This window comes from Dendrobium catenatum, unplaced genomic scaffold (assembly GCF_001605985.2).
Source record: "Dendrobium catenatum unplaced genomic scaffold, ASM160598v2 fragScaff_scaffold_733, whole genome shotgun sequence".
Taxonomy (NCBI): domain Eukaryota; kingdom Viridiplantae; phylum Streptophyta; class Magnoliopsida; order Asparagales; family Orchidaceae; genus Dendrobium; species Dendrobium catenatum.
The window spans coordinates 110,450-220,062 of NW_021319195.1; the positions used below are offsets into that span (position 1 = coordinate 110,450).

General features: G+C 34.7%; 5 protein-coding genes across 8 annotated transcripts in view; 3 read left to right on the forward strand and 2 right to left on the reverse strand.

The window, feature by feature from the left end:
• Positions 1 to 11,498, reverse strand: part of LOC110109562 (dynamin-related protein 3A-like) — a 52,634-nt gene extending 41,136 nt beyond the window's left edge. Inside the window, exons 1-4 of the mRNA XM_020840691.2 lie at positions 10,958 to 11,498; positions 10,161 to 10,443; positions 9,994 to 10,022; positions 9,807 to 9,908 (exon numbers count right to left, since the gene is read on the reverse strand). Of these exons, the coding sequence (XP_020696350.1) occupies positions 9,807 to 9,908; positions 9,994 to 10,022; positions 10,161 to 10,443; positions 10,958 to 11,350 (807 nt within the window). The 5' untranslated portion in view covers positions 11,351 to 11,498. The remainder of the gene's footprint in view (positions 1 to 9,806; positions 9,909 to 9,993; positions 10,023 to 10,160; positions 10,444 to 10,957) is intronic.
• A 39,581-nt stretch (positions 11,499 to 51,079) lies between these two features.
• On the forward strand, positions 51,080 to 60,590 carry LOC110109565. The gene is made up of 2 exons (XM_020840699.2): positions 51,080 to 51,573; positions 60,178 to 60,590. Exons 1-2 carry the CDS (start codon positions 51,215 to 51,217, stop codon positions 60,194 to 60,196), a joined length of 378 nt encoding a protein of 125 aa, XP_020696358.1. The 5' UTR covers positions 51,080 to 51,214; the 3' UTR covers positions 60,197 to 60,590.
• A 5,889-nt stretch (positions 60,591 to 66,479) lies between these two features.
• Positions 66,480 to 83,478, forward strand: LOC110109563. Of its 4 annotated transcripts, none has more exons than XM_020840692.2 (4): positions 66,480 to 66,540; positions 66,637 to 66,722; positions 67,359 to 69,967; positions 83,099 to 83,478. In XM_020840692.2, exon 3 carries the CDS (start codon positions 67,367 to 67,369, stop codon positions 69,650 to 69,652), a length of 2,286 nt encoding a protein of 761 aa, XP_020696351.1. In that variant the 5' UTR covers positions 66,480 to 66,540; positions 66,637 to 66,722; positions 67,359 to 67,366; the 3' UTR covers positions 69,653 to 69,967; positions 83,099 to 83,478. The 4 variants fall into 4 exon arrangements, with proteins under 4 accessions (XP_020696351.1, XP_020696352.1, XP_028552133.1 ...); XM_020840693.2 differs by having other exon boundaries at positions 83,376 to 83,478; XM_028696299.1 differs by having other exon boundaries at positions 66,520 to 66,540; positions 67,364 to 69,967.
• Positions 83,479 to 93,422: 9,944 nt separating this feature from the next.
• LOC110109564 (myb-like protein X) lies at positions 93,423 to 105,402 on the forward strand. Its single transcript, XM_020840695.2, has 4 exons — positions 93,423 to 94,428; positions 102,875 to 104,189; positions 104,284 to 104,692; positions 105,169 to 105,402. The coding sequence occupies exons 1-3, from the start codon at positions 94,351 to 94,353 to the stop codon at positions 104,682 to 104,684; spliced, it is 1,794 nt and encodes a 597-aa protein (XP_020696354.1). The 5' UTR covers positions 93,423 to 94,350; the 3' UTR covers positions 104,685 to 104,692; positions 105,169 to 105,402.
• An 855-nt stretch (positions 105,403 to 106,257) lies between these two features.
• Positions 106,258 to 108,481, reverse strand: LOC110109559 (chloroplast envelope quinone oxidoreductase homolog). The gene is made up of 2 exons (XM_020840671.2): positions 108,407 to 108,481; positions 106,258 to 107,129 (listed from the first exon to the last, which is right to left on the reverse strand). The coding sequence occupies exons 1-2, from the start codon at positions 108,407 to 108,409 to the stop codon at positions 106,437 to 106,439; spliced, it is 696 nt and encodes a 231-aa protein (XP_020696330.2). The 5' UTR covers positions 108,410 to 108,481; the 3' UTR covers positions 106,258 to 106,436.
• Positions 108,482 to 109,613: the final 1,132 nt, after the last annotated feature.

The window sequence follows — 109,613 nt, forward strand, 5'->3', positions numbered from 1 at the left end:
GGCCGCTTCCGCGCGCCGTGGGGTCGCCGGCCCTCCCTCTCCCGGTCGGCGGCGGCACGCATCAATATCCTTTTGATTGTCTGCGTTGTGGGCACTTGCCCTTAAATAGATAGTATAGACATATACATATTCTTCTTGTAGGTGGTCATATCTAAAAGGGGGCGCTCATAAATGATAAATTGTTTGCATGATAGGTGCTGCTTAAAACCTCCCAAAAGATGTGGCCAATATGGTAGAAGCAGATGCTTAGCACTCTAAGTGCTAGGCAAATTTTGGATGTGATTATCATATAAAATGCTTCTAACTCTATTTTGCAGGCTTGAGTCTTTTATATTTTCTAATTTCTAAATATATTTGATAGAAACATGATGTAAAACTTGTGGGGGTTTGGAGCAAAAAAAGAAGGAAGTGAACTAGAAGGATGTACTTGCCAAAGGTGAAGTCCTATATCCATTCAGAAGTCAAGAGCCTGAAGAACCCCCCACAAGTAGAGTTTGTAAATTTGACTGTGTTGTATAATGGCAGGCAACTCAACTATCAAACCTGCTTGTAATAACTTGGACTTTGTTTACATTCCTTGTATATATATATATAAGCATGGTTTGATTGTTTACTTGATTCTACAATAAAAAAGCATGTTTTTTTCCTAGGTTTCTTTCCTTGCTTTTGCTTGGGTGTGGCCAGGACTGTTTGATGCGGTAGGTTCTTAGGACAAAATAATCAATCTAAAAATTAATTTAGGCTCAATGATTTCTTAATAAAAGAAAATTGCATGCCTCTTTTTCAAGGAGTCAAGTTTTCCAAATTTAAAACAATCATGCATGGCCAAAAGTGCGTTGCATATAGAAAGCCCTCATTTAAGGACTAGATAACAAAAATCTATTTTCTTTATGAGTCAGCATGTGCATACCTTCATAAATAGGCAGCTTAATCTCAAAGCTAAGTTGTAAGCCCTACTTCCTAAATAAAAATAGTCCTCCACTCTACATTTACATTAAGACTGCACAACATGGTTTTAAAATCGATTAGATGAGTTTAACTGGTAGTTCTTTCCAGGCAGGACAATAAATCTAGAGGTCGGGCAGGTTATATCTCATGTAAGGTGTAGCTTATAAGTCCCTTTTGCATTCCGTTAGACTTAGGTTTGAGGCACTACCTCTCAGTAGTAATCACCTTAGTTTTAGAGTCCGAGGCATTGGTTGATTCCAAATCACCCTATAAGTCCTCACCTTCCAGGCAATTCCTCCAATATATATTATTGGAATGTAAGCACAACTTTCTAATCAAAATGTCAACTTAAACAAAAATTAGATTTTCTAAAATATAAAGCCCAACATAGGATAGTTTGGGCACCTCTGAGTTTCCCTCGGAATCAAGTGCTCCTACTTCACCTTCTTTGGCTCTCATTCTAAAATCTGATTCTAAGTTGATCAATTATTCCTTGAATCTCCTAAAGGTCAAAACCTTTAAGCAAGACTTTCTTGGATTTCAAAAAAAAAAACTTTAGCCAATATTTAAATGACTCTCAAATTGAAGAAACCCACTAATTTAATCAAAAATCTTCTCAAGCCAAAACTTGGGATGTAATTAACCATAGAAGCTTGCCCCTATGGGGCATCTGTACCCTAGAAATAAATAAACCCCATTCAACCAAACATTGAATGAGGGAATATATGTTTTAAATTGTAAATTTAATCATTGAGTCCATAAGGAAATGATATTTTTACCCTTCGGGATAATATGTCATCATTCATATGTCGAACTCAATCATAAAGTATGCAATCCATTTGAGGACTACAAAATTCTCCAACACACCTGCTCCAATGCTTCTTCCACAACATCGACTCCAACCTAACAAAAAGGGAAAGCATGCAATGCCACAAAAATAGTTTTGGCATATTCTAAGATTATCACGGCTCTTGACCCAAAAAGAGCTCGCTTCAATCGAGCACCCCTCCCTCTCTTGCTTCAATCGACTTATAGCTCATTTAAGTTGTGTGCACCATTTAACACGAACCCAAATAATAATTGGGTCAATTTCAAGTCAATTTTGGGTTTTTGGGTTAACATAAATCATACCAAAAAAATTAATCATGTCAAAATTTCATACTCGAACCCCACGCAAATAATGGTACGATAAACTCAAACCTAAATTTTTGAACCACGTAACAGGTTGGGTTAGGTCATTTATTGACACCCCTTTTTGTGCAACCATCTATGACGGTTAACATAAATGACCTGCCAAGATCTACTCATCCCTTAAAGTGGAGGACCCCAATAAATTATATCATTCCCATAAAGATAACGAGAACATAACATAAGACTTCTTCTACCAGAATTTTCTTACAAAATAGTTGGTGAAAAAAGGGAATTTGAAGAAGTTCATGATCAATAAAACCAACAAAAGGAGCCACTAATCAACTAAGGTCACCCAAGCGCATACAGCTAGCAAACAAGATCGACAATATTCATATGAGAGTGGAGAGGAAGCTTCCTACCTAATAAGCCTACGATGGGTCCAAGCCAAGTAGATTAAGCATGAATTTACCTTCTTTTCTTTTCTTTTCTTTTTTCTTTTTTTTTTTTTTTTTTTTTTGTTCATGAGGATTGAATGACTTAAATGAAGTGATGTTCATCCGAAAGCTAGATAAACATCATTTCCCAACAACTTCAATGATGTGGTGGTCATCAAGGAAGTGTTGAACAAATTTAAAGTATGTTGCATCTTCGTTGATTGAGAAAGCTATATAAGCATCCTTCTCCCCCCCACACCACCCCCCCAAAAAAAAACCTTGGGCATTGATTCAAAGAACCTGCAAACTATTAAATTATCATTGATCGATTTCTCAAAAAAGTCCAAGAACCCAAAACACACTAGCAGTTCTCACTATTTTATGAGTTGACAATTGATCCTACTAGTTTAAGCAAATGAATTTTGTGGTCCTCAACAAACCAATGTACACCTTATTTATTTTATTTTGTGGATTTAGCCAGACACTTATTTTTTAAAAAAAAATCTTCAACTCAACTCAATATTGTGACAATTAAGGGTGGACCAAGTCTAATTCAAAATTTGTATCAGCACATGTGCTACCTTGATATTATACAAACCCCCAAGTGTCAAGTTTATAGCATACAACTATGTGAAAGGTAGAGGTAGACTTAAAAAGACTTGGTTAAAAAATATTATAATGGACCTATCTTTATTAGATTTAGATGAAAATTTGACTCTTAACAGGACACAATGGAGAAAAATGATTCATGTAGCCGACCTCACATAATGGGATAAAGGCTTATTGTTGTTGTTATTGTTGTTGTATGAATTGAGTAACATGAGAACGATGAGATCCAATCATGCATAGTGGGCTAAAAGAGCTCACTCAAGTAGGAATAGATAGCTCGATCGCGCCTTAACTCAACATGACAGCCAATCGGGAATATCAGGAACACTTCATAGCAACGATGTGGTCCAGCATACAACAAAATCAACCTCCCCACTCAACTTAGTAGAAGCTTAAACTGATTAAACTTAAGATTTAGAACTATAGTATCCAATCATGCATGGTGGGCTAAAAGAGCTCACTCAAGTAGGAATAGATAGCTCAATCGCTCCTAAACTCAACATGACAGCCGATCGGGAACACCAGGAACACTTCATAGCAACAATGGGGTACATCATACAACAAAATCAAACGACCCACTCAACTTAGTAGAAGCTTAAACTGATTAAACTTAATATTGAGAACTATAGCATCAAAAGCCAAATAAAATAGATAGTACAAAAGGATGAGTGGGACACCCTCACAGCAATTTATAACCATTTCAACCATTCAAAACACCTGCATCATATATGCACAAGCGGATATCATCGACAAAGGCAGTAGCATCACCAACTACGGGTCATGCAAGATACAATGAGGAAACTAGATATTAAATGAGGTGATGATATATCCAAAATGCTTGATGATGTCCACTGGACAAGACCTAAGTTGCAAGGAGGGATTTATCCCTCCATTATCATCAGATGTAAAAGCAAGAATTACAAGGGTTCCCCAAGAACCTGTAAAGAGAGAATTCTATGAAAGAGACCAGCTTGGGAGCCATCTATAAATATCAAATAAATCATGGCAGAATGGGATATTTTCTGAGATCTTTCTGCTGCCCTTTAGCTTGGAGCTCTCTAAGTAGAAGGAATTACAATCCTCCCATAAGCAAGTGCAGCCCATCTAAAATCTCCCTCCCTCCTATCTCCGCCCTAAGAATCCTCAAATCTTGAATCAAATGTTAATAACCCTAGTTGATGCAGCGGCAAACAGTAGAAGAAGAATGAGCCGAAGGGAAGAGCAATGGAACAGTAGAGTTCCTTGCAGCTAACTAATATTATTGTGTTAAAAATGGATAAGCTGAGTCTTTCTCTAAACTCCTACAGCCATATAAACTAAAGAAAACGGAAACTGTAAATAGAAAAAATAGCTGGAAAGTAACTAGTCCTAGGCATAACAGAAAAAGGGAATTCTCAGAGAATAAGGGGTAGTGGTAGTCCTCTTAGCTACAATGCTCCACCAGAGAAGCGTAGCCTAACTGATGTCTGCATCAGTCCTCCCCCGGCTCCGAAAAACCCTACTCCGACGACGCGGTAGTAGGTTGGGCGTCATCCGGAGGATGAAAACTGTATAAGTCGACAACGTTGAAAGTGGACGCGGTGTGAATATCTGCAGGTAAGTCAATCACATAGGCGTTGTCGTTGATCTTGCTAAGTATAGGGAAAGGCCCTATTTTCCTGGGACGGAGCTTGGAATACGTTCCTTGTGGATAATGCTCTCGACGCATCCGAAGCATTACGAGATCTCCCACGTTGAATGACTTAAACCGGCGATGGCTCTCAGCATTTTGCTTGTATTTGTAGTTGGCCTTTTGAAGATTTTCCTTGACAGTCCGGAGAGTGTCCTGAACTTCATTAATTGTTTTGCCAGCTAAAGTTTTGCTGCCTTTAGGTAGAATGGCGAGGTCTACCAATTGGTTGGGAATTTTAGTGTAGACTACCTGAAATTGGCATAGTACAGTAGATCTATTGAAAGAAGCATTACAAGCAAACTCCGCATGACATAGCATTTCTTCCCATTTCTTGTGATTTTCCTGCACCAAACATCTCAGCATGTTTCCGAGCGTGCGATTGACCACTTCCGTTTGGCCATCGGTTTGTGGATGATACGCCGAGCTGAGTTTAATGTCGTTTTGAGCCTTTTCCACAACTCCCTCCAGAAATGGCTCACAAATTTCACGCCTCGGTCGGAAGTAAGGCTGCGCGGCACCCCATGTAGTCGGACTATTTCTTTGAAGAAAAGTTGTGCTATATTAACCGCGTCAAAGGTTTTTTTACACGGGACGAAGTGCGCCATCTTCGAGAAGCGGTCAACCACCACCATGATTGAGTCGGATCCCCTCTTGGTCCGCGATAAGCCCAACACAAAATCAAGTGATAAATCTTCCCATATAGAATCGGGAATGGGTAGAGCGAGGTAAAGTCCGGTATTTTGGGCAGTACCCTTGAATCGTTGACAAACGAAACATTTTTCAACAAATCTTGTGACATCGCGCCGTAAGTGCGGCCAAAAGAAACGCGATTGTAGCAGCTCTATAGTCTTATCCCTTCCCAGGTGAGCTGCAAGTCCTCCACAATGCAGCTCCCGGATTAGTTGAGCGCGCCATGAGGAGTCTGGGATACAAAGACTATTTCCTTTGAATAAAAACCCTGCTGTAAGGAATAGTCAAGCTTTGGGTGTCCGGCTTTACAAACTTCCCAGATTTTAGCAAAATCCTTGTCCGAAGCATAGAGCTCTTGCAACGTTTGTAACCCTGTAATCTCTGTTTGCAAGAGGACGAGCAAGGCGGAACGTCTACTCAACACATCGGTGACTCGGTTACTCCGCCCCGCCTTATGTTTGATCACAAAATTGAATCGCTGAAAAAAAAACTATCCAGCGAGCGGGCATCCTGTTAACATTCTTCTGACTGTTAATATACTGCATGGCGTGATTGTCGCTGCACAAAATGAAGTCGCGGTGCAGCAGATAATGTTCCCACTGTTTAAGTGCACGGACAACTGCGTATAATTCCTGCTCATATGCCGACCAATTCTGGCGTGATGCACTTAATTTTTCACTGAAGTATTCCACTGGTTTCCCGTCTTGCGACAGAACAGCTCCCACTCCTATAGAGGAGGCATCCGTATCTACCTGGAAGGGCTTGTCAAAGTCGGGAAAGGCTAAAACCGGTGCAGAACTGAGAGCGGCTTTTATCAACTCAAAACTCTGCTGTTGATCCCGCCCCCATGAAAATTTCGAGGACTTTAAACAATTGGTGATGGGTGTTGTGATCTCCCTGAAACCTTTGATGAAACGTCGGTAGTAGTTGGCCAAGCCATGGAAGCTCCTCACTTCCGTTATGAACTTGGGTGTCGGCCAATCCCGGATGGTCGTAATCTTCTGGAGCGACGTCTGAATTCCGTCGGATGACAATACAAAACCCATGAATTGAATTTCAGCTACGGCAAAAACACACTTATCTAAGTTGATAAGGAGCTGGTGGTTACGGAGCGTTTCAAAAATGGACTTCAGCTGGGTTAGATGATCAACAAAAGATGAGCTGAAAACAAGTATATCGTCAAAATACACAACACAGCACTTATCTAAATAAGGTTTGAGGACGTTGTGCATTAGCCGCATGAATGTGGAGGGGGCATTGCAAAGCCCAAACGGCATAACTCGCCATTCGAATAAGCCCTCGACCATCTTGAAAGATGTCTTCCACTCGTCTCTGGGACGAATGCGGATCTGATGATAACCGCTCCGGAGATCTAACTTGGAGAAAACAGTGGCTCCCGCGAGCTTATCCAGGAGATCGTTGATCCGGGGAATGGGAAATCTGTACTTGACGGTGATGTGATTTATTGCGCGGCTGTCTATGCATAGTCGCCATTGTCCGTCCTTTTTTGGAACAATGAGCACCGGAACGGCACAAGGACTAAGGCTTGATTGGATGAACTGCTTTTGCAACAATTCTTGGACAATCTGGCTCAAGATCATATGCTCCTTAGGACTCATCCTGTAGTGGGGAAGGTTTGGTAGCACCACGCCGGGGATAAACTCGATCTGATGTTGTAGTGTCCGGAGGGGGGGTAGGGAAGGCTGCAATTCCAAAGCAGTTATATCACTGAATTCCTGGAGTAAAGCTTGAATGGACTGATGGATCACATTTTTCTCTTCCATAGTAGGGTCTTCTACCACAAGCGCCAGCACGGTATAATGGTCATCCTGGCTCCTCAAAAGAGCTGGGAGGGCCAGACACGACTCTTGCGGACATGAGGCTGTGAGTGGACGATGGCGAAGGAGCTGCGGCACTTGCGGGTAGGAGTTTAAGCTGTTTTCCTTTCCACTCAAGAGTATATGTGTTGGCTCGACCGTCGTGCACCGCCCTATTGTTGTATTGCCACAATCTTCCCAAAATGAGATGACAGACGTCCATGTCTATGACATCGCAAGTGACATGACATAAGTAACTTTTGCCAATTGAAAAGGCCACTTTGCAAAGGTCAGACACAGTAAATTCCGAACCCTTCTTAATCCACCCGATTTTATATGGATTTGGATTTTTTGTGACTTTGAGTTGGAGCGCCTGTACCACCCCTCGAGAAATAATATTCTCCGTACACCCGCTGTCGATCACGACATCACATACCTTTACATTGATAGTGCATTTGGAACGAAAAAGGTTATCCCGTTGATTATTAATTGATTTCCTTGGGGCAATGAGTAGCTTCTCAACCAATCAGAGTACGGGTTCCCCTATGTCCCCTTCAATCTCTTCGCAAGCCTCGTCAACCTCCAATTCATTTTCCTCCAGCTCGCCTTCTTCATCCCCTTCGATGAATTGAGCTTGATGTCGAGAGGGGCATTCATTCGATCTATGCCCTAATTGTAAGCATCTAAAGCATTTACTGTTTGACGGTTTGGCATAGAGATTATCTCGGCCTCCAGCTGTCCGCGGCCGGACAGGTAATTTGTCTTCTCCTGTTAATTTCACTTCTGTTGGCCTCACTGGATTCGAGCTAGATGCGAGATCCTTGGCTTGAGTCCCTCCGGTCTTATAATTCCCTGAATTAGTCTCAACGAAGGTCCTTCGAGCAGCTATTGGTTTATACGATCGTTGCAATTGAACTTCGGCCTTAAGAGCGAAATTCACTGCCTAGGAAAGTTTCCACACCGAATTGAGTTCCAGTTTATCCTGAATTCCTTCCTTCAAGCCGCCAGTGTAACGAGCGATCAGTTGGTTTTCTGATTCCAAAAGATTGTTGCGGGCGCTGAGCCTATAAAACTCCTCTGTATACTCACTGACAGAGCGTTTTCCCTGCCTGCAGTGCTGGTATTGAATGTACAGGAGCTGCTCGAAATCCGTGGGCAAGAAATGCTGCCTCATCAATTGCTTCATGCGGCTCCAACTCTGCATCGCTGCTCTGCCTTCTCGACGACGGCTTTGTGGCCATCTCATTCTATCCGCTCTGGGTATCGGGAACTCCTCCTCCGCATCCGATGGTTCTTCTTCCGAAATGGCTTCATACTCTGAATCTGTAACTTCCGGGCATATAAGAGGACCCCATCTCGGAAGGGTTTCTCCCCGCAAATGTCTTCTGGGCGCTGGTATGGTTGCCAGAACTGCCGGGTGGGCTACTGGATTGGTAGCCACCCTTACTTGCCACATTTCATCGCGCATTTCGTCCGCGAATCGTGCAAAGTTATTGATGAGCTCCTCCAATTGCTTGGATGTTTGCTTTTGCGTTTCCCACAAAGCCTCCAAGCTCCGATCACCGTCGGTCCTGGGTCGGCTGCTCTCCGCCATTGATGTCGGCACTAGCTCTAATACCAGTAATGATGCAGCGGCAAACAGTAGAAGAAGAATGAGCCGAAGGGAAGAGCAATGAAACAGTAGAGTTCCTTGCAGCTAACTAATATTATTGTGTTAAAAATGGATAAGCTGAGTCTTTCTCTAAACTTCTACGGCCATATAAACTAAAGAAAATGGAAACTGTAAATAAAAAAAAAACAGCGGGAAAGTAACTAGTCCTAGGCATAGCAGAAAAAGGGAATTCTCAGAGAATAAGGGGTAGTGGTAGTCCTCTTAGCTCCAATGCTCCGCCAGAGAAGCGTAGCCTAACTGATGTTCGCATCACTAGTTCTTCCTCAAATCATAATTTATGGAGAGTATAATAGGTTAATCCCATTTATAGTAAATCACGTTAACCTCAACAATATGGATTCCTTTTTTGAAATTAAGATCATGTAAAAAGTTAAATAATAAAAAATTGATCCCTAAACAGTAAAATCATACTTATCATAACAATAGGACTTCCCTGTAACACATGTCCTAAATCTGATTACACAATAAACTCAAATATAAGTTGTCAAATAAGCTTAATAGAAATCCCAGATCAAGATTTAAAGATGGATTGTGTTATCATACAGTAAGATTAGACCAATACCGCCCAAATTGCAAAAGTTATGATAACCAGCATAGGTTAAGAAAATAATTTGTTAAAGAACTTGCATTGACCTGTAGCTATACTAAAATGGCATACTCTACATGCTACTTATAAGTGGCGTCCTCTTAAAAGTAATACTGCAGCCCATCATGCAATGTTCGCTATTTCTATAAGTTCCCAAAATGTATGAACCTAGGCTGAAATTGAGAAATCATACAGTAATTTAGACATTTTTAAGAAGTAGATATGAGAAGATCTATCCCAGCAGTACCTGTTGACTACGGTTAACCACACCAACATAGCCAAGTCGAAGTGGAATCACATTTCCCAGCAGAAAATTTCGTGCATCAGTACCTCTGTCCATTATATCTAGCTGTGAATCGTAAAGGAATAATTAGCTTAGAAAAACAAAAAAAAACACAATTTACCTAATCATAAATGGCACATAAATCCCCTACCTTTGTGATGACACCAATTGTTCGTGAACCTGAAAGGAAGACAATATCAAAAAATTACCTTAGCCAATTTATTTTATTTAGTTTCAAAACAAACAAATCAGTCTAAAAACGTGCAATCGTGATGCCTGAACTAAAAGCATAAAAAAAGCGTCATTATCAGAAATTACCATCTGGGTCAGCAATCCTCGCCATTTGAAGTGCATCAGAATTTGATAAATCTGCATTTGCCGGTGAAACTGCCAATATTATACAAGTTTCATGCTTGATGTATGATAATATCATTGTTCTGATTCTAGCCTCAATGTCATTTGGTTGATCACCAACTGGAACCTTTGTTATTCCAGGCAAATCAACCAGAGTAATATTGAGAACATTAGGCGAAAAAATTTTTAAACGAATTTGCTTGTCCGAAACTCCTTTATTTCCCCCAGCTTCACGGTCTGTTTCAGCCTGTAGGTTTAAGCATCCAATTTCACAAAACAATGGCAGATGGATAAAATGGAAATATAAAAAAAGCCATAAAGTACAAAAGCCAATACAGCACTAAATAGATTTATAAAACGCAAACAAAAAAGCTAAAAGCACAGTTTCAATCACCCAGTAGTCCCAGAAGCAAATTAAAATAAAAATAAAAAAAAAAACTGTATCATTTCACTGTACGGACTATGGAGAAAAAACTCATCAATGCCTTGAAACTTCTGACATGCGAAATCTGAAACAAAAGCTCCATAAACCCACCAGAGCAACATCGCCATCATCAAAGCACAAATTATGCAGAAATCTAGATCTAGTGGCTTTAAAGATTTAAAATACAAAAAAACGGATATAGAAGTGAAAATTAAAAACACCTCTTGTGTAGTAAAATAAGCAGCTTGCGAGGTTTGAGCATGTTCCCGATAAAACATGATAAACAAAGGCGTGAATAATCGAAAATCCTGTAAAGAAAAATGTTACGGCTTATCACCTGAATCTCACGCCGGATCTCCGAGAAGTCGTAGAACCTATTGCCTGGAATGTGCAAGAACTCGCCCCACTCCTCCATGTCTCCAGCAGGTGCATCTTGCTTTCGGGTGAAATGCACGAGTTGCAGCACCAGCGGGCGTCGCGTGCAAATATCGGAACCGCGCGGCAAGAAATCGCGGCCTACCAGCGCCTCCAATACGCTCGACTTTCCACTGCTCTGGCTCCCAACCACCGCCACCTGCGGCAGGTCGATTGTCGACGAGCTCCCCAGCTGCGCAAAGATGTCCTGCAGCTTGTTCACGATTGGAATCACTGAGCTCCCAATCGGTCCCGGCGTCGCCGGCTGGGAGGGAGAGGGGACTGCGTTGGAGCCAGCAACCGTGTCTTCTGCCATTAGATTCTTCCTCCCACTCCTTGATCGGCGGGGACTTAGGCTTCCGAGAAAGCCCGGAATGGTCGAAGATAACAAGCCCTAGAAATCAGAGATCGAAGATCGCTGCATGCGAAACCAAATTTCACTGCGCAGCTCGAATGACTATATTGCCCCGATTTTTAAAACATCTTTTACGGGAGATGAGCGGTTGGGGCTAGAACGTGAGAGAAAAACCCGGAATATTCATATTTATATAATTATTACTTTATTATAGTACTTTTAATCATTATAATTTACATGCATATGCTAATATTTTTATTTATTTATGTATCACACATATATATTTATTTATTTATTTATTTAAAATAAAACACATATTTTTGTAAATATACTTTAATATGATTTAGACTTATATATGTAAATCTAAAATGTTAGATGTTAAATATATATGTTTATAGAAAAGAAGTTTGTGTTATGTATATAAAATCGCTTTCATTTGTTTTATATAGCTTTTGTGTAAATTATCATTAATTAATAATGTTTATATATTTTTTATATCTAGGGGCAAAGTAAATAATATTTCTCGTTGATGCACAAATTAAAAACATCAATCATTTTCATTCAAACTTAGGCCCACGACAACACTATCAAGCCTATGTCCCACTATGTGGGGTCAGCTGCATGAATCTTTTTTTTTTCATTATGCTCAATTAAGAGTCAACCTTTCATTTAAATATAATAAAAAAGTTATTTCTAATATTTTCTAATCAACTCTTTTTAGGTTTACCTCTATGTTGATTAACATATGTCAAATCTGATATATATACTCCACTAATCAGGTCATCAGAACGTCTACATTTTATGTGACAAACTCATCTATGGAGACTCTCTAATATTATTTGCCAATAGAGCTACTCCAACCTTTTCACGTATATACTTGTTTTATATTTTGTTTCTAAGAGTAAAGTCACTCATCTGCCTGAGAATTCTCATCTCTACAACACTTAATTTTCTCTATTAACCCAAGATATGTAAAAAGTGTAATCTTGTAATGAATAGATTACATAAAGTCACAGTCCCCCCACTACATTTAAACTGCTAAAATTACACTCAATGCATTCGATTTTAGTGTGATGTCCTAGATTTATGTCTCATAATCTAAATTGAAAGAATTATTCATTTATCCTTTAAATAAATAAGAAACATAGCTATCTAATATTATCTATCATTAATAAATAACAAAATAGATTATATAATTCAAAACATCAATGTACATATATGTATTTATTTCCAACAATCATATACACTACTAAGAACTATAACAAAAAGAAAAATAATATGAAGAATTCTGACCAATCTCACATTCATGCTCCCCTGCCTTGACCTAAAATTATTTAATCATATATAATGAGTTTAAAAAGCCCAACGGTTCACCAAAACCTATAACTGAATTCAAAGCATGGTAAATAAGCAATATGCATGTCAACAGTCTAATCATAACATTAGCATTCATATGATCATTGAATCATTACAAAAATAATAAAATTCACATGTAGTGATGGTAGAATCTATAATCAATAAAACACTATATTATAAATATAAGTACCCGAATTTTGACTTTGCTAATTTTTTTCTTAAGTCATTATAATTTCAAATCATAAATCATTTTCGCAATGGTATTTTGATTAAAGTATTTTACTTACATGTTTTTTTTTTTAATTTTTAGACACCGGTGAAAATCCTTGAGGAATTTGTACCTGTTGATACAAATGAGGATTTTCGGGGCCTTCATGTGTCTATTTTGCAAACTGATTTCACCAATATTTTTTAAATATTATGATTTATTTTATGAATATTTTTCTACTTTTTTAAACTCCTAAAATGATTTATTATAATTGTATACTAAAAATTTTATTTAATTAAATATTAAAGTATTATTATATTACTATATTAATATAAATACCTTCATGCATTATTTAAAGATTTCTTTTCCCTTAAGTTTCAGCTAAACAAAGAAATGAAAAGTGAAATGTGAGAGAAAGAGAAGAGAGAGAAAAGAGAAACTTGGATTTGGAGGCCGCAGTGTGATTTTTGTCCGTCGGGCCAGTAAGGATAATTGCTCGTTTCGCTATAAAAAATCCATACCCTATTTCTGATTTCAAATATTTTATATTTTTTTTGTATTTTTGTATTTTCCGCTCAAATTTGTGTTTATGGTACCGAAAAACATGAATAACTTTGTATTAGCAAAACTTTCATTACGTAACTTTCTGAATGTATAAAGATCATGATTATGAACATTTTGAGTATTTATTTAAGATTTTTTTACGATGTGATTTTGAAAATACAGTAATTTTTGTCTACTCTAAAATTTATTTTGACCTCTAAAAATAATAGTGTAATAAAATAAAAGTCTTAAAATATCATTTTATAAAATCCCTGATAATTTTCTAAAAATGTATATTTTTGCCTAATATGATTATTTGTTATCTACCATTAATGCATTTTGGTCTATTCTTAATTAGGCTCAATTACGCATCATTTACTACAATGCATTGAAAATTTATGTGGATATGTGCTTGAGCAATAGCTAATCATTATTAGAATTATATTATTATAATAATAATATGTGTATGTGAAACAAATAAGTAAAGTCTGGTTGACCTATTGGTTGGAGACTGATTGACCTGTACATGATTGTGAGACAATAAGCTTTCTTTTAAATATTATGATTTGGTGTTATCATATACTAATTTACGTGATACACTAATTGGGAGTTATAAGGATATTACTACCGTGCTCATGAACAAAGAGTGACGACTCTATTTACTGAGTAAATAATTTACTAACACCGATACTAATGTACACAGAAAAGTACCATGATAGCCAGGACTTACACCTATTTAATGTTACTGAAATGCATGTTCTTGAGGCATTATTCTTATTATTGTATGGATTTACTATTATTGTCAGGGGCGGATCCAGCTTCTTTTTTCAGGGTGGGCAAAAAATAATTTTTTTGTGGGGGATGGGCAAAGATGCTTAGAATTGATTAAATGAGGGCAAAAAAATTTTTTGAGAGGGGGCAAAATACCCATAATACCCAAAATATTTCAAAATATCTCTCTAAAATTAAAAAAAAAAAAAAAATTTAAGGGAGGGCATTTGCCCCCCCTCAACTCAATGAGGATCCGCCCATGATTATTGTGTTATTGCTCCTATCACCGGATTATTACTGTTACTATTATAGACACTGATATTATTTGATACTACTGATTCACTGAACTTATATTAAGCATGTGATGTACTGAGCATGTAATATAAAATAACATAATAGTATGTGTATATTCATATATGATTTTATTATATTGATTGATTTTAATTGTCATTGTTAATATTTTGAGTCAATGCTTTATCCAATGTCTCTATTGATTGGTATTACGAGTATGATGATTATTTTATAAAATTAACACTCGAACTAATTTATTATTTTACTGCTTTAGCACTATAGCATTTTACTATTTATATATTGTACTACTACTACTGCATGTGAATTTTATGGTTTCTGTCTTGATTTAATGATCATATGAAACTGTTATGATTTGATTATTAACAATCATATTGCTCTTTTACTGTTCTTTGAATTTATTTGTAGGTTTTGATGACCTATTAGACTTTTATGCTCATTATATATGGTTAAATGATTTCAATTCATGGTACGGGAGCAAGAAGGGAGCAAGAGTGTGAGACTGGTCAGGATTCTTCAAGTTTTGTTTTTTTTTTTGTTATAGTCATGTGTAGTGTATATGATTTTTGGGAATAAATATAGATGTGTACATTGATATTTTAAATTATAGAATCTATTGTATTATTTATTACTGATAAACAATATTAGATAGCTCTACTTGTTATATATTTAAAAATTGAAAAAAATAATTTTTCCAAATTAAATTATGGGGCATTATAACGAAGGTCAATAAAGTAGTGAACCAGTATAAATGTCAAGTTCATAAATTAATCATGTTGCCGCAATAGAATAAAATATCAAATCAAAATAAAGACTATAAAATTAAATTAATGTAGTAAACATATTGTCACGACCCGACCCGACCGGGACGGATCCCGCCCGCACCAGGCCGCGACCAGCCAAACGAACAGATCAGGATCTGGCTTTGGAATTTGCTTCGGAACTGATTCTTCCAAATATTTCAACTCAAAAACAAACACACAGAGCTACTATGAAACATCAAATGCAGCGGAACAAATCATCTATATTTTTCTTTTCCTCAAAACAATCATCTACAAATACAGTACATGACTGACAGAAAGAACAAAGAAGAAAAGACATGACTGTACAAAAATCAAAAAGTACAAAAATACCTATAACTGATCAGACTCTGAATTCTAGTCCAAGATCTCCTTCCCTTTCCCAGAACCTGAAAACCACCAGAAAACAAGGGTGAGCTCAACAGCTCAGCAAAGCGACAAACTTCCAATCAAAACTTTCAGAATCCAAAACCAACCACTTCAAACCAAATATGTACAGAAACCAGAACAGAATCAGATAGATATCAAAATCGTGCAGATCAAAATGAAACAGATCAAATCAGAATAGATACAGACATATATCAAATCTATCAAATCAGAACAGATTAGGATCAAGGCCCCTTATAACTCCCTTTTTATAACATATACATATAGCATATCAATTCAGAAGAAATTCGGACGAATTCAGAAATCAGACAAAAATTGGGCAGCACAACGGCTGTATACGAAATTTACACAATTTTTCTGAAAAAATCACAGAATACCAAATTTGCACATAATATAAATAACAACATTGCAAGACTTTAATTCTATTGCCACAACATTTTTAGACATCGTAGAAAAATATAGTCGAAATAAAATTCCACCGTATTCAAAATACCCAGACAAAAATCTCCAGAAAATAACCAAAATGTGCACACTAGGCACGCAACAACATACGAAAAATTACGCGGTTAAAACTGAACCAGACGGGAAATACGGACGAAAATCACTAACAAAAATCAATTCCGGACAGATAATACCGCCAAACACGACGGTTCTGAAAATTGAGAAAGGCGGATTGTGTCTTACCTTGCGTACAGCAATATCTTGAACAATCTCGTCGGACAAAAACGGACCGGCATCGCCCGAAAATCAGCTTTTCCAAATTTACCCTCGACCTTCTCTCTCCTCGGCTGATTTTAGATATTTTTTATGATTTTCTCTCTCTTCAAAATGACTTGATTTCAGCTTTAAAGTGCTCTGATCGGCCCGGCCGATCGCACGATCGTCCTGGACAATCTGAACAAATCCATATCGGCCTGGGACGATTTCTCAGGATGATAATTAATTTTCTTGGACGATAAAAACCTCTATTCTCTGACTTGTGCCATCCACTAATCATCCCGGGATGATCCCAGATCGGCCTGTACGATCCCTACAGGAAATCATTCCTGAAACTTCTTTACAGAATCTGGAACAAAAATTGCACTGATCGTCCCGGGACGATCCAGATCCGCCCGGACGATCATGGAGCAGATTTTGATGTTACACATATATAGGAATGTACACATGTTATTCATGCATTCTATTTCATACGCTTAGTGTATCACATGTTTAATATCAGTACAGTTAATCAGTAGTATCAAATGGTATCACTATCTATATTAGTAATAATTTAGTGACAGAGCAGTAGAATAATATAATAATAATAAATATCTGCAGTAATAATAAATTTGTATAATAATAAGAAAAATATTTCAAGAACATGTATTTCAGTAGTCATACTAAACAAGTAAGAAGTCTTGATTATCATAGTTTTTTTCAGTATTAGTAAATCGTTGACTTAGTAAATAGAGTCATCACCATTTGCCCGTCAGTACATTAATAATCAATTTATAACTATCAATCATTGTATCACATTAATTAATAGAGGATAACATCAAACAACAATATTTAAAGAAAAGCCCGTTAGGTCACCATCCTGTACAGATCAATCAGCCTCCAACCAACGAGTCAACCAATCTTTATTTATTTGTTTCACACACACATATATTATTATCATAATAATACAACAATAATAGCGACCAATTATTACTCAAGCGCATATCCACATCCATTTTCAATGTAGTGCAATAAATAATGCATAATTAAGCTTAATTAAGAAGATGTCAAAATATCATAATGGTTGACAATAAAGAATCCTATTAGGCAAAAATATATTTTTTTTAAAAAAAATGCTAAAATATGAGGAATAATATAAAATGATATTTTAAAATTTTTATTGTACAATACAATAATTTTTAAACATCAAAATAAATTTATGGGTATATAAAAATTATTATACTTTTAAAATCAGCTGGTGAAAAACTTTAAATAAATACTCAAAATGCTCATAATCATAATCTCTATAACATACAAAAAGCTATGCGGTGAAAGTTTTGTCAATACAGAGTTATTAATATTTTCCGGTAATGAAAACATAAATTTGAGCGGAAAAATATCAAAAACACAAAATTTTTGAAATAAAAAATATAATATGAATTCATTACAGCGAGACGAGCAATTATCACAACTGCGTCGACGGACGAAAATCTCTCAGCGACCTCCAAATATTAATTCTCTTTTTTTTTATCTCTCCTCTAAATCTCTCTTAAAACCCTCAAAACTTTCTATGTTGCCGAAATGACTTAAGGGATAAGGTTTAAAAACAACTTTTAATGTCATAAGATATTTATAATAATATAATCTTTATTTAATAATTAATTAAATCAATTCTCTAGTATTAAATTCAAATAAATCAATTTAGGGCTCTAAAAATTACATCAAAATATTCATAAAATAAATCATAATATTTAAAAAATATTGATGAAATCGGTTTGCAAAATGGACATCTAATGGTCCCGAAATCCTCACTTGTACTGGTAAGTACAAATTCCTTAAGGATTTTCACCGATGCACAAAAATTTCAAAAAAAAATCGTGTAACTAAAATGCTTCAATCAAAATATAATGGCAAAGACGGTTATGATTTGGAGTTATAATGACTCAAAAAAAATTAGCAAAATCAAAATACGAGTTATTACATTTAGATCTATTCAAACAAAAACTTTTAAACTCTAAGGTTGACCTCTATAGTTCAGATTTATCTTCAACTCCCTCTCTAGTCATCTCAACAAGAAAGATATCATCAACTAAAAACATGCACCATGTTACATCCCCTTGCAAATGTATAGTAAGACCAACCATGGCTAGAGCAAAAAGATATGAGTTTAAAGTTGATCCTTAATGTAATCCAACTGAAATAGGAAAATACTTAGTAAAACTGCCTTTTGTTTGAACACAAGTGTCAGCTCCTCCATATATATACTTAATGACTTGAAGATAAGTATTATTAACACATTTCTTTTCTAGAACTCTTCAAAGTAGTTCTCTCATAACTTTATCATATATTTTTTTCTAAATCAATAAATATCATATGTAGATCCTCTTTATTTTCTCTATACTTATCCATAAAGTATCTCAATAAATGTATAACTTTCATAGTAGACCTACCTGACATTAATCCAAATTAATTTTGTGAATAATTAGTATCATGTCATAACCTATGCTCAATAATTCTCTGTCATAATTTTAAAGTATGAAACATTAACTTAAGTCTTTTACAATTCATACACTCTTGTGCATCACCTATATTCTTAAAAATAGGAATCAAGACTCATTTGGCATCTTTTTTTGTCTTCAAAATAATATTGACATTTTTTGTAAGACAAAATATTTCTTCATCTCCTAAGCATTTTCAAGCTTGCATTGGAATATCATCAGGTTCAACAGTGTTTTTATACTTTATTTTCTTTAAAGTTTCTATATCTTTGATTTTATTAATATCTTGATAAAAATAAAATATCTATTTTCATTTAAGGAGCTAATGTCACTAATGTTTATCATATTATCACAATTTTCACTAAAAAGCTTATCAAAATATCTCATTCACATTAGTTCAATATCTTATTTTAATAAAAAAACACTTTTATTTTCATCCTTAATGTACATGAACTAAATCCTTATTTTTTCAATCTCTTCATTTGGCTAACTTATATAAACGGCTAGAATCTTCTAAAATTTTGTGTTGCTAGGAATTTGGTGCATATAAGACATGCTATAGTGATTATAAGTCATATTCTAGTACATACGAGCATATTATGGTACTATAATCACATAAGGGAGACATAGTGGGTCAGAATCATTTGAGATGTTATTTAAGTACAAGAAAAGAGAAAATTAATATGAATTATTCTATTATATGAATTTTAAATTATTTAACTTATCCATATTCTTATTATTGAGAATTTTTTCATAACTTTTATGCTTTTACTTTGCTTAGTACAATGATTATTATACTACATTTAACTATTTTTAAATATTCAAAAATATTTAATAAATAAATAATTTGAAAATTTAGATTAGTGTTTATGGTCTACTGAGCTGTTGCAGTTCAAGCTATTTTGCTTCTAGTTTTCAGGATCTAAAAAAGGGAATGAACTTGTTAGTTAGTTGTTCGGGATCTGATAAGAATTCTTTTTTTTTTTTTTAACTTTTTTGTAAAATCATGGCTAGTATATATATGTTTTGTTCAATTTTTTTATTCTACAGTTTTGTACAGTCATGGGTTGGGTTCGGGTCGAACTCGAAACTAACCTGGCACTATTCAGGTCAACCCAAAGCCGACCAATTTTTGTAAATGGTTTAATTTTTCGAACTCGAACCCGACCTGCTTCTGGTCTGGGTCAACCCGACACCACCCAAATGAAATGGTGCAAAAAAAAAAAAAAAAACTAGTTGTTAGGTCCAAAAATAGGTCAATCTCTGCTTTTCATGTCAAAACGGGTCAATCTCGAGTTGTCGAGCCAAAAAATGGGTTTTCAATTCAAAAATAAGTCAATTTCGGGTCAAAGGGTACACGACCTAATTTTTAAACGAGTCGAATGGTTGAACACGTGCCTGACCTGTTTTGGGTTCGGGTTGACCCTAACATGAAATTTTTGAGTTAGGTTCAAATCGGATTTTCGGGTCGTGTCAAATATTGACACCCCTAGTCTTGTGTAAGGAATCTTATAATTAGAGAAGGAATGAGTGTGGAGAAGTCATTTATATTATACTGACAAAAAATTTCCTTATTATTGCTCATGTATCTTTTCTTCTATGATTGAAATAAAGATGTATTTGCTTTATATTTTATTGAAGGTTCTGAAAACTAGATCTGATAATGAATAGGAAGAAAGAGAGATTTACAGTTTGATCGGTTTAATCGGTTGAATTGGGGTTGAATCAGTTAACGTAATAAATATTATTATTATTAAAAAATAATGAAATTAGCTTCAATTAAGTCTATAAAATATAGATAAAAAGCACATATAACATAAATGCGACATAAATTAAATCTATAAAACATAAACAAATATTTTACATAAATAAATATAAACACACCATGCCGCTCCGAGTTCTCGCACGAGATGGTCTCATAATCCCGCGGCTCCCAGTTCCCGTATAGGATGACCAAACAATATTCTTGAAAACTAAACCAATATCCGTTAATGGTGTCACCCATTGGCCCCATCTCAAGTCTTACGCTCTGCATTTGTGATAAGTGATGATTAGTTTTAGTTTGGATTGTCTATGATTATTTTCTTTTTTATATTTTGTAGATTAATGAGTGCACACTTTCCCTTAAGTGATTAGATTTTTATACATATATTTTTTGCAGGTGACCACATTCCTAAGAGGCTAATGAAAATACTAAAATAACTTTTATAAAAATGCTCTTTAACTCATACTGTAAATATTCCTAAGCTCATAGAAATGTGGTCCTAAGGATTAGGTATGGAGGTATATATTATGCACTTTATTATAATTGTGCTAGTCTTTATTTTATAGAGAGTTTATATAATTTTCATTTTTTAAATTCAATTTTAGTTAGGAAAGCCATATCGATGTGTTGGCATTTTAGAATGTAGGAGACCAAATAGGTGAAGATCGATAAAGATCCCACACACCATTTATTTTGCATGGACTTAAGCTGAGTTGTAGTTATGGTAAAGCTCAATTACTTCTCTATCTTTTTTTCATGGGGTGTATTGCAAAACTCTGTTGCATTTATGACATTTAATCATTAGTCATTATTTAATAATTTGTGTGTTTACATTATTTGTGCATTAGGGCTGCATATTTTTCTTAGGTTTCTTTCATTACTTTCCTTGGGATGGCTCAGACGGAGTCCCCATTAGCCTCTTAAGATGTTAAATTTTCGACAATAAATAAAATTTATCTAAGCCACATAAAATAAACATATAACTTAAAATCAATTAATTTTTCAAACCACCACTCTTATGTCAACTTTTAAAATGTAATTATTATTCCAAACCTAGTCCACCTCACAGTGACTACTGGATAGTACTGATTAGCCATACCCTTCATGCATAACGTAAGTAAAAGCATATAGATTTTTCTTTCATCACATAAAAGGATAGTTCACAATTTCATTAGCATAATACTATTCATAGTCAAGCTTAAGGTCCATTTATCTTCTATACCTCTCATGACTCTATTATTTGCATAAAACCATATTGTATGGATTTGAGATGCTAGGTGAATTTTTAACTGGTACCCAAGGTACAATCCTTTTTCAGCTATCTCCACTTGATCCACAATGACTCCCTTGTTCTTGCCAGAAATCATGTCATCCTGGTTATCAACATCGGCACCCAATGAAGGCACACTTGGATTTTCTTTAATCATCACTACTTTAGAAACATGACAATTATCTATTAGGTGACCAATCTTGCCACACTTGAAGCACAGTTTAAAAACTTTCTCATATTCAATTTTTTGATAAAATATGCTAGAATCATCTTCCACCCAAACTCCCAGTGGAAGTAATTTGTCCAACATAATACGAACACAAATCCTAGCAAATTATCTTCTATTCCATTGAAACATGTTTACATCTAGTAAAAAAGGCTTTCCCACTTAAGATGCAATTATGCATATGTTGATATCATCCGAGCAATGTAAAGGTAAATTAGGCAATCTAATCCACACTGGTGCCGAGAGACCCTTCAAAGAATTTGGGGAAAAAGTAGATGCCCATTTATCAATACCCACTATATGAACTTTAACAAACCAAGGTCCTTCACTTAAAATTGATTCCATGATCTTAACATTTTCACATGAGCAAAGAGCCCAATCTTGTCCCAACATGGTAAGTTTGAAATTCCCAAAACCGCTCCATTGTCTTCTCAACTCAAGGTTGATTACATAAAACAGTAGATTGTCACAAAAAACTTTGATGACTAAAGCATTATCCAATCTTTTAGTATTTTCCAATACATTAACCTTATGCAATTTCACAGTTTTACCATCTTCAGCCAAAAAGGAACCTAGGTTAATAGTATCCACTTTCAAATTTGCATTTCTAGCCCAAGCATTATTCTTCATATTTCCCATCTTATTAACAATTTCAGGAGGTGAGATCTTTTGCAAAACTTGATTTTCAGAATTCAATTATCCTGAAATACAAAGCATGACTTTCTCCAAGTCGTTATGTAAAACAGGGTAATTCTTTCATAGATGATTAAGAACATGGAACAAATACCTTATCTGCATCCACCAGCATCTTATCAATCGTAGCAGCACTACCACTTGCATTTGTACATTTTTAGATTTGATCACCAGGACTACATGGAGTAGAATTGCATAATCTGCTTGTTGACCTTGATTTTGCCAACTCCCATGGGCCCAATGGACTAGGTTGACCAAGTCAAACTTTGACTTGGTCAACCCAAGCCTTAATGGGTCAATTTTGACCCATTAGGCCCATTAAGAGCCCAAATCGAATTCAAATAAAAATCAATCTACTCATGGCCCAAATCCTCTTCCCCCTTGTTGACTTCCTTTTCGGCATCGGTCACTTACGCTGTTTAGTCTTGCATTTTATAGATTGATCTACCTTCTCGTATGTTGCACAACTGTGTTGATGAAGGGTCACATTGCATATGCTACCTCGGCTCGTCGCTGGCCTTAGGATTTACTCCTTTTCGATCACATGTTATCCTATTATCATGTTTCAAAATACATGTGGTCAGGTCGATAACGATTCGATGTGATTTCACGCATTTGGGCCTTTATCACGCATGTTTGTTTTGTACTTAATACCTTTTGATTGAGACCTTGTTTTCTGAAATGGATTGCATGGGTGCGTCCGGATTGTCGAGATCTTCCGAACAAGCCCATTCACACTCGAGTCGGGCATTGTTTGACGTGTGTCAAGATGAGAGAAAGTGAGATAAATGTCATTATTTATTATTATTATTTAAATAAAAATGATGAAATAATATATACTATATATATATTTTAATTCAAAATATAAATTAAATATATGTGCATTTGATTAATTCATAGTTAGTTAAATAAATATATCATAAGCTAAATTCAAATACACATATATGATTAAAAATATGTAATTAATTCTGATTAAGTTTAGGTACAAATAATTTAGATCTATCTTTTTAGACATTCTCAAATAAAGTGATGTCTCTTTTAATGGTTGAGATTAAAAATCAAACATGACTTTTGATATGTGCCGTTTAATCCAGAGCTTCCTATAATGTTATTTTTGACAGATTTTGGTTCAATTGGCCGGTTCAACCCTCACAAAAATCTCAGCCGCAAGCATTGAGAAGGACACCTCACGTGAAAGCAACTCTCTCCATGGGAGATATCGGGGGGAAAAAGGACAAAAAGAAAAAAAAGGGTTTCGGGCGAAAAAAAAGGGGGCTCTCGGGGGTTTCGTCTCTCTGATGGGCACAACTCCAGAGCTCTCGACCCCGACTCCCTCTCTCGGTTTTGGCAAGGCAAGAGGCGGAACTCCCCTCCCTCTCTTGGTCTCTTCTCAGTTCGCACAAGCAGGAGGGGCCGAACCCTCCCATCTTCTGGTCCGTCGCCCCTGTTCGCGACAAACCCGACGCCGGCTTCCCCCTCCGACGCCGTTCAGCCCAAGGCCGAAGCCTCTCCGACGCCGTCCAGCCCTGGCCGCCAGCCCTCTCCTACTTGCAAGCATGTGAGCTCCTTCCCTACCTCTTCCTCTTTTATTCTTCTTCTTCTTCTTTCCTTTCTCTTATTTCTCTTTTCTTACTTCTTCTTCATGATGTAAAAAGCTACAGCAATAATGCTTATTTCTCTAATTAATTGGTTCATGTGTAAACAAAGTGAGTGATTCATGTACATGTTGATATAGATTATTTGGAAATGTATAGTTGTTGCATGAAATTTGCATTTTGTATATGATTCATGCCATGAAATTTAAAGCTTATGTACAGGTTGTGAAAAAGTAAAAAAAGAAGCCATGTTATTCTTTATTAAAATAAAATGTATGCATGCAAAGTGTTTGTAGTTTTGTCTCTTTGGAAACAGCACAAGCATTTGATCAAATAAGAATTATTAGAAAGCTATGTGACTTTGCTTTTGATGATATTGAAGGTTAACTTAATAGACGTATTAATTAATGGGTTTTATTGCTGAGATCAATCATGAGATGGTATTGCTATCTACTAACTAAAAATAGTTTCATGCTTCACAAATCATGATTCATCCGACATCCTCATTGTGTATACATTTATGTCTCGTTTTCATAATATATTTTCATTGCTATATAAGATATTATGTCATGACTTGTTGGAAAGATCCTTTTCTAAAAAAAATCATTCCAGGCCAAATAAATCATAAAATAGGATTGCGAGTAGATACATTCAAAATTTTGTATTATCTATGTTTCTAAAATTTTAAAAAAATATAGAGAGCTTACTTTCGCCAACGTAAAATTTATATATAAGTCATTTTTGTGATTAACTCGGAAATGTTCTAATATATTTGGTTTGTTTCTTTTTTCGGCGTTTGTGACAAAGCTCTATCCTTTAAATATTCATCGTACTATCAATGTGGTAATAAGGCTTGCTAATGTCAAATCATGTAAATACCTTCTTGATAAAATATCTCATTAAGTGAATGCGATGTTGTGTGGATTAAATTAGAACTTATCTATGCTGGAGTCTGTTCCAATTCATATCATTCCTTGTTGGTTTGCAAGATGATTAATTATATATAGAGATATATATTCACACATTAGCTTTCCTTAATGCGAACTTTCAAATAAGTACATTTGATGCTAGATTTCTCAGTTGGCACGTAATACACTTATAAACATGAATTATTTTACTAACCACCGCATAGAGAATTCTATATCGCTCATTTATATGGTAATTTGTGTTGGGTTGAACTCTAGAGAATTATCTTTGACAGGCAATTACTATTAATTTCCAACTGTAATTATATTTCAGGGATTGCAACTATGATGAAATAGAATACCTGCCGTATTTGTTAAGTGTAGCTTTAGTTCATATGGTGGTTAAGAGTAATTGAAACAAATGTTTTATAAGAGGTGGTTGCCTTATATATATTAATATTTGGCATTGTTAGATTTTCACATGATTCATATATAGCTTTTCTCATTCTCCATGTTAGAAAACTCTTATATTACTTTATGATCTAATGCTTGCATGCATATGTTTGGTATGTTCAAATACTGAGTTTCTCATTTGTTAAATTCTTATCTATTTGATTTTTCATCTGAATTGTATCTACTCTCATACCCCTTTTCTTTGCTTTTCTGTAATTCTTGCGACGTGCTTTTGGGAAAGAAAATGAGAAGAGATCATTTGGAGTTGCTGTGATGAAGGAGCCTACATGAACAAATCAGTCGTCCCCATTCATTCCAGTGGGGGCGCTACGGGCGGAACCACCGGGTCACAGCCCCCTGTGCTGTAAGTTTCCTTAAAAACATAGAAAACTTTTAGGGGCCTAGATGTTTGTACGCCTCCCACCCTTAGGACCTTGTAGAAACTTCTTTCATAATTAGGATTGCTCTTACTTTATTAGATCCCTAAAACCTTTTGATATACGCATAGAAGTCTTAAGGGTTAGAAAATAACACTTTTAGTCCTACAACTTTAGTGACATCTAAGGACAAAAATTAAGGACCGGGTCTTAGAAAACATAGACTTAGGGTGCATGCTCCCTATAGGATAGAAACATTAAAACAAAAACTTAGTGACACGTTTTCCTAGATTTAGGTTCTTTCTCTTAATCCACTAATAATCAATCAACCAACTTTAATCTAATTCTTAAAATCTATTAAAACACTTAATTCTTAATTAAATTATAATTAACATTTATAATTATTAAATTATAAATCTAAAACATAAATCTAAGTCAAATATAACTAATTTAATAATTAACTCACAACCAATCTAAAATCTAAATATGTAGATTTAATTAGGAGATCAAATCATAATATTAAAATTCATTAGGATTAAAATACTTCTAAATGTCAAACTTTAGAATAAATTTTAAAATCAATCAACAAATCTCTTTTTTTAATAAAACGCCCAATCTACATTTCTTTTCTAATTTACAACAAACTAAAATAATATAACAAAGTTAATTATCACTGGGAAACCCAGGCCTACGAGGCTATTAAGTTAGCCCCAAGGAGGGTGAAATAAACCTCACGGCCTCGGTGTGAAATAAAGGTGATACTTAATCAAATACTAAAATAAAATATTTAAAATTAATCTTAAGATACTAAGATTTGAATTTTAACTAAAATTTTCTTTGCCTCTTTCAACAAACAAAAATATAAGTAGCTTTAATTAAACTATCCTACATAGGATCTACCAAAACCACACAGCCTACACATACTTAGACTGGTTTGTTAGGGCACGACTATTAGCTTTAGGTTAGACCGATGTCCTACTTTTCTTTTATGTACTATGTTGTGATGCTTTGCATGTGACCAGTGTGCTGTTTGCTTTACTACTTGCTTTAGCTTTTCTGTGACGTTTTCTAGCTCTCTTTCTGCACTTTGTTGTGAGCGTTAGAATACCCATAGGTTAGGCACGCTTTTCATACTAACATTGTCTTCTTGCAGGTGGCCATGCTCACACAGCGCTAAAGGAGGCTAAAATTAATAATAATCATTTATAACTGCTTTAGATACTCGCTTCAGCTGCTTAGCCTCTAATAATTAGAGCATGGTCAAGTGTGATTTATTTTCAGCATTTTTACTTATATATAACTGCTTGGACGATTTTTGATTTTGATTATAACTGCTTAGGATAACCCCTGCAGGAAAGTCAAAATTTTCTTTTCTTTCTAATGTAATGTATTTGATAGTAATTGTTGTGAGAATCATTAAAATAAGGCATTTTAAACATATAGGAGTCCAAAGGAAAAAGAAAAACCCCTACAGAGGGTTTCCTTTTTCATTTGGACATCCTTTTGGAGGATGTACTACGAGGAGCCCGAAGAACGAAGATGATCCATAGACGAATCAAGGAAGGCAAGATGCATACTAAAGATATAAAATGCCTTATTTTAAGATTTGCGTCGTTCCCGGGTTGTTGTCGGTGGAGCCCGGCCACCCTTTCTTTTCTGTACTCTGTGATGTAATATTGTATGGCACTTGCCATGGACATTCTCTTTCGTGAGCTTTCTTTGTTTTTACTGTGTTTTCTTTACATTGCTTGTGCATTAGAACTGCATGATTTTTCCTAGGTTTTTTAAATTGCTTTGTTTGGGTGTGGCTCGGACGGAGTCAACGTTAGACTCTTTAGGATGTTAAATTTTCTATAATGTTAAAATTTTCTTAAGCAAGATAAAAAGTGAATATAGGATTAAAATCAATCAAATTTTCTAAAAATTAATGCATGATTCCTTTAAAGGGGTCAATTTTTGAAATTACAATAAATAAGCCTTGCTCACTTTACAGTGACTACTGGCCAATCCTGATTAGCCTTACCTACACATGCATAGCCTTGAGTCAGCATATAAAATTTTCTTTTGGAACATAAAGGGATAGTTTATTTTGCATAAGCATAGTACCATTCATAGTCGGGCTTGATACCCATTTCCTTTTCTTTCTCCTACCACTCTTGCATTTGTATAATACTTGATAACATGGATTTAATACGCTAGGTGGAGTTTAGCTGGTACCCTTTTACGAGCAGGGTGGTAAATCCATGTCGGGGCTGCTTAGATCCCTAGTGGGGTTTAAGTTATAAGTCCCCTCAGTGTTTTTTTTTTTTTCCACTTCTGGTGTGTTTTGAGTCTTTCATCTCTCTTAGGGTAGTAATCCGATATTTGATCTTATAAACTCAAATTTTTAATCATATATTTATCCATTCAAAAAGGTCTAATCATCATTAAAGATAAATAGAAGAGACTATTTGGAATAGAACTTAGGAACTTTTTCTGTGCACCAAATTAAGAAGTGAATAATACAGTGTCGTTAATCGAGAGTTTTCTTAGATCAAGATCTAAGATGTAATTAACTACGGGGGCTTGCGCCCGTAGGAAACCGATCCCCACAATCAAATAAACCCCATTCGAGCCGATGTATCGAATGGGGGAAATATCGTGAACTTTTGGGTTATGTATATTATTATCCATCGAGGTTGGTAGGTGAAAGCCGCTATCCTCCATGGCTAATCATATACATAACTCCATCTGCTCTTCCATTGGCCTGCTTATGTCGAGTGTAAAGGCCTACGATTGTTTTGTCCTATGGGATAGTGTGATCGTACCCTTTGCATTCGAATCACATGAGCGGAATCCTTTCGGAGACCCACAAGTACCTCCCAAGTTTATGGTACTCGCCTTGAATCCTACTAAGGATAAATTGATCCTATAAATCACATGGTGACTTTGAGTTTAAGACTTCTCTCCTAAAAATTCTAGCCAAAGAAGGGAAGTAATGGTGAAAGGAGATCTAGCCAAGTCATGTACCTAAAAAGTCATTATAGGTTATTATAGGTTGTTAGACAAATACAATTGTCCTAAGGCTAACCAAGAGGGGATTAAATTGGTAATTTTAAAAATTCCTTTTGATTAAAAAATTGTTTATCTTTTTTTCAAAATACTTTGCACTTTTTAATTTTTAATCAAAATAAAACTTTTCAACCACTTAAAGAAAAAAAATGTGCAGAAAAATAAAATTATAAAAAAGTAAAAAACACAGAAATTTATAGTGGTTCAGTCCAACTAGACCAACATCCACTCCCTGAAGGCTCCCTCCTCAGGTATTGCACTTTTACCAAAGTGGCTCTCCTTTTGCTCCCTTAGTAAGGCAGAGAAACCTATATAATTACCCTCTCTTTTATAAATCCCTAGTATGATCGGGTACCATCATCCTTTCATACCTTCTAAGTGTCGATAGAGTACCATTGTCCTTTCACACTCTCCAAGTATCAGCATAGAACTATCATCCTTTGACACTCTCTAAGTGTCAGCAAAGAATTGTTATCCTTTCACACTCTCCAAGTGTCGGTAGAGAATTGTCATCCTTTAACACTCTCCTAGTGTCGGTAGAGAATCAAATCTTCTTCAAATACATTCCCTCAAGCATCTTCAAACAAGTAAGGAAGAGATTTTCTACAAATACAAAGAGATTCTCATCTTTGAGTAACCTTGTCAACCCTTCACACTCTTAATTTGTAAGAAATCTCTCTCAAACACTTCCCAAATCACTCTCACACTTTTGCTCTCTAGAAAAATGAATAAAGATTTGTCCTTAGTCAGCTTTTAGGATCTTATATATGAAAGTCATAAAAAACCATCCAGAAAAATGAAATTTCAATTTTGACCGCCCACAATCATACAGTACAATCAACAATCATACATATAAATAGTTTAAAGTTTTCTCATATGATCCTATAAGAAACATTTTTGTACATGAACATAATAAATTACAAAACTATATCATCCTACATGAACAGTTCAAAAAAATTTACCTATTTGTATGGATATAAATGTTTGCATCAATTTCTTACTCTAAACTTTTTCTATACAAAGGCAAAATTGTCCTGGATGAAGAGTTCAAAAACTTTCTTGTTCATATGTATGAAAATATTCACATCAATTTCTTACTCTAGATGTCGTCTATACGAACTCAAGATCGTCTTGGAAAAACAGTTCAAAAAAATTACCTATTCGTATGCACGAAAAATGTTTGCAACATTTTTGTACTATAGATATTGTCTGTACAAAGACAACTTCATACAATACAAACAACACTTAGAAAATTTTTTCGTCTAGGATTTGATTATCTAAATCTGGAGGAACGCCAAAGCCAAATTGTCTCGTATGATCAAGGATCAAACAATATGATTAGTTTACAACAACAAAAACAACAACATCAAGCCTTTATCCCACTACGTGGGGTTGGCTACATGAATCCTTTTTCTCCATTGTGTCCTATTAAAATTCAAATTCTCATTTAAATCTAATAAAAAAGGTCATTCCTAATATTTTCTAACCAAGTCTTTTTAGGTCTACGCCTACCTTTCTTAACATTTGTGTTTGAACACATGTAATAGCTCCTGCATACATATCTTTAATGATTTGAATATAAGCATTATTGACTCCTTTCTTTTCAAGAACTCTCCATAGCACTTCTCTTGGAACTTTATCATATGCTTTTTCTAAATCAATAAATATCATATGTAGATCCTCCTTATTTTCTCTATATTTCTCCATCAAACCTCTTAATAAATGTATGGCTTCCATAGTCGACCTACCCGGCATGAATCCAAATTGATTTTGAGAAACATTAGTATCACGCCGCAACCTATGCTCCATAACTCGCTCCCATAGTTTTAAAGTATGACACATTAACTTAATACCTCTATAATTCGCACAATCTTGTGCATCACCTTTATTCTTAAAAATAGGAATTAATACACTCATTCTCCACTCATCTGGCATCTTTTTAGTCTTCAAAATAGTATTAAAAAGTTTAGTAAGCCATGAAATTCCTTCATCTCCTAAGCATTTCCACACCTCTATTGGAATATCATCAGGTCCAACAGCTTTTCCACCCTTCATTTTCTTTAAAGCCTCTCTAATTTCAGTTTTACTAATATGCCGATAAAAACATAAATCTTTATTTTCATCTAGGGTGCTAAGGTCACTATAGTCAATCTTATTTTCACAATCTTCATTAAAAAGTTTAGCAAAATATCTCATCCATCTTTGTTGAATATCATCTTCTAAGAAAAGTATTTTTTGATCTTCATCTTTAATACACTTCACTTGAACTAAATCCTTACTACTCCTATCTCTTTGTTTGGCTAACTTATACATATATCTTTCTCCCTCTTTAGTATCTAATCTATTATATAAATCACTAAAAGCTAATGTCTTTGCATCGCATATTGCTTTCTTAGCATCCTTACGAGCCACTTTATATATTTCCCAATTATCAGAATTTTTAAAATTAAACCAGTTTTTATAACAAAGCTTCTTATTTTTAATTTTTTCTTGCACATTAGGATTCCACCACCAACTATTTTTACTATTGGGAGCTTTTCCCTTTGATACTCCAAGGACATCTTTTGCAATATTCTTAATATCACTAGCCACTTTTTCCCACATAATATTAGCATCCTCATGCACAGACAAAATCTTAAGATCTAAAATCTTATTTCCAAAAATATTTTTGTTAATATTCTTTAAATGCCCCCATTTAATCCTAGAAAATTGTTTTACTTTATTTTTTATTTTATGCCCTTTTATCTTAAAGTCCAAAACTAATAATCGATGTTGGGTACATAAATTTTCACTCGGAATAACTTTACAATCTTTGCAATCTAAACGATTTGATTTTCTAATAAGAAAATAGTCAATCTGGGTTGTATTATATCCATTTTTATAAGTGATGAGATGCTCATTCCTTTTCTTAAATAAGGTATTAGAAATTAAAAAATCATAAGCTAAACAAAAATCCAATATGGTCTTGCCACCTTCATTCGTCGTTCCAAATCCAAGGCCACCATGAATGCTTTTAAAATCATCTACCTCTCTACCAACATGTCCATTTAAATATCCTCCAATAATTCTTCTAAGTCATTCCAAAAATTTAATTTAGAACTCATATCCAAACCTACTTGAGGAGCATAAGCACTTATAATATTAACAATCTTATCATCAACAACAATCTTTAAAGCTATAATTTTATCTCCAATTCTATTAATTTTATAACACTATCCTTTAAAATCTTATCTATAATAATACCTACACCATTTCTAGTACGACTCCTACCCGAATGCCAAAGTTTAAATCCTAAACTATCAATTTCCTTAGCCTTATCTCCAACCCATTTAGTTTCCTGAATGCACAAAATATTTAACTTCTCATGAATCATAATATCTATTAATTATATTAATTTTCATGTAAGGGAACCTATATTCCAAGTTCTTATCCTAATTTTAGTTTCATGGACTAGCTTCTTTGCCCACATCCGTCCTTGATGTGGGAACCCTTGCCTATTTAACACTGCACCCGGGCGCCGGTGCAGCGGCCCTTGCACACTTGTCACTGTATTCAGGCCATACAGCACGTCGCTTCCAGGGGACGCCCTAGCATTAACACAATTTCTTAAAGGATTCATGTCATTATTGTTCGATAAGTTTTACACTTGCTGTCGACTACCTAACGCAACCCTCCACTTTTCTCATCCAGGACTTGGAACCTGGCAACGGCAGTGTTAAACAATATGATTAGTTTAAAAATTAAAAAATTTTTACACTTCTCCAATGTGTGGGTGTATGATTACCCAATTACAATCACACTCTCTCAGACACAAGAAAAGTAAAAATATACAAACTTAAGTTATAATTAATCCTAATCTAATATGTCTTGAAGTTTTTAACTATTTGAAGTATGATTTTTCTGAAATGTTAGTACACACAAACAATAAAAGCAATATTTCCAATATATGTTAGGAGAAACAATAATAAAATAATAATATTTTGAATCATAAAAAACACATATAATATGAAAATATAGTTATGAAAAACTAAGTTGTAATAATATCCCCCTTTTTTATGATTGCAGAATAATTATTATTTTAGTTAACACATTTAAAAAAATTCTCCTTTGCTCACCCTAAATGAATGACCAATTTAAATCAAGGGATTCCTATGAAGATTAAAAAACAATAAAACCCTAAACCCTAACCCAAAAATAATTCAAACAAAAAAATATGAACACAAAAACACAAATATGAATGAACATTCAAACATAAAACACTTTTACACATACATTCAAAACATACACAAACACATACATACATTAAACAATACACACTTCAAACAACAATCATCAATCAATCATCAATAAAACAATATTATTACTCTCCCTTTTGACAACAACAAAAAAACAAGTAATACTTGAAATGAAAGGTTTCAATAGATAAACCAAATGAGTTGAGCTAGAAAAGGGTTTTAAACCAATCACAAATACAATATTAATTTTAGAATACTAAAAAGAAAATTTCAAAAGTTTTAAATTAAAAGCAATTAAGATAAGAAAAATTAACAATATTCATTGTTCATTGTAGATAAATTTAAATAAAAATGATTATTGGAAAAAAGATGAAATGAAGATTAGTTAACTTTGAATTCAATATGATAAATTATTGTTAATTAGATAGATTTGGATTAAATATTGAATGATTGTGGAAAGAACACAATAACAAATTTTAAGTTTGCGACATTGTGCATCTTTTCAAATATTCGTGGCATACTTTGTGCTTTTTTTCCAATATAGGCTAATTTTGTACCTCTTTCTACTTTGCAGGGCATTCAGATTTGATGTTAGACTTCCTGCATTCATAATAAATCACATCATTATAAGCCTTAACATTTTTATGGAACTTACCTTTATTCCACTACTAACGTCTCCTTTGCTTCCTCTTTAGAAAACTCTTGAATTACCTTCTCATCAAAGCAATGTCATCTTCATCCTCAGGCTAAGACTGATCACTCTCCGAGTCATCTACTTTCAATGCTATATTTTTTTTTCCTTTCTCTTTTCACCTGCATCAATTTGTCTTTGAGTCACTCTTTGCTTGTAAGCAATTAGTTATCCAAGAAGATTGTCAACAGAATAAATATTTAAATCTTTAGACTCTAAAATAGTAGTTACTTTTTCATCATAAGCAGTAGGCAAATAATAAAGTGTTTTATTTACTTTCTTAGCATTCATTAGTTCTCTATCAAAAGCATACAATGAAGTAATTATTTGAGTGAAATGAGTGTACATGTTAGAGATTTATTCATTTAATTTCATGCGAAAAAGTTCATAATCTTGTAGAAAAATATTCAATCTAGATTATTTTACTTTGTTAGTCCCTTCATATGTGATACAAAGTCTATCCCCAAATTTTTTTTTCCATTTTTATAGGTAGAGATACATATATAGTCTTCAGATTAAGTACATAGAAAAACTATTCAAATATTCAGCATTTAACAAAGCTAAGTCTCATTCTTCAACTATCCAATCAAAAAATGGTGTTTTAGTTCTAATGCCATCTAAAAGTCTAGGTTGTATATTGTATCCTTCCTATACTAAAATACAAATGTGATTGTCAAGCAATTATAGAAAAATAGACATTTGTATTTTCTAAAAATCAAAAGAGATGTTACTAAATAATGGGGGCCTAGTTATCAGTGATCAAATACCCTTCATATGTGTTATGGTTTCCAAAAGTAGCCATGATCATTTTCAAAAAGTTGTCTAAACCTTTATTTTCTAAAGAAGTCTCTCATACAACTTCAAAAGTTTGTATAGGTTATTAGACCTAAAATAATTGTCTCAATGCTAACCAAGAGGAGGGGGTGAATTGGTTATTTTAAAATCATCTTAGAAATTTTAGAAAATCATTTTATACTTTTTGTTAAAAGAAAATTTTTCCAAATAAAAATTTTTATACAGTCATCACCAATGATTGGTTTCCCAATCAGCATGCGCCACGCGTAAAAGCGCCGACTAACTGTGTAATTCTGGGTCAATTAAATCTAAAAATTCATGGGAAACTTGAAAATATGTATCTCTCAATCTAGTTGGATTATTGATGTGTTCTTAGGCTTCTTGAAAAGATCTCAAAGAGATCTACAAAAGCCCTATAGTCTCAGGCATTGATTGCAATTGTGTAGAGTTTAATTTAAATTTGAATGTTATGTCTATTATTAAATTTTTTGTTAATTTGAAGTCACCAGAGCTTGAGGCTTTGGGTGAGTGAATTTAGTCATGTCCATTACATTTCCAAATTTTCCCTCCCCTATTTTAGGTGTTTAAGGGCATTTTTATGCCAATTTTGTTTTAAGGGTCATAGTTTGACCCTTAAATTCAAATTGGAACCATGATCTATCCAATTAGAATTAGGATTTAATTTTTGTTGTGATGATGATGATTATCATAAGGAGTTTAGAGCCACTGATTTTGCCCCAATCTGGCCCTAGGATAGCTCCCTAGGAATTTTTTAAGGTGACTTAGATATCACCTTGTGTAACTTCGTTAGCCACCTTAGTGAACTCCATTTGGGTCTAAATTTAGTGTGTTTAAGACTTGAGATCAGGTGATCTCATGTCCCAAATCACACTAGATTTTCTACCCATTTGGTCCACCAACTAGGAGCTTCAAAAATTCCTCCCTAGAATTGACCTAGAGCTCTAATTAATTCATAAAAAATTCTTATTAAATCCAAAAGAAATCTATTTAAGGACTTTAATTAACCCTAATAAGACCCCTAATCAGTGAAAATTGAAACCTTCTTAATTTGACATCAAATTCAACCATAACTAAATTTTAAATGTAAACTAATATTTAATTAATTTTATTTAAAATAATTAAAATCCCAAAAATTCTTTAAACACTTTTTTATCTCTCCTTAGATTATTTCTAATCTTTGGAGTTGATTTTAAGGAGTTTGGGATTTTTTTGGGATTAAATCATTAAGAGAGCCCTTAATTAAAATAATTAGATATTTTTAATAAATACCCAAATTTCTAAAATTTATAACTAATTATTGAAAATTCTAAATCAATCAAACTTAAAGGCTAATTACTCTAATTAAAATATAATATTTTCTAAAAATGTCAAACCTTCAAAATATGGTCAAAGTCAAAAAGTCAACAATTTAGTCAAACTCAAGTCAAAATTGGGTCAAGCCTTCTTAAATTCATAACTTTTCATTAAAAACTCTAAATTAAGCGTGCAAACAGTCTAACAACTCATAATAAGGCCTAATATTTGTTAAAAAACTTGAAACCTTCAAGATTAACTTTAATTTTAAAAGTCAACTTTTAACCCCTAATTAACATATTAAGATAATTCAAAAAATCTAATAATATACTAAAATTCCCTAATTTTCTAACTTGATTAATAAAACACTCAATCAATCCTTTAAAATGAGTTATTAACCTTCTTAATATTAATTTATCTTTAATTTTAACTAATTAAATTAACTTAATCAATCCTTATGGCTATTAGGTAACCTAGGCCTATGAGACTATTAGCTTAGCCCCAAGGAAGGTAAAATAAACTTCACGGCATCGGCGTGAAATAAAGGTAGCGATCAACTAATAATTAAAATATATCCCAATTAAGCTTTAATAAATTAATATTTAAACTTTAATATAAAATTCCCTTAAGCCTTAACAAATTTAAAACTCTAGACAATTCCAACGAATAACCCAGTTTAGGATCTACCCCAGCCACATTACCCTCTACACACACCTTAGATGGTTTGCTAGAAAAACCGACTCTAAATCAAGGTTAGGCTGGTATTTACTTTTTTGTTATGTGCCAAGTTTTTGAGATTTTACAACATATTGTGGATGATGATACCAACTATGTTTGCTTACTTTTACTACACTCTGTGGATGATTGATGTGTTTGGAAACTAGATTACCCTTAGGATAGGAATGATCTGGATGTTCATTAAGTTTTCTATAGGTGGTCATGCTCATGCAGGGTAATAAAAAGAGGGCTAAATAAAAATTAATTATAAATGTACTTGCTACAGGTGCTTCAGTTGCTGAGCCTCCAAATAATAAAAAGAGCATGGCCAATGTGTTTATTTCTTTTTTTACACATATATACAACTGCATGGGATGTATTTTGATTTATTAAATGCCTAGGATAACCTTGCAGGAGATTCTAAAATTTTTTATTTCATATCAAATATAATTTGTGTAAAATATTAAGTGTTGTGAAAGTTAAAATTTGAGTCGGGATACATAGATCCAAAGGTTGGATTCTAAAGAGAAAAGGATACCCCTTAGGGGAATAGCCCTTTTCTATTTGGAAATCCAAATTTGGATTATCTTTTTCCTACCCAAAGAGGAAAAGGTGGCTTTCCCTTAAAGGAAAAGCTTTCTTTTCCATTTGGGTAGCCTGCTACGAAGGATCCAAGGAGCCTAAGGGAAAGGAAGACTGAAGAATTGAAGACAACGAGTATCCCACTCAAACTCACTTGCTTCTTTATTAGGACTAGAATCCAGGTTGTTGTTAGTGGTGCTCAGCCACTTTACTTTCTGTACTTCTGAGTTCTAATAAGCAAGGTAGTTTGCCTATGGATATTTATTAATTAATTTGTTTATATTTTTGATGTGTTGATTTGATTGCGTATAGGATTGCTTACTTTTCTTAGTTTTTTGGCATTTATGTATTGCTCTTTATTTTAGATTCAATACGTGAGATTCGTAAGGGTGTACAATTTCTAAATATTGTCCCTAACTCTCCAAAACTTTAGTGAAAACGTCCCTACCACTCTATCATAAAATGACCAGATTTATGTATTTAAAATGGACTAGGTGGTTAGCTGGCTCCCCAATCTAAGCCGAGGTAAGTTCAGATTCTGCACTACATTAGTTGCGTTCAAACTACTGTGGTCTAGTGTCCAAATTTAGATTTAGGATCCGGGGCGAATCTTGGATTATAATACCCCAACCTTTGGGAGTATAATTCCAAATTTTAAATAAAATATTCAACTCAAATTAAATCTTGTTTCAATCTAAAATATAAAGCCGAACACTTAGATTAAGTTTGGACACTTTTGGATGGTTTCAGAATCTCAAAGTGTCCCCTACTTTTCTTCTCTTGACTCCATTAATAACTGCTTCTTTTTTATCCATTAACCTTTGAAACTCCAAAATTCACCTCCTTTTATATCACTCCCAGAAAATTCTTAACAAAATTTTGCCACTATTTTAATCGAGAGTTTTTGTAAGAGAGTTTTTTTCCCTACGATGTAATTAACTATGAGGGTTTACACTCATAGGAGATTTAGAACCCGCATTGATTTTCAATACTTGATTTTTTTTTGGAAAATCTACTTCATAATGGTTGTTATCATCATGATCATATGATGGATAACAGATGATATTATCTTTCTTCAAAGAGATTTATCATGTGTTGCATCAAATTGAATATGAAATTAATGATCTCTTTCTCTTAATTATCATGGTTTGATTTTAGATTAAACCTCATTTTGACCCTCCCGTATGCGGTTCTCCTTTAAATCAGGTTACGATAGCTAATAGAAAATCTATAAATATGAATTTGAACCTGTTAGGAGATTTTATCTCCGCCTTTCAAGGAGGTATATCATCTTTTGACTTCAAAATTAAAATTTAAACTTAATTTCAAATTTCCTGAAAGAAACTTTCAAAACTTAAATTAATATTCTTTGGAAAAATTCAACCAACGATGATCGTTATCGTCATGCCCGAATAATTGTCAAATAATTATATTTTATTCCTTAGGGGAAATATGTCATTTATTCATAAGGTTTCAAGAATGATATCAACGATAATCTACTTAGATTATCATAGTAAGAAATTAGATTGAACTCCATTTTGGCCTTTTGAGGTCATATGTGGTTTTATCTCGGATCTAGTTATCATATTCAAGGTAGGGTTTGTAATCTTAGATTTAAACCCTATTCTAGAGGTTTATTTCTACTTCACGAAGTGATATGACTCTCCTAATGGGATGTTTGATCTCATGATTCAAATCTAAAAGTCAATTTTAAAATTTCCAAAAAAAATTGATGATTTTCAAAATATGCTTTCAAAATTCCACAAACAACATATAATTACAGAAAATAAAGAGCATAAAAAAATTAAAATGAACACACCAAAATTTATAGTGATTCAGTCAACCTAATCTATGTCATTCCTTATAGACTTCTTTTCCAAATATTGCACTAAAGTGTAGTGACTCTCTTTTTGTTCCCACATCAAGGACGAGAATTCTACATACGTTATTTCTGTTGCATATTTGGTTTCATGAATTACGGTTTTGATGATAGCAAACAATATGACTGCCTTTTTCTACTAACATTTCAGGGCCAAGAGATCAGACGACAAACGGAACCAGCTCAAGATTGGGTAGATTAGGGTTGAGTCAGTCTGTAACTTTTCTTTTCTCTTTCTTGACTCAATTGTAATTTTGGAAGTATCTGATGTAAGTAACCCCTACACACACACACACTTGAGTGATTCTTTTCTTAACTGATTTAGAATTTCTATTTTTCTTATCCAACTCGGATTCCAAAAGAAGAATGCATCTCTAAAGGGGAACGTCTTCTTCCATTTGGAAGACCGAGTTGGATGACTTTAGATATCCAAAGAGAAAAGGCAATACTCCCTAAAAGGGGGAATTATCGCTTCATTTGGATATTCAAGTCACGACGGATCCAAGGAGTCCAAGGAGGAGTGATCAAAGGAGTCCAAGGAGAAGATACCCAGAAGACTGAAGATACTGAAAACTTGAAGACCCAATATCCCACTCAAAGTTGTTGGCGTCTATCATAGGCTTAGAAATCTGGATTGTTGGCAGTGGCGCCCGGCCACTTTACTTTTCTTCATACCCTGGGTTGTAATTAAAGGGCAGTTGGCCTATGGACATTTATTTAATTTATTGGATTTATATTGATGTGTTTACCTGATTGCGCAGTAGAAATTGCCTGTTTTTTCTAGGTTTCTTTCTTGCATGCCGCTTCTATTTTAGCCTGGATTTCGTTAGGCTCGTTAAGGACTATAAAATTCTTCTACTCGCAATTAATATTTAAAATTTTAGAATTTTAAATAACATAGAAACCTAACGAACCTAGGGAACCGTCGGAATCGTCCGAGGTCGCATGCATATTACTGCATCATTCTCTCCTTCTTATAAAACATCTCACTGCCTGCGGGTAGAGTCCGGATAATCTGACCTATGAGGATGAAGTGCTGGACCTAGGAAGACCCAGTCTTTTCAATAAAAATTATTTTTTATAAGCCTGTTTTAAAAACTCTATAGCATTCATGAGCTGACATTTCAACTAGCATGCATTGTATTAGTAACCAACTAAATAAAATTTAATTGCATTAGCTAGGAGCATCTACCCCACATGAGTTCATGACCAATTAGGAAACTCTCTAGATGTCGGTCCTATTTCTAATAACTGTATCACCCACCCATCTTTCATAATTGACTGGATATTATGGTTTTGAAGCGACTAGGTGTTTAGCTGGCTCTCCAATCCAGGCCGGGATAAGTCCATATCTTTGCATTGCATTAGTTAGGACACGGGTCTTAGTGTTGTTCGTAGAAAACTAAGCCTAATCTAGATTTAGGGTTCGAGGCTACTACACTCGGTCTCGTAGTATGCATAAAATAATAGGTAGGTCCCTTCTTTTCAGGGACTCTAAATCCTACTTATCTGCGTCATAGGATGACGCCACCTCCATTTTTTCTCTCACGCATGTGATCTAGTACTTGATTTATTTTCTCTAGTTTTTTTTAGTACCCTAGAGCTTCCGAATGCTGGAATGAGTCACACATATCTAATTCACCCCTTTGGGACCTTCCTTCCTTTTGAGTAGGACTTCTTAGTCTATACCCATGTGCCAATCTTATTTTATGAAGGAATAATGTATGATCCTTAATCGAGAGTTTTCTTGGGCTCTGGCCTGGGATGTAATTAACCACGAGGGCTTGCGCTCGTGGGAAACTTGGCCCCACATCTATTAAATCCCAGTCAAACTTTCGTATCGGGTGGGGGAAACCCGTGACTAGGTCGTGTATATTACTACCTATCGAGGTGTGTTGGTGACAGCCTCTATTCTCAATGGTTAGTCGTATGCACGATCCAATCTGCCCTTCCATCGACCTGTTCGTGTCGAGTGAAGAGGCCTACGATCGTTTTGTCCTACTGGATAGTGCGGCCGTACCCTCTGCGTTCGTACCGCACGAGCGGTGCTCTTTTGGAGGTCTACACTGCTCACTTGTATTTTAAAGTCTAAAGATGTCGAAGCATTCATACTAAAAGATTTCATTTTCAAAGCTTTTGAAACTTTCGGGCTTTTAATACAATCATCAACAATAACATCTTTACCCTTACCAAAAACATGGAATTTTCTTTTTAGAATTTAAAAAGGCTCCTTCATTAATTATCAATGGCTTCTAGTATGTTATTGAATACTTCATTTTGAACATTTTAATAGTAAAAAAGTAAAATTTCCCATGTTAGCTTTTATCTTTGCAAACATTGGATTATATATATATATATATATATGTGTGTGTGTGTGTGTGTGTGTGTGTGTGTGTGTGCGTGCGTGTGTGTGTGTGACATTTCTAAAATTTCCTATAATTTATTAAATACTTTAAAATGATATTTTAAACATCTTTTATGAATGATGTTAGTGGGAAGCTTTTAGTGAGATTAATAGCTAGAAAAGGTTATGAATCTTTATTTAATATTTAAAGAGGCATTTTATAGTTTATGGTGAAATCATGAGGGGTTTAGAGGGTATATTAGTTGAAATATCAATATTAGTCTAGTTTAGGCAAATTTGGAGATCATTTTAGATATTGGTCATTATGTAAGATAAATGGTTGTATATGATAGTGGAATGTTAGTTTAGAATGTGAACTTGTGATATTGATTTGATGGTAGAGTTTAAGAGTAAGTTGAAATGTGAGGAATAAGATTATTGGATTGATTTTAAGTATTTTATATTTGGGCAGATGATATATTTAAGTATTTAGTAGGATTTTATAATTTTAGTGGTTATTTATTGATTTTAAAGAAATATTTATAAAGTGGAGAAAGAGTTATTAATAGTTTATAACAAGTGAAAATTTCTCATATATTAAACTTTGAGCACAATATATATATTTTGAAGTACAAAGTCAATACTTCAAAATACGATGACAATTTCTCTCTCCATAACGAAAACTTTGTGATGCCCTATAACCTATATTTGGGAGATTTTCATCTTTTTATCTTTTAAATATCAACCATCTTATTAATTTTATAAACATAATATAAACTACAAAAAAATGTAATTATATTTATATTCATTCAATATTTATATATTAATCTAGAGTTTTTAAAATAACACATACAATAATCATGATGTAGCCAAAGTCACAAGTCACTAAACAAGACATCATGATTACAAAAGAAAGAAAACCAACAATATGAAAAGAAAGACTACCATATTGCCTTGATCTACCTCAATCCACATGTTCCTTATCCTTACCTAAAAATATGAATTAAATCACAGAATGAGCATATATCTTAGTAAATAACAAATATCTATGGTGGGAAAAAAATGTATCACCATGCAGATTTTGATTTCTCCTATTTTGTAGTTAAATACTATATTAAGAATAAAGTACAATCTCAAAAGACTGCGCAGTACTCTATAATGGATTCAATATCAAAATAGGGTTTTGAAAATTGATATTTCTATGATCAAACACAGTTCAAAGAAAAATATATCATCTCGAAATATGAATATGAAATTCTAAAGAATGTGTTTAAAAATAGAAATAAACTTTTTGAAAAATTTGTTCATTCTTTTATTTAGATACAATAAAGAGAATATTGTATCATCTTAAAAGATGAACATAACATTCTTCAAGACATCCAAAAGTAAGAATGAGTTTTATAAAATTCATCATTTATAAAATTGAATATAACAAACAGGACATTACATTATCTGAAAAGATAATGTAACATCCTATAAGTATATTTAAGATTAGAAATGGAGTTTTTAAAGGCATCTACGTTCCCAAAGATTTTTCCCTTGTTTCATATGATTAAAATAAGGTTTATTTTAGTCTGGAGTTCTCAAATCCCTATAGAATGAAGCCCCTATAGTTAATTACATCCTATGATGGATACTCCTAAGAAAACTCTCGATTAAAGCAGTGATTTTATACCCTTTTGACTACAAAGTAAAAGACAAGAAAATAGAAGTAAAGATTTTACAATGAGAAAGCTCAATGTTGAACATTTATTAGCGATTCAAAAGAAGAAAAGTAGGAGGTGCCGGATTCTGAGAAGCTCAGAGGCAACCTCAGTCTATCATATGTTGGGCTTTATATTTTATGAGAAAAATTTTATATTTAAGTTGGTATTTTATTAGAAATTTAAGATTATATTCCTGGAGGGCAAGGACTTAAGATTCTAAAAGAAATTAGCCTCAGAACCTAAATCTAATTTGGGTACTACAAAGGTAGTAACCCAAACCTAACTAATGAAGTGCAAATTTGGACTTAAACCGGCCTGGATTGGGGAGCCAGCTAATCACCTAGGCGCTTTAAAACCATGTGTCCAGTCTCTTATGAAAGATGGGTAGGGACGTTACTTAAGTTTTAAGGAATTGGGGGCCGACATCTAAGACAATTCCTAATTAGCCCCTCATCTTATGCAGGGTGAGTTATGCCTAAAAATGCAATTAATATTTTAGACTCTTTTTAATTTGTATCTAATGTAATGCATGCTAATTGACTCGAATGCATAAAATGAATATGAAGTAGTTTTAAAATTAGACTAACAAAATAGATTTTTCCCTAGAGATTGCACAACTTTCCCTTGACAGAATTGCAACCTCATAGGTCAAGTGGTATGCCAGAACCCGCAGGCGAAGAGGTGCCTAACAAGGAAGAGAAAGTAATAATACATTTATGCTGACTCTCGACGATCCCGAGCTTACTTCTTAGATCGTTATAGTTACTATGTGAGCCTAAAAATTTTATTAGAATTTCAAATAGAAGAATTTTATCGTACTCTTACAAAAAAAAGCACTCCGATCGTATCCAGGCTAAAACAAAACACATGCAAGGGCCCTAAAAAAATCTATTGCACAAATAATATAAACAATCAAATTTAATAATCCAAAATATAATGTCCAATATCCATATAATTACACCCAAAATTTGCAGGAAAGTAAAGTGACCGGGTACCACTGACAACAAATTCGGATTCTAATCCTTAGAATGACGCAAGTGATTTTTGAAATGGGATATATTCTTTTTCTTGTATTTTCATTTCTTCGTCTTATTTCTTCTATTTTTTTCATTTTGTTCTTTCTTCTTCTACGAACTCCTTGGATCCGCCGGGCCTAAATATCCAAATGAGAAGAAACTCATCCCTAAAAGGGGTATTTTCTTTTCTATTTGGATATTAAAATCATCCTAATTTGGCTTTCCAAATAAAAGAGAATAATCATTTAAGATATATTCTCTTTTCTTTAGATTCCAAATTGGATGTGCTATCCCACTTTTATAATCACTTTCACAATTCTTGACTTTTAATAAATTATATTTACATTTGCATTTTTATCACAGAAAGAAAAAGAAAATATAGATCACCTGTAGGGTTATCCTAAGCCGTTTATAATAAAAATTATCCCAAGCAGTTATATGTTTTCATTTTGAATTAAATCCACCAGCCAAACTTGACCACCTCTTTTTTATTTGGGGGCTAAGCAACTGGAGCACCTGTAACATTTATATATCATTATTAATTAATTAGCCCCCTTTACTGTCCTGCACGAGTGTAGCCACCTGTAGAAAATTTTGTTAACAACCAGATCGCTCCTAACCTATGGGTAATATAATCGTCAATCAAATTACATCACAGAGTGCAGTAAAAATAAAAAAACAAACACATCAATAATTTTACAACCAGCATGCAATGAAAATCAAGAAAGAGTCCGTCACACAGCAGCAAGAAAGTAAACACCGACCTAACCTAAAACTAGAGTCGGTTGTCCTAACAAACAAATCTAAGTGTGTGCAATAAGTTGTGAGGTTTGGATATGTCCTATGTAGGTTATTAACTAAAGTTTTCTAATTGATTGAATTTTAGTTTAAAGATATTCACTAATCCTAAGGTGAAGTGTCACTAAGTTTTCTATATTATATGTTTCTATCCTAAAGTGTGCATGCATCATAAGTCTAGATTTTCTAAGACTCGGTCTTTAATTATTATCCTTAAGTATCACTACTGTTGTATGGGATGAAAAATTTGTTATTACTAACCCTTAGGACATTTCACATGTGTAAAAGGGTTTAGGGATCTAAAATCAAATAAAAGTAAGCCTAATAAAATTGAAGTTACTTCGGGGACCTAAAGGAGAAGGGTTCGTACAAACCACACCAAGGGGCCACTAAAGATTTTCTAAGTTTAGAATACTCACAGTCACCGGGGGTTACGACCCGGTGGTTCCGCCCGTAGCACCTCCACCCGGTTGGATGAAGGCGACTGACGCCGTTAGTCCCTTGTACATTTGTTCCCTCAATCGGTACCGTTAATCACAGTTCATGCAAGTAAATAAGAGAAAAACATGGATTAGAAAGCACACTTAATAGTTAATAATAAAATAATTGAAATTTATTGAAAATAGAAGACGTACCTTTTTTCAAGCTTGAGCACCAGTTCGTTGAATGACTTTTTGGAACCTTTCACTTCTCTACATCTTTCAACACACAAGTCTTATCTCTTAAATTATATACACTTTTCTATCATCACACACTTTTGCTTCTTAACAATCTAACTTTTAATTTTCACTCTTCCAAACATTTTATTCTTCAACATAAACTCTTCTACACTCACCTACATCTTAATCTCACAATCCAACCTTTCTCTTCACCTTTCTCACTTTTCTAACACACATCTTATTTCTCTTTCCACTCCCAAACATTTTGTTATTCATATTCATCTCCTAAAATTTTCTACATTATCTTTGAAGCCATTCTTTACCTTTCTCACATAACACCTTGTCATTCCAAAACACACACACTTTTCACCTTTCCTAATCCACAAAACTCACTTTATATATATATATATATATATATATATCACATCGTCTCCCCAAAACATCTCAACCTTCAACAATCGCACCCTTTACTTTTCAATTCATTTCCAACTCATACACAATCTACTTTACTATTCACTTAATCATATACCTTGCTATTTAAAACAATTTAACTTTTAATAATCACACAATTCATTTTCCAAATTGCACATATATTCCACTTTATAATAACAACTCGCTTAAATCAAAACAATCTATCACTTCCCTTTTCCCAACATGCCGCAAAAAGCATTATGAATCAACTTGCATATCTCCCATATAAACCATGACTCAATAAGAATGGAACAGAGCAATTGCAATACACTTCTTTCCAAAAACTCAAAGGAAAACTATCAATGTAATCATCTAACTTTCTCTTTAAAGCTAAGGCAACCAAAACAAATAACTTTGACAGTGAATGAATGCTACAATCATCAAATAATATAAAAAAAAGAAATATTTCTTGCAACCACCAAACACCATTTTATTATTCATTTTATATTCAAGAATTTTGCTAATTACAAACCTAGCATCATACTCTAGTAAACATGCATATTAACTTCTACGAGAACTCTCACTCTACCAATGAGACAATGAATATATTATACTAAGATATAATTTCAATTTTCTATTATCTTGCTCATCAGATTAGCCACAAAACAATTACATAGATCAAACCTTTTTTTTACATTAAATTGATAATAATAAAAAATATATATGATGACATGATAGAAGAGGCAGCAAAGCAACTTTTATATAAATGGTAATTGTTGAAATTCATAATAAAAATATAAAAAAAAATTACCATTATCTCGGCACAAGCCAATTAAATATAACATATATAATTGTCAAAATAAAGATAGAAAACTTATAATATAAAAAAAAAAATTAATTACTATAAGATATTTATCATAGATAAAGTTGGGAACAAGCATGATTGAAAAAATTTCAAAAAGATTATTCTATACTTTGATCTCTCACCCAAGGTCATAAAAGACAAAACTAAATCATGATGTTGTACTAGTTGCCACTTTAAAACAACTTTTATATCTTTCCATTCATTACAGTACTATTATCTATTGAAATTTAAGAAAGATTTCTTTACCAATTGGATGAGTGAAGATTGGCATGAATGGAATTCAGACGAACAAGAATATAGGATCGGTGTTCGATGGAGCAATTATTAGGTCCTTTCACTGGATGTAGATGAAGGTTCGGTTTTAGACAAAAATAGGTCAAAAAGTGCAAATACCGAGTTTTTTTCAAAAAACTCGGTATTTTTTCAAAAAACTCGGATTTGCACTTTTTGAGGCAAAACTGAATCTTCCTCTAGGTCCTTGCACTGGACCAAATAAAAGTTCGTTATATTGATGGGCGTTAGGCCTAGTCTTCACGCAAGAGAGCCACAGGAGAATTTTCGTTTGGGGCTGGAGTTCGTGCGAACAGAGCAAAATGACTGGAGGAGGGGCTTCTTCTTGGGTTGATTTTGCGAATGGGGAGGAGGAGTTCCGAACAGAGAGTCTTGAGGATTTCGTGCGAACTGAAAAGAGACGAGACGTGAGGACGAGAGGGGCGATGGGGCGATTTTTTGAACTGCGGTGAGGGGCGGCTTTTTTTTTTAGAATCGAAACTGACGGGAGATGGGAGAGAGAGGGAGGGGTTCGTGTGGGCTGAGAGAATGGGAGAGGCGATTCTTTTTTGTTTTTTAAGATTTTTGGAACTGCAAGGGGAGATGGGGTAGTGGGGTTTTGGGTGGTTCGTGAATGAGAGAGTCGTGAATGGGGGAAATTATTGCATCCGGTTACGCCTAGATAGGTCTGGATATTAATAAAATATTATTTTAAATTAAGCGCAGGTCAAAAGCGCACATAAATCTAAAGCGCACGTAGAGCTAAAGCACGCCTAAAGTTAAAGCGCACCTAAAGCTAAAGCGCAATCCGAAAGATGAGAGCGTGGACAATTACCTAAGGGAAATCCTATGGGGGCAATGTTTAGACTAGGCTACGAAGACCTAGGTTCTAGAGTTGATTTTGGGAAAATTGACCTCGAATAATGAGGTCAACAATCTACAACTAAAATTAATGCACCAAATAGAAATAATATACATTTAATCATTCATTTTCAAAGCAATGTGAGCATATACTATGTAAACATCTAGCAATTAATATAAATAATATCATATATACCATGTAATTTGATATATTATATTCCTTTATATATGTTCTATTTTATCATGATCGTATATCAATCACTCATATAATGTATAAAGTGAACCATTCCATATATCATATGTTCATTTATTAGTCTAGTTTCATATCAATCATGCTCCTATATCATTCAACTAATCAATCATTTTCATCAATTAATCAATTAATTTTGTTGTGTACTGGAATATTCACGGCGATAGAGAAAAATAAAATTTAATATATTTGTTTTGTACGAAGATCCAACACACAAGCACATAAAATATAGGGTGTAGTGTTCATAAGAGACACCAGATTTTTTACGTGGAAACCCCTAAAAAGAGGAAAAAATCACGGGGCCTGACCCAATTTTAAATGAATAACCTATTATTTGCAGTCAATTACAAATGAGGCCCTTCCTTGGGGAGAAGACCTTGAGTTGATGAAACAAATATACATTAAATTACATGGTGGAAATTAGAAGAATTAGTATTGAAATGTTTGTTTAGTCGACAAAATCATAGTCGGCGGGCGACGAAGGCCAGAAAGACCGTAGTCAGGTGACAGTGGTCTGAAGGACCGTTGTCTGGCGAGGGAAGTCGAAAGAACCATAGTCGGTGGGAGATAGTGGTCAGAAAGATTATTGTCTGGCAAGGGAGGTTGAAAGGACCGTAGTCGGTGGGAGACAATGGTTAGAAATACCACTATTTAGTGAGGGAGGTCAGAAGAACCGTAGTCGGCAGGTGACAGTGGTCAGAAAGACCATTGTCTGACGATGGAGGTTAGAAGGATCGTAGTAGGTGACGAAGGTTAGAAGGACCATATTCAACATGAGATAGGGGTCAGAAAGACCACTATTTGGTGATGGAGGTCGGAAGGACCATAGTAGGTGACGGAGGTTGGAAGGATCATAATCGACAAGAGACAGGGGTAAAAAAATCATTATCTTAAGCATGTGGTCTGGCAGAAGTCTGGGCATTATTCAGTGGTCTGGCAGAACTCTAACTTTTGTCAATGGTCTGACGAAAGTTCATGGCTTAATTGATGGTCCAGCGTGGTAGAACTCTGGTGTTAGGCGGCGGTCCGGCTGAATTCTGGCATCGGGCAGTGGTCTAGTGGAAGTTCGTGTTAGGCGGCGGTCCTAACGGAAGTCAGGTGTCAGGTGGTGCTCCGGTGGAAGTTTGGCATCAAACGATGGTCCTAATCGAAGTCCGGCGTCAGGTGGTGGTCCGACGGAACTCTTGTGTCAAGTGGTGGTTTGGTAGTACTCCACCGTCGGGCGGTGGTCCGATAGAACTCCGACATCGGGTGGTGGTCTTGACTGAAGTCTGACATCAAGTGGAGGTCCTGACGGAAGTTTAGTGTTAGACGGTGGTCCGGTGGAAGTCCAGCATCATGCGGTGGTCCGACAAAAGTCTGGAGTCATGCGGTGGTTCGACAAAGCTCCGGTGTTGGGTGGTGGTCCTAATGGAAGTCCGGCGTTAGGCAATGGTCCGGTGGAACTCCTGTGTTAGGTGGTGGTTTGACAGAACTCTAGCATCGGGCGGTGGTCCAGTGGAAGTCTGTGTTAGGCGATGGTCCAGATGGAAGTTTAGTGTTATGTGGTGCTCCGAAGAAAGTTTTGAATCAAACGATGGTCCTAATGGAAGTTCGACGTCAGGTGGTGGTCCAACTGAACTCTTGCACCATGTGGTGGTCTGGTAGTACTCCGGCGTCGGGCAGTGATCCGGCAGAACTCAAACATCAGTTGGTGGTCATGACTGAAGTCGGACGTTAAGTGGAGGTCCTGATGGAAGTCCAGTGTCAGGCAGTGGTTATGATGAAAGTTCGGAGTTAGACAGTGGTCCGGCGGAAGTCCGGCGTCTAGCGATGGTCTGACAAAAGTCTGGCGTCATGCGGTGGCCCAACAAAACTCCCGTGTCTGGTGGTGGTCCTAACGGAAGTCTGGCGCCAGATGGTGGTCTGGTGGAACTCCTGCGTGAGGTGCTGGACTAGCAGAACTCCAGCATCGAGTGGTGGTCCAGCATAACTCCGACGGTGGGTGGTGGTCTAATCTCACCCGCTGCGACCTCCCTTAGGAGGCACATGGCGAAGTAACTAATCCCTCGACGAGCTTACCAGCAAATAACCCCACAGGTGCATGACCCACAATCTCTCCACTTAAGGGGTCACGCCCTATGAGAGAGGATTCAAATATGAATTGGAAGATTCCTAACTATGCTCACCACCCAACTAAACCGATGGGATCAAATGCATTATTTTCACAAACCACCATCGGGTGGATTAAAGCCAAATATTTGAAGACAAATAAAATAGCTTATAAATTTGAACTGATAACTACAAATACGTGTAATCAATTTAAAAATTAAATGAAGACTAAGTTGTCCTTGACTGTCTGTTTCGGATATAATAATATATAATAATAAAAAGGAGCCTGTCTATATCCATTTGCCGCGTGTGAAAAAACTCCGCCGATTCTGTTATCCGCTGAAATTTCCTTATCCGCTGCTGCTTCCCTCTCTCTATCTCGCTCTCTGTCTCTTCTTCTCTGTCCCTCTCTCTTAATTTTAGGGTTTCATTTTGAACATGGGTGGAGATGACGAGCAGCAATCGGGGCTCTTCTACGAGCTATGTACCCTCATTCTCGCTCTTCTGCGCTCTCCCCACCTCTTCTTTCCAGCCGTCGGCGCCCTCTGCGGCACACCGCAGCGTTCAGAGATCTCCCCTGCGGGCATCGCTTCACTTTTCCTAGGGGCCTCTCTCGCGCTTATGCTCTGTGGGTCTATCACCTTCATGCTTGGCTGCATCCTGATGCCCTGGGTTATCGGCTTCGTTATCGTGTTATACTTATTGGGCATCGTTTCGAGCCTATCTGGAATTGGCAAGGCGATCCTCTGTCCCCACCGAACCCGCACCTGCGTGGAGGCCGATGACGGTTGTCCCGGGTGAGCTAGCCTATGTTTGTGTTTGATTATTTAAAATTTGTTGGTAATTCTTACTGTCGGAGTTGGAATATCGGCTATGTAGAGAAGAATGCTTCTTTGGTAGAAATTATGTGTTTGTATGGTTGCAAATTGCTTTAGGGGCTGCTTGGCAACGGGATTTATGCAGAATTTGGGCAGGATTTAGCATAAATCCCGCCAAACAGGATTTGATTATCCCGCAAATCTCACGGTTAGATAAATCCGCGTTATCCAATTTTTTGGCGTAAATCCCATATTTACTAATAAGTCTTGGGCTTCAGCGAATTTAGGGGAATTGGTCGAAGAAGTGCTCGAAATGGAGAAAGATAACCACCTTTGTAGCGAGCGAGCTTCCGTCGTCTTCCAAGAAGACGAAGAACGTTGTCAAAGGGGCGAAGGAATACTGTCCTTGAACCACAACGAAGCCTCACGTGAAACAGGCGAAGTGGAACTAAGAAGTGGAAAAGATGAAAAGCAAACCATAGGCCTAACGTTATCAGAACTTAGAAGTATAAGATAGTTTAATTAATAATTAATTGTTAAAAATGTATTAAAATAACGCTTGAATAATTAATTAGGAAAATAATTAGTAGTATAAGTAATAAGTAAATAATTAGTTATTTTAAATAATTAATTAATTAGAAGTTTAATTATTAATTATATGCTTACTAAAATAACATCTAAATAAATAATTAGATAGTTAGTACTATAATTATTAATTAAATCATTAACTATATAATTTGATAATTTAGCTAATTTTGATTATATTATTTATAATTATAATTTATTGATGAAAATTAATATTGAAATTAATAAATAAATTGTATCTAAGATGCAAAATAAATTTGATTTTTTAATAAATTAACCTTCTTAAATCCTGAGTTATATTGTCAAACAGTCTCACAGGATTTAACATCCTTTTTTGTCAAATAATTTTCAAGATTTAACATTAATAGGATTTACTAAATTTGGATTTACAGGATTTACTATATTATACTAAAGTTAAATCCTACTTGTATCCAAATAGCCCTTTAATCTTCTTTTGATTATTATTATTTTTTTTTTCTAGGGACAGTTGATGGATTTATGCCTAAGCATTAGGTCATGCATGCACTTGATGAGAATTAATCCACCCTTGTCTCATATATTTTCTAGATGTTCATAATGTTAGCATTGATCGTTCTTTTTTCCTGCTTATATTCTTTATGCTACTGGGGGAATCCGTGTGAATGATCTAAATTGATTATAAGAATTGCGTTTGCTATCATACCTACTTTATGTGGAATGGAGAGTAGAGGTGGGGTAGATGAGGAAGAAGGATGAAATTTAGTGTCTCTTTAATATTTTATTCTTCTTTAAAGAGCTTAGTTTCAAAAAAGCAGATAGTCTTAACTCTATATATTGAGTTTCTTTTATGGATATACATGGGGATTATGTGGATATTGAAAGGGCTATTCTTGTAAGTAATTGCTATGTCATCTCATGGTTATTGTTAGATGTCGGCAACAAGTGCCTTTGGTGTTTAGGCCATTATTAGATATAATCTATCATTCTTAGGTATGTTTCTCATGAGTAATCGGGCTACACCTGTTTTTGTACTTTTTAAGCTTTATGGAATGACAAACGGATGACCCAATGATGAATTGAGGTAAAGGCAGAACCTACCATAGCTATACTATCTTGTTTTTTGTGTTGACCCCAGCCATTAAATGCTCTCTTGGAGCTTCATCCAATTATTCAAGCCCTTAGTGTGACCTACGTGGGACCCAAGTGTGAGCAATGGAAATTCACTCATTTCAAACAAGATGAATCTCACTCTTTTGAGGTATATAGTATAAGAACATGAGAAGTGTTGCGGGCTAGTATATTTGTGGCGGTAGAGTAAGAAAATTTTTTCCTAGCGATGCACGAATATCCGAAGCACAAACAAATAGTTGGAGAGAGAAAGAGAGAGAGAGAGAGAGAGAGAGAGAGGAAAAACACCATAAATTTTTTACGCGGAAAACCTAAAAAGGGAAAAACCATGGGGCCTCACTCATGTGAAAATATTTCACTATATTTGAGTGAGCTGCAGAGGTTGACCCGTTCCTTAACTTGGAGGCGGTTAAATTACAATAGTTTGAAGAATCGATCAAGCTCCATAAAGATACTTGGGAGTTTGTAATGACCGTGGTTAGACAGAAGTTCGACGACGATCGGGTTGGAAATCCAGCGGTGGTAGGCGGCCGGGTGGTGTTTCGACGTCAATCAACGGTAAGGTGGTGGTCTGACGATGGTCGTGCAGAAGTTCGGTAATGGTTTACGATTTGGCAGTGTTCGGGCAGAAGTACAGCGGCCGTCGACGGCCGAGTGGAGGTCCGACTGCGGTGGGCGGCAGGGTGGAAGTTCGACGGCAGTCGATGCCGGGCGGTGGTTCGGTGGCGGTCTGGAGTTGGACGGTGGTCTGACGACGGTCAATGAAAGTTTGCCGGCGGTGGTGCTTGGGTGGAGCTCTAGATCCTTGAAGTCTCAGAGCTCTCTCCAATCTCCATCCAAAGGTCCCCTTCATACAAAGAGTATGAGTCTATTTATAGTTTTTTTGTGAGTGACACGCTCTGTAAATATGGAGAAGATCCAGGGTAGGTTCGAAGTGCTCCATCGGACGGTCCATACTGATTGCCCCCGATCATGGAGCATTATTTAAGCATTTATATACCTTAATGATATCAGAATTAAATGATATTAGGGTTGTTGGATTTGTCTTGTTGAGTCGCTCAATTCGAATATAAGCATGTTATATTTAGAGATTATTTGGTCATCTAATTAATGCTTTGAACATTTAAAATATGTTTTGTTCCCTTGGTTTGGACCCATTTGGGCTCAGATCAGACCAATTTCGGTGTCGTTGGGTTTGTCTCCTTGAGATATTCAATTTGACTATAAGTTTGTTGAAACCAGAGTTTTGATGGTCCCAAATTTAATTTTGAAAGCTACCAACTAATATATGCTTCATCATTCGTGCTCGATCAAGGCGATTTTTGATGATGTATGAAAAAGATATTGTGACCCAATTTAATCTGTGCTCGTAAGAATAGCATAGCAAATGAAACGGTAAATGAACAACTAGCTAGTCCTCGAGAAATTTTAGTAGGCACTATATATAGTAATGGATCGACGAAAGAAATGGATTTGCTTGAAGAACACCCAATTCGAGAACAAACACAAGCTCTTAGGCTTCAAATCATATAATATTTATCATATATTCTCCATCCCTCTTCCATACTATAATAGCTATATTTATAAGCTAGCCATAGAACCTTCTACAACTTTCTAGAAGACATGTAACAAACTAAATAAACTACTCCTAAGGTGTGATATAACTAAGATGTTCCACATCAGACTCCTGGTCAGAAGAGCTCGACTCCTTCGAGGCGCGTCATTAGTAGGGAGGTAGGTGTATAAATCATAAGCAATCCTCTTGAGTCGAAGATTTTGTGTCTTCGAGAATTAATAGAAATTTCACCATCAAGATTAACCAACGCACCTGTTCTTGCTATATTTTTAGTTTCTACCACATACTTTTTTACTTCTCTAAAAATTAGAAATTTGGAAGCAAGCATGAACCTTTTGTTCCCAACTAGCAATGCTTTTACACAAACAATGGCACTGAACCCAGCACATATTTAGAATTGAGTTTTTTGGCATATTCCACCACGGCCGTTGATATAGGGTGCTCGCTATTAGCCTCTGCAACAGCAGCCAAATCACATACCTCCTGTAAGGCAGAGCTGGGAAAGAACATGATATGAACCAGTGCAGGTTTTCCAACAATTAGTGTTCCTGTCTTATCAAGTATAATAGCTTTCACCTTGTGTGTTCTCCAGAGCACTTCCACCCTTTATCAGGACACCTTGAGAGGCTCCTTCGCCAGTGGCAACCATCACAGCAGTTGGAGTTGCCAGATCGAGAGTACATGGACAAGCAACCACAAGGATTGAAATTCCAAACTGGAGTGCCAATTCAAACTCATCCATGCCACTTGGAATCCAAGTCCTTGGATACTGATGGGCTGCTCCACGAATGAACCAGCCAAGCCAAGCAGGCAAAGCCACCACAACAACTTCGGGAACAAAGACTCTGGAAATTTTGTTCTCTAGTTTCTGGACAAGTGCCTTTGAAAGCTGAGCCGCTTCCACTAGCTGAACCATCTGAGATAAAGTAATCTCTGATCCCACATGTGTCACTTTCACTATTATGCATCCATTCTCATTCTCAGTTCCACCAATAACCTTTGTCTCTAGGGCCTTTAGTGATGCTTTTGATAAGCGCAACCTTGATAGATTGCTTGACGTTAGGGGAAAGCTTGCCCCAATGTTTGGTTATCTTCTTACGGAGGAGGATGGTTGAAAGCTGGCGAACATTAGGCATCTTGGTGGTCTGTAGGTGGTGCACGAGAGCCGGGATCAACTAGCACCCCTAGCTCTCCACCCCACCCGACGCCCTTCTCCCCTCACCCAAAACCGGCGGCCAATCCACCTAAGCCGTCGGCCCCCATTGGGAATTCCCCCATCAAGGCTTGTATTCAACCCTTTCCAATTTGTTCTTCCTAAAATAGGAAACCTATTTAATTTATATTCAAATTTTAATTTGAATTTGAATTTGAATTGTTTCCTAAATTACGAAATTCTTTTTTTGAAAACTTTTCAAAATTAAATCCTATTTGAATTTAAATTCAATTGGATTTAAATACACATTTCCAAATATCTAAGTGCAAAACAAGCAACAATTTAATGCCTCTCCCTAAATCCCTCTTCCCCATTGAAGCCGCCGGCCCCCCTTTTAACTCCCATTGAATTCTTTCCAAATGATTAACTCCTCTCTTGGAAATAATTCAAACCCTCTCCCTCTCTCGTCCCTGGACGATGCTCTCTGTTCGGTTCGTCCCGACGGTTCGTCCCGACCCTTACAGGATCGTTCAGACGAAATTGACAGATTCTTCACAATTTTCTTCAGTTCGTCCGGGACTAAAGTCGGTTCGTCCGGACTAACAGCACTCAAAAAAATCAGCTTCGGAGGGGTTTTACACCTCTCTCTCTCCCTCTTCTCCACTTGAATCATTGAGAGAAACTTCTTTCTCTCAAGAGGAGTACTTAAGGGAAGCCAAGGCCTTCGTCTCCAACACTGCAACCTTACAAAATCGATGTATGACCGATCCCGACATTGACTCCGGCTTTGTGTACAACGAGCAATAAAACATCGACATTCTTCGATCAACATTCTATGACGTCACCCCGGAAATATACAATTCCGCTGAAGAATACTTGGATCGTGTATCATTTTCACCTTGTCCGAAGCAATAAAAAAGCAGCTTGCTAATGTTCAGTGGCAAATCACTTTCGTTCCACGACGAGGGTGAACTTTTTCCCCTATTCAAATTATCTTCTAATCCTCTGCTCTTGTAGGTTGTGATTCGAGCACAAGGAGTTGTGCCAAGCTCTCTGCCTTCGCTTAGTAAACGTATGATTTGAGTTTTGATTTTTTATGTTTTCTAATCTCATTGTTAACATAGGGATTCTATTGAATAACTACTTAATTTGCTACGGTTGAAATTCTAATTACTTTGGTGATTCTAACTCTTAGCGTGTGATTTGGTCTAAGCGAAGCCATCCCTCTTCTATTTTCTATTATCGTTTAGTGGCTAACGTTCGTACTTATTAATTGCTCTTATTCAAAACATGCAAGTTCTTATCGCATTCATTTAAATCCTACGTAGTCCTGCATCATGTTTTCCCTGGCTTCTTAGATTCGCTACTAGTAAAACAACAAGGATTTCGACGCCGGAGCTCCCTTGAAAGATCACCTTTATGGGAAAACTTTGATCTGTCCTTGTAGAGCATGGAGGCCTCATGAGTATCGATAATCTTGCAGATGATGTCACTTGCATTACCATCATACTTCCATATATAGATTGATATAGTGGGCTCGAACGAGCTGAAGTCACGTGGAGTGTCAAAGATGGGATTGAGAGTGCAGGATATGGGTCGCACGTGGGCATTAGTCTAGTCGCGAGAGAAAGCTGAGTCGAGCTCAAGCAGTGTCGGTCACACTGGCGTGTTGGAAGAGTAGAGGAGCGAAGGCAAAGACACAGGTAGAAACTTGAAAATTGGAATGCTAAAATATTATTGATGAGCATGAAGAGTCAGAAGGAATTATTAGTCCAAGAGCATGTCACTACTTGGGCTAAATGAAAATGCTAATAAAAAAGAAATACCTCTCTTTATTATATTGTAATCATCTACTTGATGAATTTTACTCATTAAAATAATGAACAAAGACTGGCTAAATACTTTAATAAATAGTATTGAGAACACGTCTTGTTGTTAAGGAATGAAGGCAATTGTTACTGCATTTTTAAGGGGGTAAAACATATATTTTCAAGTTTATGTCTAGTCTGAAACTTGATCATAATGGAGAAATGATGCTAAACATTCACTCACATGAGGATTCTTTTCAACTTGCATTAGATTTTGAATAATAACAAATTAAAAGTGTTGCTTATATATTGAGGACACATCTTTGCTACTGCATCTAGTTCTAAACTTTTTTCCTTAAACTTACTTTAAATTTCACCAAATGTGTTATGCTTCCAGTGATTGTCCTAGCAAAAATTTGCATATGAATGTTGAAGAGGAGTATTGTAATAATCCAAAATTCTGGGTTGGGAGTTGCGGTGCCAGAAAAATTTTGTCGCGACGTTGAAGGCTCTGTTCTATACTTTTGGGATCGACATGCAGCGTAGTGGCGCTTAGAAATTGTGCGTCGTGGTGTTATACACTGAATGAGTTTTAAAATATTTAAATAGAAATATCACTTGACACCAAGTCATACGCCCTCATTTTGCTACCTTGTAGGGGAATGAAAGAGAGTAAGAAGAGAAGGGAGAGGGGAGAGAAGACAGACAACATAGAGGAAGCTCTTTGGGTATTTTTTCGTCTACCGTTCCTATTGAGAAAGTTATTACGATCATAATAAGTGGCCTATACTTTACTTTTGCTTTTAATCATTACGAGTTTAATACATTTCTCCCTTATGAATTTGTAAAAAAATGCAATATCTTTTGTTTTATTGAGCTTTCTTCATATAACTTTTTTAATTTGGAGATCATTATTCTGAATGTTTTGAATGACTTATATGAAAATTTCACTTGTTAGTTTTGTATATATGTTGTTTTATCTGAAGAGTAGAAATGACTGAGTACGAAATAATCAAGTACAATTGTAGGAAATCTAAAAATGATATATCTAACAAGCAGCAGCAACAACAACAACAACAACAACAAGCTTTTATCCCATTATATGGGGTCGGCTACATAAACAATTATGTCTTGTTAAGAGTCAAATTCTCATCTAAATCTAATAAGAAATGTCATTTCTAATATTTTTTAACCAAATATTTTTAGATCTACCTCTATCTTTCTTAACATAAGTCAAATCTAATACATCTACTTTCCTAACCGGGTCATCGGAAGGCCGACATTTTTTGTGACCAAACCATCTAAGGCGACTCTCTTTATTCTTATTTTCCACTGGAGCTACTCCAACCTTTTCACGTATATGCTCATTTCACATCTTGTCTCTAAGAGTAAAACACTCATCCTTTTGAGCATCCTCATCTCTGCAATCTATGGAGTAGCTCCAGTGGAAGATAAGATTAGAGAGATTGCAATTTTAGTAATAATAAATCTAGTGGGGGATTGTGACTTTGGGTGATCAAGTCATTAATAAGACTATAAGAGTGCACGTTTTAGATATCTTGGGTCTATTGTTCAGAGTGATGGTGAAATAGATAGGGATATTATTAGTAGAATTCAAGTTGGATGTTTGAAGTGGAGGAATGCATCAAGCTTGTTGTGTGATAGAAAAGACTCTTTAAAACTTAAGGGAAAATTCTATAAGATGGTAGTGAGGCCTACAATGATTTATTGTACAGAATGTTGGCCATTAAAAGAGAAGCATAAAATTAAGTGAAGTGTTGCAGAGATGAGGATGCTTAGGTGGGTGAATGGCTTTACTCTTAGAGATAAGATGTGAAATGAGAGAGTAGATGTAATAAATTTGGCTTATGTTAAGAGAGGTAGAGATAGAACTAAAAAGACTTAGTTATAAAATAATTGAAATGACCATTTTTATTAGATTGAAATGTGATTATGTGAATTTGTCTCTTATCATGATACAATGAAGAAAAATGATTCATGTAGCCAACCCCACACAATGGGATAAAGCCTTGTTGTTGTTATTATATGATAATTGTACATATGTCATTTTGGGCTTGTATCACTTCTAAATATTAAATGAATATAAATGTAATTATGTTTTATGCTTATACTGAATCTTGTGAGTTCTGAATGATATTTATAAACAAACAAACAAAAAAAAAAGTAAAAAGATGTGCAATTCTTTTGACTTAGATTCTTAGACGTTACAAATATAATGTGGGAGATTGTGTATGAATTTGATAAGGAGATTAATGTTTTTGAAGATGCCTGGATTGAAAGCTAATGATTCTAAAGACTCCTTGATTGAAATCTCTTTAAATATTATGCAACAGATGCAGCTTCTCCAAATAGACCAATCGGTTTCAAGCTATACAGGTTGATTTGCAGCAAATTGCTGAATTCTATTTCCTTTTCTGTTCTTCGCAGGTCAAGTCTCCTCGGCAATGAAAGCTGATAACAACTAATGGTTTGCTCTCCATGGCTTCTGCCTACTTTTCTTTTGATTGATCTTCTTTTAGATTGTATACCAGATAGAGTTAAAATAGCTTTGACCTGAGGAACCATTGGGTATGCAGGGTCTTCTTTCTGTTGCTTAGCTCTAGGAATTTGTCAAATATGCAGCATTTACATATTTCTTCCCCTACAGATTCTGATACATTGTTCAAGTTATTTGATTATTATTGTATGTCTGATAATACTTACATACATTTTTTCATTAATAACCAGATTGAGGAACTCTTTCAGACATCTGGATATTGCTATATTTACTTTTACAGTAATCATATTCTACTGGACTATATAGTTTGAGTAACTATTAATGCTTATTCCAATAATTGCTAGGTTGTCTGTTTGATTTAGGCTTCGTTTGGGACGACTTTTTTACTATTTCTTAAAGTTATTTTTTAGTATAAAAATATAATTTTTATATTAGAATATTGCTTTAAGAAGTGGTAAGAAAGTCATCCCAAACAAAGCCTTATGCATTGATTTAGCTTTATTTTTGCTTCTTAAATCAGCTTTTTAAGTTAAAATATAAAAATTTTGTACTAAAAAATTGCGTTAAGAAGAAATAAAAATGTTATCCCGAATGAATTCTTAGATTGAAATTTAATTAGTTCTTTAAAAAAACAAAATATTAAAATAAAATATATTGTTTTTGTAGTAATTAGTTTTTTACTAATCACTTTGTGTTCTTACATATGGTTTCTTAAAGTGGTCACAAACGCTATGATATTAACTATTGTGACAATCAAGTTTGTAATTATTTATGTCTTAATCTAGAATTATTTGAATTTTAAATTAAATAAATAAAACAAAATTATTGCAATGCCTCAAAAAATTTTTTTTTTAAGATTTGAAAAATCTATTTCAGGCTTTCAGTTGCTTTGATAATGTGACATTTTTAAATCATAAATGAGTTGCTCAGCAAATTATTTTCAAAAGTTAATGCTGCTACAGTACGACATAGATTTCTTTTTATCAAAAGAAGAAGAATTTGGAGTTAAGATCAACGTGATATTATATTCATTAAATTTATTTTGAATACATATAATACAAAATTAATGCCCTCTTTATTTATTTATTTGAATATAGCTAAATTAAACGTGCTACTTAAACAAAATTATATTGTAAATTTACCATTTTAAGGTTATCAAATAAAAATATCTCAATCCATAAGATATTATTTAGCATGTGTTAAATTTAAATTTCTTGAAAAATAAATTGATGACTTGAGCCACATGTTTATCATGTTTTTTTTTTTTTTGAAACATTTCGGTTAATTTAGATAAACTCATACACACATCACATATACGAGACTCGAACCCAAGTACTCTTGATTGGAAGTTAAAACTCCCAATCAACAAATCAAAATGAGTTTCATCAATTTCATTATGTCATTGTGTGGTTGTTGCTCCACCGTCTGTTCATTGCTAGCCATTGCTTATAGGGTCCGCTAGGGACGTTGAAAAGGTAATCACTTTCTTATGCTCCCAAGCAAGGCTGCAAACGAATCGAGACGAGTCGAGTATGTGAATGTGCATATTTGAGTTTGTTTATTATTACCTTGTTCAAGTTCAGTTCATGTTTGATTCGAGCTTTATTGTTTGTGTTCATGTTTAGTTCATTTGATTTATCGGTGTTCATGTTTGGGCAATGTTCAATTCATTTAGTACTTATCAAGCTTTAAACAAACAAACATTAACGAGCTATGGTCGTGAACATATTTAGCAAACATTCTATTGAGCAAATAAACCTTAAATTTGTTCATGAACATCTTAAACAAATAATTTAGGAAATATGGATAAATGTAATGTCTCTTGTTCATGAACAAATTCATTATGTTATAATAAATTTAAAATATTTTATATTATGTATATTTATCAATTTTACAATTAAATATTAATTAAATTTTTATCGAGTTCATTCACGAGCTCTGAATTGAGCACGAATCGAGCTTAATGTTGACTTGTTCACGAGCTTCAAATGATGTTGTTTGTGAACATAAATGAACCCAACACATTAGTGTAATAGTGTTCAAGCTTGTTTATTTAAGGATCTAGTATTTAAAATGTTGCTCAAGTTTGTTTGTTTAGTTAGTTAAACGATCACAAACGAGCTTTAATCGAATCGAGCAACGAGTAGCTCGTCAAACGTTTGGTTCGCTTGCAGCCCTACTCCCAACAAAATAATATGATCATAAATACAAACCACTGGAATCCCATAGCATATATGGGATTGAATAAGTTTTTTTTAATTTTTATTTTAAGTTTTTAGGCGTTTTTTAAGTAGTGGCATGTTATCAAAAAAAATATTTGATTGAGCATATTTTATCTAGGCCAACACTTATTGATGGTACTAATATTGACGTCCATCATTGCCATTAGCGCTAACACCCACCCTCAACAACAATTCCAATGCTTGACATCGCCAACAAGGTTGCCATCTGTCGTCGCCATGACACAGACGCTTGTTGTCACTGTAAGGTTAGTGACTGTCCTAATCTTCGATCTATCATTCTCTAATGAGAATGAGCGAATAGGCCTTCAAGCATCTGTTGATGACAACTATGACACTTCAAAGTTTCTCGTTCTTCGATCATAAATGTCATATTCGATGGTTCATTTCTCCTACATTTTATTAATTTATTATTTAATTATGAGGAAGTATAATCTTTGTAACATACAAGCCATACTAAAAATGTTATTTTAACTGACATAAAACTCGGGATTTTTTTCTTTCTCGATTTTTTCCAAATATTTTGATATAATTTGTAACAACTCAAATTCTTAACAATTGTGATATTATCCGCTTTGACCTAAAGACATCTCCATTTTATCTTGTTGGTGTAATTTTTTAGGAGGTCACCCATCCATTAGTAACCATAGCTAAGACTTTTCCTTTTCTAAAATTGGAAAATTTTATCAAAAAAAGTAAGGATTTAGAATAAAATAATATTAATGCATTACTTATATTCTAAATGTATTATTTTATATCTTCACATAAAAGATAACTCATGTGGGTCCATAAAAATAGAATTTTAAAAATTATTATATAACTTATTTCAAAATTAATTTGGAGGAAATAGAGAAAAAAATTTTGATAGATTAATTAATATATTAGATTAAATAATAATGCATAAAAATATTTTTGTAAGTTTGAATCTTTAAATAAATTAAAATGGTTCTTTAAAATCAAGCAATTGTAGTTGATTATTATAAATCTGGTTTATAAAAAACCATTATAAATGGGTCTATTTTTTTGACCCGTTTATTACACATGTCAAGTTTTGATCTGCCGAATTTGGATTTTGTCAATTTCGAGTTGAATTTGAACCTGACTCGCTCACACATTTTGGCACCCATAATCTCCATCTTTCAATTGTTCTATTTTGCTATGATTCTATTTGTAATCGTCAAAACTCAACTATTGAGATGTTGTCCGCTTTAGCCTAATAGTTTCACAATTTTATCTCATTGATGTAATTTTCTTGGTGGTCACACATCCCAAGAGTGCGGGAACACACTTAACTTTAAAATTTTTAATGTAATTCTTACTATTACATCAAAAGGCATACTGATGTCACCCATCCTAATTTTGTTCGAACACACCTAACTTTAGAGCTTTTAATAAAATTAATACTATTACACAAAAATATATAAACACTTAAGTTTTATTTTCTTAAGGGGTTTCACAATTTCTACCACTTTAATAACTGACTCAGATAGAGTTCTCATTTTTCGTCGGCTAGTATATTACTCTGATACCATTTATAATAGCTCAAACTCCTCTTAAATTCAAGACAAGACGCCGGAATTTTATTAGGTAAATAAGAAAATTATTCATAGGGCGCATAAAAATATTAAAGGTGAATGAGAGAACATAACAACAACGATAATAATAATGCAAAGCAAAGGGTATCAACATCATGTATCCGTGTGACATCTTTGTCAAATAAATAAATAATTAATTATGATGACATTTATTTTTATTTCTTTTTAAAAGCTAAGTAGTTCAAATATGAAATATCGTTATATCGGCAAAGATAGCTGCAGCCTTTGAGTTCTTCCACTCACCGTCTTCTTCGCCTGGTCTCACCGTCTGGTTTAATACCAAAAAAAGCTCAAAGATCGCAACTTTTCAGCGCACACTTCTGGCCGAGCTGAAAATGAACCTCCTTTAAATTTCGCTGATCTTCTTTCTTCGACAACCAATGGCTCGTCTTCGTGGCGCAATATGGGTACTGCCTGTGATCATTAAGGCTTATATGGGCTACAACCGGCGATAAATCGCAACCGTAGGCATCGCCAATGATCTCGGCGGCAGCGTCGGATTTCTCGCCGGAGCTCTCCCTCTCTGGTCGGTTCCGTTTGTCGGCCCATTCAAGAAAGTTATCGGATATGGCTGCGTCTTGCTCATCGTCCCTACGAGGACTCTAGCTCTTCCTCTTTGGGCGGTGACTTTAATCCCTCTACCTTCAAACAACAGTACTGACTATTTGGGTGAGAAGTGGGTTTTTTTGGGTCTGATTGTCTTCTTGAAATTGGCTTTTGTGGATCAATTTGGTCGGTTTGAAAGCTTGCATTGACAGTAGGCTTTCTTGATGTAACAATGAACTCCCCAATGGCGAGTTAATATGTATCATGTGAAGGAGGTGCCCCATTTCATATATCCTTTTTTCATAGACTTTTTAAATTATCAATTTAAAGAAGAAAGCCAATTGAAAACTAAGGTGTATTTCCCAAGCATTTTGGTCATGAAGAGATGAATTGGAATGCAAAGCCTATGACTTTTGTAAAGATATCCTATTGAATAGGATGAATTATTTTGTGTGGACACTGGGCTGGGAGAATCATCCGGTTTGTCTCAATGAATAATGTGCTTTACTATTCATAGAGGCCAAATCGGACGATTTTCCCGTCCGGTGTCTGCACAGAATAACCTCTCATTGAATAGAGGAGCCCATTGCATTAAAAGTAAAAGTGTTTTCTTGCTCGTAATAGATATGATTTATGAAAAAAAAAATCAAAGACGATTAGATATAATACATATGATACTCACAGGGAGAACATCACATAAAATATTATCGTTATAACATCCTATATGGATAGAAACCATATAAAACTTAGAAATGAGAAAGGATGTCTAATTCACCCAAGCTATACAGAAGCCCATATGCATGCATGGGTGTAAATAGCGAAGCTATGAATAGTGGGTGGTGAGAGTGGGTTTAATGACACAAATGTTTAAGATTAGGATTACATTCGTTTGTGAGTCTTCTAGAATGAAAATTGGGTTTGTGTGAGCAAGCACGATGCATGATTTGAGTTGCACTAGTATGGAGTTGTCGCACTTGACAATTATGAAATAAGGATTAATGTAAATCTAAAAGCAACTTCCAAGACAACTTGTTCCAAATTGAGGGTGGAAAGAAAAAAGTTCCACTCACATGGTATGAAGCAATCATCTTCACAACTTGAATCAAGAGAGTACTTAATAGACCATGTTTAATGAAAAATAATTTCAAATGTTCATCATGGATCATTTAATCAAAGTAATATGCTTTAAAGGATAAGGCTAAATATTTTAATTCAATTTGATCATATCAAATACAACAAAGTTCACATTTAAAGTTATTACCATTCAAGCAATGATAATAATTAACAATTATAATTAAAAAATTGATTATAAATATACATAAGTTTAAAAAGACTTGAAAAATGATTTGATTTAAATATACTTTCACTTGATTTGATTTATGATAATCGGCTGTAATCATTTGATTTTTATTAACCATTTTAATTTATTTAAAGTTTCAATCTTATAAAAATATTTTTATGCATTATTATTTTAAACTATCAAATTTTTTTCTATATTTACTCCAAATTAATTTTGAAATTAGTTATATAATAGTTTTTAAAATCCTATTTTTATGGGCCCACATGAGTTAATTTTTATGTGAAGATATAAAATAACACATCTAGAATATAAGTAATGTATTAATATTCTTTTACTCTAAATCCTTACTTTTTTGATAAAATTTTCCAAATTTAGAAAAGGAGAAGTCTTAACTATGGTTACTCTTAACCTCAGTTATTTTTTTGAACTCTAGTTAAGTTAGGGTTTGCAAAAATCTAATATGATAAAGCGGGAGAGAGAGATCCTCATGCGCTTGTCCTGTTTGTCTTTCCTCACAGGTATTTTTTTTCGGGTTTCGTCAGTTTTAGTTTAGTCTAGGGCTTGAGGTCTTTTGGCAAAAATTCCTTTTAACCTTTTCTTGTTTTTTTTACCAGCTTTGGTGGGAAAACAAAAAATGGAGATGAAGGCATTCAGATGACGGTCTACCATCCGAAATTGAGCGTCGATTCTCCGCATACAGGTAGTTATGCTTTCTTTTCTGTTTTCGTAGAGCTTTCCAACGAATATATTTTCACATAAACTGTGGCTGGGAGATCGAGCACCTAGGGTTTCGCCTTTTTCAAGCCTGAAAGTGGGTTTTCCAGGCCAACAATAGCTTGTTCGATCTCCTTCAACTTGCTTTATTTTCATTTTTCTGCGTGCCGCTCCTTTAGCACTTTCATGGTTTTGCGTTTTTTTTGTCGCGTGTTATGAATTGCTCCTACGAGAACTTTCCTCGCCGCGCATTCTGTTGCTTCGCATGCTTATGAGGGAGCATTTTGCTATAGGACAGGGCAGTTAGGTTTTTCTGGTTTTGTGCGATGGTAACTGTTGTCCTTCTAATCTATGCAATGCGGCCATTTTTAAGCTAGTGTGCTGTTAATGTCATTATTCAAACTAAGTATGCTTCTTCTTTCTATCATGCTATCAGAGTTTAATCATTGTTTGTGCTAAAGTGTTCTTTTTCCAGTTTGTCATCTCAATCCTCACCACCCCTCTCTATCTCTCTTTTTGTCATCTTACCAGGAGTTAGGAATCCTAATAATCCCAATAATTCCACTAGATCACTGATTTGAAGTCCTGAATGTGAATTTTCGGTTTTGGTTTTGTGTTTCAGTTTAGGAAATGGAATGTAACAGGGACGAGGCGCTTAGGGCGAAAGAGATCGCTGAAAGAAAGGCTTCTGAAAAAGACTATTTGGGTGCTAAGAAAATTGCGTTAAAGGCCCAGAATCTTTTTCCATCTCTAGAAGGAATTAGTCAAATGTTAACAACTTTGGATGTTTATCTTGCATCAGAAGCTAAAATAAATGGAGAGAAGGATTTATATGCAATCCTTCAGGTTAATGCTTCAGCAGATGAAGAGACGGTGAAAAAGCAGTACAGGAAACTAGCTCTTCTGCTGCATCCAGATAAGAACAAATTTACTGGCGCAGAAGGTGCTTTTCAGCTTGTTTCTGAGGCCTGGAATGTGCTGTCTGATAGGAGTAAGAAAATGTTGTATGACCAGAGGATATATGCAAAAGGGCTTCAGCAAAAGGTCTCACAGCCAAGCAAAACTACATCTGCTGCTAAGCCTGCTAGTAATGGTTTTTACCAGTTTGCTAACTGTGCTGCAGCAAAAGTGACAGCTCAGAAGAGCTATACTCAGAGGGCCCCAACTACTCCATCACCTCCAACTCATTCGCAGATGACGACATTCTGGACTTCATGTGCTGGATGTTGCATGCAATATGAGTACCACAGAATGTATCTCAACAAAAGCCTTCTATGTCCTAAATGCAAACAGCCATTTCTAGCCACAGAATTGCCTATCCCTCCTAGTGGACTCCGTCCACCTAAGTGGTCATCAAAGCAGTACAACCTAGGTAACATGAATAACAATACCAATAAGAATGCCTCTGCTCCCACAGGAATGGGATCCGCAGGGTTTCAGCATGGAGTAAGTGCTGACTCATCTTCTGCTACAAATTTCCAGTGGAGTCCATTCTCTGGACTTTCTGCAACAGCTGGTGCTGATGGCTCTTCTTCTACTGTTGCACAGGCTGCAAATGTGGTTCAGCAAGCATATGAGAAAGCTAAAAGGCAGCGGGAAGAAGCACAGGCAGCATCTAGAAGGGAAGAGTTTCTTCGGAAGAGGTATGATGCTCCAAGAAGGAATACCAGTGCTTCTGCAAATCTTAATACTGGAACTGGTGCTGATGTAAATGTGAATAGAAGAAGAGACATTAGCGATGATGCTGGGAGTAATTGTTCTGGAAATCAGATGAATCATTCTGTTGGTACAACTAGAAATGCTCTTTCTGAAGGGGATAAGGTTACGGGAGATTCTTTGAAGTCCAGGCTAAGCTCGAGGCAGGCAACATTTAACAGGGAATATACGCATTTAGATGTTAGACCTATACTAGTGGAAAAGGCTAAGCTTGGAATATTGAAGAAACTAAGTGAATTGAATTCAGCTGAAGCTGCCAAGGGTAGGTCAAAGAATAAGCAAAAATCTAAAGAGGATATCAAAGAGTTGAAGGAAGTTGATGATCTTTTGAAGGACACAGTTCAAAGTAGATATGCAGATAAAAAAGTACTTGACTCCAGGAGTAATAAGGAAGTTGCTCAGAAGGAGGTTCAACAAGATAATGTTGATGATGATTCAGATAAAGATCTTGATCTTCCTGTGTCAATTGATGTCCCTGATCCAGATTTTCATGATTTCGACAATGATCGCACAGAAGAAGCCTTTGGAGGTGATCAGATATGGGCTACCTATGATGAGGATGATGGTATGCCTCGATATTATGCCTTGATTCAGAAAGTTTTATCCACAAATCCTTTCAAGGTTCGCATGAGTTTTCTCACATCGAAGTCTAATGCTGAATTTGCTGACTTGGATTGGGTTAGCAGTGGTTTTACTAAAACCTCTGGAGAGTTTAGAGTTGCAAGATATGAAGCCGTTGATTCAATCAATATATTTTCACATAAGGTTAAATGGGAGAAAGGTTCTCGTGGAGTAATTAGAATTCTTCCTAGAAAAGGTGACACTTGGGCCTTGTACAGAAACTGGACTCCTCACTGGAATGAGCATACTTCAGATGATGTGATCCACAAATATGACATGGTTGAGGTACTTGGGGATTATAATGAGGATCAGGGAATCTCAGTTGTTTCCTTAGTGAAGGTTGCTGGATTCAAAACAGTTTTTAAACGGCATTTTGACCCAAAAGAGGTGAAGATGATACCGAAGCAAGAGATGTTTAGGTTCTCACATCAGGTTCCTTCTTATGTTCTCACAGGTGAAGAAGCTGATAATGCTCCGAAAGGTTGCCTTGAGCTCGATCCAGCTGCAACTCCTCTAGAACTTCTTCAGGCATCCTCTGAAGCAAAGTGTGAAGAACTTATAAATGATGCTGAGCAATAGCTGGTCTCTTAACGCTGAAGTTCCTTACTCCATTTATTAACCTACTCCATTGATTCCTATAGCTTTTTTCAACATTCATTGGGTTTTGCTAAGCAATGCAGCTTCATCAGCTGTTTTCGGCTAACTTTCGATGATGATTCTGGAATGTAGCTCGGTTCAGAATCATTTATCTTAGCTGTTAATGGGCGCCTAACTTGGATTTATCAGCAATACAGAAATTGTTTTGGACTAGAAGTTTTGGAGATCAACCTTTTTGATGACAGGACATGCTAGTGTTTTTTTTTCTGGAAATGGCAGCTTCCTCTGATTCACTAGGTTAGTATCAAGTTCTCACATTAGTTAGATTTATGCATTTGCCAACAGAGAAAAGGCTTATATTAAATATGCATCTTTAGCTGATATGAATTCTTAGTTTTTTTTTGTCGTTCTACAATTTAAATATTTTCAGAAATTGTGAAAAACTGTTTTCTTGTGACAAACTAGAATTTACTGCTTCCTTTATAGTACTTTGAACAAAAGTTTATTCTCATATTGTTATATGTCCATCTTGTATCTAGAGGTTTTCTTTGAGTTGGTTGTTTGCATGATTTTATATGCTTTCATTTGTTGGCTACTTAATTTTTCAAAATGCAAGGTATCTTTCTTGGAGTTACTTCGTTTTAGTAGTTGTTTATTGTTAGAATAGTTTCAAGTAAATTTGTGTACTAGTGTTAACTTTGTGATAAAAAAATAGACCATGCTATAAATTTTGTGATAACATAATTAGTTAGATTTATTGAGGGCGATAAATTATTTTTAGATGATCTAATTGATCTTAAAGGGCACATGATCTTGAACCATGTGAAAATTGATTTCATGAAAATTAAGGAGAAAGAGGTGTTTGTCTCAGATGAGTTGAATTTATTAATTATTTGTATGATGAACCATGTTGTAGCAAGTAGTAGGGCTAGTTTATTTTAATCAAAGTGATTATAAGTGTTTGAAGTTCATTTTTGAAACCGAGTTTAACAATGTGTGGTAGAAAGTTGATGAAAAGGAGCTCCAATTTTGTAAGAAGGGGGTTTCAATTATGAAGGCTTGGATGTGGGTCTAACTAATTTTTTTGAATATAATAATGTAAAGATAATATGATTATGACTTATAATTTTTTTTGCTGTAATTATAAAATATTATAAAATAATATGAATATAATAATGTAAGGCATGCATATAGATTTAACATAAAAATATTAAAAAAAATGAACAGCACAAGAGTAATATGGCTTGAAGCTGTACAAAGAATACTAGCAAATTGTATTTAACATTTTAACATCATGCATGACTTAACACTGATTAATGGTGGACAATTTATAAGAAAAATACTCAAAGAGTTTGGGCATGCTTATTAGTCCTTACTATTTTATTAAAACTTTTTTTTTTGCTCTAGTCTTGTTAACTTGAACTCTTTTTAATAAGCATGCCCAAGTATCTTAATCTTGATGTGCGTGTGAAGGTGTGATTAGTCGAGTTGAGCTTGAGCTTAATTAATTGGTTGAGTTTGAGCTCAATTTTATGAGTTTCTTATGAGCCAACTTATTTATTATGTAAGAGAGATGCTACTGATTTGAGTTTTGACATTGAAATTGCAAACAAATTAGAATTTGGAGTATAGATAATGAGAAAACAGTTTAGAGAAGATAGATAACTAAGTTTTTAAGTAATTTGTACTTAATTTATTAAATTTAATATTTTTTAACTATATTTGATATTAATTTTTATAAATTGAGTTGACTTACTAATTATGGGTTAAGTTGGGGTTGATTCAAGCTTTACTCATTAGCTCATTGAATTCAGCACACAAACCATTTTGATCGAGCCATGTCTGAGTTGTCCACAAGTTGGCTTTGAATTGTTACACCCCTATGTACTTGTGTTTGGATTTTGAACATGCTTTTAAGTTGTAACTGAGGATTTCTCTAAGTACCTTGAGCATATCAGTCAGTGAAATATCTATTCACCTTTTTGATCAATAAATAATGTGTTTGGCATTGCTCTTTAGAACAATTGCGTCGCATAACTAATGTTAATATTTGACTCATAGAATGATAGGCCGTATCTTAGGAATTTAATGTTGTTTTTGTTTTATTTTCTTGAATATTGTTTCTTTCTATGCATCTAATAATTTATTTGCGTTTAATTTTCCTTCATGTGTGTAAAATTATAAGCATACATGTAAACAAGCATCAAATTAGTCTGTGCTATATTAATTTCTTAACAAGGTATGCCTAGTGTCTTTTATTTGGTTAATATTGCACTTATATCAGTTACTCATAAAACAAGTAACTTCATGTTGATATGATAGACTAGGAAAGTCAATCTCTCATTAAAAAAAGAGGAAATTGGTTGAACTTTTTAGGGTGGACTACAATTTTTTATAGGCTAATTATTATGAGTAAAATTAGGTTATAAAGGAGTTAATACACCAATACTTCTCCTCAAAGAGGCGTGCAGTGTCCGACACGATACGCGTCCGACACTCCTCTGACACATGTCGGACACGCCAAAATGTGTTCGATTAAAAAAACATTAAGTACAAATTGGACACGCATGTCGGACACTCGTATCTTAAATATTTTATCACTTTTTTAAGCATAATTTCTTGTATTTAAATTTTTTACTTATTTAAAATATAAAAAATTAAATTTATTATTTCCTATCCACAACGCCAAATCAATCGCCCCCACTTAATACCCCATTATCATCGAATATTCTCATTTTTTATTTCTTTTTGGCAACTTTGATTTCACAACAATGCCCGATGTCATATCAACATCGATGTCTAATGTCGTTACAACATCAACATTTCAAAACGATATTCATATCAAAGTCTAATGTCGTCTTTACATTAATGCTCGATGCTAGTAGTTTCTACACCCACAACTTACATCTCATCTTTGTCCAACGCCTTCTCAACATCGACAACCAATGCTCTCTCAGTATCGGTGATGAACACCCTCCTAACATTGACGACTAATATTTATTGCATAACATCAATGCCCGGCTCTCGACAACATTGTCATCTCCTCTCTCGATGACTGATAAACGATATCAATGTCTGACTCTCGACATCATAATATTAATGATTTTAAGCACAAATTCTAATTAAATAATTTATTATTTTTAAATTTATACTTATTCTATTTTTATACACTATTTTTAAAATATAAAAACTATAATACCGTGTCCTATATTTTCAATAATTGATGTGTCCCGTGTCCATGTCGTGTCGTATCCATGTCGTCATGTCCGTGTCTGTGCATCATAGGTTAAACCCTACCAATTTTCATGCATTTATAGGTTAATATCTTTTATGAACAAATTTCTCTTATTTTAAAATTGATTTATTTTATTAGGCTCAATTATATTCTTTTTGGCTAGTTTCAAAGCTGAATTTCATTTATCTGGTAGAATTTGATTAGTTTTAAAATATGATTAGATATTAAATCTAAAATTCAGACTTGTTCATGTAATTTTATTTCTATAAATAGGAGTTTATGATTACCATTTAAATGGCTGAAGTTATGTAGGGTCAATTTTGTGCTTTCTAGATCCAATTTTTGTATGCAAATCACTCTAAATTATATTTACAGAGTTTTATTTTCCCCCTTATACAAATATCTTGAAATTTATTTTTTTATTTCTATCAACCACTAATTTTCCACTAGCAATCTATTTGAAAACCATACATCTTCAAACCAAATCCTTTACCACTCTCGCAGGCCTCACATACTCAAGCTCTAGTCTAATCTTGCATGCATCCATGTTGCCTAAAAAGTAATTGATGAAATCATTCAAGTAGTATAGTTGTTAAAATTTTCTTATGTATTGGGCAATGAAAATATATGAAGAGGTGCAGAACGATGAAGCTGACTTAGGACTAGGCCACGAAGCCAATTGAGTAGTCGGACTTCTCATGTCATCCCGAGGTTAATTATGTAGTATGTTAGAGCCATTCCATGTTTGTTTAATTTGAAGCATTCAATGTTGTAACAACATGAAATAATGCCATCATTGTAATTTTGTATTTGCAATTGATGTAGGTTGGAGTTTCACCTTGATAGTCAAAATATGTTGGTGTTGGTAAATGCCATGTCATTAATGTTGTGCAAATTATGTATTCCTTATAAGTGGAGGGAGGTTTGTCAGTCATCTCTAGTCTGTTATGGACAATTTAGGAGCTTCTTGAAGATGTACATCGCTCCATGTTGTTTGGAGATTGTGTTTTGCTTTTGGTAGGCGAAGATTGATGCTTGCATGTCATTGTTTTATTGTCTCTGCCACAATTCTTGTCTGTTTGAGTAGAAATTTTTTGTTTGGGGTGAAATATATGTCCTACTTTTCAATTAGTCATTTGCCTACCATACAATTTCATGGCAAAATTTAAGGATTTTTCACATAAATGGCATGTGCAATTCAGACTTGCTCATTGCCAGTGCAGTCCCGGACCATCAGTTCTAACTTCTAAAATATTGCCTTGGTTGATATTCTTTTTGGTAGAAGTTTTGGCGAGCTCTTTGCGATGTTTGCAGGTAGACTAAAAATACTGGCATCCTATATCAATCGTTACTTGATTTTCAAAGGTTTTTGTGAGACAATTGCATTGATCCATTTTGAATTCTAGCAATCCATTTTTATAAGACTCAAACTATACATTTTGAATATTTTTTCATTCTATTGAAAGTAGAGTTCCTCAATAAGAGGATGCACATGAAACCAATTGATTTACTTCTAAAATGGAATTTGATGAAATATTTCACACGCATGTGCAAATATAGTATCAAGGAGGTGTTGCCTTTGTGTTCTTCTACAAATAGTTTGAAGTAGGTTACGGGGTCACTATTGTGAAGCATAGGGCTACGAACTTGATTTTAGCTGTTGCTGCGGAAGATAGTTGATGAATCTTTCGAAAGTTCTAAGTCATTCAATGGTCTTTGGTCAATTGATTGATTTCTTGATAGGCAAGAGGTAAACTGAGAACCATTGCCGAGGAGGTTCCTAGCATCCTACCCAGTTTTTTGTTGAATGACTAGACAATGTTTTTGTGGTTAGAGATTATATTCACTGTAAGCATTTCAAGTGAAAAATTGGTCGGTCAGAAGCTTTCATATAGAGATGTTCTAATCCCTGCACTCGTTGAATTGTTGCATATTCTGCAGATCAGTAATGTTATATTCCCACAAACAATGTCAAATTATTGCATTTAAAAATGTTCTTATGTACTGAGAAATGATTTGATTAAGAATATTTAAGAAAAAACATTTAAGAGTTAAATATTTTTTTTTCTGAAAACCCATGGAAAAAAATGATGTGAAACATATATGGAAACAAGAATTGTTTAGGAATTAATAACAAGTTAAGCTTTTCTAAATTTAAACTTAATGTTTCACCAAGATAAGAATCTAAGATTCCTTAGTTGCAGTTGTGCTTTGGTATGGGATTACTAGAAAGATTAATAGGACAATTTTAAAATAAGAATAAAAATTATTGTAACACTAGATGCAAAAGTAACAAATTCAACTGTTAACAAATAGAAAATTCACCCCGAGTTCCCCTCACTTTCACTCTTGATGGTGGGATCAGAGGAGAATAATTTCAACAAGCCTAGGGATGCTACCAAAAGAAAGAGAATGCCTACAGTCTTACTCAACGAGAAGTTAGCCAGAGGGGGGAAGAAGTTGGTGGATGTCCGATGATTCGTGAATGTCCGGAGTGTTGGTGTTCTTCAATAGCAGATGTCAAGTTGAAGAGGATGTGGTCGACGACTGTGTCATCGAGTTCTAAGTTGAGGTTGAAGAAGGGAGAATGTAGAATATCCACTAAGCCTTGATGGTCGTAGATGAATCTGCGGTCAAGCTCGAGATCGGCCATCCATGGATAGAAGTAGACCAAGTAATAGCGTATCTTCTTCCTTGGGTGATATGTGTAGCAAGGGAGTAGGGAGGTAATGGAGGGAGAAGGGGCTTGGGGATTTCGACCACGACTAGGAGAGGCCTTGTTAATTTCAGATTTAGGGTTAAGGAAGAGGGGACAAATCCAAAAATCTAAATTGTAATTTCATATTTTAGAATAGTGAGGCAGGGAAATAGTTTTGAATTCGAATCTCCTTTAATTGGGGAGAAGATGGGGCGGCATGCTTAAATAGGAAGGGGTTAAAATGTGAGCATTAATGGGTGAAATAATTGAGAGAGAGAGAGAGGAGAGAGGGGGCCGGCCTAGAGAGGGGAAGGGGAAATTGTCCACATTCATTGAATGTGTCTAGGTGCAATATATGTGGGATTTAGAAACAAATCACAATTAATTTCAGATTGGGAGTGATTTGTGGGGGCTTCCTATATTATATTTATTAATTAGGAAATGTTTTGAATTTCAAATATTATTTGAATTCAAATTAAGGTCCTTTCCAAATCAATAGTAAGACTAATTAATAAGATAATAAAGGAAAATTTGGAGGGGAATCAAGGGTTGGGGATTGGTTGGCCGGCGGCTTTGAAGGGGATCAAGGGCTCGGGTGTGATGGGTGAGGCCGACGGGTTTGATGTGGAGGAGGGGTGTTTGGCCGGCAGGTGTTGGGAGGAATGTAGGGGTTTGGCCGGCGGTTTGGGTGGGGGAATGGGGATGTGGCCGGCTATTTGGGCGGTGAAGGGGATCGGGTGTAGAGGCCGGCAGTATAGGGTTGAGGGACAGGTGGTCGGTGGCTTGATGAGGGGAGAAGGGGTGGGGAAGAGAAAGGGGAAGGGGAAACCGAGAGCCCGGACTATTCTGGCAGCTGTCGGGTATTGCTTTGGTTCCCTCCTGGGGTTCTCTCTTCTCTCAAGAGCTCAGAAAGAAATTAAGAGCAAAAATTTGAAAAATTTGCATTCATCAATCATCATCCCTTCATACAATAGTGAAGACCTCTATATATAGGTCTCACAATAAGAGAAAAATAAAAGACTCAAATGCCCTCGGGGCTATAACATAAAAGAAATCCCTCACAGGGGTACATTGGTAATTCTAAAATAAAAATAAAAGAAATACATAAATGCATCATAAATAGAGACTCTTAATCGTAGCCGTTGATCTCTGATTCCTTCGATGGTAGATGCGTCGAAATCTCCTGCTGATGTACTCATCAAAAAATCAATGGGGTTTTGGCTTAGATGCCAAAGTTTCATTATTAGGATGCGTTGAGTACAAATTTCCATGCCCTTCCCAAATTTCAATGGGACATCATAAGATTATTGGTAAAAGAGGTGGTTGTGAAGTTCATTATCAAGTGACATTGGTTTGGTGATGGAAGCGTATATCGGAGCAAGAAACTAGGAAGGACTAAACCCCCAAGGAATATATGCTTATTTGCCAAAAATGGCAAATGCTAGACTGGGGCAACATTGTCTGGCTGGCTTTTGGGAAAGAATGTTGTCAGGTTGGTTGTGGACGAACATGCCCATAGCTTTCAAAAGTGGATGGGTATCAAAGTGAAGCATGGTTGACTAGCTAGGTAGGATTTGTCCAAGTGAAATTTTTATTGGTGTATAAATCATATTCCCACGTTGTGGGATAAAGGATTGATATTGTTGTTGTTCTTGTATTGAGAATTTGTCTAAGAGAGTTCTAGTAAGAGCTTTTCTTCACATTTCTAGAAGTGCATTTGATAGACCGGTTCAATGGACTGGTCCAGCTGGTAAATGGGGCGGAACTATTCCTCCCCCTGGATGCGCCGAACGCAACCGCAAGCCATGGGAGCCGGTTTTGGAAGGATTTTGGAAGGAATTTTGGGAGGGAAATTGAATGTTAGGATTGTTTAGGGAATTCCTTTTGATTTGTATGCATTAAATAGTTTGTTTTCCTTGGGTTAGAGCATCTTGAATTTGGCTGAAATTTGAGATCTCCTAGATTTAGGTTTTCTTTGGGCTGTAGCGGCGTCTAGAGATTTAGGGAGAGATCGATCCTCCTCTTGAATTGAGGATCAAGTGTATCTTGCTATTTTCTATTTTCCTTTCATTAAATAATACAAATTATCTACTGTTTTCATGGTTTTGTGTGGACTTTTGTGAAAATTTCTCGCTGTTTTCCAAAGATTGATAGGAAATACTTGAGATCTACAAGTGTTTCCTATCAACATTCCGAAAATTTAAGAAGAGGAATCTTCCCCACCGATAGGATAACTAGTTTAACAATTATTCAATAAAATGATGAGCACTATTAATGGGAATTTATCTCAAATTTTAAAAACTCTCTAAATTTTAAGTTTTTTCCTTTAAATGAATTGATCACATGGCCTAGTTATATACTTGGGTCATGGTTGATTTAGGAATATTCAAGGTATGGCTGATGCTTATCTTAAATAAACAATGGCGATAGTCCTCATATCACCATAAAAAACATACTTTCCTTGTCCTGACAATGTTTATCTGAAGGTCAAGTAAGCCAATTTGGGCTTATTTGGGTACTTGCACAGTCAAACTGAGTTGAGTCAGATTTTGATTTATTTTATGACCTCAACAATTGTGACGGCATGCTATTAATGCATTTTTCTTGATTATTTCTGAAGATGAATTTGCTGTGGTTTTAAACTTTGCCTGAACTTGGCGGGATGAAAGAATAAGTGATATAAAGAATAAAGGAATAGGCTCAGTGTTCGAGAAATCAAAATAAGCTCATAAATAAAGATAGCATATCCAAGAGAAAACGTTGGAGGGGAGAATTAAGGTCATAATTCTCTGAGAATAATGTTGAAGAAGTGGATGTATCCAATGAATGAGGCTTTCTGCCAATGTCTGGTTTACGGAAAGGGTTTATGCATGCATATTCATCCTGCCTTGCAGAGAGGTTGTTTGCATAATCCGAATTTGGCACTTTTAAATTGTAGTGGAGCAATTTACTAAAGAGAACGACAAATTAAATATGGGAAGATGAGGCAAGAGAGTAGACCTTTTATGGAAGAAAGTTAATGGCAATATTTAGTTTAAAGTTTAAATTATTAAAAAAGGGAAGTTGATAAACTCCACAGTCCTCAAGTCAAACATATCTCATATCAACTCATGGTTGACCATTTCATCTTGAAAAGAGGTTGATGCTTGTTGATAGTGATTTCATTTGGGTTTTATGGTTTGAATAGTTTAAGTTTTGTCTTGACGGTTGAGTGAGAGAAAAAGTTCAAAATTGTCTTGTTGACTATTGATATGTGACCAATTTAGCTCAAGAGTATCACATTTCTTCAATTTAAGTTCTCAACCATACAAAATTTATCCCAAATAGCTCATCAGGGACTAAATTGAGATAGATTTTGTATAGTCTAGGGATTAGATTGGGACAAATTTTATATCACAATTTCTATCAATTTGTGCCCGAGGGGACCATTTAGAATCAATTTTGTATATTTGAGTGACTAAATTGGAGAAATGTGATACTCTGAGACTAATTAATCACATGCAAACAGTCTGGGAATTATTTTGATTTCTTTTATATTGGAGTGGACTTGAAGCTCCTGAGACAATTCTGCTAATTTGGCTTAGGGAAATAAGTTCATTCATAAGTGAGCCATATAATGAGAGGTGAGAACTGATGATGTTGAAATCTTTTGTACATGATATGACCGGTGAACTTGAATGGTTTTTATGTTCATCCAATATGCTAGGAAAATGCGTGCTGGGGATGGTGTTTAATGTTTGGCTTGATGATATCTTCAATTGATGCGTGCATGTCTTACAATTCCTCTACTATGATGGGTCTATTTATGCATGATTCAACTTATTGTACCTTCACAGCTTTGTCGATATTCCATTTTGTATGGTTGGTTCAAGCTTTTTGCTCTGCTGAAGTATTTCCTGTTATCTATAACCAGCAATAAATGGTCAAAATGCAATTCATTAATTTTAAGAAGCTGCATTCTAAATTGGGCAACCTATGAAGTTTTGAAAGTAAGCAAAACTTAGAGGAGGCCTCATCTTGCTCATGTCCTTGCTCTTTACACCTTGGCAACCTGAACGATAATGAAGCTTTTGTAGGAAGAACTTTCCAACAAATGTAATATTCAGAAAGTAATTTGCATCTCCTTGTACTTATCGCTATATGCAATATATGCTAGAAATTTATTGGATAATGAAGCAAGAGGTCGACCAAGTTTTTTTTTTTTTTACAAAATGAAGAATATTTGCCTGGACTGTGAAAAAGTTCATGTCTTAGTTACATATAAATACATTAATGCATGTGAATCCTACAAATACATCGTCAAAAGAGGGTCAAATATGCATCAATGAAGCAAGTTCATATGATACTTCCATGACTTGACCATTGCACGTTGGATATGCATGTACTAGCATTTAGCCAGTGCAATGCAATGCCTTTGTCTTAAAGATGGAGTTATAGAATATAAGATTTGATAGTTGAATAAATTTACCCAATCTAATAATATCGGTGATTGTTTTGCTTTATACCATTTGTACCTGGAAGATAGGATAAAAAAGGGTAAATATGACATGCTCTTTGGATATGGAGGAAATTGCCTTTTTGGTAGGAGTCCGCATGCGTTGGCTATACAAATTGGGAACAATTTATTGTCTTGTGTATAGCATGGTGTATGTTTTGGAAGAAATAATGAATGAGTTAATTTGACGGATTGTAAGAGTGAGATCACTATGTGTGTGTACGTGCGTTTTTTTAATTCCAGGGATTGTAACTTTGATGTCACACTTCTGTTTGTTACCACTAGTAAATATTTGATTTGAACTTAGCTATGGGTTTCTTATTCGATCTCAATACAAATCATTCATTCATAGTTGCCTGGTGAAGTTCACTTTCAGAAAGCAGCACACATTCTTATCGCCTCCATTTTTTCTTGGTAACATTATGACCTTTATTCATCTAGGACTTCAAAACACAATTTATGCAGAGTACAGTCTAGCTTCATTACAACTGAGTTGCATTTTTACATTTCTGTGTTCTGAGCATTTTCTTATCAAATTTTGCAAACATAATGTTAGTTTAAATTCCTTTTTCTACAACATTTAATTTGAATGATAAATGTTTTCTTGTTTTCATCTAAATAATTACCAGATACGGATATATTTTTGTTATATATTGTAACAATGATTATCATAAACTTTTTAGACACTTCTCAATTCTGCAGAAAAAATAATTCTGTCATTTTAATTTTATGGTTATTTAGTACCTATAAAGAATTGGAGTAAGAAGACTAGCCATTTCATGTTAACTGGATCATTTTCTTATAGTTAGTTAGCACCAGTTGTGGCTGAAGGAAGACGAGTAGGGTGTTCCTACTTACTGGGATTAAATTAGGCATCCTTCCCATTTTAATGAATGGTTCACTGGAAACGAGTGTGTTGGTGTGTTAAAAAGAAGCCTAACTATGATCATTAGATATCTCTAGGCTTAATCATGAATACTTATCATTAAAATTGCTTGATACTAATATAGAATATGCTATATATTGAAACAATGGCTAACATAAAATGTTAAGACCTCTGTTTAATCCTGAAGAAAAATTACTTATCTTAATTTAATTTAATGGTTATTAATTATATGTAAAGAATTAGTGAAGATGACTAACCATTTCAAGATTGATATGAGTCATAATGGAACTCTTGTTATATAGAAACCTTGGAATCAAGATTGGTGGAAATTGGTTTCTGGAACACTAAGCATTTCCCTTCTGCAAAGCGCAACTTTTTAATAAAATGTCCCATCCAGCAAGTAATTCTTTGCAATATTTGCTTTTGAAAGTCTTTATGATAACTGTTTTGGAAATCACTTGCAATTTTTTCAAGTTTCATTATTAATTATCAAGAAAAATTTTGTGATCTTTATATAAACAATTTTGTAGAAGTTTTATGAGTCCTTCAATACTTTATTGACAGTTTGGCATTCAGAAAAGCTAACGTGTCATCAGGGGCGGAACCAGCTATAATTTTCAGGGGGGGCAAACATATAAGTAATAGTTCACATATATGTCGGGGGTCCAAGGGCGCAGTGCTCCCTGGTGGAGTTCGACCTGCCCAATCAGGTTGCGGGGTCAAGGGACAGCGCCCCTGCGTGGGATTCTGGGGGCAGCGCCCCCGGAACAAATTTTGATTTACTATTTCTCTTTGTATTTGGTTCATCATTCCCTAACAATAACACATCTATACTATGTATTTAATAATATTGGGGGCAATTTCCTAAATACCATAGTATTTTAATTTTTTTAGGGGGGGGGGGGCAATTACCTAAAAACCGTTGTAATAAAGGCTAAAAATTATCTAAATAAGAGTATAATGGAAAATTTTTTTTTTTTTTGAGGGGGGGCAACAACAGGGTTCCGCCCCTACGTGTCATGCATAGAATTTGAATTTATTCACCAACGGTAAAGAAATGAAAGAGTAGCTAAAGGATTGACGATAAATTAAATTTTCTGAGCGTTTCATGATGGTTACATTTAGATGCATTCCATTCTCAGGCTATTTTCTTGTATTCTCTTTTTCTGGTTTTTTTTTTCTGTTATATTTTATTTCAATAATTTTAAATAACATGAGATCCTAGATCAAAAGTTTCATCTATAATTCCTGATATTTGGAAGCGCCAGTTTTCGTGTGTTAATTCTACCTAATAGAATGCTTGCAATAAAAGATCTGCTAAGAAGAAACTTTTTATGCTGGATTCAGGCTTCGCTATCATGCTGCTTCTTAAAACAGCCTTTTAGTACAAAAGTTTAAAAAAGCTGCTTTAAGAAGTAGTAAAAAAAATTTTGTACTAAAAAATTGCTTTAAGAAGCAGTAAGAAAGCCGTCCCAAATGAAGCCTCAATTTGATGATAGTCTTATGCAAACAAATGGTAATGTAAACCATGTGGATAAGTTGTTAGTCTGGGAAGTGATGGTTTGATATATGACTGCATTGGTTGTCAAGAGTTATATGGAATTTCAGCATTCTCTCTCTTAATGTATGCAACCTTGGTGGCGATGTAAAAAAATGAAAGGTGATAATGATTGATGGATGCATGGTTGTTCTGTTAGTAAATTATATTTCTTAAGCTATTGCTTTTTTCTGCTTGGTTTATTACTATTGGAGCAGTGCCTCAAGGCTTGTCTCAAATTGCTCAATTTTAAGTAGTGCTTACTAGTTATTGTTATTGCAATGGAGGATACTGCTATCTTTCTTTAGCTGTCTCTCATCTTCATTTGTTCTGAATTATTTCTAATTTATTTTAAACCACAGAAAAACTTGTACGAACAGGCTTTGTTTGGGATGGCTTTCTTATGGCTTTTTAAAACAATTTTTTAGTATAAAATTTTTTAGTTTAAGAAAATTTTGTACTAAAAAATTGCTTTAGAAAACAGTAAAAAAACCGTCCCAAACAAAGCCTCAATAAACACAATAATATCTGATATTCTGCTGATTCTTACATGTTATCTTTTGGCCAATTGCCTTAGGGAAATTGAGGAAGCTCCCATTATGAAACCACCTTTTGGCCTCTTCTATCTTTTTGGGTGTTCACAGCAGAAGCTTATGAACTCGAACTTTTTGACTTGTTTGGTCACAAGCTAACATGCCAGCAATCTCCATAATAGGGCGAAGTAGCAGACCTTTCATTGCATTATTATAGAATCCTTTGTTTTATTTTTTAATCCTTTTATATTTTGCTTTGCTTTAGTATATATTTTTGATATACCATAAAATAGAATGAGTGAACTCTTATTATTTTTTCAGCTACTGTTGTAAATCTCTGGCCAATGCTGTTTGATCCACCACTTGTAGAGGATGGCTGATGAAAACATTAATGGAAGGAACTCTTATTTTGTCTTTCTTTGCATTTGCTTCTATTTTTTTCCAATCTATTTGTGTATTAATGGGAAATTCTTTGGCTTTTTAAGTATTAATTCATTCAAATGCTCAGTGTGTATAAACTAAAGTACAAAGATCAGTTGCAAGCAAAAATAGAACTGTATGTAAATATAGAGAAATAATAATCCTGTTATCATAATAAAGTAGCTATATAGAAGTATAGAATGCTAATAATTTTTTTTTACAATTATTAAGCTAAAATTATTGGAACCCTTTCAATAAAAATTAGAGTTGTGTTGAGCATAGTAACAAAAAGGATTTACATATAGAATGGTTGGATGTGAGAACAACTTTTTCTCTATGGCGAGTTAGAAGAGAAGCTTTGCATGTTACAACATCAAGGATAAGTGATGTTACAACTCAACTCAATTTGAACCCATAGAACATATCATGTAGTTTTGGGTTGTGATAGCCCCTTTTTGGTATCCGAGTAATGATTTGGAGAAAATAATTGTAATAGAACTATAGGAATTGAAGTAAGGTAGTTTTTGGTAGTATTGGGCATTCTTTTCTATTTATTTTCATGTGGATGTTTTAATTCACATGTGTGCATTTTGTGTGATTGTCTGATGAATTACTAGTAGTCAGATATGACTGATAGGTAGAGTGATAGTCAGATTGTGCCAGTATAGAGTATTGATTATGCTGTTAGTTCTGATTCGATATCTTAGTTTTGGTTTAGTAGCATAGTTGATGGGTGAATCCCATAACATAATTTATTCCGAGGTTCGATGATGTGTATAAACATTTATATAAGTTTTGGAGGTTGAAGCCTCGGGGATTTGAGGGTGTTATTTAGCCCATAGTAACAGAAGATTGGCTTATGAGGTTGGTGAAAACTTTTGAGGGTATGTAGAGTCCTTCAAAGAGAAAAGTGTCCATGGTTGTGTCTATTAAATGGGGAGGCTGAGCGATGATGGTTTGGCCAGCAAAAGAAGAACTAAGGAAAACTGAATGCCCTAATTAGTTGTGAAGGGACGTTAAAGATATTTTTAGATCGTGGTTTGTAGCTTCACCTTCACGACAACAAATACATGAGATATTTCTATGACTGGTTTAGAGGAGCATGATTGTTATGTTATATGAGGTAGAGTTTACTGTGCTTGCTATATGCTCCGCAGCTTATCAACACATCTGAAGAGAAGTGTTATATAATTCTCAAGAGGGCTTCGGGATAATCAGAGATAGCTGTTGGTTCCGTTTCACATTATTGATTTCTATGAGCTTATAGAGAGAGCCTGATGATTGAGTGATATGATAGCTACTAAGCAATAATGGAATTCAAGTAGGAAGAGATTTGGAGGCAATATTTCTAACTATGAATTTTTTGGGAAGAGGAGTAAATTTGGGACTATAGATTTTAGGAGAGGTGGATCATGTATAGTTATTCCTAATTGTGGTAGTTTTGTCAGTAAAAGAGATTTATTTGAATGGAGTTGTAATACCCTAATATTTAAATTTGAAAGAATTATATATTTTATCTTTTAATTAATTTGCTAGAGTCACTAAATATAAATAAAAAAATAAATTCAGTTGAAGTAATTATAAATAATATACATCAAAATTTTTCTATATTCATTATTTCAAAATTCAATTTACAATAGCTAGCATATCACATTAAACATGATCTATCCTTTTAAAATTTATAACTATAAAAGAATAAATTAAAATACAAAAAAAAAAAAAAAACTTAAAAATATTGATCAACCTTACTCCACAAGGTTTTGACATTTTCTTATGTAATTACTCAAATAAATGAAATAAATTTTCTTGAAAAATATAAAAAATTTGAAGTAGAGTGTTTTAGCACTAATATGGTGAGTGTTGCTGCGCTAGGCCTATATTTATAAATATCATCCCCTCACAATCTCACTTGATTGCTTGGCCAGAAAGAAATTGAAAGAGGTGAAGAAGAGAGATGTGAGAGAAAAACTTTTGGATCATATTTATCAGCCATTCATGTTTACTTCTGCTTTAAATTATTTTGATATCTATGAATTTTATCTCTTCAAAATCTGTCAAAAAATGCATTATTTTCTAATTTCATAAGATTTCACCATATAAGTTTGGATATGTTATAGATTTAAACATTATGAACAATTTGATATGATTTTATTGCATTTTAAATAAAATACTGAATGATATCATATATGATATGATAAATTCACGTAATACCCTATTGATCTATGTGATTTAATAATTAGGAGTCATAAGAAGTTGAATATTGATTGGGAGTTATAAGAAGTCATGGTGATTGATTTATGTGGTTCAAGGATTAATTTATGTAATCAATATCAATCACAAGTAGAAACCAATATGATCATTAAAATAAAAGTATCTCAATAAGCAGAACGAGTTTATCAATATCTCATAAAATTAGTAAAAAATATATAAGTCAATAACATGTGATGTACAATAAAACAAGCATCAATTATCTATTAGTTAGATTAATGATGATAGTTCTACTATATTTTTCTATCAATTATTATGTCATGTATAAATGTTTGTTAGTGTGCCATATCAATATGTTCATCAATGTGTTATATACTCGTACGTCTATTAATGTTAATGTATACATATCATATGTTATGTTATGCTACATTAATCTCAATATTTCAATCAATCTTATATGTGATATCATGCAAATGACAGTAAATATAATTATTAATAACATGGCAGGACATCTAGCTTTAATATGATATTTTCATGCTTCCATCAATTCAATCGGTTCATCATTATTGATCTATCACATCTTTCAATTATTTACTTTAATAGTTGACTTTCAATAAACCAATAAAGATTTGTCACTCTCCACCCAACAATGTAACCAATCAATTAACTACATGATAACATCAAAGATTATACCACAAATCTCTATTTTTTAAGAAAAATTCATTGACCAACCCTCATAATAGGATTTATTATTTTAATAGCCAACATGTATTTTACTTATAATATCATCATGTATCAATCATATCATTTCATTTATGTCATTTGATATCATATATGAAGTACAATAACCTACTATATTCTATGTAATGCATGACAATCTATATATTATTCATTAACTTAAAAAAATAATAACTATTAATTTACTTAGTGAAATTCAATAAAATTAATATCAAAATGCTCATAAAACTCATATCTATCAGATACTAAGAATTAGACAATTATAGTTTAATAAATTAATAGAAAATACATTTTTATCAAGTTTAGGAAGAATAAAATACTAGAAATCATACCTATCATGATAAGAAGAAATCTTGAAATAGAATCAACAGATGAAATGCCCCAAGAAACCTATCTCCTCCCCTCTCCTTTTCATCTCCCTTCTTCCACAACAAGTTGAACAAAATGGGGGGATACATATGGTGTGGTGAGGAATATTTAATATTAAGTATTTTAAAAATATAATTCAATTCCTAGTGCCACGAGGTCATGAATCCCAACATTATTGTGTAGTACTTATTGTAGAATAGAGGCTTCAATTTTGTGGTAACACTTCCTGGTGCCGCTGTGTTGGCCAGTACAACGCCGCAATCCAAATTTTCATATTTTTCAAATAAAATTATTTAAAAAAATTTTGAGTTATTACACTCCCCATCTTAGAAAAATGTCATCACCGACATTCCACTATCGTTATACAAACAAGACAAAAATAAGAATAAAGCATAATAAAATTATTTCAATAAAAATAAATCAATGATAAAATCAAATAAAAAATAAATCAATACAATTATTAGCAAATTAAATAAAGTACTAATTATTAATCCATCAATCGTATAAAAATCACCCACCCATCTATGCATGCATTCAATATATTATGCAATGGTATTAATTAATTATGCATTAAGTATCAATCAATATTAAATAAAATAACTTTTTTGGATAATTAATTGTACCAGTGGATCTCATAGACAAATCCCTATTATCTTGTTGTTCAAAATTTTAGACTCTTGATTGTACTTAGACTATCATGGCAAAATGAGTAGGATCTCTCTGACTCCCACTCACACCTCTCCTATTTATTCTATTCTCAGAAGCTTTAGTCTTATTCACTAATCCTTAATCGTACATCTAGAACCAGTTATCCTTTGTCTATAGGCTTGTCTTTATTGTTTTGCTATCAATACAAATCCTTCTCCCAGTCTTTGTTGTAGGCCATTAACCATCCATTAATGCTCTCATTGTCCACATCTAAAGCATTATCCCATGATTAGAAAATACTACCCAATATTTCTCTTTCAACATCTAGGACACTTGGGTATCCTATCATCCATCACCTTCATGTTTTTTTGAGAAGTTTCCAACTTGCTTGTATTGAATTCTTTAACTATCTTTTTTCTCATCATGCCCTATTTGAACAGTGGTATAGCTAAATCATTCTCTACTATGCTCTCTCAACCAATTCTAAAAACTTAGAATTCTTAATGGTACTAGTACGTGTCTCGATTTATCTTTTAATCCTCTCATAAATCTATAACATTTCTCTTTCGTTGTACTAATTACATGTCGGGCATACCTGACTAGTAGAGTAAACTCTACTTCATACTACATCACTGTCTTTTCATCTTGGCCTCTTACATTTTCTATCGTGCTGATGGAGGTTTGAACATGTTCCTAAAAATAGTAATAAACTCTTTCCAAATAATCTTTGCGTTCATCCTTCTCTAGAATTTCTTTCGTTACTATCATATCCATCATCTTTTTGCTTCACCCTCAAACAAGAATAATGCTAGTAACAATTTCTTGCTCTAAGCGCACTATATGTTGTTATTTTTTTTCCTATTCTTAACAACTAGACTTTTACTACTTATAGTTCTACAACACCTTTAAATAATGATGACTTCAACTTATGAAACATTTGTAAGTGTTTATCTTCATTGCAGTCCCTTACCTCTGATTATCTATATTTATTATCACTTACAATCTTAGCAACCATATTGGCTAGTTGTAACACACTATCAGAAGACACTAGAGTTACTACTACCCTTTGTTCATTTGTACATTTTACTTAGTGAGGTTCATTTGTCCACTAATATAATTTTCTTTTTTAATCAATCAAGCATATAAACTCAATATATGTATATAAATACAAAGAAATCAATTAAATATATAAATAGTAAAATCTATACAACCCAACTTCTACCCCACTCATAATCAATCATATGACCCTGATTACAATTTAATTCTTTCAATAATTACTGCTCTAATACCAACTGCAACACCTTAAGATCTAAATTTAGAATAACTATATGTTTTATCTCTTAATTAATTTGCTAAAGCCTTTAAATATCCTTCAATAAAAATATATCCATTGAAAATAATTATAAATCATATGCATTAAAATATTTCTATATTCATTCCTTTAAAATTTAATTTACAATAGCTAGTAAATCACATCAAATATTAAAATATACTTTTAAAGCTCATGACAATAAAAAATAATTAAAATACAAAAATAAAATAAAACTTAAAAATACTGATAAGCCTCACTTTATAGGATTCTAACCTCTTCCCAAACTTGAAAATAATAAAAATCAAATTACGTGTTTAAAAAACTCAGCGGTTTATCAAAATCTACCATTATATTCAATACAAGATAAAAGAATGAATATGTATATGTTCGCATTCCAATCAGTTAATAAACTATCAATATGAATGATAAATAATCTATGCAATCAATACCAATCAAATGTAGAAATCAATATGATCAGTAAAATAATATTATCTCAATAAGCAGAAATAGTTTATCAATTTATAAGATAATTAATAAAAAAATTATAAATCAATAGCATGTGTTGTACAATCAAACAAGCATCAATTATCTATGAATTATATTTATATTGATAGTTATACTATACGCTTCTATCAACTGTTATTTTATGTATAGCTATTTGTTAGTATATCATATCAATATAATTATCAATGTGTTATATACCCACACATCTATTAATGTTTATTAGTATTCTTGTCATATGTTATTTCATGTTACATCAGTTTCAATATAGGGCTGTCAAAAATTGACACGACCCGAAACCTGACTCGGACTTGACCAGAAAAAATTAGGATTCGGGTCAACCCGTTTGTAAAATGGGTCAGGTTCAGGTTCAGTTTTTTGACCAGTTTGAAAAAATGGGTCGAGTTCGGGTTGACCCGGAAACCCGAAATTGACCCGGGTACAGGTCCGGAAGCCTTTGCCACAAGCCCGCAGTCGCACCTCACGCGGACGCGGTCACGCCACACCATCTCCACACGCGGGCACTGGTCACGCTATGCCATTTTCTGGGCATGGTCGCCTTCAGGTCCACGCAGCATGCGGCACGTAGGCACGCCCGCAAGAGGCAACGCGGCAGTGCCTCGTCTCCTCGGTCGGGCTGCACTAGGCAACATGGCACGCGGGCACCTGGTCGTTGTTCTCCTCAGCCTCGCGATGCTCGCATCACACGGCGCCATCCATATCGTTGCGCATTCCCACAAGCTCAGCAGTTTCCGTGTCGGTTTGTGTCAACCCGGCAACCCGTCGGGTCGTGTCTGGGTTGCAGTTTCTGACCCGTTTGCAAAAATGGGTTGGGTTGGGGTCATGTCAAATAGGATCGGGTCAGTTCCGGGTTCGACACGAACCCGACCCATTGACCCGAATTGACACCCCTAACTGATTATATCTTTTCTTTAAAAAACACTGTAATGAGTTGGATTTCAAATTACTAAAGTTTTTTACTCTTTCAGCCACAAAAGCTTGAAGAACTTCTTGAAATAAGAAGTCGGGAAAACAGAAGAAAAGCAGAAGCCAGTAAAGAGAAATGTATATTTTCATTAATTTCCATCTACAGTAACAGGCTATATAGAGATAAATACAAGTATAACACCAGTCAAAATAATACACGTGGCAGACATTTATTTATTAAGTGAGCTATCTAATATGCCCTTGCAAACTGATTGGTGAGATTGCACCGTCAGTTTGTTTCTTAAGGTAGTAAATCTTGGAGTAGATAGCGACTTGGTAAAGATATCTGCAATTTGATCAATTGTGCTAATAGGTAGAAGATTAATATTTTTGTTTTGAATGTGATCCCGAATGAACTTTTGATCAATCTCTATGTGCTTGGTGAGAGCGTGGAACACCGGGTTATTGGCTAAAGCTATGGCATATGTATTATCGCAATACATGGTAGTCGGTTGGTTTTGAGAAATGCCAAAGTCGATGAGAAGACGACGAAGCCAAATGACATCTGAAGTGAGGGCCGCCAATGCTCGGTATTTTGACTGATCAGTGGAGGACCGGGCGACTGTTGGTTGCTTCTTGACAGTCCATGAAATAAGTGAATCACCCAAGAAAGAGCAATAACCAGATGTAGAGCGACGCGAATCCGGGTCACCGGCCCAATCTGCGTTAGAAAAACAACGAAGAACAAGATTAGATTTGAAGCACTTGTAAGAAATGAATGAACCGAGGAGTATAGAGCCAAGTTCGGATCAGGTACAGGAGTGAATCTGGCCGTATCAGACGCGATATTTATTTCTTCACTAAGAAGAAGAGGATATAATTGCTCGAGACTTATGGGGGTAAGCATAGTTCGGATAGAAGTTTTAAAAGATTGATAGGTATTAGGTAAACCATTCAGAATATACAAAATGATATCCTCATTGTCAACAACAGCCCCGACAGAAGCAATTTGATCAACCAGGCTTTTGATTTCAGAAAGATATTGGGTCATATTCATGTTTTTGAAGGAAATGTTGTGAAGAGAATTTTTTAGTTGAATGACTTTGGATCGATTGGTTGCTTGAAACCGATTTTCAAGCATCGACCAAATGTCTGAAGTGGAATCAAGATTCACGACGTAAGGAAGAATAGAGGAGGAAATCGTGGAACATAAAGAAGCAGCAAGATTTTGGTCAGTCAACTGCCATTGCAAGAAAGAAGGATTCGGCTGTGAAGAGCCGTCAGCAAGCACGATAGAGGGATTAGGAGAAGAACAGTTTTTGTCAAGAAAAGTATCAAACCTATTGGCTCGAAAAATTTTCAGAATTTGAGAACGCCAGACGGAATAGTTGTCCTGCGAGAGCTGAGTCGGAACAATATTTTTGATGTTCGAGACTACAAACTTGAGAGTAGACGGAATGATGGAGGATTCTTGACTGATGGTTTCCATGGGAGAACCAAGATCGGAGGAAGCAGACGCCATAGAAGTCAAGGATCGGAGACTAGGTCATCTGATACCATGAAGAACTTCTTGAAATAAGAAGTCGGGAAAACAGAAGAAAAGCAGAAGCCAGTAAAGAGAACTGTATATTTTCATTAATTTCCATCTACAGTAACAGGCTATATATAGAGATAAATACAAGTATAACACCAGTCAAAATAATACACGTGGCAGACATTTATTTATTAAGTGAGCTATCTAATAAAGCTAAATATATTGCTTTCATCGACTAGCAAGAAAATAATGTAGCTGTAAAACTTTATGGTAGAACTTGGCAAAGGGCAGAAGAAGGATAAATTATAGAGTGACAATATGAGTGTTATGCATTCAGTAAAAAAAAAAAAAAAGCATTCCTTATACAACCTTGATATCATTTCATATATTCACTTCTATTAAATGGTCAATTAACTTTGGAGAAGATATATGCGACTCAAAATCCTCCATATATGTTGACGAAGATAGTGACAGTTGATATATTGAAGCTATATTTAACTTAAGTTGGTCTTTATAAAGGTTAAGAAAGGGATGAGCCACACAATAATTTTTCTTATATGGTTGGTGTTGCAGGTCAGTAGAATGATTGATCACAATTAGTTTCTAAGTAGGAGATTATTAGTTATTTGTGTAATTTGGTCGTGTCAATCAATTGGGTTATACTGTTGACTCAAATTGATAATTAAGATTGCAAGGATCTCATTTGGGGATCTTCGAGGGGTAGTGTGCCCATTGCTTAGAGGTATGTACGTGAAGCCTCTAAAATTTTGTGTGTGCACCTTTGAAGCATTGTGGACTTAGTATTGAGGTGTTATAGACATAACATTGTGGTGATGTGGACCCCCTCTAAGATAAATAACTCATCACTGGGGCGTTGTGGACCCACAGTGAAACAAAACCCATCACTAGGGTGCTATGAGCAGTGTCGTGGCACTGCGGGTTGGTTGAGTCAATTTCTTTTTCTTTTAGTATCATGTAACTGAATAGTGATTATACTCTAGCATATGAAAGGGTGTGAAGGCTATGAAAATTGGTAAGAAAAGAAGACTATTTATACAATTTCTCCTAATTTCATAGGTTATTTTTTGGTGTATGTGGCTCCATGTTTTTTCACATTTTTGGGGTTTCAATGTAAATTATGGTGTTTTTTCTTCACTTATTTATTTATTTTTTGGTTCGATTTATTTACTTTCAAAAAAAGGGTTTGTTGTTGACAACTCCATTTTATAAAATTTGTAGTGAAATTGCTATGAGAAAAATAACTCAACTATTTTAGTTACAAAAAATAATTTTCATCAAATTTTTTTCTTAAAAAAAATAAATCAATAGAAAAATAACATTATAATTATTGTTTGAAAAGTAAAATAACAAAAAAAGCTATCTCAAATAAATTCTTGATTAAAAAAATTGTTTAATATAATAATACGATTATCTAAACTTATTATTTTTTAAAATCGTCAACAAATCAAATATTTTTAACCTTTTATCAAAAAGTATATATAGCAATATTTTCAAGATCTAGGTTTCATTTGGGACAGTTTTTTTAAATATTTTAAAAATATTTTTTTAATATACAAATTAAAAATTTTATTATAAAAAAATTGTTTAAGAAAAAAAAACCCTTAATAATGTCCTTCCTGAAGTCCGGAATAAATTACCGTTTCTAACCTTACTTGTTCTATAAATACCCATCTGCCCACCCTTGCCTGCTCTCTCTCCTCGCTGGTTCTATTCCTATGTGTGTGAGAGATAGAAGGGCGCCGCAAGCATCTCATCTTCGAGGACTTGGAAGGACTTGCACGACGAATCAACCGAGAAATTCGGCTGAAACGAACACATGTATAAACAGATAAAGGTCTAGAGTTATCAGATAGAGAAAGAAGAGGCAGATATCTGGATTGGAGTTATTTTCTCTCTTGCCCTAATCCTGATCACTGCCTTTCTCTTTAACCATTCCTTGTTGACACCATTGCTAGAATCGGAACCTTCGGATCTCTTTTCACAGAACTGGATGATTATTGGGAGTTATTTCGCCTTTCTGGCAGATTGTACTTGATTAGGGTTTCTCCTCTTGGTTTTGGTCCTTTGGGGGGGGCGGATCAAGAGGGTTTCTGGCAGGCCTGGCTGGGATCCGCTTTTCTTGTTGGAGATATTGTCTTATTTGTTGGTTTTGGGACTTGGTTTTTGCTTGATGATAGGGATTTTTGTGGAGGCATCGAATAGGACGGCGGACTAGATTTTACAGGAGTGTAGCTGTGATTTGTACTCTGCTGCTGTTGAGTTTTGTTATGTTGGTGTTTTCCTTGTTTATGGTGTTTTGAGAAGCGTTTTGGGGGTAGCCAGATACTGGATTTTGTATGGAATGATACCTTACCGAGCACATGGACTCTCTCTAATTATTGAGATACAGCTGTTTTTTTTGGGGCTGAATTGATCTCTTTCTCATCTGTCCGCTTGGTTTCGCTTGGGGAGGAGGCTTTTGTTCTAGCTGTGATTCCCTGAGACGAAATAAAAATGTTCTGAAGCTGGAAATGAGTGAGAGGACATGGTGGATGGACAAGAACAAGGCTGCTGGTCCGTTTTTGTACTGGAACAGCTGTGCTGGATACTAGTAGGAGTAGATCGAGGGTCACCGTGCAATGTCTCGTTGCTTTCCATTTCCGCCACCGGGATATGAGAGGCAGCCTAGGGCTGAGAACCTAGATTTGTTAGCAAAGGTTCCTCCTCTTACATTTATCCCTTACATTTGTCAGCCAGATTTATGCGCTCTTTGACTTTGGCCGCTCGTTTTGATCTTAAATTAGAAGGCCTGGCTTTAATTTTTTTCTATCGTTGAAGTATTGGTGAATTTTAGCTAACGAAGGATATGTCTCCTTCATTAACGCACACTAACTACAATATTTAATACTTGGCCTATAGAATACGTATGAGATAAATTCTGCAAATAGAACAGTTTTATAATTGAAATGTTTTGTAATTCTAGCTGATATGCTATAACGGTTGCACAAGTGAGTGCATACACTCTTTTCTACTGAGAGCTACCGGCAGATGGATATACACATGAAAGTACAACTAATTTTTTTTGTGGACTTAAGCGGCTATATTCAACCATTTTACTCGGAGAAGGCTTTATTTTCTGTGGCTCTTTCGTTAAGCAATTCAATTATATTATTCGTCTATATTAAAATGTACAAAATCAATTTGGACTGATATGAATGCTATTTGTTAATGTGTTTGCAGAATGTATTTGATGCATCACTTCTTAAGGTGAAATTCATGATGATGATGGCTCCATTAGCAGATGATAAAACTTTGATTATATTATTATTTTAGACATTTGCAAGAGGATGTACCTTGGTGTATGCTCTTTGCTGATGATATTGTTCTTGTTGATAAGGCTAGAGAGGGAGTCGAATGTAAACTCGAATTATGGAGGTCAACCTTAGAGTCTAAAGGTTTTCGCTTGAGTAGATCTAAAACTGAATATATAGAGTGTAATTTTAGTAGCAATAGATTAGTCAGGGAATTGTGGCTTTGGGCGATCAAGTCATTAATAAGAGTACACGTTTTAGATATCTTGGATCTATTGTTCAGAGTGATGGTGAAATAGATGGGGATATTATCATCAGAATTCAAGTTGGATGTTTGAAGTGGAGGAATGCATCGGGCTTGTTGTGCGATAGAAAATCCCCCCTCAAACTTAAGGGAAAATTCTATAAGATGGTGGTGAGACATGCAATGCTCTATGGTGCCAAATGTTGGCCATTAAAAGAGAAGTATAATACTAAGTTAAGTGTTGCAGAGATAAGGATGCTTAGGTGGATGAATGGCTTTACCCTTAGAAATAGGATACGAAAGAGCATATACGTGAAAAGGTTGGAGTAGCTCCAGTGGAAGATAAGCTTAGAGAGGGTCGCCTTAGATGGTTTGGTCACATTAAACGGAGGCCTTCCGATGACCCGGTTAGGAAAGTTGAGGTATTAAATTTGACTTATGTTAAGAAAGGTAGAGGTAGACCTAAAAAGACTTGATTAGAAAATATTAGAAATGATCTTTCTTTATTAGATTTTAATGAGAATTTGACTTTTAAAAGGACACAATGGCAAAAAAGGATTCATGTAGTCGACCCCACGTAGTGGGACAAAGGCTTGATGTTGTTGTTGTTGTTAAGGTTTTTGGTTTCTGTAACCCATTTGAAAATATTAAACCATGTGACCACTGCAGTCAATTTTGTAGCCTCTATTTGTCATAGGCTTTAGGATTATGTTTTAAATTTTATTACATCTTCAGTAAGACAAAAGGAGTGATTTTCTATGAAGCCTAGTATTAGATGCTGGTTGTCATACAAATTTTTTACTCAACCTGAGCAAGATCATGCTTTCATGTTTCCCTGTGTGGAACACCAATCAACATTATCTTTCCAAGACTACTGCCCTCTATCACCATTTCATATATAAAACTGTAATGACACCCCGAACTCAAAATTTGCAGTCTCCTAATTGTCTTTTCATCAATCTTGTTGTCGTGCTTTGGTTTCCTTTATGTTTTGTTATTCTTTTTCTGAAACCACTCAACATGGGTAAGAGTTGAACCCCTACATACTAAACTATTTATCAAAAACCTAATTTTTTTATTATTTCTTCACTTTATCTGCTCATTTTTTTGTGCCTACACATGCTTTCGAATCTTTTAACCATTTTGTTGTTTATCTTTATAAGAATAGTGATGGAGAAGAATAGTTTATTCGATACTAATGTGATGATAAACCATTGTCGCTTTATCTTGATATTCTTCTTCTTTCATTGAATTGGCTTGATTTTTCTTTAAATGGATGGAAATTGAAGAGACGAGTTTATGAGAAGCAAGAAGGACTATCTACTGTATTGACACTAGCAATTTTGGGAGGAGAGAGAAATATTGGAAGAAGAGAGAGATTAGGAAGAGATAAACCCATCAATATTTTTGTAGTTCCATCATAATATACACTAATTCTTTCATATTTATGGTATAATCATCATTCAAAAAAGCCTTTGCTAGTAATATTAACACTTCATGAGGTTATTGCCGAAATGCTATTATAACAATGCTCACTTTTTTTGGATTCTGCTTAGATTTGGTTTGTTTTATTTATTTTAGTGGTAGTTAGTTTTCCGAGTGACTATTTTCTTAGAAAATTGAATAGTACAACCCAGATTGACTATTTTCTTATTAGAAAATTAAATCGTTTAAATTGTAAAGATTGTAAAGTTATTCCGAGAGAAAATTTATGTACTCAACATCGATTATTAGTTTTGGACTTTAAGATAAAGGGGCATAAAATAAAAAATAAAGTAAAACGTTTTTCTAAGATTAGATGGGGGCATTTAAAGAATATTAATAAAAATATTTTTGAGAGTAAGATTTTAGATATTAAGATTTTGTCTGTGCATGAGGATGCTAATATTATGTGGGAAAAAGTGGCTAGTGATATTAAGAATATTGCAAAAGATGTGCTTGGAGTATCAAAGGGAAAAACTCATAATAGTAAAATGTTACGCCGGCCCATCCTGGGCCGGCTGGACTGGTCCACCCTGGACCGGTCAAGGCTTACTCCCGGCGGAAGAAACCCAGCCAGGAGCTGGGCGGAAACCCCTAGGGGGGCCCACTTGTTGTATTTTGAGTTTTGGGAGGGAATTTTTGAATGAGAAGGGTAATTAGGTAAATTGTAATCCTCCTTTCATGTTTAATTAGGAGGAATAGGGGGAAGAGAGGGTTATCTTGAATTTGAATCATTTTTGAGATCTAGGGTTTGTGTTCTTGGGCTCTAGGCTACGGCTAGAGATTTGGAGAGTTTTTCCTTCCTCTCGAATTGAAGGAAAGTTGTATCTTGCAAGTGCTTTTCATTTCTCATTAAATAAAAGTGTTTGCTTTGTTTCTCTTACGTTTTCTCCTTCGTTTTCTCTCCGAATCCACTGTTTTTCTTGTGTTAAGAAAGGTAGGGGTAGACCTAAAAAGACTTGGTTAGAAAATATTAGGAATGACCTTTCTTTATTAGATTTAAACGAGAATTTGACTTTTAATAGGACACAATGGAGAAAAAGGATTCATATAGCCGACCCCACGTAGTGGGATAAAGGCTTGTTGTTGTTGTTGTAGTGGCAGTTAGTTTTTTGTTAGCTATTTTTTGTAGTCATATAGGCAAATGCTTTCAAAATTTTATCTATTTTCAAATTATCAAGGCAAAATACATTAATAAGGTGTTAAGGATCTAAAATGTTGTGGTGAATGGCAAAGGCTGTTTCAACCAACTTCGTAAAAACTGAGATCTGCTACCGTTACAACACATTATCCATACCGTTGAGGGTTTGCATAAAATAGACTCACTTGAATCCTTCTCTTGAGGTTCAGTTATTGTGTTTGAATAAAGGAGGGTTCGACCTTGCCTTGGTGGAGATAAGAGGTCTCTTGTGTTTATCGAAGAAAAGGGAGAGAGTGATGGTTGATGGCCTAAAGGAAGAGTTAAAATGTGTTAGAAATGTGGTTTTGACTTCAACTACAATACATTTAACCTAATCTCAACCCAAACATGTCAAATGTAATCAAATCAAGTTGTTTTGATTTGGCCCAAGTGAAAAAAATTGATCCTTATCCAGAATGATAAATAGTGTAAGTTTCAAATTAGGTGAACTTGAGTGTTGGGTTAACCTTAATCTTGAGGGTGGTCAGCTCTACGTGGATTGAGTGGTTAAGTTCTAACCTGGGCTTAAGTTTACCCAAGGAGAGGTTTAGTTGAAATAAGCTTTTTGGGTTAAATCTAGAGTCAACTCAAAAATCCTCTGCCGAACAGGCCCATGGGCCTGCTGTGTTTGATTGTTCATGATAAAAGTCTGAAGTTATTTTTCTTGCAAAATCTTTTAGTTTGATGTATCTGTTGAACTAGTCGTGTTTGGATACAATGCTGTTTTAAGACCTACTAGAGCTGTTGGATAGATATGGAACTGGCAAGTCACTTCAACTTGAAAGGCGGAGCATATTCAATTGATACTCCTGGTGGGAAATTAAACTTCCATACCTTGGAAAGCAATCATTGGATGTTCATAATTATCGGGCAGTACAATTAATTCTACATTAAAATTGATAACTTTTACCATCAATTTTGGAAGCAGTATTTTTTCATTTACAGCCGGCTTATGTTAACTGTGAAAGAGGGAAAATTAGTTTAGATTGGTACTGTTTTTATTACCATTACTTTTAGCATAGTTTTTGAGCTTTGAATTTATTTTTATAAGTGAATATATTAGAATTGAAACAATCTGGCAAATTGAATCCCTCTTTTATTGGTCTAATTGACACTTTCAAGAAACCTTATGACTGTTCCACAATAAACGAGTTGAATGTGCACCTAACATAACAAGTAGGCAGTAAATCAAATGTTATTTATCAATTTATTTTGATTTTTTCCTCATTAAATATATTTTTTTAAACGACTATGTAAATTTTAGGTTCCTCTTTTGGCAATTTTGTTATTTTATTTTATATGGTCCTAGGTTCTACTTTCTTTTGTTTTATTGATCAACTTAAGTTATTTGCAATTGCTGTTATAAAAATGATGATGTTGTTGTATCTAACCTTCTTGATATTCTTACTTGATATTGGACATATTTTTTTTCCTGTGAAGCGCGCAATAAAATATTTTATTTCCACTTTTTATTTTGACAATAAATGCTATTGTTGCTCTTAAGGATGATGCTAGTGCTATGAAGGTTGATGGGTTGATCTGACAATTATACTATTTTTTTTATCTGACAATTATACTAGAAACAATATACAGAACTGCTTTTTTTTCCCTCCACAATCCATTTTTTACATGCCCAAAGACTTATCATGGATATACCAATTTACTTTTTGTCGTTCATAAATGTTTTTGTTTGAGCTTTTTGTCATACCCGACCCATGTTTATTGATTTATGCGTTTATCTCCCTACACATCTTCCACCTAATTCTTCTTTCTATTATATTATATGTATTGTCTGCTGTGCAGGATAGTTGGTATTATGGGTGTTGTAGAGTTTTTGTTGTTTCAGTTTTTCAATAACTGTAGCTGTGCATTGTTCTTTGCCCGATAACTCTTGTGAATATCAAACTAGAATCCTTTTTTGGCTAGACACTTGTATTCTATTTTGTAAACAGATTTTAAGCTAACATTATATGAAAAGCAATGCTTTATGGCACAAAATTTTGGCCATTAAAAGAGTAGCATAATATTAATTTAAGTGTTGCAGAGATGAGGATGCTCAGGTGGATGCGTGGCTTTACTCTTAGAGACGGGATACAAAATGAGCATATACGTGAAAAGGTTGGAGTAGCTCTAGTGCAGATAAGATTAGAGAGAGTCGTCTTAGATGGTTTGGTCACATAAAACGACGGCCTTCCGATGACCCGGTTAGAAGAGTAGATGTATTAGATTTAACCTATGTTAAGAAAGGTAGAGGTAGACCTAAAAAACTTGGTTAGAAAATATTATAAATGACCTTTCTTTATTAGATCTAAATGAGAATTTGACTCTTAGCCGGTTACAATGGAGAAAAAGGATTCATCTAGTTGACCCCCACGTAGTGGGATAAAGGCTTGATGTTGTTGTTGTATTATATGAAATGCATTTTGAAAAAATTCATGGTGTTATCTCATCAAAAAATAAACCTCTGCATATGTATCCTGATTAGACATGAGCATTGGTCTGGTCAATGCTTCTTTGTATACAACACTAAAGCCCAATCCCCTCGTAGTTTGGCTCATTCCAAGGATAATTGTTTTTCAAGTTAACATTCAGGTTTCAACTTTTTAAATAAGCAAGGAACTTGAAATCTTAATGGTTTTAAACCCTGATAATGTTTTCATGATTGCGTTTGAACCATTATTATTTTAACATAGTTTGAGTAAATTACTAGTGTTTTACTTACCTTGGTAAAAACTTTAATAAAATACCTAGGTATATTTTAGTTGATTGGACGGCCCAGAATTGATCAATAATTGATTGAGCATCATTGTTTAAAATTGCAAGCCACCTTGTGGCTTATGCCCCAGTGGGAGAGAGTTGTATGCCTCAATTGTTTGTTGCATGCGATAATGCGTACCTTGAGGAATATATAATGAAACATATTCCTCTATTTCATTATATGCATGAAAGTCTTGGAGGATGATGAGCAAATGATGAATGGGTTGTGGATTATGAATGGAGTTTCACCATCACAATACAACAGGAAGATTTCAATGTTGACTTCTTTTGATGAAGGAATTATAATAACAAAAGTCAACAAAAAAATGTTAGTATAAAGTCCTATGTAATATAATTTTAAGAAGAAAAAATATTCTTATTGGATTTTATTGATTAGGAAAGAAAAAATTGTTCGATATTGAAGATGATGAAGAAATTAAGAGGGTATTAATACAAGTGAGGATGAGAGAGGAGAGAAAGCAAGTTCCTACAATGCTTATTCCAATGAAGGCTCTCTGTGATGGAAGTGGTAGAGTCTTTGAATTTGGAGTACTAAGTTATAACTAATTTATTTTAGGATTAGTTTATCATTTTAGACTTTATTTTTATGTTTATTTGTATATCTTAAACTTCTTGCTTATTATCTAGTTTTTGCACTTTTCATGATGTTACTTCAATAGTTTTGGATGACTCTCAAATATTTTATTGGGAGAAAATCGAGCTCAAATTTTTATGAAATTACTTACTATTGAGTCCTAAGAAGGATGACTCTTAAATAAATTAGTTTTTATATTTGAATTAATATAATGATTTAATTTTAAGGCTGGCGCTTCAAAACGCCTTGAGTTTATTTCTCGTCTAACAAAATAAAAATGCCTTGGTGTCTGATTGCATGATTTTAAATCTTGTCTAGTGTAAAAATGGTCATTTCATTAGCAGGATCCTATTATTGGTGATATCTTGACATGGGTTCCCTCCAGTTCCTACAAAGTAGAATACTTTCGGATTTGAGGTATCATACTTGGGGGATGCCTTTGAGTGGGATTCGAAGGTTTTGACATCCCAAGGAGTGATATATTGGGGCTTTGCACGGGTGCACAAAAATGTAAGTGGGCGTTGGTGGGCTATAAGACCTAGTGAGTCCATAGCCTTTGGAGTCAAACGAGCCTGCACAGTTCCTATGGATAGGCGAAGTTGGAGGTAGATGATCAAGTGGAAATTGAAAACTGAAGGACTACCATGCTAAATTTGATTAATATTGTCCTGAATAATTGACCCAAACTATAGGGAGTATTATATGAAATCGTATTTTTTATGTTTATTGATTGTTACAATAGTGCTATTACAGGTCATTATTCTAAAGCATTTTAACAAAATTTCAAAAATTAAACTATGCTGATGTAACTTAAAACTTCATTTTAAAAATTTTGAACTTTATTAGTTGCATTACAGCTCTTATGTATTATTGTTTTCTTGATTATTAATTTCCCTTCTTAGGTAAGCTTTATCAAGTTCGTGTGTAGTTTTGAAGTTGGGAAAAAAAGTGTCAGGATATTTTGATATATATTTGTATCAGGACAGATTTATTGGATTTTTTCTGAGATTTGTGCAATGTAAATTCTTCACACACACACATATATGTATATATATCACTAATCTCAAAGCAAATCCAAAAATATTTAAACTATTTGAGGGTAGGTCTATTTATGAATAGTTATAATACCTGATAGATGTATACTTACTTGCTTGGAATGTCCTATTATTTTCAATGGAGAACTCCAAACAATTAGGCTTTTTGGGCACTTTCCCAAGGAACAGCATGAACAAGAAAAAATGTGACTCTACAAATGTCAAACAGGAGTTTTTCTTATTCAAATCGAAATTACTTTGTTTGAAATCAACTCAGTCTAAGAAGGTATGCTGCTTTTATAATTTGTGATCAATGTTTTGTCAACTGTATAAATGTCAAGAAAAAATGACTAGAAAAAAATATGACTGTCCCAGAAACAAAGAAGTTTTGATTGTGGGTGGTATTTGTAATAGGATTTATCTTTGTTTGATATTGCTATATATTTTTATTTTTGGTTAGATTTCCACACCACTTCAACTTCTTTCTTATTCCAGAGCTCATCTGTGACCAATGTTTCATTTATATTTTTAACTTGATGTGTTTCCATTTTTTATTTCAGGAAAAACGCAAAGAGAAGAAGCATAAAAAAGAGAAGAAGGAGAAAGAAAAGAGAGAGCGCAAAGAGAAAAAAGATAAAGATCGAAGCAAAGATAAGCGGAAGGAGAAGAAGGATAGAAAAGAAAAGCACAAAGATAGGAAAAAAGATAAGGATGTTGACAAAGGAAGGTCATCTGAGGATAGAAAAGAAAATGAGGGTACTCACAACCGAGAAAGCTTGCAGAAGGCAGAAGAAGGTAAAGATTCAAAGTTTGCAGAAGAGTTGGGCAAGAGAACTAGAGATGATGGAGCCGCAAATCCGATGGTGGGGAGCATTACAAGCTCTATTCATAACAAAATTGAACAAATTGTTGTTTCTCGTCCTTCACTGGAGAAGGACAGAGCTACTGATAAAAAGATGTTCCCTTTGCATGTTGGTTCGTCACAAGGAAATGATGGCAGCAGCCTTCCTGTTGAGAATGCTGCTAATTTTCCTCAGAGAAGAATTGGGAACACTGCAACTTTCATGGATCAAGAAAAAAATAAATTGCATGAAAGATTCAATGTTGGCATCAATACTGATCAAAATCGAAATCATGGAATCTCTCGATCAATTGAAGGCTTTCCTGGGGTGGTTAATAGGAAAACTGAATACTCTACAGTTGGAATGGAGAAGGAAAAAAAATTGGTTTCAAATTCTATTGCTCCTGCAAATAATAATAGAGGAAAACTTGGTGCAACAGTTGCGGCTTCAAATTCAGCTTCAACTAAAGGAAAAAATGATGTATTGGGCTTGTCACTGGACAATCTCTCCTCCCTTCGTAGCAAAACTGAGCCTATGGCTAATTCTATCATTCAAAGTAGAATGGATGGCATCGAAAAGGAAAGATTTAAAGGCGGCGGAATGTTACCACACCCAGTTACTTCAGCCAACAGTAGACAACAACAACAACATCAAGCCTTTATCCCACTACGTGGGGTCAACCAACAACCAATTACTTCAGAGCAAAGAAGAAATACCCCCATTTTTCAGCCAGTACAGAAGGATAGAAACCAGAAAGATGAGGTTCCGAAAGGACTCGAGGATAAAGAACATACGGCGGCGAAGAAGAATAAACGGAAGGATGAAAATAAGCATAGTAAGGAGGAGGAGAAAATATTGGAGAAGCCTGCAATGATTGAAAATAACAAAATTAGAAGCTTTGGGAAGAAGGATCAAATAGACACTCTTAATAGCAAGCCGTTAGCCCCTCATAAAGACAGCTCAGCTGGCATTAGAGGTGTTGATGAAACCAGTAATAAAAGGAAGAATATCAAGATCAATGGCTTTATACAGGGTGAGTTAAATTTTCTTATTCCTTTAAAAAAAAAAATTTATTGCTACGGTTCTTGTAGTTTATACTCCTGCTTCATTTGACCTGTGATTCACAGAAAATGATGCAAGGCCTAGCAAGATACCAAGGATGGTGGCCTCATCCTCCCAACCTTTTTCTGGCCTTCCAGTAAAGTCAGATATAATATTATTAGATAATAAGGATAAAAGGATAAATGGCTCTGCAAAGTCTCAGCAGTTGCCCGATGGGAACGGCGAAGTTTCTTCGAAATCGCCTCACCCTGATTCGAAGTATCTCGACCAAATATACGCCGTACCAAAAATGGAGCCATGGTCGGCGAATGATGATGTGGAATGGCTATTTAATCGCTGTGAATCTTCTCAGCAGAAGCCTAAGAGACAGGCTGTGAGTGAACAAAGTGCACCCCAGGTTTGGGCTAAGGCCTTACGGATCGAATCCGCCGATGTTCTTGCTCTGCCCTATGTAGTCCCATTCTGATCCCAAAGGTATGTGGCAATGTGAAAATACAGTTATTTCTGTTTTTCCTTGCTGCTGCATTCTTCATTGCTAGCAATGGCATACTAGTGATATTGTCCTGGACTCCATTAGGGATTATCGATCGGATCGGTTTTAAAGTTGTTGAATTTGCTTTGAGATGAGTGCAATATATAAGAAACCAATTGAAATTTATATTGCTCTCATTCCAAGCTAAAGAAAAATTTGTGTATTATGATATCCTATAAAATGGCCGGATCTCAGAGCTTTTAAATTTATTTTGAATAGATTTATTTAAGAATTCTGAGACTCATCTGAATTGGTGGGATATCTTGACCTAATTTTATCTCAAAATAAATTCAATAATTTTGAAATTCATGTTGACCAAAAGATTGATTGAGGAGTAGATAAAATAGATTCAGACCTATTTTTGGCAGTTTTTATGGGAGCGAAGTTGAAGATTTTACAATTATTTTTTCATCTACAGATTGATGAGAGAACATGTAGAGGAAAAGGCAGGATTGGTCTTTTGCCGGTTGGGGTTACCACACAATTTTGATTTGTATTTCTGTAAATCTTTTCTACTAAATAGAAATATGTACAATAGAGGGAAAAAAATGGTTGGTTGGTTTGTGGGCAAAGAGAAAAACAGCGATTATTATTCATTTACATCCTCTGCTTTGCATAATTTAAGCAAAATTAGTTGTTTGATTTTATTCAAGCTGTATTATGCCCAGCTGATGAGCCCCTGAAATTTTATGTTGTTTTGTAAATTTAGCTCTGTTAAGGGTGTAAATAGCCCAGTGTATTCGGTTTGTCCTGTTAATTAAGCTTTTTTTACAAATTTAATCTAAGATTTAGGCTTTGTTTCAGACGTTTTTTTAATTATTTTGTAAAAGTGTTCTTTTTAGTAATTTTTTTTTTTTTAAATAATGGTTTGAAACTGTTCCAAATAAAGTCTTACTCTTCTCAACATTAAAATATTTAATAGAACATTAAATTGCTTCATAACTATAAGAAAAAGTTCAATTCTTGAAATAGCTTGTTAAAATAAATAAATAAATAAATAAATTATATTATATTATATTAGTATGAACTCCATAAAATATCAATTAAAAACTGTACAATCAACTAACGTCTCACATTAATATTATAATATATTTTTTTCACCAAATAGTCCCAACTATTTAGGTCACTTTAGACCGTGATCTTAATATAATTTTATCAAATAGCTATAACATTAACATGAGAAGACAATAATGTCAAACGAAACCTTAACATCAATCTTTAATTAAGCTTAATTTTAATTAAAATTTACATTAATACTTTTATATATTTCTTGACTTTTTATTTGAATTTTATTTTAAAGCCTATATGACTGATGTTCCTTCAATGTTTACGTAGTAAAGTCCTCAAGCCAAAGAGGACTACCTCCCAATATTTTAATGTTGTGGCTTCTTTTCCACCTTATCCTGCTATAAAGCCTTTTCAGAACTGGTCTTATACTTGGCAACATATTTCTATAGAGAGAGAGAGAGAGAGAGAGAGAGAGAGATTGACCTGGAGCAAGGCAATGTAAAATGCAATGTAGAAAATAATACATACAAATAATTATGTACATGTAAAGGAGCCAATTGAAACATTGAAATTCACCAAAGTTTTACAATTTAAACAAAGTAGCATAACATTATTTACCAAATATTCAACTCTGGAAGTAACATCACTGCAACATACAGGCCATCTAGCTGCTGCTTCTCATCTCATCTCAACAATAATCTTCCCAGTGGCATGCCCAGCCATGCTCTTCGCCCAGGCCTCCTCAGCCTTCTCCAATGGATACCGCGAGTCAATCACCGTTCTCAGCTTGCCTTCCCCAACCAGTCCCACAATGAAGCTCAAGTCCTTCCCTTCCGGCGAAAGCCAAAGTGGCACAATCTGCTTCTTAGAGAAGGTAAGTTTCTGCAAAAGTGAAGCCATCATCACCTTCATCGTAGGAGTTATATCTATCACCTTCCCTTTCTCCGCAAGGTTCGGCTCGAATGCTGACCAGGAAATGCCGGTTGCGCAATGGATCACAGCATCATACTTCTTCTCTGATGGGCTTGTCAGACTGGCACCCTCTGGAGTCTTGTAGTCCAGCACCTCATCGGCGCCCAGGCTCCTGACAAGGTCAATGTTGCGAGCCCCGCAAGTGGCGGTAACATGGAGGTTGGCTAGCTTTGCCAGCTGAGTGGCAAATTGGCCAACACCGCCGGATGCGGCGGTGATCAATATGTTTTTGGGTTGTTGGTTTGGACGTCCCCGTTCGACGCCGGCGTAACGAAGAGCTTGGAGGGCTGTGAGGGCGGCGGCAGGCAGGCCAGCGGCTTCATCTGGAGGAATTGTGGGAGGGAGGATGGTTGTGAGGTTCGTAGATGCGACGGCATACTCTGCTAGCCCTCCTGCAGTCTGTAATTGTAACAACAGCATTAGCAAATATAAGCAGGCAATTGACATCTTATGCAGGAGTGCTCATCTGAGGAACACTCACCATGGCTATTAAGAAAATTTTGTGCTGGTAGAGTAATTAGAGTAATTGATCTGGATTGTCTTGAAAATTTTTTATATGTCTTGAAAATTTTTTATATCACTGGCTAAAGCTGATAAATACCGACTTTTAAAAACCGGACAGAGATGAAATGGTAGTGTTGTTCCATGACTTGCACTCATGTTTCTCGAAATTCGTGTGTCATTTACCTTGGGATTCACGTCGATTTCCCCAGGCGAATTTTGTCAAGCAAAATTTAATCGCTCTTGGGTATTGTCGACGATCCGAAAGCAACAAAGAAGTTCGTTTTGCTAGCAAACATCATTTGGGCTGCGTCGCACGCAAATTTTAAGTATCGGTCGCCGATTTTGGCTGTTTTCGTCTGATTTGACTACAAGAGGCTTCCTTTTAAGCAAATTCAATACTCCGGCCGTAATGACGAAGTCCGTTTGACGATCAAAGATTATTTGGCTATTCAAGTGATGCGTCACATCCACCGATCATCACTTAACTCATCCAATTTCCCTCTTTTCACGTATTTTTTTGTGTAGGGGTCAATAGCTAGAAACTTTCTTTAATGATAGTTTTAATTTTGTTCTTGTCTACAATTTCGAGGTTCTAGATTTTACATGTGCAAATAGCAGAAACAATCAAGAAATCAAATCAAAATCAACACAAAGAACATAATGATTTACATGGTTCGGTGAAGATGCCTACATCCACAGGAGGGGATGAAGATTTCACTACATTGAAGAAAAAGTGGAATTACAATTTAGCTCTCTTCTCATGCCTACAACAACCCTTACACCACTATTTATAGATTTGAAACAAAGCTACAATATGGCAAAATCTAATCATGCCTAATTAGCCGCTAAATTGTTTCCAACTCAATGCACTCTGCTATTTGGAATAATTTCCAAATCATCATTACAGTCGGATTGTCAGAATAAAAATTTGTATTATTTCCAGACTATACATAAATTGAAAAAAGGGCTCCAAAAATAGCCGATATAAGATCACATACATGTCCAATTTGTCACCCGGAGAGGTTTTACACATTAAGGGATCAATCGACCATTTTTCATTCCAGATTTCAGCATGAGATAATTTGATGGTCACAAAGTCACTACCCAGTAAAAGCAAAGAAAAAACAGCATCACAAAATAAAATTGGAAAAAGTAATTCTCAAAACACTTACCATGATGTTTAGGAGGGAGACAACCTTGTCACCCTGCTTTAAGGAGTTTACTTCAGGGCCAACATCCACAACTTCACCTGTCTTGATTTTTCTTATTATATCATTTCTCTCCTCTCCCCTCCTCTCTCATTTGTTCTTTGTGTGGATGTGCACGAAGAAAAAGAGAATGAACTAAGAGATAAAAACTACAAGAAGATTTACAATAGTGTTAGCCAAGAGAAAAAAGCCAACCACATCCTCCGGCCATATGTAGCATAAACAAATTGGTATTAAAGCAAAGAATCTATTCCCTTGAGTGATGGCCCTCAACATGGTGTTTTAAAGAGAAAGAATCAAACTATCCTCAGCGTAATGAGGAGTTTGTTGAAGGAGAAAGGAGTGATAAAGAGTTTTGGGGCAAAGATACCACAGATAAATAGCAAGAAGTAAATCTTTATGAAGTAAAAATAGAACAATCAAAGACACGAAAACTATATTATTAACAAAGAAATAAAACATTGGTTATGATGTCAACTTTCATGACAAAGATGAGCTATTAATTTAGAAATTGAAGGAAAAACTCCATTAGGAGAGACAAAACCAAACCACCAAGTCGATATTGGTGGAGTTGAACAACATTAATGAAAAGGAGAAGCTCTTATACCATTTTGACATACACCGTTACATTCATCAAGAAGAAATCAAAGCGGTTGGTTTATCAACAACTTGAACAATAACTACTGCATCAATACCCTGAATCTCAATTGTAATGAGCCTCTATAGAAGTTTAGATTAGAATAAAAATATGAACAAATACAAATAGAAGAACAATATATGATTTGCATATATATATCGATAATGAGCCTCTTAGTTTTGATAATTTAGTAAGGGTTCAGAGCTTGAAATGCTCTCATTGACAACTACCTGGGGAAGAGCTTGAAATGCTCCCATTGACAACTACCTGGGGAAGCATGTTTCACAAAATGCCCATACAAACATGCATTATATGCTAATGCCAACCAAAATGAAGTTCTAATTTATTATCTTTATGTTGATAACTTGCTCTTCACAAGAAATTCAAAGGATATGTTGAAGAAATTCAAGATATCCAAGAATTCATATTGATACACTATGGGCGTACATCCTATTTCCATGGCTTTGAAGCCATGCAAAAAAAGGATGGTATTTTTCGTCTCCCAAAAGAAATATATCAAGGAGACTTGGGAGG

Bases quoted from the DNA above. Each gene is read 5' to 3' on its own strand.
- LOC110109563 (XM_020840692.2), top strand. From the start codon at position 67,367: ATGGAATGTAACAGGGACGAGGCGCTTAGGGCGAAAGAGATCGCTGAA.
- LOC110109564 (XM_020840695.2), top strand. From the start codon at position 94,351: ATGTCTCGTTGCTTTCCATTTCCGCCACCGGGATATGAGAGGCAGCCT. The intron at 94,429-102,874 runs GTTCCTCCTCTT...TTTTTATTTCAG, and splicing joins ACCTAGATTTGTTAGCAAAG to GAAAAACGCAAAGAGAAGAA. The intron at 104,190-104,283 runs GTGAGTTAAATT...TGTGATTCACAG, and splicing joins GATCAATGGCTTTATACAGG to AAAATGATGCAAGGCCTAGC.
- LOC110109565 (XM_020840699.2), top strand. From the start codon at position 51,215: ATGGGTGGAGATGACGAGCAGCAATCGGGGCTCTTCTACGAGCTATGT.